Source organism: Condylostylus longicornis, unplaced genomic scaffold (genome assembly GCF_029603195.1).
Source record: "Condylostylus longicornis isolate FDR11 unplaced genomic scaffold, ASM2960319v2 ptg000046l, whole genome shotgun sequence".
Classification (NCBI taxonomy): domain Eukaryota; kingdom Metazoa; phylum Arthropoda; class Insecta; order Diptera; family Dolichopodidae; genus Condylostylus; species Condylostylus longicornis.
In genome coordinates this window covers 815,491-959,669 of record NW_026578015.1, presented here as the reverse complement: position 1 = coordinate 959,669, position 144,179 = coordinate 815,491, and the positions used below count along the sequence as shown (strand labels likewise).

General features: G+C 24.5%; 2 protein-coding genes across 3 annotated transcripts; one reads left to right on the top strand and one right to left on the bottom strand.

The window, feature by feature from the left end:
* Window positions 1-59,649: 59,649 nt before the first annotated feature.
* On the bottom strand, window positions 59,650-61,315 carry LOC129610678 (ras-related protein Rab-9B). The gene is made up of 6 exons (XM_055523324.1): window positions 61,199-61,315; window positions 61,025-61,086; window positions 60,845-60,887; window positions 60,566-60,714; window positions 60,267-60,461; window positions 59,650-60,193 (listed from the first exon to the last, which is right to left on the bottom strand). The coding sequence occupies exons 3-6, from the start codon at window positions 60,885-60,887 to the stop codon at window positions 59,879-59,881; spliced, it is 702 nt and encodes a 233-aa protein (XP_055379299.1). The 5' UTR covers window positions 61,025-61,086; window positions 61,199-61,315; the 3' UTR covers window positions 59,650-59,878.
* A 1,091-nt stretch (window positions 61,316-62,406) lies between these two features.
* LOC129610653 (nuclear hormone receptor FTZ-F1 beta-like) lies at window positions 62,407-118,893 on the top strand. 2 transcript variants are annotated; one of them, XM_055523288.1, is made up of 8 exons: window positions 62,407-62,796; window positions 65,197-65,619; window positions 114,841-116,914; window positions 116,987-117,292; window positions 117,365-117,514; window positions 117,592-117,694; window positions 117,760-117,914; window positions 118,016-118,893. In XM_055523288.1, exons 3-8 carry the CDS (start codon window positions 114,962-114,964, stop codon window positions 118,097-118,099), a joined length of 2,751 nt encoding a protein of 916 aa, XP_055379263.1. In that variant the 5' UTR covers window positions 62,407-62,796; window positions 65,197-65,619; window positions 114,841-114,961; the 3' UTR covers window positions 118,100-118,893. The 2 variants fall into 2 exon arrangements, with proteins under 2 accessions (XP_055379263.1, XP_055379264.1); XM_055523289.1 differs by lacking the exons at window positions 62,407-62,796; window positions 65,197-65,619 and adding an exon at window positions 81,796-81,897.
* The last annotated feature ends 25,286 nt before the right edge of the window (window positions 118,894-144,179 follow it).

Below are 144,179 nucleotides of genomic sequence, written 5' to 3'. Positions count from 1 at the left end.
AAAACTTGTAATATCTAAAATTACTAATATAATATTATGAGCAGAAAAAATACCAATTCTTTTTATATTAAAATGGGAAGTGAGGAATGAAGAATAGAGAATGGGTAATGGGTAATTTAATGAGCGTGACGTACGTAAATAAAATTTGTATTTTTTTTCGCCTCTCCATATATTTTGATTATATACACACAAAATACAAACAACAGCGAGTGAACCCCTTTTGAGATTAATTAATTAATATCACAGCTGGACAATACAATATTTTTTTAATAGTGATCAAAACAAATAGACTCAATGGTTTCAGGTATAATTTTAAAATAAAAAACAAATAGTTTTAATAGTCAATAAAATTATGCAGTAAATTATTGAATAAGATTTGTATTTTTTAAATTATGGAAAAAAAAAATATTACATAAATTAATTGCCTACAAATTTTATTTTTTATTTGTTACATTTAATTAAAAAAAAATATGAGTTTATTATTGATTTGATCCAGAAAGAAATCGTTATACAAAATCTAGCATAAAAATAAGAGAGTGGAAAACATTGATCCAGTTAGTAGTGAAAATAAGATGAACTATTCTCCAATATAATTAAAAATATTAAAAATTTATTGTAAATTATTAGAACTAAAACCGTTAACAAGTGTTCCTTCAACATTAGAAAACAAACAAGAACTGGAGTCATGTAATTTTTTTTATCATGCGACTTCCTGGAAATGTGAGGTATAGATTAATATTAATCTATTTATTAATCTATATCAGCCTCAACTAAATTGTTATAAATATAACAAGAAGAACTAGATGTAATATAACAACAAACAAAAGAACACCTTCAACTTTTGGAAACGTTTACATTATCAGAAACCATAGAAAGTCTATCCTTCCTAAAGATCACATTAGGGTGATCAAATAACTCCAATGAATGGGTACAATTATGTTACTATATCTGAGATATGAGATAACATCAAAGTCAAGCATCAAATAATTTCTGTGGATCTCGTTTGTTTTAATTCGAAAGGCCCCTTGTGTTCTGGTGAAATATATACGGAAAGCTGTTTGAATATCCCACTTGAACTGTTACCAAAATCATAGATAATCTGGCCAAATTATTGTTATTTATAATTCGCTCAGCTAGAGGATGTTGACGAAAGAAAAAGCCTGTAATTTAAAACCCTCCTTCGCTGTATATAATCAACCCACTAATTTTTAAAGTGATTCCGGTATGTTTCTAAGTTTTTATCCACCATTCAAGACTCTAGAAAATATTCTAAAGCCCACACGAATTCAGCATAAGTATTTTTCCGAAAAAAACCGAAACTCCATTATGTCAAATTAAATTTTTCAACAATAAATTAAATGATTTGTATTCCGAATCGTATATGATTCCCGTGTATTATACCCGTGACTTTTATGAAGTGTCTCGATAGACATTTTTCACATAAGAAGAACGAATAATTTTTGCATTAATTTGAAATCAATTCAAAGGCAATATTGATTTGAATTTGGCAAACTTCGTTATTTCTCAAAAAAATTTTCTTAAATAATTTTTAATTCCTGAACAAATAAAAATTTTCAAAATGGCTGTAAAATTACATTTTGGAAAATCAAATAGGTAATTCAGAAACGAAGAAAAACAACTCTCTACAACATGTTTTTGCTTTAATCTATCTATTGATTTCTATTTGGTCCAGTCTCTGTTATATTGTAAAATAAAACTTTCAATTAAAAATTTTTTTTAATTATTTTTAGATTTTATAGATTTTAGATATTTGGTTTTGTTTAATGCACCACATTAAAATAAAAATAACAAACCATGTACTTGCATAATATTTCCAAATTAGAGATTTTTTTATTTCTTACTTTCTCTCTATACATAAATTTTATTTCGATTTTTAATAACAAATAAAATGCAAAACAAATTAAAAAAATCTAATCAATAAAACAATCAATTTCACTTTAATTTAACCAAAACGTTTCATTTACAAGAAAAAAAAAAAAATATTGCAAAATGGAATTTCATTTTACTTGTACAAAATACTTAATAAAAGGTAGAAACAAAAAAACCGTCTAACATCAACCTGTCAACATGTTATTTTGTTGCTAGTGCTGCTGCTGACTGACCGGCCCCATAAAAACGTAATCAAATAACAATAACAACAATAACTAATTACAAAACTATATAAAAAAAAATACTTTCAATTCAATTCATTAATCTTCGCATAGTCACATACAGCACCACAACAATAACATTTACAATAATAACAAAAAATATAACAATAATAATGAGAGTACCGCAGTGACAATTCAATATATTGATTAACTGCTATAGAAGCAAAAAGTACCTTGTAGTGTATGTTTTTTTAGATATTAAGAAATTTACGAAAAAAAAAAAATAAAGAAAATAAATACAAAGAGAAAAAAAAAACGTGATCAAATTCACTTAATTTAATTCATACTTATATCATTTTTATTGATATTTTAATAAGAGGTGCAGACAGAGTGCTTTTTATAAATTTAATCATATGTGCAAAAGTATTTAAGAGATAATGATTCCTCTGAGTACGGTATATGTCCCTACAGCAGCCACTCGAGGTCCACCGTTTTGATGGGCTTAAGCAACTTGTGAGGCCCAGTAGACCACAACTCCGTCGCTGTATGAACAAAGTCACCACGTATTTCGCTTCTCCTGTGACCGAGAACAATACACTCTTCAAGAAGATATACTAATATTTCCTCATTTTTCCTACAGAATTTGCAAGTGTCTTTAGTTTCCAGATACAATAAGATGTTGTAATATGGATGATATAAATCTCAGGCAGGACAAGAATATTTCTTTAAGTTACAACCAGAACCGTAATTGGAAAATAATATAAATGAGTATAAAATAGATGAGAATATTCATTGGTTCCATAACGAAACATTGTTGATTCATACGTCATCTCAGGCAGTCGATGTAAACGCATGCAGCTGCTTATTATTTTGAAGGAAAATGCCAGGGACTTGAAAAGCGCACTCCATTCAGCCAAAATGATATTCTTGTTGTTACTCAAATTTATTGAAAAAATATATCACGAAGAATCGTTTTTGCTATTTCGAGTATTAGTTTTGGAAGTGCAAGAAAGTAAGTGCAAAGTGCAATAAAGAAAACGCAAAGTGCAATAAAATATGTCAAAATATGTATATAAAACTTTATTGGTGAAGTAAATTTGTATAAGACAAATAAGTTAAGAATTAAATTTCTGGCAAATCGATGGTAAATACTCATACGACAGATCGTGGAATATTATACCCGGTACTGACAACATCGCGCAACAAAGAACGTACCCTTTATCATTTCTCATGACAATGAATGCCTTTAAGAAATTTTAATATTAATTTAATGAGTGTTTTGACAAATTTTAACTTAAAGAATGAAAATTAGGAAATTACCCTGTAACAAATAAATACCTTAGTGTTATAATGTATATATATATGGTGTCTTTAGGAGAAAAAATTTCCTTTTTATATACTTATAACTTTTAGTGTACTTTTGAATAGTTGAACGAATCTAATTTTAATTTCAATCGGAAAAATTGTAATAAAAACAAAGTATTCAGTTACAATGTATAACATATATAATTATTACAATATAGTATGTATAACAGTTATGTGACGTCCCAGAGGAATTGTTACAAGAAATACAAGAAAAAAAAATTTTTACAGAAACAGAAAGTCAAGTAATTGTTGTATTTTTAATTTTCAGTGTTATTTTTTTTTTTGCTTTTATATTTTAACTGTTTATTTAATTTAATTTTATTTTAATTTTATTATTTTCTTTCAATATAAATCTGTTTAAATAACAATTGAAATTGGAATATTTAACAAATTGGAGCAAATTGTAAAAGTCTCTCCTAATGAGATATGAGATTTAATTTTCCTTTATTTAATTATTTTTTTAAGTTTCGTCAGAAATTAAATTTTCTTTGGAATGCCATTCCGAAATGTTGAAAAAAAAACAAATCCTTTCAAAAGTGTGATTATAACTAATTACACGAGATTTAAATTATATTTACCTAAATACATGTAAGTATTTACATTCATGATGCAACAATGTTATGTTATTAAAAATTTCAACATTTTGACAGTCTTATATTACGCCGCATGTATTGCAGTTTCGCTAATCGCTACATTGTGTTTCAATTACTTTGTTAGTTGAATTTAGTTTTTATTTTTATAGAGCAAAGATTTCCTTTACTGTTCTCACAAAACCCCAGATAACTGCCCGCTATGCTTGCGTAATAAGAAATTCTTTATTGTAAAGGAGATTGCATTTAAGAGGTCTTTGTCGGAAATCGTGCTTTGTGAAAGCGTAAGTACTACGAAAGTTTTATAGATATGAGAACTATTTTGATACCCTACATTTCATTTCACATTGATAATGAGTTAGTGATCATATTATATAGCTATTATCTCAAATGATTGACTTCTTTTGTTATCCTATCGAATATGTAAGAAAATTATTGTTATTGGAAGGTAGGAATAAAAACGACGCAGCTAAATAATCAATAACCAATCAGAAATTGCTAAAATCGCAATTTAATTTATTTTAAAATTTAATGAGGTCAACACGTCAATAGTTTAATTATAGGAGTATCCAGAGGTAGATTGGATAAATAATAAAATATTTTCAGGAAAATACTGTTAAATTAAATGCTAATCATAATATTGCCAATACAATTATAAAATTAAAATATGGCTGCATGTTTTTTCTCACCAAAATCATATTTTTTTCATAATTATTAAAAATAACTAAAAAGTTTGCTTGAGAAAATATTTCACATAACTGGAAAAAAGATATCCCGCTTAAACTGTCAATGTCAATATACTTATTTTGACATATTTACTCTGTAATATTCATTTCGCAGATAAACTAAATTGAGATATAGGTGGCGTTCAATAAATTTTTTCAACAAATCCTTATCTAAATATAAACGTAAGAAAATATGAAATTTTCAAGAAACCCCACTTAATTATCATATAATCAAACTTGCAAGTCAGCAATATTTACACTTAACAGTCAGGAATCTACACTTGTAATTAATTACATTTCAACTTAAAATTATTATAAAATAACTTTTGAATTAACATACAAGGCAATGTTCAATATGCAAGTTCAAATTTATTTGTAATTATATGAAAAATTCTTGAAATTTTCAACATAAATTTCAATGATTTTTCTTTTTTAAATTCCGTAAAATAGATATTGTGTTAGAAGGAAGAGGTACGTTTCCTTAAATCAATAAAATACAAGTGTTTTGTGCGTATATTCCAAATGAATTTGCTCATCACTATGAAATCTAATTATATTTATTAGTGAAATTCGATAAAAATTTTTTGAAATTTTTTTATTTTTTTTTTCAAATTCTTATAATAAATTTCAAATCAATATTATTTTATTTGTGTACATGCATGGTTTTATTAAAAAATTTAGGTGAATTTATTGATGCAGAATATTGTGTAAAATTGTACTTGTTTCATGTTTAAAATAACGTTTAACATACATATACATAAAATAGTGCAGAGTGGTCCGGTCGAAGTATTAAAGCTCTCATGGAAGTGATTCATTGAAGTTGTATGAACATACAAAAGAAAATCCAAGACTCAATATATCCAAGGGGACGCGCATCGAAAAATTTTATTGCTTTAATTCAAAATTTTGTGTATGAGCAGCTATTACTTGAAAATGGTAAGTCTGACGTCAATCATCGTCATTTTTACGTAAATTTATCAATCGACAAAAAAGTTTACGAACGCAATTTTGCTCTAGATTGGACAGTTTCGACAGTCGAACCGAATTTTTCCGATCCGATTATTTTAATTCTCGCAAACTATACCGGAGCGTCCGAATCTCCCCTCCCCCTCCCAACATACTATTTTTTTTTTTTTAAACTTCAAAGCCCAGAGCTTTAACACTTGGACTGGACCACCCTATGTATGTGTTTACATATATAATTGTTGTTTTAATTTGAAAAAAAAATTATGTACTCAAATTTTTTTAATGCAATCTGTGTGGGCTTTTTCTTTCAAAAATTTATCATTTTCATAGGAACGTTTTTTAAGAAATTTAAACTAATTTTACACACAAAAACACACTCGCACACACATACAAAGTCATAAATAAATAATTTGTAGTTTTTATTTTTTTTTGTGTTGTATAATAAATATAGCGAGTATCATTTGCATTTTCTATCATAAAATATGTAATGTAAGTACACCAACAAAAAATGTATATTAAATTAAAAAATTTTCTAGCTGCCAATTAATATGTACAATCCATAAATGAATGCGTAACGACAGCGCCGGATCTACCATAAGTGCAAATTAAGCATTTACAATGGGCGCCGGGAAACTGGGGCGTCATTACAAATTTTAAATTTAAAAAAAAAAAATTCCAATTATTCCGATTATTTGTTTTCCTTGATAACAAGCACCTATATATAAACAATAAGCTGAAAGTTTAGTTCCAGGCTTTAATTCTATGAGCAATCTTGCATTCGGCATGACATTCAGTTAGAAGAGAGTGATTTATTATGCGCAATGAGCATTGTTTATTGTTCTTTGATTTGAAACCGGGTGAGAGCTCAATTTTTGGAAACCACGTAAGGGATCGAACAATTTAGAACCGGGCCTTTGTGCAGAGTAAATATAAATTTCATATTGTATAAATATATACACATGCATATATACACATTATATACCATCATGTATCTTTTAATCGAGTACAAAATTTTAACACCATTTATCTTATGATCAGTAGTACATTTATTAATATAAGCATATGTAGAAATTAAAGTGATCGAGAGCAAAAAAAAAAATAAAACAAAAATTGCTCTAAAAATGTTGTATATCGACAAATTGTTACCAATCCATATAAATTTTATGTATGTATGTATGTATGTATATGCATAAAATAATATGGTAAAGAAAATCGTGTTCTATATATATAAAATATTTAATTATTGTGTGTATACAAGGTGAAACTGTGCAAGCAATATGCAATTTATTTAAAATATATGCACCTTTAAAGAAGTTATGATGGTGCTATATTCACAACAGGTGCCAATATTACGTACAAGAAAATAAAAAAAAAATTTAAAATTAAAAATAAAATTTTTAAATCCCTTTTTAAAAAAAATGAAATTTTATGAAATTGAAATTTTTTACCTCAAATAATTTGATTTTTAAAATTGGATAATGAATTTAATGGAATTTTGAATGTTAAAACATATCTTAGTGCATTGTATTGAATTATTATTCCATCCTGCAAAATCGAATAATAAGATCGAATGAAGCGATGATTTCACTCGACGTTAGAACTCTTTTTATTCAAGTGTTCCAGTGAATCTAGAATATTGAATTGAAGAGAAAATTTTACGAACAAAGTGATTATACCGCAAATTATCAAAATTCTGCATAAAGGAAAAGCCTTACTTCTAGTTCAAGAATGAAATGTACAAAACCACATCGTTGATATATTAATAGATAACAGGCTTTCGCCTTATAAGGCGAATCAAGGATTCGAACCCTTCCATGAAACATAATATGATGACGTTCAACTCTATAATCCGAAAAATGTTCATGACACTCATGGAAAGAGAAAACCACAAAATAGACGAAAAATTCTTAGTATATACAAAGCTGTTGCACAGCAATCAAAAGAAGAAATTCGAACGAATATATCATTGCTCAAAACATGCTCAAATGGGACGCTTAGATAATGTTATACAAACAGAAGATCTAACCGAATGCACTAAAAATGGAGATCTTAAACTTATCGTCCTCAAATCGATTATCGTCCAGTAATCACATAAGAAAATATAACATCCAGTTATGTGAGACTAGTAGGAAATAGCAATTATTAGGGCGGCCAACAAATCTAGCAAGAATGAATGCAAGATGGAATAGAAATGCGGGATATACAAAATAAAATGCAGCGATTGCGAAAAATTTCACATCAGCCAAACGAAAAAATAAATTGCAAACTAGATTAAAGGAACTTTAAAATGAATTCAAACGACATGCAAGTTAAAGAAAGTATGTAGTGAAAACATATAAGTGAAACTAGAAATTGAAAATTGTGTTTTTGGTTGCAAAACATGCAGTAGATAATTTGAAATATTTATGTGTTTTGGATTTGATACATAAAATGATTTATTCCAAATTTAGGTTAGGAATCTTGAATCGGATTGGTCAAATAAGTTTTGTAAATAATAGGGTGAATACTTATGCAAAGGATTCACCCTGTTATAGTCTCTTATTTAAATACTCGCATAAAAAATAATATATAGGTAGATAATTGAAAAGTCACTCAATCTAAATTAAAACTTTTGACCAACTGGTTTAATTATTTATTTAAAATATTTTGTGTTTTTTACTTTTTGTGGTTTGTCCGTACATTTTTAGCGGTATTTCTTACTTTACTCCCCTTTAGATTCTTCTTTGATTTATTAAATTAATGTTTAACAAATTTTCTCAAAACTACTTCTTTTCAATTTTAAATCAACTTTAAAATACACACATATACAATGAATTTTTTCTATATAATACAACTTTTCCTTCATATAACTCATACATTCATACATAAATTAAAATTTTGTGATCCCTTACAAGTTTTACATGATCGTACATATATGATTTTCTTCTAATATAAACTCTCAACCATAAAATACAAGGAAAACTTTATGGCAACAACAAACCCAAATTGCAACAAATCAAAAATTCTTGCACATACAACAAACAAGAAAAGTATAGAAAAGAAAAAAAAAAACTATGACGAAATTTAAACCACTAAAATTTCCACGCATTTTTCCTCATAAATATTCAAATGTGTACTAAAATGTGTAATAAAAGCAAAGATCTAAATATAAATAAAAAATTATTGAGGACTTGCGCGTATCTAATTGATATCAACTCATATAATATAGAAAAAAAAAAAAGTGACGATGGTTATCTCCATAAATTGTCACCAAGAACAGATTTTCGTAATAACTTGATGCCATCGGCGACATATGCTGCAATAAAAATAATAATATTGAAAAAAAGAAAAACTTTACAAATTTTGAAGAAGGAGAGAAGCAGGGCAACAATAATCAGAGGAAAACTAAGAGGTAAACTAAATGATTTAGTATCCAAAATGGAAATGTGTTCAATAACAGCTATATACAGCAGCAATATTCCCATTTCTATAAAAAATTATTATATAGTAGAAGAAGTTTTTGCAAATATTTTATTTAGCTGTAGTACATGTAGAATTTATTATAGAAACGAGACCGATAGAAAGAAAAGAAGAAAGCATATAGTGAATAATATAGAAAATTTTGTATTTCTTGTCCAACTTATGGTATATTTAGTATACAATACGTTTGTGTATACACACAACATATGTGGCACATTAATGAACATATTATTTTGTATTTGCATCATAGATGTAGAATCAATTCATAATTTGTATACGTATGTGTATAATTTTTTTACGCACTTCCTGGTTCACTTGGCTGTTAAAAGCACTTTTAGAGGCGACAAGAAAATTATAAAATAGAAATTTTTTGTATTTAATAGAAATAAATTATTTTAAATAATATAGTTGTGCGGCACATTAATATGCTTATACTATTATTAAATAAAAAATGAATTGCACTAAACAAATGTGGTTATTAACAGTGGCAGATGGCAATATAGAAATTAATTTCACTGTAATATTATATAAACACCCTGAGCTTTATTAATGCTCGTATTTAAAAAATCTTACTCATAAATGAAAATATCCATGATTTGTTAAGTACGATCACATGACGGTTGAACGATCACGTGACAGATGACAATAAATCATTATCCATTTAATGTTCAAGTTATGTGAGCCTTAACAATTCGGTAATGGAAAAAATTAAGGTAAGTTATGTGAGCTCCCCCCCTCTTCGCTTAAAAGCTACAATTTATCATAATGTCCCAAAAACTCATGCGGCTTTAAATTATATTGAAATATAAAAACGAAGCAGATTACTTCCTGTATCATGAACTGTTATACGGTATATATTGAGACAATGCTAAAATTAAATTAATTGTTAATTGTTGTCTTAGAGCCGTTTGTCGACCAACAATAGAATTTCTTCTTAAAGCGCTTGTATGACATACTGTACAATTCTATATTCATTTTGATCTGTCCCTAAAAGTATGCAATTTTGGATAAATTTTCATGTTCAGAGAACCATATATGTACATAGATAGAGACAGTTTATTTTACAAACCATTTAATTTAATCTAAATGTGTTTCTAATATTTCTTCCGAATTTAAGTTAAGACGGCACTTTTCCTACAAAGTATAACAGTGTTATTTCATTCTTTCACATAAGTAAACATAATACATATGTGTACTTAACGGAGTACATAAATAAAAGAAAGCTATATATATTAGTATTTATGTTCTTAGATAATTTAAAAAAAAAAAAGAAATATAACAAAAATACTAGTATACGCGAGTGAAATGAAAGTATAACAGCTCTAGTATCACACTTTATCAACATTTCTCAAAAAACATCATACCCTATTATACATATATATGCTCATATAATATCAGCTTTTAACTACAAAAATTAACTCATATAGCGGCAACATATGAAAATACATGCACACATACAAAAAATTAAATTTAGTAATGATTAAAACAAATTTGAATAAAAAATATACACAGAAAAGAACATTAGAAGCGCAATGTTATTACTAAATGCAAGAAAATGGTAGTATACAGAAATTATGATATAAATAGGTGGAGAGAAAGGAGTGAAAAAGAGTTATATGAATTTTGTAGAATTGAGGAAAATTATTGTGATCAAAAGCCTTAAGTGAAATTAAATGCGCGTAATAAAATGGAAAACTGATCTACTTGGCGTATAAATATAAATCAATTGCGTACATATTTATGGCGTAAACCATACATAAGTACATAAATGAGATGCGATGAAAAATTCCAACTGGTCTAGATATTTTAATTTCTTTTTCCTTTCCTATATTTTTTTTAATTCTACTATATTTTGTTTTTCTTCCTTCTTGAATAGTTGAAAATTGTTATTTTGCTTCAGTACATATGGTATGGTATACACACTCCAGCTTATACATATGATTGTAAAATGTAAAATCATATGAAAAAAGCGGATTTTATCCAAAAATTTTCAAATGAATATAGCTAGTAACCAGTTAGGCGTCTATTATAACAACTATATATATATATATATAATATAGCGTATATTTATAATAAAAATGATAGCTGCTGATATCGTAAATTTAAAATGAAAATAACAAGATGAAAAAAATATTATAATATGCGTAAAATACTATGTCAGAACTTTTCCTTTATCGAGGAAGAAAGTAAATTTTCATTAACCCAAAAATAAAAAATAGAAAAATAAAAATTTACTTGCATAAATGTTATACAAAGTGGAAAACTAACAATATTTTATACACGCGAACATAAATTATGCACATATGTAGCTATGCATAAGAAACATATCACATATACATACATACATTTATTATTTAAAAAAAAAAAATTTAAATTATGATTAAAAAATTATGAAATATTGCTGTCATATTGAATGTAGACAAGTGAAAATTTTGTAGACTATTTCTAATAGAAAATTATTATATACACATCTGAACATAATTATGAGTATATATATTATACACTGAATTATAATGTGTGTGTGCGCGTATATTATTAATAAAAATTTGTAAATTTTGATTATATTTGTATGGACAGTATATAAATAAAACTGTCAAGAAAATAGGAAATAAACTGTCAAATTATATTCATGAACAGGAAGTTTTTTTCATGTAGAGAAAATGTTTTTGAATATATTTCATTCTTGTTCTCCTTCTCTTGTACTCTCTTTCATAAGACTGTAATAAAACTCTTCTAGTGAATTATAGTATTGTATATAATGTATTATTTCTTCTCCATTCTCTCTCACTTTCGTTTATAGAGACTCTCATATAAAGCTCTTCTAACTGTATTTCATTTCTGTTATCTTTTTATTTAATTTTTTTAAATAGAATTTTATTTCGTGATAATGAATAATAATTACAGCATACAATTATTAGATATTAAATCTCCAGAGTCGAATTTATGGATCTAATTTTTCAACTTCACTTACCCACATTATTCTCTCAACTAGAGACTCTTCAACTTGGAGAACAACTGCGGATACTGGTACTAAAATTTCAGAAGTTTGCATGGTCCGGATATAGAATTTCAAAGTCTTTAGAAAAAATATCGACATAGCAGTAAATGCCATTCCCTTCCAGTTCATCGAAAACATATTTCTCTTCGAAAGATTTTCATGATAGTACAACTATAAAACAAAAAAATTAAACTCATTCAACACCTCTCAACAGCTTCTTAATGATTGTTTTTGTTATCAGAATGATTATAATTGTCATATTTATTACAAACGTATACTCAACTTCAACAGATAACGGAATTGGAGCTGTACTCTCTTTGGCTTATTTAATTTAAAATATTTTATATTATCAATTTGAATAAAACCTTAAATTTCCTTCTGCTTTCGCCTTAGGCTTAGGACGACCGACTAACTCATGATCAACCATTGTTTACACAAAACCCTTCTCCAATTCAGTCATCTAGGGTCTCATTGAATTATTTGTTGCTGCCACTTAAATCTGTGTAATAATTATCTTACACAACAATCAACATCTAACATCCTTACCGAAGATGCCTTGACGCTACCATTATATTCACTTACTTGTCAATGATTCTAAATTTATAAACATGAATAGTGTATTATGAATTATGTGGTATAGATGGTATGGATTTCGTATTTAGTATGGATGGATGGTATTTAAGTTTAGGTATACAACTTAAATATCATCCATTTTAAAGGCTAGTCGTACATACTCAACTGCTGAAGCAACTAGCATAATATAAATGTAACAGTTGACCTTTAAACCATTACTGTGCTTAAACCTTTACTGTGGGATACAAAGGGTTAATATATATCTACCGAATTATAATGATAAAGAAGATGATCACATCAAGTAAACAATTCTCATAATATGATAATTATAAATTTCTAGAAATTCCGATTTTAAACAATGAAAATATTTTGACAAAGGGTCATTTTATTTTTTTTTTGCAAAAATGAACATTAAGTAACAATTTTCAATATTAAAATTTTTGAACTGACAACAAAATTTTTAATTTTTCCAGTTCTTATTACAATATTTTTGATAAGTAGGAATGATAACCTAAATTTTTCTTTTCTTCTCATAATATTCGCATTCGTGAGAAATCCATTAAGAATGCAATAATTTTTACTTTTAATAATAATAAAAAAATAAAATCCACCTTCATCAACATTGACAATTTGAATGATTTTAAACAGTTCCAATAACAACCTGTAATTGTGTGCAATTCTCAATAAAATTCAATTTTTTATATAGAAAAAAAATTTCTATTTTCCTCCCTATTTTTTTCATTATTAATAATTTTTTTTTTAGCATAAAATTATAATCGCCATAAAACTGTTAATGACCTTAATATAATCATATACATATACATATATATAAAATATTAATTTGGGTAAAGTGTTCCACCTATCCAATATTAAAGGTATTATATATGAGATTTATTGAACTAAATTTTGAATAATTATTAAAATTTAAGTAAAATCTGTCAAAAATTTTGATTGAGATTTTAATTTAAAAAATTTTGTATTTTACAAATTGACAACTGGGTTTTTTTTTTTTTTGAAATATGGCAAAGGTACTATAGTACTACATGTGCAATTTGAATAGGCGGTGTACGAGTGTATAGTGTATGAACGGTGTAAGAGTCGGCATTGTATAGTATTTTAAAGTTCACTTTAATATTTTTGAATTTCAGTAGCAAAATTGTTTTGTTTAAAAAAAAATTGGGATTATTTTCATAATAGCTATATGAATAAATAATCGAGCACAGCAGCTGTTGTTCTTTTAAAATTAAATTTACAAAATATTTGGAATTCAATGTGAAAGTATGACAAAGAAAAAATTAATAAAACAAAATTACAAATAACAAAAACAAAATTCAATTGAAATACTTTTATTCGATTTCATATTAATAAAGGTTGGTGCATTGACTGGTTACTGTAGGGTGCGAAAAAATTATTTTAATTAAAAAAATATTAGTTTAGTTAACAGTTTAGTTATGATAAACATATGTACTTGGAATTCATGTTAATATATGTAAAAATGTTGTTCATTTCTGAAATAAGGCAGAGGTTGTCTTGAATCTTGATCCGAAACTTTAAACTTTAACATACTTAAATACATAATTTGAATTGATTGCTCAAATTAATTTATAATATTATTCAAACTAATATAACTTAGATTTCAAATTTTTATTTAGCCCGAAAATTAAGCCCGAAAAAGTTCACATAAGAGTGGTATCAGAAGACTCTGCTAATATTTGCAGGCGGCCGTTATGTAAAACTATGTATGTTATGTAAAGCTACTAGCCTAATTTAGACTAAATTTAAAATTTTTATTTAGCCCGAAAATTAAGCCCGAAAAAGTTCACATAAGAGTGGTATCGGAAGACTGTGCTAATATTTGCAGGCGGCCGTTATGTAAAGCTATGTATGTTATGTAAAGCTACTAACCTAATTTAGACTAAATTTCAAATTTTTGTACAGCCCGAAAATTAAGCCCGAAAAAGTTAACAGTGATAATAACAGTGATAACAAAAGGTTTTGGTAGTTACAGGTGGCCTTTATAGGTCCGAATTTTTTTAAAGAGAGCTCATATGCGTCTATCCCAAACTAATATCAAACTTAATTTAAAATTTCTGTTCGAATCCGAAAATTCAGCCCGAAAATTCAAAATCATAATAATGTTTGAATAGTCACTAAAGAATTTAGTGAATTAATGGCTAATCTCATATTTATGAATGATATATGAGGAGAGAACCGAGAATATTTGAGAAATTGGGCTGTACCTACACACTGATCGTGAAATGGTAAAAAATACCGAAAGTAATGCCATAAAAATGTGTACGCAAAATTATTAAATGATATTTACGTGCAGTGAACAACACGTTAAAAACGAATTCGTGCACTTGGTTAGTATTACCAATTCAATATCATAATAACCTTCTCTTAAAATCATCTAAAATTGATAAAGTCATTATAAATACGATATAGCTACTTATGCTGTCCAGTTCGAATAGCATTTTTTCTTTGTTTTTTTCTCATTTTTATTGATTTTACAATTTATCACTATTTTAAACTTTATTTTTTTGTCTCACTTTGTGTATTTTTTTTTTTTGACTAAAATATTAAGGTGATAATCTGGTTAAAAAGACAAGTGAATAATTGGAAAAGGAAAAAAAAAATAAAAATAAGGCATCAATTAAAATTACACAACTCCCATTTTGATTTCTTAATTTTTTGACTATACTACAAAAGTACTCGTAGTATACGGCCAATGATATCAAACTTGAACCTTGAAAATATTTTGTTCGCATAAAAAATGCATCAACTTTTTAACAAAAATTTTTTAACATTTTAATAAAAATTTTTTTTTTATTACAATTAATTTTAGTGTTAAAGCGATCGCAATTAATTTGTTAATATTTTTAGAATATTACAAAATATTTTCATTATCAATTAATCAAAAAAAAAATAAATTTTAGTAAAATTGTAAAAACAAGTTGTTTTGCGTAATAAAACACATAAAAGCGTTGTTATTCACGTAGATATTTTGGATTTGGACACCATATTCGAAAAAAAAATTATTTCTTATATGGTTTTTAAATAACAGAGAAAAGCAAAAGTGAGAAGCATAAGGTCAGGTTTATTATTTTTAAATGAGCCTTTTGATATCTATTGGATCTGAGGTCCAACTTGCAATTCATCGATTTTTATTTTAAAGTAGCTCCGGAATCAAAATTCGGGAACACTATATTGTCAAAGCAAAATCACGTGCAAACTACTTAACCTTCGACTAATAATTTGTCAAACATTCGTGCCAACGTTTCACATTGAAACAGAATTTACTCGTTCAAACGTTTTCGCCTTATAGCAAAATTTTAAACAAACTGGCAGCAACTATAGTCCTAATTTGTACCTGATGTGATGTTCCAATTCACATAATAGCTCGCTATAAGATCAATTGCTATTAATTTAGAGGTCCTCCGCTGGAATCTAAAATTTCTGTAAATTCTGTAAAAAACTCTAGATCATGGATGTCAAAAGTGCGGCCCGTGGGCCGCATGCGGCCATTTTCTTATTTTGGTGAGGCCCTCTAAAACGAATTGTTAAAATATTACAACTACAAATATGCAACCCAATTGGCTACTACAAATATGCAATCCAATATTTTAAGACTTGTTCAACAGAAGCAGTGTCACTCAGCTCCCAGTACTTCTAATAAAAAATAAATAAACGTTTATACACCTTAAAAATTGAATTAATTGTTTTATTTTGTGGCCCTTTTGTCATACAGAATATTGGAAATTGGCCCATAGTTTCAAAAGTCTTGACATCCATGCTCTAGATAGTTTTTTTTTCGATACATTATGCTTTAAATGAAGAGCAATTATCAATTGTGACCGCAATAGGTAAAAATAACGTAAAAACCAATTTCTGTTATAAATTTGAATCGTTCTGAATAATTGCCAATTTTCTATTGTGAAACAATAAAATTATAAATTAAATTATTATAGGCTCTGGTGATTAGTTATTTAATTAATTTGTTTTTTAGTCCCAAATTTTATGTAATATGTTTTCTGTAACTGGAAATCATCCGCAAACTTAAATAAAGTTTTTGCCTTTGTTATCATTTCAGAATGAAAAATCAATATTGAAATCTGTGTAAAAAAATGGAATAATTCTGTTACAGTCTGGCAACACTGAAATTATTGTGCATTAGTAAGCACACATTGATTTTTTTACTAAATGTTAGAGTTGCCGTAGTAACTAATTATGAATACTGCCAAGACCATTTAAAATTTGAAGATCATCATATGTATTTTGTCTAAATTTAGGACGCTAACTAATATTAAATAATTAATAAATTTTATAAACAATACTGATTAATTAACTTTAATGCTAAGATTTTGTACAAAAATTAGCCCACTTAAACAATGGTCAATAAAATATTTTAATTTCATGTATAGTGCAATCATTTAATAAAAATCCACCATAAAATATTGACAGATTACATAATCAAAATTAAAAATAAAAATTTTACATATTTAATAAGTAAAACAAAAGCTAAAATATTGCTATATTTATAGGTTTTTCAATTGGAATTTTATTAATAAGAAAACAGCAGGACGTACGGTGACTTATGAATTTCAAAAAATTTATAAAAATGTAGGCATGTGTTTGCAATATTTATTAATATTTTATATGTAGCTGCGTCATTATTGTTACTTTCCTTTAACGAATTAACAATGAAAACGTCTTTTATTATTTTAATATTTAAAATATAGATGGTGTTAATCAATCATAAATATTTCGCATACACACAGAAAAAAAAAAGTAAAAAAAACAAATAACCGCACTTGATAATATCCAAATACGCAACATGGGTCAAGTTCATCAATATTCAATTGGAATTTTAAAATTATAAATAGGTTTCTCCAATTTGTATAAATATTATAAATAATTTTGTAATAAAATAAAATCTTAAATGAAGTCAATTATTAAGAAACTTCGGATATTCTCAAGATTTTCAAAATTTTGTTTAAAAATTTCGTATTTTAAGGTAAAGAACCCTTAAAGATTCATGAACTTTTACATTTCATCTTTACGCAAATAAAGAGAGTTTGTAACATAACACAGATTGCATGCAAGGAAATTCAAAGGCTTAAATGGTATGTAAATCACCTTATATTTAGTTTAATAATTGCTGCTAGCAGAATGAATATTGGATAACTTTATTTCATTGAATTGAAAAAAAATTTCTGTAACAAAATTTATATTTCTTTGAAAATCAAGACGTTCCTCATAATTGTATGGTTTATATTTTTCCTACTACTAAAAAGTGTTGTAATGAATCCAAAAAAAAACATAATTAAATCTTCGAATATAAATAGTTTAAGACATTTAAAGGATATACAGCACAACTTTTATAAAACGAACTTCTTACTAGAAGAAAATTTCTATTTGGAGAACAATTTTTCAGATACAAGGACTTGTTTTTGGATTTTAATGTCTCTGGATATTAGGAAATGTTTATATTAAAAACAAAATTTTTACAATCAACACACTAAAATGAGTTCTTTATGTAGACGCTCTACTGTATACTTTAAAAATATATTCGAAAAACAATTTCTCATGATTTTCCTTTAAATTTTTTTACTATAATTCTCTTACCCATATACTCACTATTACTTGGGATCACAATTTTTGCTGGTTAAATGAAACTTTTCAACCCTAACAACAATATTGAACTTCTTATTATCCATATAGATAGAATTCTAAGGCGATAAAATGTCTCGAATCAGCTTTGTCCTTGAATCACAACCAAAAATTTACTACCATTGTAAAATTGAATTATTGTTATACGAGCATAGGAATCATATGCAACAATTATTGCTTTCTATTTTCATACGGGCATAAGTGTTATACAACAACCGATATTTTTGTAAAACTGACACATGATTTTGTATATGATTAAAATACTATACTTCGTTCTCGATTATATTAATGAAACTGAAATAATTTCTACACTAATTAAGTGTCAGATGACAATCACTTCTATAATTCCATAATTTTGTATATAAATATTGGGTATAGTTTGTTCAACTTATTGCATATCGAAATATAAGCCTCGCTTCTGCAATTTACTGATAAATATACGTGCATATAAGCAGTAATATTGCATAGTGTTGTAAAGTTCACAATCATATTATAATTAATTTTAAAAGACCATCATATTTTATTCTATATGTCTACATTCCTTTACTGCTATACCACAGACATTAAACTACTCATTTAACATTTTCTTTTGGTTTTCAATTTTCAATGACAAATTCATTTTCTTGTTGATCTTGACATTGAAATCTTAATATTGAAATTCTATTATATATGGGCCATGTCTTTTTTTTTCCAATTTGTATATAGAATTGATCCAAATTCCTAGGCCAAGAACTTTTATTTTTTTTTTTGTAAATCAGCTTGAATTTTATTTATTATGTAAATTTTGACAGGTAATTTATACCTCTACAACACACACCTTCCCTTTTCATTCATTTTTTTAGAATTTTTTTCTTAATAGCCTCTGAATTTTACCTCCGACAATGATTTAGTTTTTTTTCCTATGGGGAAATACAGGTAGTGTAAACATATTTGAATATTTGTAAATAGTATTACCATATACCTAGGTATTGTAAGTTATAAATAAATTAATTTTTTTTTTTTTTTGATTGGTGTAATGGTTATATAAATTCTAAGAATAGATAATTTTGAGAATATTTTATTTATGCTTATCAGTAAAATAGATTGACAAGGGTTTGGTTAAGTGATTAATTATTTTTCAGTTTTCATTTTATAAAAATTTTACTTAGCTCTACAAGTAGTTGACTTACAGTAATAGTTCTTATATAAGAAAATTTGAATTCTACCCAGTACGTTGTTCAATTTGAAATGCAAAATATTATTAATATTTTGTTAATTGAAAAAAATATTTATTCATTTTTAAATAATTGAAAACTAATTGACAAAATTGTACTGAAAATAATACTATTGTTAATTCATAATAGAAACAAATTAAAGACAGAGAATAATTAATTAGTCTGGACTATTTAAATTTTTGTATTTTTGACATGCAATTAAGATGGGTTTATTGATTATTTGAGCCGAATCTCCTTTGATAAAGCAAAAGTAGCATCATTGAATTTTAGAGTTTTTTGCTCTAATATTAAGCACTTTATTAGTCTATATTTGGAAGCAACTGCAGAATTTAAGTTTTAATATCTACCGTTATTAATTGCATATCATTAGGCGTAACATAAAAATTACGCATATCTAACAAAAAAATACCATGTAGACCAAAGCAAATGAGCTAATTGTTACATTTTTCTGATAACATCCTAAATTTGGTTACATTTATAGTTATATTCAGTTCTGACGCCTACCCTGTCTTCTGATCTCTGTAAATTAAACACAGTAAATAATATTGTACTTTTGAACTCCGTTATACCCATTCCGATCACGAAAAATCATGATCCGACTATGATCTAATGCTTTTAAATCACGAAAATTCTATTCTGATTCGTTGAGTCCGGCTCTGATCCTTCAATCCAAGCTACTTCCGTTGTGAATTGCAATGAATTTTAATTAAAAATTTTAGTGAATTCATACCATTGGAGTTTTAATTGTAAAATTTTATTATTCTTATATATTTCAAATCAGGATATTTTGTACTCATTTGACATTTTACTCTTTTGATCAAATAATCGGGAAAAAATTTTATTTAATTACTCTTTTTCTTCAGGGAAATCAACAGAAGTAATAAGATTTTTATCATACTTTAATGTTTAAAGTGCTGTTCAAAAGTTATACTGCAATTAAAAGTTTTGCATGCATAGAAAAGTTAAATTGAATCAATCATAAAAGTTGTATGTATTTCTAATATTAGGGTATAGGTGAGTTCAATATAATGTAAACTTAATTGAAAATCAGTAATTAAATTTTTTAATCAATTAAATTTATTAACTCTTCATAAGAATATTGCGTTCGTATGGTAAAATTTACGGGGATGAAAAATTTTAGTGAATAGTCGGTTGGAATACTTATGTAGAGAGAGAGGGACCAAGACAATTTGATATGCTATGCTCCTGTACCAAATTTATTCTTCCGATAAATTCTTAAAAAGTATCTCGATATCTGTTTCTTTTCTTCGTAGAGCCTGAATATATCACTTGCTACCAGCTCAACTTTTCCCAATGCTTCCTAAGACAGCAATAACGTAACGAGAGACATTCACTAGTAATATCACTTGTTATTACCACTTCCAAAAATTAAGTTTTTAATTAGCAATAAAAAATAAGAGTAAAATACTATATAAATCATACATGAACGGTTCCTTAATTGAAAAATCCTACTTATCCTAGTCAAATTTCAGTAATTTATGTTTTTTTCCATTAATATTATTAATATAATAAGATTTATGAAAAAATATACTCTATGCAACTATTATTATTTATTAAATTTATAAAAAATGGCATGGTAAGGTAATATTGACATTAAATAATAATTTAGTATTTCAAATTAAGTATAAGAAATGGCAAAAATAACTCTTCCGCACATATACTCTATAATATTAACAAGGATTTATTGTATGTATGTAGGAAAAGTAGTGCAAACCATACTATGTCAACGTATAAATATGCCCTATTTGTATAACATATACATAAATATACCTCTAATGGGTGATTTTTTAAGTATGTATTTGGTTTTTAAATATTTTGAAGACATATCGTCAACTTATTTATTTTTTTTTTTCCTGCTCACCCCTAGTATGGAGACAATACTGTTGCATGACATCATAATGGAGTGATATTTCAGTTTCGTTAGTCAGTGAGTTAACTAAGCTGTAATCACCAATTAAGTACTCCTTCAATATCTTTTTGTCAAAGTAGCAATCAATTCATTTTGAACGTTCCGCTCAAAATATATAGTCTAGAGGCATCCCATCGCTTAATTTTGGTACCCAATTTTTATATAGAAATAAATATAAAAGACATGGAATTAAATTATTCTCCGAATATTTTACCACATATATATAAGGAATATTCTTGTAGAAGGAGTCAGAATACGCTTTGGGATGGCGGGCGAACTTCTACAACGTCAATGGCCCTGTGGCCGAAAAGGGGCAGAACAAGAATGATTTATCCGCTGACATTGAGCAAGACGAATCTCAGTATTGTGGTTGGTATTTTAACGGTACACTGTTTATTGGGAAAAATTTCAATGGGGCTGTCCATTTCTTCATTGGATGTTCGCTAGATATGCGCGACTACTCTTTTTAACTTTGTCAAGGAACTCAAATGGGTTTAGCGGGGAAAAGCCGGAATACTCAGTTGTAGCATTGAGTTTGCCACCTTCCCTCTCTAACTAACGAACTAACTGTTTTAATAATTTGATTCGTAACCTATGAAAAACCAAAAAGCAACAAAAAAAATCACCCTATTTTAATAGCACTATAATATTTTAGTTAAATGTAATTAAAATTCTCAAAGGTCCTTCATAACTTGCATATTATATTTTGATAAGAAAATATTGTAATAAAAATTCAATAAGTTTTTTTATTTTTAGTTATAAAATAGAAGTTAAAGTAATAACATTAAACAAACAAACAATACTGTTATACAAAAATAAATAATAAGTACAAATTTAATTATAAATTAAACCAAAAATTAATTTTATATAAGATAAAATGTTAGAAAAATTAATGAAAATAATTTTTAAAATTTCATTAATTTATTCATATTTATTTGGTTTAAATATAACAAAAATAAATAATAATGGTAAAATGATAAAATCAAAATTATTACAAAATTATTGTTTATTACAAATAATATTAATTATAATATTTTATATAATATTATTTCGATTATATAATAATGATATAATTTTTACATTTGAATTAAATTTTGTTATATTAATTGTATTTTGGTTAGAAGTATATTCACGTTTATTAGCATTTATTATTATATCATATAACAATAATAAATATTATAATAAATTTATAAAAATATATAATGAATTAATAAAATTACAAGAATATATAAAAAAATTTCATCAATTAAATTGTATTGATCGTAAATTTCAATTATTTATAATAATAAAATTTTTAATATATTTTATTAAATTAATTTCATATATATCAATAATAATTGCTATTGATCCAAATTATAATTGGCATTTTATATTAACATGGTTATTTTTATTATTTTTATCGAATGCATTAGAAATTTCAACAAATCAATTTTATTGTTTAATATTATTTATAATGAAATTTTATGAAATTATAACAATTGAATTTATAAAAATATGTAATGAAATTTATTATTTTAATAATAAAAAATATTATAAATTTTATATAAGAAAACAACAGCCGCAACAAAATATTAATAAAATAAACTGTTATACAAGTAATTCAATAATTAATATTGAAAAAATTTATAAATATAATGAAATATATTGGATTGAATCTATAAAAAGAATATCAAAATTATATAATCGTATATATAAATTAGTTAATAATATTAATAATATATATGAAGTACAAAATTTTACATATTTATTATCAAGTTTAATGAATATTATATCAACAATATTATATCAATATAGTATTATATCAAAAACTGAAACATATAATGCATTTATTATGATGTTATATTTAATATTAATGTTCATTGATATTAATATATTTTTAAGAGTTATTGAATTAACATTAATTAATTCAAAAAAATTAGAAAAACTACTGTTATATAAAACAAATATAAGTGGTTTAAGTAAAAATATTACAGATACAGTAAGTATTATATAAGATGATTTTTATATATATGATTTGCACAATTTATTATATCTTAGCAATTAATATTTTAATTAATATTTAAATTATTTTATCAGATATGAATACAAAGTCACTTTTTAATATTAGACTCTTACGTTTTTTTCCTTAATTTCCTTCAATTTCCCTCAATTTCCCTCAATTTCCCTCGATTTCCCTCAATTTCCCTCAATTTCCTCAATTTCCCTCAATTTCATATAAGCTTATTTTATAAATAAAAACCAAGTATTTAATTGATTACTGATACGATTATTAAAAGTTTATTGAATTTTATATTCTCCTTCAATAAAATGACCGGTTCCGAGATATCTGTTAGTGTTGCCAACTCTTTTTTCGCTAATTTCTCATTCCTTGTCAGAAAATTTCCCATTTTTACCCATTTTAAAGTAAATTTTTTCCCATAAAATTTCAGTTTGAGAAAATTGTTATTTATACATATAGTGTTGTGCTCAATTAAAAGAACGGTCGAGATATTGTGGGCCGGGACTAGTACGTGTGGAATAGCCAGAATCCTGTGACCTTATAGGGATGAGAAGAGAGCGAAAGCGTTATTGCGGTATATTAGAAATGATCCGAGCATATACTGATGCGGCTGCTGATGAGGCACTAGTTCTCTCCGTTTCTTTTCAACAATTTTTCGTTTTTAATAGTCAAATTAAATTTTAAAATTTTTAAATTGTTATTAATTGATTTTTTGTTATTTCTTTTTTAGTTTACAACATTTAAAATTCAACTACTAAATAATAGTGTACGATTTGAAGTATTAGGACTATTGGAATTAAATATGGGAACAGCATTTATGTTACAATCAGCAGCTTTATCACAAGTTATAGTTCTATTACAATTTGATTTAGGTTTAAGAAAAAGTTAAAATAATATTTTTTTTTTATCTATAAATTATTAATAAATTTTAAGTATATTTTTTTGTAATAAGTAAAACTTTGAATTTAAATTCGATATTATGTCAAAGAAAGGTTTTTGTACTCCAAATTGATAAACCTTCAAGTATAAATTTCAAGTAATAGAGTTGCAAAGGCAAAGTTTCAATAAATTTTATTTTCTATAGTCAGAGTCGGGTTCAGACTTGAAAATTTTAAAAAATTTATAATTCATATTGATTTCGGATTTAAATTCGAAGTAACAATTGAGGTTTTAATCAGAGTTGGACTTGAAAAAAAAGTAAATGTAAAAATTGGTGTTAGAGCCAGAGTTGCAAGAATTCAAGTCAACATCAGAGTTAGAGCCAGAATCAGAATGAAAGTCAGAATCAGAGCGAGAATCAGCTGTTGTTTCTAAGTCGAATTTAAATATAAAATGGAGTTGAATTCAGAAATATAATCAAAGAACAGTGTGTCCTTCTGCATAGTCTTCACAAATACTTAATTTATTAGTGATGAATGAAACTTTTTGGAATTTTGTCGCCATTTGAATGATAGTAATGTAAAAACAAATTTTTAATTTAAAAATCATGAAAAAATTTTATTAAGAATTTTTGAAAAGCTTCACAATTAACACAACAATTACAAATTAATTGGAGGCAAACCCAAGCAACGAAAAAACTCTTTTACATTAAAAAAAACTGCTAATTCTATTGTTATAGTATTTAAAAATCTTCTGTTATTAAATTAATCACAAGTTTTATAAGTTCACAAAAAATTCATACCTAAAAATCTCTCAAATCTTCTTTCCAATTGATGCTCCAATTTTTAATTTTTTTTCCATTCCATTTCATTTTAATTTAGTTCAAAATGTAGTTTTTTTCCTCATATTGTATTCAGAAAATTTACAAAAAAAAATGATAAATTCATTTATAAAATTTGTTGATAAAATCAGTGAACTTTCCATCGCATAGTGCCCTAAGAGCTTTTATCATAAATTTTCGTTTTAAAATGAAATGAACTTTAAATACCCTCTAAATTATTATTATTATCATTAGGCCAATTTGAAGAGAACAAAAGGAAAAATAATATTATAAAAAAAAAGAATAAAACAAAAAATCCTTTAGGGCGAAATTTTATACCTATAAGATATTATCAAACCATTAAAAGAGCAAAAAAAAAAAATTTACCTATATGGTACTTTTAACATATTGTTACCTAGGTATATAATTTAGTAGAAAAATAAAAAAAAAATGAACTCATAAAGTCTAATTAGTCATACACGAGCAAAAAGATCAGTCAAATGATTCAAACATTTGATTCACTTCTTAAAAACTATAATAATAAATTGTAACTGTTTGAGCAGAAAATGGTAACTATATCTCTCTCTAGTTACAAATGAACAATTTGTCGGATTTTTTTTTAGTAGAAGACCAGAAAAAATTATAAAAAAATTTTTTAAGCTTGTTTTTGGTTTTTTTTTTTTTTTTAAATCATAATTACTTACTTTCCGTCTCATTTTTAAAATTTATGAGATTCAAATGTGTAATTTTTTTTTTCTAAGTAAAGAGTACTTGGTTCCTTTTTAAATATTTTTGACTGGTATTATGTAAGTTGAATAGAGAATAAGTGAGAATAATTATGATGTACTTGCCATTCTAAAAAATAATTAATTAGTAAATTAAATCTAAGCACATAGATCTTATTATGATTTTTCAGCACATATCTGCACTGTATTGAGTGTATTGACAATAATAAACAAGAAAATAAGTGCAAGTACAATTGAGTTGTAATATTGACGCCGTCCCTGGCATTCGAATTGTAATATACATTAATTAATACAAAATAAGCAACAAACAATTAAAAATAGACATTTTTTCATTATTGTGTTTATGCATTGAGCATAAATTCAGCATTTTCTCTTTTTTCTTCTCACACCCTCTCTCTTCATACGTGATGAAGTATTACTGCATTTTATGTAGGACAAGACCAATATCATCAGACCAATTTAAACTTGTATGCGCATTGAACATAAACACAGTATTTACTTCGTGCCTCTCACACATTCTCACTCTCTCTCCGTCAAATAAATTTTACTTTTATATAAGAAAGGGTGTGAAACGCATGCACAGGCTATGCATACGCTCTTCTTACAATAAACACGTCCCAAACGTCAATTCCGTAATTTCTATCCCAATGCGATGATATTGGATAATATATGTACCAGCATATGGATATATAAGAACAAATACACCTCAAATATAAACTCCCACATATTTTCCGTTCCTTTAATAGAGCACAAGATTGATCCTTCCATTCGACAAATAGGTACTACAATTTATGACAAGATCCGTTTCTCTTTCGTTTTGCAAAATATTTTTCTCGCATACAACACATATTCATGACTAAAACGTGAATGCCTTCTCTTATAATTAGATTTTAATAGTCTCTTATACTTAGATTTTAGTAGTCATAATGACTAAATGTCTTTGCCAATAGGGCATTTTAGTGCTCTTCATAAAAAACGCCCATTCTCGCTCACTTTTATTAATTTTCACCACTATAAAGTAGCAACTGTGTCAATAACTCTCACTATTTGCAGTAGAAAGCACTTGGCAGTAACTTAAAGTATTCAAGGATTAAAATTTTTAAAAATGTAAAAATTTTTTCCGAATTTTAATTTTTTTAGTTGTTTTCTTTGCTCTTTCATTGCCTTAGATCAGGCATGGGGAACCTGCGGCCTTAAGGCCTTTTTAACTGTTTTTTAGTGGCCTTTGTCCTTAAAAAAATTTATTTCTTATATTTCTTAAAAATTAAAATTTTGCTGCCAAATTTTCGAAAACAAATCAAACATTTAGAAAAATAAACCGTGCACATAAACTTTCAAATTTGAAAACTAAAAATTGGAAAATTCAAAGCCATGAAATTTCTAACAACGTTTGAATTCAAAATTTACATACATATTTGTTTGAAAACAAACCCATATTAATATTTGAATCCTATGTCCGGGCTTATTTCAGAATAATTGTATGCCATGCTAGTAAACTTTTTCAATAATTTTAAAAAAAATGCTTTCACACATTTGTTTGAGTTCAAAATTTATTTATTGTTTGAAAACAAACACATATTGATATTTGAATCCTATCAAAATCAAAAATTTAAAAGAAGCTCAAACTTAAAATTATTATAAAAAACAAAAAACAAAAAAAAAAATTATTCTCATTTTTTAAATTGTTTTATGTTATTTTTTATATTCTGACATAATTTTGTTTTCATCAACCTACACAAAGCAAAAATTTATAACCTTTGGACTTTTTTTAAACTTTGCGGCCTGATTGACTTTGCATTGACTAAAATTTGGCCTTATATAGAGAAAAGGTTCCCCATCCCTGCCTTAGATATTTTATTAAGAGTATATGAGCGAAAGATGAACTTAAATATGCGAAACTAAATCGATTTGTGTATGGTTCAGTTAAAAAATGATCCATGGCAAATTTTTTGTTTTCTTATTTAATTTAATTTGTTATTTTTCTTTTTAAAAATCTTTAATAATAATTTTGGCTCATCAAATATAGGTTAAAAAGCGGTTTAATTTTTTTTTTTGTTTTTTTTTCGCTTTAACTTATAGTTTTAGGGCTGTTAAAAAGAGAAAAGTCTCACTTTTTATTATTTTGAAAGAAAGAAAAAAAAAAAAAGATCATCTGTCAAATTATATGTTGTGTTGTTATTAATTGTGATTATTGCTCTGCGTTGTCTCTCTGCTATACTATATGTTATACTACTCTTGCTTTATATATGAAATGTGTGTTTGATTCTTTGTTGCTGTGTTCTTGTTGTTGTTGTGTGCGACGTTAGTCCAAAACTTCAAACTTAATTTTTTTAGTGTTTTATTTTTCTGTTTTTAATGTTTAATTTTTTTACACTGCTTGTTTTTTTTTTTTTGTTTCGTTTTTCTTCGTGAAAATTGAATCGCAATGTCAGATTAAATTATACCCATATGTCAAGATGTCATGATATTGTATTATTATTACAGTTACTGTTGTCGTTGTTGTTGTTATATTAAATTATTTTTTTTTTATTGTTATTATTATTGTTATTATGTGAAAAATGAAGTTTACATTGTTTTTTTTTTTTTGGTTATGAATTTTTTTTCTGTATAAGATCTCTGGAAAGCGACCTAATTAAAATAAACAGGGAATATTATGATTTAAATTAATTCTGGTTTATTCTTTATAAAAATCTTGATTTGTTTATGAAAGAAAAATAAATATGGGTAAAAACAGGAGTTTGGTTTATTTTAAATAAAAAAAATTAAAGAATTTTAACAGAAAAACAGAATTTTTAATCATAAAACATGAATATTTAAAATTTGAACAACTTTTTTAAATTAAATTAAATGATTGCTAATATTATGTCAAATTTATGTTAAATATTTGTTTTTCTAAGAAAACATAAAACTAAATTACTTGCTCTAATTGGTTAAAGCTTGAATAATACGAAAATATACTCAGAGAGAGAGCATGAACTTATACAAGTCATTTGTGTCTTACATAGTTTCGTAATGTTTATTAGTTCTTTGAAAATTAAAAATAATATGCAAGTGAATGTTTCCAAAATTAACGCCACTTTGCAATAATATATTTTTTGTGAGATTATGTCCTTAAGCTTCATTATAATATGGAACACTCGTTTACTTCAAATGATATGGAAAACAATTTAAGCAAATATTAAAGATCATGGGAAAATATTTAAAAGATCATACATTTCTTAAGATCGTAATTAAGAATGTAAAATGATAGAATTAGTATTCTTCTAAAATTTCCGATTTTTCTTGAAAATCCTATCAAAACTCTAATATTCTGAAAATGAAAACCAAATAATTACAGTTTTTTTTTTTCAAAAATTAAATTATTGAGCCTTTAATTCTAAATGTCAATTCTAGTTGGCGCGAAGTAGAGCAACAAATGCCGTTAATAATTGATTTTGATATATCGAATGACGATCGCAGCGACACTTGCCGGCAAATATCGAGAAACATATGTATTTCATCCATATTCCAGCTATCGTTCCAGATGTATCGTATAGCGTAGTGAAACGACGTACTTTTGTCGATTTAGCAAGTGGCAAACAAGAAATGTAAATACATCAAAAATGTAAGTATAATGCAGTACGTAAATTAATCCATATTGTTGATTAAACTTTTAGCATAGAAGTGACGAACCATTAAGAAAACCATTTGAAAAGAACGAAAAGTTTTTTATAGAGAAAGCTAGCAGAAAATAGTTGCATGGGTAATTGCCAATTTGAAGACAATTGGAAGCAGCTGACAGGAGAGTTATTACTAATGTGCTAAATCTTTTGAACCTTAATTTTTGGGTTTTTTGGTTACTTAAGAACTGATGTCAAAACAATATAGTTTCTATACACAATGTATATTTTTAAAACTATTCTATGAGATATTCCCGGAATTAAGGTATTTTAGGCGGTAAATTTAGAAATTAATACGCACAATTTTTATGTCTTTCAAAACTTAAGACGATGAAAAACCACGCTATATTTTTGAAAACGCAAAACAATTCATTTGATAAATAAAACTTTATTTAACAATACTAATTAAAAACGCTTACTATCATCTGATCCTAATCACCTGAACCTAATAATAGTGATGACAAACGTTTACTGGAGCGCGTCTGTACCTTATTGTATTAATAACAAATTTGAATATCAACTATATTTTGATATTCTCTAAATAAACGGCAAGTCATACAACCATAATATTACTAATCAATTATTTATCATTATTTAATATTCATACATACATAGTATATAATTTAATAAAATGACATTTTACGCACTTGGAAAATTGAAAATAAAAATGCAAATCACTTTTTAATATGGTGCATTTGTTCAAATTCCTTCATTCATTTTTTTTTCTCTGTATTATGTTGTATTTTATTTTGAATACCATAATTTTCACGCCAGACATTTTATTATGCGTTATTATTTAAAAAAAAAAATAAGCATCTATTTATTAAAACTAGTTTGTATTCAAATCTATTCAACATAAAAATCTCTATATAAATATAGATAGATTCAAGAACCCCAGAAGAAAAACAGAATCAAATCAACAAAATAAGAATGAAAAAAAAATTATTATGCATTTAAAGATCAACTTGTATTCCTAATATCACTAATTGGTTTGACATTTTCAATATTTTTATTTTTATACGTTAATATTCTTTGCGCAATGACATTTCATTGTGTTTCCCTTTCGTTTCATTTATTTTGTTACCAATTTTGTAACTATTGTTTACTTGATGTTTATCTTTTATTATAAATCATAATATTTTATACATTTATATTTTATATACCTATTGTCCTATACACACTTATACACGGCATCTCTATAAATGCATAATGGTTAATTTTATTTAATTTTTAACACTCCTGCAATGCTACACGTTATTGTGATGATGATGACGCGATGGTGGTCATCCTTCACATTTTTCTTTCAATACTTTTTTAATTTATATAGAAACACTATCACGATAGCAAAATGAGCATTTACATTGAAAAAAACAAGTTAACCACAAAAAAATAAGGCAAAAAATTTAAAAGTGCAACAATATTATTGCCTTGCATATTTAATCATAATTCTGTCATGGTGTTTTTTTTTTCTCTAAGTTGGTCTTTTGATGACCATTTAATGAAATGAAAGAAGAGACCACCAATTTATGATAATTTTATATTAAGAATATTATTATTGTACTCGAACCATATTATATTCTAGTGCGAGTACAATAAGAACTGATTTTCAGATTGGCAAAAGTGAGGAGAGAAAGGGAGAATTTCTTATATTCAAAAATTAAATGTCATCACAGAAGGTTGCTCTTAATGAAATGTTATGCTTAAAATTTACCAAAAAAATTTTTAAAAAATTATTTACAGAATCATATGATAAGGTGTAGGATATAAACAAGAAACTATATAAGGATTCCAGGCACAGCATTAGTATTTTAAGATATAGTACATAAGAGCTGCTTCTAGTTAAAACGATAAGAATAAGACTAAATTGAAAGAGAATATTATGAAATTCATTTGGATTAACGATTAGGGGGCAAATAAGATGGTATAAAAGAATTTCGGCCTGTAAAAATATGTGCAATTTTAATAGACGCAAGTGATTTATAGGGGCTGTTTGTAAATGAATAAGGAGAACTGAAGGCCATTATGGGAAACTTGTGAATAAGCGACTTGAATAAAAATATTCCAATCAGTACATTTGGCAATTTCATTTATATGATTTGGCGAGGCACGACTAGTGTTTAAAGGTCGTTTATACATGGAAATGGAAAACTATCATGGGATTCATGTAATCAGCTATTTCAAGGTAAGTAAGAGGAAATTTAAGGATTCCAATACGAGTTTACTACAAGTATTTTGTCTGGCACGGGTATTGTATAAAGGCCGTTTATAAATAAAATGAGAATAGGAAAAAATGCGCCATCTTTCGTGTTTAATCTATTGTCACTCTCTCACTTACAAACTAAACCTCTGTTTTTGTTTTTTTAACAAACTTTTAACTAAAAATATCTTCATTAACCCCCAATTTGATGCCCGCTTCCGTAAATACAGTGCCGAGAATTAAAATTTTATCATTATAAACGTTTGAGTATTGAGATGAAATAAAATTTCCTCAAGCAATAATAATTGTTTTGTAAAATTTTCACTAAATTAATTTAGAACGTTTAAGCAGTACACTATAAAATTCTCGTTTTTTTTTGGATACCCCCTAATTTAATTCAGAAATATTAAGGAAAAGATGAAAAATAAAAAATTCTTGAAAAAATCTCAAGGTTTTCTCGGGTAGTTTTGCTTTTCAAAAAATCATGTAAAATAATAATAAAATGGAAGGCATTAATATGCAAGAATACCGGCATCACATTAAAATAAAAAATTTACAAAGAATTGCAATTCTAGTTGATTTTGATTTTCATGCGTAATGAAATTTTTCTCTGATTTTTCGTTTTTTTTTTGTAAATGAATTTTAATGAGCCGCGATTCATGAGGTGTTTTTATATTTTTTTTTGCTTCCTTGCATTCTTTACAATTATCAGAATTTAGTAATGAATAAATAATGTTGATTTAATAATACAATAGTGCAAAAAAAAGAGAATAGTTTGTAAGTTTTCAAGGATCTTTTTGGAGGAAAAAATGGAAATTTTCAATGTTGTTTTTGATATTAAAAAATGTTTTGGTGTTCTCTTTTCTTTTTGAAAATCTTCATAATCATAGGTTAGTATGGTGAATAAAGTTTAAGAGATTTTAAATAATTGAAAATTACATGGAAAATGCGATAGTTTGAGTAAGACTTAATATGTTCTGATGGACTACTGTTCTTAAAAAATTAATGACTCTATAATATTTTGATTGACAACATATGCAAAATACAGTTGCTATGGCCGGCGAGTCCCAGACCAAATAACGTTTCAAATAGCCCAAGTGGGCCGTTTCGTTTCCAAACCCAGAGAAACCCGGTAATCACTGAATTTTTAACTGCAGGTTGCCTATTAAAGCCATCTTATGCTTTTAAAGAACCTACATAAGTCCCTGATCCGCCAAGTCCAATCATACTTGTTCCATCCAACGTAAGATTCCTTACAGAGGCGTTTACAGCGGTAATAAAAAACCGTCTCTTTCCAACCTTAGAAAAACTTCGACATGTTAAATTAAAAGGAATTCCCAATCTAGCCACCTGCTCACCCACTAGCCAATGTCCCGCATAAAAAGCTATCATATTGGCCATGTCACCCAAGACATCCGTTTAAAGATCGCTTCCGTTTTTATTTTAGTGGTATTTAAATCATCATTTTCTTGCCGCTCCCGGCTAAACCTTTTCATGGTCGTTGGAGAAGTGATAGATGGCAGTTAAATATATCCGTTTTGATGGTGTTAGTGGTAACGAAAATATAGTGTACATGTGACCCAGAACACAGAAAAAAAACAGAATTTCTGTTAATAGGCAATATATTTTTAATGGCATTATTATTATTAGGTCGTTGCATATGAATAGGAGTAAAATTACTCTTTTTCCACGCCTGCAAGTATGCAATATTTGATAATTATGATTACTCATACAGGGTTTGAGTCCATAATTGGTAGATTAATAATACTATTATTCAATTCTCATTTCGTTTAGGAAAATACAAAAGATTATGTGTTTGTATTGTTTTCTCTTTCGGTCTTATAACATTTTATTGTGAACCTTTGAAATTATAGAATTACAATTTAAGAATCAACTCAAACAGGCTCCTCGACCTAAGTTTTTAATATAAAAAAAACTACAGTTAAAATTACTCGTAAAATACCTTTAATCATTTTAAAATTTTAATTTTTGAGTGTTAGAAACAGGAATGAATGGAATTTATGAAATTAATACAAGAAATATTTAAATATTAAATTAAAATTTTGTGAGGTAAAAGTTTCCAAGGATTTTTTTTTGAAATTGTGTATGCCATTAATTTTTCCGCAAAACACCTAAACCAAATAAATAACATCAATCATATAACAAGAATTCAATACAAATTTTCAACACTAAAATAATTTTTCATTTATAAAACAGAAAATCAAGAAAAAAAATGTTTTTAACATAATCGCCATGTTAACTGAGCATAACTATTCAAAGAATCCAAAAATTTCATTTATATATACCTTAAATTCCCATATAGGCACACATGATAAAAAAAATTGAAAAAAAAAAAATAGTCTAGTCATTTTTATAAGTAACCAATAAGTTTTGGTCGAACCTGTTATTATTGGTAGTTTTTACTAGTTTTTAAGTTAGTTTTGGTCTTTATGGATCCGTATAAGGAACTGGTCCAGTTTTTATTTTTTTTTTATTTTGGTTCTTATTAAAAAAATAATTTTCGTATGTAATTTTTGTTGAATTACCAATTTTAATGTTTATTTATAGGATTTTTTTAAATTTTATATTATAAAATTTTTTAATTAAAGAAAAAAAAATAAATTATATGGACTTGGTATTTACATGTACAAATACCTAACTGTTATATAGTGTCTGTAATGTGGAATTTTTCTGATCTATCACATAAGTAAGTAAGTAAGGTGGCAACGATAATAATTTTTACCTCCATAACAAGTTGTCATTATTTTTTTTTTTTGACTCAATAAAATTTTTTGTACAATATTTTATAGTTGACATAATTCAAAATTATATATTATGTTTGGTTAGAATATATTTAATTTTAAAAATTATACAATATGGGCTCCAATTTTGTTAGGTATTAGAAATTAAGTCCACAACAAATACTATACACAATTATGCAGCTCATATTTTCCAATATCAATAGTGGTGTAACAAATATATTTTTTTTTCCTTCTTCACTCCTACGAGGAGCATAGGGCTAGTGCATCATATCATGCCCTTGTTTCTATAGTCATAGAGAGTTAGCTAGGTAGGTGACTAGCCTACCGTGGTGTAACGAATATAATGCTGGAAAATTAGAAAGAATTTGAACAGGCAGTAATTGAGGAATTCAAGTTGACTTTGACAATTTAATTCTGACAATCAAAGAAAAATAAAAGACTGTAATAAAAATTCAGGAACGTGCTTAAATGGACTTTTATAGTCCCATTTAATGTAATCACTAAATTTCTTAAATTAGAGAAATTTAAATTTTGCTAAAATGCCAAATTTACAAAACTTTCAGATGAGCCAAATTACTTGTAATAATAAAAACAAAATTATAATTAGAAACATTTTTCAAAAAAAAAACAAAAAAACATTGAAATTTCATTGCCTTAATCAGCAACGCTATGAAGAAGAGCACTGATTGGTGACGCCTCTACCTGACACTTGAAATTACTTAAATAATCATGCTCAACTGGCAGTCGCATACAACCCTTGACTATCTATTCTCGTACATTACTTTAATGATGTTTATAAATTTTTCTGTCCCCTTCCCCCCTTATAGTGTTAAGTATTCTAGATTGTTTCATGTTCAACTTATTGAATGTTCGCTCGAAATCAGCGAAGGTTCAGTAGAGCGAACTATTCCACATTTCCATTCATTAGTTTATTCTATGACGATTCGGAATGTGTTATAGTGGTCTATATAGCTTCCATTATTAGGAAATCCAGTCTGTTCTTCTCCAAGTATTTTTATACCCGTACGAACGTATGTTCGAAGGGTATACTAAATTTGCCATACCGTTTGTAACGCTAAGAAATAACGGTCTTAGATATAGATTCAAGTGCATGTTTTTGATTAGCGTCGAATTCTGAGTTGATATAGCTTTGTACGTCCGTCCGTCCCAACGATAATTCAAAAACTAATTGAACTAAGTTCACCAAATTTTCAAAAATTATTTATTGCAGTAAGTTCCAGAACCCTATTTAAATTGGATATGATCGGGGTACCGGTTCGGGTGGCTGGGATATCTTAATGTATCATATTTGAAATAGAGTACACTAAAAATTTACTTCCTAGATATATATATAAAATTTACAATTCGTCACATTATTTCGAATACAATTCAAAATCTCTATTATAAACATTTTATTGTATACATTACCAAGCATCCTTGAATAACATCCTGTAATAATTATGTACAAAAAGTCTTTCAACACCTTATATATATCACCATAATAACTTTCACCTTTACAATTAGGTATATATACTGAATATTTTAAAATACTGTTGAAATTATAATGCAATTACCAATATTTTTATTTAATTTTAAATTCAAATTTTACTATTTCAATATTGCTTCCATACATAGCCTAGCATAGTAAAATAAAATTTAATAAATTTTCAAATCAAATTTCTCCATTTAAGCACTTAAATTTTACAAAACTAAATAAAATCTCTTATAAGATCAAGCCTTATGTATGAATATCATTTTATAAAAATCTAAAATTTGTTATAAATAAAAAATTATTATTATTATTTTTATAACCCTTTAAAAAATATAGATTAAAAAATTCATATTCGAATCATAAAATGAAAACTACTCAATAAACACAAGACAAACAAAAACAAAAAACATCACTACTTTTCCTTCACTTCACTTTTCTTGTTATCCTTTTAAAATATCTAAATTAGCCTTTCTTTTATACATAAGTGCTCATATATTTGATGTTAATATTATTGTTGAACTATATATATTGCTTTGAACCTTTAAAAACCTTATTATTTCACTATTAAACTACCAATAATTTTATACAATATAAAAGAAACAAAAAATTACATATTTTTAGTAGTGAGTATAGTGAATAACCAAAAATAACTACTGTTTCTTCTCCCCCCCTCATTCTTATTTTATCGCCTGTAATATACCGCATTTGCCTACTGTAAATATTAAAAATATTATTATTTTTATAGTCATATACTTGTATTTCTCATAAAATGGTAACATTATTACATCAAAATCATATCAAAACTTATGTTACTATTAAAATATACCATAAGCCACCGTTTTACATTTATTTTTTCTTCTGCCATTCCTTTGCCTCTCTTCTATCCTCCCCCTGTACAGAGTGATTCAGTAATCAGTACAATAAGATATACCATCATTTAGGGCAACAAAAATTAGTAAAATTTTTGTTCGAAACTAGATGTCAAATCTCAACAGTTTCCAAGATATAAGGATTTTAACGAAATTTTTACGAAATTTCTACTCGCCCAAGTTGTTTGCTTGTAACTTCCCTCCTGAAGAAGATGCCAAGCATTCAAACTTCAAAAAAAAAATAAAAATTTCCCGTTTTTGTATTTTTTTTAGTTTTCTTTAACCTGATAATTTTGTACGAAGTGTTTTGAAACTTTGAATTTTTTTTTTAACAGAATTTTGACCAACTATATTTAAGCTTTACCTCAAACCTCAAGTCATTAAACCTCAAAGAGTTGGTTCTGGTATGGAAAATATAACACAAAAACCATTTCTAAGTTAAGGTTTAAATGGTCCTAATAAAATGTAGAAATGAACAAAAATTATCGCTATGACTATGACTATTTACAAAATCACCCTGTATAAAACCCTTTTTATATAATTTTCTTAATGCATTCAATTTAAAAATCAAAAAATACAAAAAGGATTTTAATCACAAAATTTCTATATATACAATATTGGAATCAAAAGTTGTAGTCTTTGCTTCAAAAATGCCACTCGCTTCTATTTCCAATATACAGAGTGAATACAGAGAAAAAATTAAAAGATAAAAAAAAATCATAAGAAATTTTTTATTTTCTTAACACGAATTCGCAATTTACCGCTTGTTACCGTTTTTATTTTTTATATTTTTTTTCTTATTTCAAAATTTTAAGTACTCATTTTATACATATTTAGGTACCGACTTGTAGGGCGCTATGCCATACCTATTCTTAATCACTAAACTAACTAAGTGGCTATATACTTTGATATTAAAACTATGTAATAAAATTGAGAAGCAAACCGAAAAAAAAAACAACGAAATCATTACTGACAATTTGACTTGTAATTCCGACGATGTGAAAGTGAAATTATACATATAAATTCACCTGGACAGGTATAAAATATTTTATTTTCTTGTCTCATACTCTTATATTACTCTTTTACTTTATTAGTTGTTGTTCTTATTACTGTTATTGTTGTTTACTTGTTGTTTTTGATTATTTTTCAGCTCATGTGTTGCTTTTAATCGTTTTTACTGTTGTTTTATACAATACTGTCTTTTGTTTTCGGTGCTCTTACTCGTATAATCGTACTTAGGTAATTCAGAATTATAAAAATAGAAATGAAAAAAAAAAATTGCAACTTAAATGAGATTTCTGACATGATAATTGAAATTAATTGAATTAAATTGCAATGAATGAAAAGTAGAAAAAAAAATAAAGAAAATAAAAGTATTTTTTTTTGTACAATACCGTTTTTCTTATTACCACCATTTTAATGAAATATTTTCTTAAAAAAAATCGATTTTCTTAGAAACAATTTAAAATTTAGTTTTAGTGTAAAAAATTTTGGCACAAAATTTCTTTTATTAAAGTGTAATAATTAGAGTTAATTGTTGTTGTTCCAGTAAGATTGGGCCTGGTTGTAAATCAAACTTTGTTACTATTATTTTTATTGATCATATTTTCAATTAGACAACGGGAGAGTATATGACACTACCGGAGAGTAAGAAAGTAGTATAGAGAATGAAGTTGTTTTCGAATATTCTTGGGTGATTTTCCGTAAACACACTAAAGTGTTTAGCTTGATTAATAATTAAAACGGTATAATGGAATAAGTCAAATTGACATTGAATTTACATATTGGTGCCCGCTAAAAAGTTAATGAAAAAATGCTTATACGCTACCTTTTACAGTTAATTTTTTTAAAATTCCTTGACCACGTAGTCATTTTGAATGGTATTAACAGCTATCCTGAAATTTCGGCGATGTGTGTAGCTAAAACTTATTTAAAAATTTTCATAAAACAACTTCATTACTTGATTTGAAATCAACTTGCACATCAATCTGCGTTTTTCTCAATGTCTACTTGAAAGTTCGAAAGTGACGTTTAGTAATTACGTTTTAAGTCACTCCGGGTTGGTGATGTGATAATGAAAAATTAGTGATAACGACACACCGCATATTGCATGCATTTTAACGTTAGCCCTTATATTTGTTGACAGGATGAATTTTTATACATGAAAGATTTATACACAAAGTTTTCTACAAAAATTATCATAAATTTAGTATATAATTTAAGAATACGTATTAGATATTTAAGCTCAGAGAGTAATTCATATATCTTAATTCAATATCACAAATTGTGTTTGACAACTGACATTTCAGATATATTGTCAAATACAAGTAAAAATTGTAATTTTCTTTGTAATTATCAACAAAATTTTCTTTCTTTTATATTTACTTGCAATAATTTACTCAAGTACCGCTAGGAGGAGGAATTTATATTGCATATAGCATTTATACTCTCACCACTTGAATTTAATTTTTAATATTCTTATTTGCATGTTTCAATAACATTTTTTTTAATATTAAAGAAAATTATTATTATCGTCTTACCTACAATATTCTTACACAATTAATTTTCAATTTTCAATATACGAGTTATGAGTACATAGCCAAACAAAATATTAACAATTATTAACCTGAAATTATTGTATAGTATAGGTAAGTACCTACATGTAAGTAAAAAGATTTTAATCTATAAAATTGAAGAGCACTTATGAAATGACCACCCACTTTTATGGTTTTAAAGATGAAAAAGTATAACAAACAAAAAGAGATATGAAAATATGAAATCGCAAGAAGATCAAAGTGAATTTTTATTAATTTCATTTTCTACATAAAATTTTAAAAAATATAGGTGTCAAGTGAATTGGAATAAAAATGTCAAGTGTATTTTAAATTTATCTATACATACATAGATATTTTAAAAACATTATGCCTTATGAATTTGATTTATAGAAAATTTTAATAAAAACCTGCATTGATTTCAATTGAAAAGAGATTCAATGGGCAATAATAATTATTGTATACTTTAAATTGATTAACAAACAAAAATCATTTTTTAAATATTCGTATCGCACCAATGCTGCCACATATTCAGAAAATATTTGCGATCACAAATTTTGGGTTTGAAACCCTACTAATATTTTTGAAAAGTTTTGTGTCAAGGCTGCTCAACATCATAAAACCAAATATATAATCGCTTTCCTTGCGTTTTACTACCCAGAGGTCTTCGTTGCTTATATATATGTTGGCCAAATTATGTGGCTCATTATTCTGAGGCAACTATTGATCAGCTTGCAACTTATGGCTAACGTATTTTAATTTTAGCCAAGTTTCGCTGTTGTGAAACAGAACTGATTTTACGCAAGACCGCAATATTCTAAGCTTAGTCGTCCTGGATATCTAGCTGCTTCTCCATATCGTTCTATAGAATTTATGTTGTTTTTTTTCCCGCCTGAGGCTCTTCAGCCCTTCTCACGTCGACCCATAGGATCTTTTATAATTCTCGTTCCAATCTAAATTAGCCCTATCTACGTCCCTGGCGAGATTTCCCCCGGAGTCACCAAGCCCTCTACGAAGCATATCAGCCAAGGCCAGCCACCGCCTCACATTCACACAATAAGTGCTTCATCGTTTCGTCCTTCTGCACGCATAGACGGCAGTCTCCGTCGTCCGTTCTGTTCATTATATTCAGATGGATCATCGAGAGGCAATTTCTAGTGAGGACACCCACCAATAGCCTCAAAGGTGGACTACCAAGTACCGCCATACTTTTGTCTATGTTTATTTCTAGATCCACATGCTTGGTAAGTGCTTAGAGGTATTTTAATTTTTTGTCATTCGCGTAGTGGATACCTTTTAGGTGGAATGATTCCGTATAATATTGTATATGTAGTTGTCTAGCACGATTGTAAAGAGCAGCGGCGAAAGTGGGCAAACCTGTTTAACTCCTGGATTGTAGTCAATGAAAAGCGTGTATAGCGGTGTTCTGTATTCTATTAACTATTTGTTTGTTATTCAAAATGTATTTGCTTGATCAACACAACTCCATAATACGAACAGATCCCAGCCCGTTCTTCACGTATTGTATCTTCTAATTTTTCTTAGGCGATTCTGGATAATCATTACCAAGTACTCAACACTACTGATATTAATATTTCAAATCTGATCTATCGATTAATCCTAAAGCCAAGAATACACTCCACCTGTTTATGAATAAAAAGAAATTGAGAGTGATTGGAGCACATACAATAACAAGTAAGTAAAAATTTTAATAATGAATAATATTAAATTCTCACTGTAAATAACTTAATTAAAATTCTTTTTTTATTATAATGATCATCCTAACCGGCATTACGTTTGATTTGAAGGCTACTATCATAAGTTGTACATTTATATAGCTCTTATTTTTTAATGACTGCTGTAATAAAATGTGATGATTTCAATAAGAATTCATATAGAAGAAGTTGCTGTAATTTACTGATTTTATGATTATAAAGAGCACAATTAATGGGGAAATTCTCATGTAAATTCTTATAATTACCTTATGGTTATAAATTTTGTAATTAAAAATTGAAAGTGGTGTTTTTCTACGGCAGCTCAATAACATTAAAACCTCAAATGATTTTCATTCAAAATTTTTTCAAGTTTATTTCTTAATTCAATAATATATTGAAGGGATTAAAATTTTTTTAAAACTGAAAAGATGTCTGATTAAAATCGGCAAAAATAGAACAATCATAAAATTATTTAATAATTTTTTTAATGAAATGAAAATGAAGAATAATTGGAACATATATACGTATATTGAAGAGCCCGCCAAAAAAATATTGAAAGTAAAAATTTTAAAAAATTACCTTTTATTTTCATTTCAAAGATATAGTTATGTGCGCGCACACTTACTGCTTCACCTGCAACATTATTTGAGCCGCACTCAACATACATATTATACTTAAGTTGGATATAATAGTGGGCATTATATAGGCAGAATAACATGTACATATAAGCTTGTATATGAATTGAACTGGTAAATGTAATATGCGTACATTTATAAGCATTTATCAAAATGGATAATGACTGAAAGTTGACATAAAACGCCTTTATACAAAATTTTTATTGAATTTTTCTTTTTTCTCTTTCTTGCTAGCTACATTCATACAAGTATATTGGTTATCGACTCTTTCAAAATCTATATATAAGAAGAAAAAACATAAATAAATTACACAATCATCTCAGACAACACTTTTTAACTGGCCGCACTTTTTTATAATGGAAGAATTACAAATGGAAAATTAAAACATTTTGTATCAAAAATATTTTTTTATTTCAACTCATTTGTACCAAAGTCTCCCATTAAAGATTATTTAATTGAAATTATTTATCTTAAATGATAATGAACAACATTTTAAAGTTGCATTACTTATTTCAGTATTTCATATATAAGCATTAGTACTATACATATAGGTAATGTATGTGTATGTAAAAATAGTTTGTGGTATTGAGCAAGTACACCTGTCTTGTAAGCTGTAATGTTTACGTTGTAATTTAAGAAAATATTTGCAAACATCCATTCATATTTGGTAGAGATCTGTGAGAGCAATATTTTGGGAGATATTTGAAAAAATTTTTTGAAAAACCTTAAATGCATTCTCTGGCTTAACTAAATGAGAAAGAACAATTCCGAGAGTTCTTCGTAATCTCTAGTCGCAATACTAGCAGAAGCGGAAAACATTAATTTTAAATTTTGACTATATGTAGCTATTACCACTAATAAAATTTTTTAATATTTTCTCATGTTTTCTTATTTATATAAATGTGTTCAATCAATAAACTAAAAATTCCACACATTTTTTCCAGGACATCAATACAAAAATGTCTCTAATAAAATACACCGCTGTTATCGCCGTTACTCTATATATGTAACGTGTAATCAATAATATCAAACGGTGGCTGCATTCCAATAAATCACGTTAATTTCATTTTGCTCTATACTATATACATATAATATTTATAGCTGCCCTCCAAATACCCTTCAACAGTTAAATTGAGTAGATTTAAATTATTATTAAATTGCATTAATAAATTAAAAACCTGTTACATTAATTTGTATTCTATACGTTTATATATGTATATTTTTTTTTTGAACTATTTCTATACCAATAAATAAAAAATTATATTTCTAGAATTATTTCTATTTTATCATCCATCTGTCTTTTCTCTATTTTTACTCAAATAGATATCCTTCCCATCTGTAAGTTCCACTTTTTCAAATTCGTGATAGTGCAGACTTTTGACAAATTATTTTGTCCAAACCAAAAGCAATTTGTGAATAAACCAAGAAGTTTCAAGTGTCATAGCAGGTATAAAAAGCAGTGAATAAATGACAGATTTGAATTGACTTTCAAACTAACTGTTTTTCCGAACAGTTATCGCTTACTTTTAAAGCATATTTTTTTTTGTATACACCGCACCGTAATTTGAATTAATCTTGAATTTTGACTGTAAGTAACTCGTCTAGTTTCAAAATAAAATCTACATGCATCAAAATTCTATAAGGGCAAAAAGATACTTAAAAATATATTCTTATACTTTATATATAAATTAATTATTTTAAAAGTATAAATTAATCTTTACAATGCTATAAAATGTTCGAAAATAATTTTTGTTTTCTCAAATTTCCCCTAAAATTATGCAAAATCATAATATGGTACTTAAATAACTGTGCTTTAGAATTAAATTTTATTAGAGAGAAATGTGCTGGTTTACGAAACTCCCATGGTTTGACGACTACATTTTTAATTGAATTTTGAACTAATGTGAACTTTTTTAAATTCGCCTACACTCACATATTAAATTCACCGTCGGATTCAATTCAAGTGGAAAAATTAATGAATAAAAAATTTTTAAAAAAAATAAAAGAAAATTCAAAAAAATATGCATAATATTTACATTTTGCCCTAAAAATTACAACGCAACACCACCATATTTTTTTTGTTTTTTTTTTTTTCAAATTATTTTAAATAAAATATTTTGTTTTCTGAATTATTTCATATTTTATGCATCATAAAAATTATGTTTCCATATTTTACAATATTTATGACGTTTCTGCTCTCTTGGCTACCACCCAACATTTTTTTTTTTAATAAAAAAAATTATACTTGTGATATTAGAGTAGGCACCATACACAATACTTTCAAACTGACTTTACAATGAATATTAAGTGTTCATACATGTACGCCGCACACAAAAATTCATTTTATGTGCAATTTAAATTAGATATGGTCATATCTTAAATTTTAATTTTAACATATTATTAGTTAAGTTAAAACTAATATGTTTGTCGATACCTTTGTGTACTTAATTGGTATAAACACTTAAAATGCTTAATTATATTAAAGTGCACTTTATTGTTTAATTTATAATAGTTGTATATAGTGTTACCAATTGATTTACAAATTTTTGCCATTTGTTATAGATTAATAGAATGGATTTCTTTCATAAAATATTGAAATAAATCTTTGATAGCCGAAATTGACCGAAATTTGCCGATATGCAAATAAGCCATTCGAAATTGTTTTACAATGACTGGCCGAGTTGCACTAGCTTTATGTATAAAATTTGATTGTTGTTTCTACTCCCTATGCCGAATATTTTCAAAATTTTTTTAGTCGGCTTTTTCACCTTCAGATCGCGCATTTGTTGTTTAAGTCATATTTCTTTTTATCATCGGCTCCTTTTGTCGCATAAAATTGTATGACATTGACGTGTCAAACTTAACTGCGGAAATGAGATTGGGTAATCCGATCAGAGATTGGGTTTCAGCTTCTTAAAACTGTTCTGAATTTTTTATTAACGGTTATACCCACACCACTTTCATCACCCGGATCTTTTTCAAAATACATCAAGGTAATCTCATTTTATACAGCCAGCTCGCCATGATTATTCCACGTAATTTCACTTATTCCCCGGATGTCAAATTGAGATTGATTCATTTATTTTTTTTATTGAGCAAACTTGGCTGCCTCTATATACGGTTGGGTATGGACGTTCCATTGTGATATTCTTGACCTTATTCGTGCTCTAATGTTTGTTACCGTTAGATCATTCGTATTTCTGAGCATCTGTTATTTTACGAATTTTAATTGAATTCCAAAATAGTACAAAATTTTAAAATAGATGGCAACCTTAATTCAAATTTCACATATATTTTTGACCTAATATATTTTTCGGTTATAATTTATTTAGTACCTACATACAAACATCATCAAGCATAATTGCATGCATGTGATAATTTTGAAAACAAAAGCAACACAATTTAAAAATTTACTTCCAAAATATTACAAGAATGTGATGTCGAAATTTTTTCTATAAAAGCTGCTACTCTATTTAATGCTCAAATATGTATTATGTTTGTTTTTTTTTGGCATGTCGTGTCGGTCGCCAATATTATTATTATTTTTTATATACAAACCTACATATTGTAGATTTATATACTTTTTCTCCCAGCGTCTATAATCTAGACAATATAGATAAAAAAAATTTTTTAAGTTAATGTGCTATCGACAGATGTAGAAGCAATGAAATCGTGTGTATCTCATCGTGTACACTTTATAAAAATTTTAAGAATTTTTTTAATTTTTTTTTTGTATTAATTAAGTTTTTTTAAGATTATAGATAATAATTGTGAAAATAAACTAATTAAAATCATTTATCAAAATTTGGGAAAGTTCTAATTGAGTTCTTCAATAAATCATAAAAGACAACAAAAATTTGAAAGAAGAAAAAGTGTTATTCAGCCGAAAGAATGGCAATGGTGACACTTATTTGACAAGCTCATACAAATCCGAAGAAGTCTGCTTAAACGGCAATGCAACACTCTTTTAACAACATCTAAGTAGCCACACTCTTTCCTTTGTTTTTAAGGTTGAAAAATATTTTTTTTCCCAAAGATGACCTCAAATATCACTAAAAACTAGAAGCACTTAAGTGCTTTTCCAATATGTTTTTGTAGTTATTATGTTTTTTCTTTGAAATTCCTACATACATCTAACTGATGCAACTATATGATTTATGCCCAAACAAATATTGTGATATACATTGTTGCATAAACGATAAAAATCAATTCGTGCGGAATATTATGAAACTACAAAATAGAACATTTTCCCGTCATGCGGGACATTTTGTTGTAATCAATAAAAGATGAACAAATTTTTAAAGAGACAATGTGCTCTCATCAGTGAAAATTTCTCAGATTTAATATAATTATATTTTGTTTCGAAAGCTATTCGTTGTAGATTATAGATTGTAGATTAGAGCGATGAGGCACCCCGACGGGAAAGATCCATTCTTCTGCTATTCATTCTGAGTAAGTGTCTTATGATTATTTAAAAGTTTTCTTTCAAAACGACCAATACCAAAACTTTAAGGTTCTTTAAATATAAAATCTAAACTAATATCTTCTGCTAGAAGAAATTGTAGCAATTCACTTTTCCTAATAATTTTTTTCATCTGATTTCTCCCCATCCAACTGCGATACAATGTAAAAATCAATGAGATCATTAACTTATAAGTATATAGTGTATTCGTTTACTATATACAAAAATTATTATGAAAAATATTCAATATTATCTAATCTTGTTAGTCTAGAGGCTATAATATGAAATAAATATAATATTTTATAATATTTAATAATAATTTCCTCATTTTGAAAATATTACAGTAGTAAAATGCATTAAATTATAATACAAAAATTTCAAAATTTTAATATTAAAGACTATAGCAATTTTATTTTTTTGTTTTGTGTTATAATTTTGACCCATTTATATAATTTTCAACAATAATTATTAATTAAAAGATATTGATTGTAAGGAAAATTTAAAAAATTAAATGTGAGAAAATTTGACAAGTAAACCACGCTTATATAACAACTACTAAATCATGATCTAAAAAAAAAGAGAAAGAAAATTGTTGTTTACTATTACGTTTTGTTGTAGAGTACCTGATGAATAGATTGGAACAGGGATTTTTGATTTCACATTCAGACATAATGAGGATAGATTTGTTTTGTGTTTCACAAGTCTTAGATTTTTGAACTATTAAAATAATAAAAAGTTCAAAAATTAAACTACTTTTGTAACGTTGCCTCGAAGCTAAGGAAACAGCGAATTTGTCGCAGTGCAAAAATTTTAAACTACTATGTTTTTACAGAATTTCAAAATTGTATAAGAATTTTGGGAAGTAGTAATTTTCTGAATATCATTTGAATATATGAAGGTACTTGTAAAGTAATTATCCTCTCTATTGAACCAAATATCTAAGAATGAGAACTGAAATAACAACAAATAACCTAACTGAAATTGCAACATATTGTACAGTTTAGAAGCTTGCAGCTTGTATAAGATACTTATACTGTCTTGAGCTTTCTTTAAGCGCTCTTGAGTTTTTCACTTGCACAAAATTTTGCATTTTCTTTATACGGTTTTAAGCTTACTTTGAGCTCTCTTGAGCTTTCTTTGACCGCCCTTGAGCTTTCTTTGAGCGCTCTTGAGTTACCACTTGTACAAAATTTTGGAATTTTCTTTATACGCTTTTGAGCTTTTTTTGAGCTCTCTTGAACTTTCTTTCAGCGCCATTGAGCTTTCCACTTGCACAATATCTGGAATTTTCTTTATACGCTCTTGAGCTTTCTTTGAGCTCTCTTGAGCTTTCTTTGAGCGCATTCAAACTTACCACTAATACAAAATTTTGAATTTTCTGTAAGCGTCCTTGCGCTTTCCTTGCGCTCTCTGGAGCTTTCTTTGAGCGCCCTTCAGTTTATCTCTTGTACAAAATTTGGACTTTTCTTTATACGTTCTTGCGCTTTCCTTGGGCTCTTTTGAGAGCTCTTCAGCTTTCTTTGAGCGCCCTTGAGCATTCTTTGAGCGCACTTGACTTTTCTTTATGCATTATATATACAACTTTTGTTTTACAATAAGTTTTACTAGCATTTATATTAAATTATGCGATGAAGGTTCTTATAGAAATTGTGTTAGTCAATTTCAATATAGTGGGCCCTAAAATTTTAGTCTAGGAAATTTCATTCTCAAAATAATTCCGAACCATTTTTTAATTAAATTCACTTAATTTCTATAATTCTCTTTTAAAAATCAATTAAAATTATACCGTATATTAATTCTCAAGAATCATACCAACAACTATCCTCAATTCCACTAAATAAATTTCAAACGAAATTTATTTTTTGTGTCCATTCACAGACACCCTTTTTTTTCGTTTTGTTACTTTTTTAAACTCAAAAAAAAAACTTCAACTACTTCAGAATTAATTAATCATTTTCTTATTTTTCATTTTCTCTAAATTATTACGATATAATTATTTTTTAACAACATAATTTAAAAAAAAAAATAAAAAAAAAAAAAATTATATCAAAAATAATTTTTCAAACCAATTATTATAAGAAAAATCCTCACCTTAGTTGTACAAAGCAAAAAAAAAAAAAAAACGCAATAAAAATTAAAATTTCATATCGATTGCATGCACTTATAGTGCAGGTGAGTAAGCAATCCATCAACACTAACAACTAAATCATGACAAAGTTCAAATCGTGAACCACCACCATAAACAAAAAACAAAAAAATATTATTAAATAATATTTTACAACCATTTAACCAAACACTATTTACCAATTACCTCTACCACCTCCACTACCGACGACAATGGATAACGATAACGGAGCAACGATGACGACGAGAGTTGTCAATGACGACGACAGCAATAACGATCATAATAAAAAAAAAAAAACATTTTTTCAACACCATTTAAAATTAAGCGTTTTTTAGGAGTAAACTGAGACCAAACCAAAAAAAACAACAATGAAAATTTGCAAAAAAATGAAAATTAAAAATGAAGAAAATTTGCGCGCGAAAAAAAATAAATCAGAATTTCAGAGAAAAAGAAAAAATCAGGCTATTTTGCCCATTTAAAATGGTTTTTAAATTTTTCATATTGAATTTTTGCTATGCTAAGAAACTTTTTTACAAGGTCATCTTACATTTAACGCATTCATTGTAAATAACACTCTTAATTTCTGAGCACGCCAAAAGAACACATTCACTTATACCTATTATAAATTAACATTACTGTTTGTAATTCAAAACTTAGCTGAGATATCTGAAAAACTAATTGCCCCAAGCTCACCAAATATTCATAAACGATTTATAATAGTAAATGGCGAAATCATATTTGAACTGGATGTGATCGAATCAGAAGTTTCGGGTAGCTGTTCTACAACTTCAAAATCAGAACTTGTAAAATTAATGAATCTGTAGTACTGAAATTTCGCTCAAGAAAATTGTATATCATGGCTCTTATATTGTATATCATGGCTCTTATAAACCTGGTAGTATCTGCCATATAACTTGGAAAGTTATTTCGTCGTATATTAATGAAACTGGTGAAATTTTACAACAAACGAATATGATAATATTGCCATTAATTTGTCATGTATAAAAGCACTATACATACAAAAATCCGGAGTAGGTGTGAAATAATGAGGCAATTAATATCATTCGTATAGGTATCGCAGAGTTGACAAGGTCAACTCTACCTATTCACGTATTCACATTGCTTTTATTTTCTTAATTTTTCCATTTTATTTTGTTTATTTTTCTGTATATTTGACAGATCACTTATCCGTCAAAATATTTATCGGATTATTAATAATCACTTATTCTTTTAAATTTATTAAATTGCACGTAGAAGTATTTTCATAATCTATATATAGAAATTAATTTGACAAATAATATACGAGTATTGCGTCAATGTAGTGTTAACAAAATAACAAATGTATTTCAAACCATTTTGAATAAAGTACGTAAACTGACGTATTTTCGAACGGCAGAATTAAATTGTGGAAATTAATTAAATTAAAATGGGTATGTTAGGGTATTTGTATGCATAAAGTTTTGAAAGTTTGAAATTGTATTAAGGTAATGTAAATATTAAGTAAATTCTGAAAATTGCATATTTATAGGCAAAATTAGAAAATTCTTTAAAATAGAGGCGTATAACACCCTAGTGACATAAATACAAACATAACAACCCAAGAGCTACGAATATATTTTTTAGAATGAAAATTAATTTATTTATGAAAGATCTTGGGAGCTTTGGAATCTCTTAGAAAGGTGAATTTATTTCTTATATTAATATCGATTAATTTTGGAAATGGGTCGTAGGCCGTTATTTTCGCATAATAGGTCCTTCCTATTATGCGAAAATAAGTGGCCTGCTAGTGGTAATTTAGCTTAGTTGCATGATGATTTTTTATTGGAGTGATGATTTTTTTCTGGAATGACGTTGGGACTAAGGATTCGCGAGTCATACGAGTTATATGCGTTGGACTGCTTGAAAGAAGTAGCAACGCATATTTATTATGCGTTGATAAATGTTTTGGGATTTAGAGGATGTAGTAACTCATATTAATTCTGATAGACGGCACAATATTTTATATGGAAAATAAGCGTCACTTTTTCAGCTGATTTTTAATAAAACCCAGCAGTTGGATTAAAATTGTTGATATTTTGTAATAAATTCAATTAAATAAAATGATCATTTAATGAGTAAGATTAACAAAATTTACTTTTACAGGAATAATAATACACCACAAAATTCAGGCGGGACTTTGTATATCAAACTATTGTATATAAACTGTTATATTGTATATAACAAAAAATTAAAATACTATTACCAAAGCTATCGAAATTTTCCATATTACTAAGAAAAAAAATATTTAAATTTTTCAAAATTTTTTTTTTTAATTTGATATAGGGTTGGGTTTTAAAAGCATATTATTTATCTTTTACTAAAAATTTTCATTAGATGTTAATTTTTATTGTTATCTCAAGAAAATATTAATGGGTGTAAACACTTAATATATGTGCGAATATATACGAGTAGGTATCTATCTTTTGTTAGGCATAGGTACGCATAAAATTAAGTGGCATATAAATATATTAGGATTTGCTTCTTATAACTCTTAGAATGTCTATAATATATTTTAATAATGTTTAAGAATGATTTTAGCAAATAAAATTTATTTTTATTTTTTTTTTAATTTAATTTTTCTATCAAAGTTGACATGTGGCACAAGTATATTGATTTATGATATTATTATGCGTTTATTGGAATGTTTAGGTGTTCTATATACACTCATATTAATTGTCTGAAAATTAGGTTATAAATGATTATTGTAATTAATGATATATAAGAAAAAAGTGCGTATATATTATGTAATTAGATTTTGAGTCAGAATAGTGATGTAATTACTAGCTTCGTTTAATAAAAGTTTTCGTATATAAAAACTCACATAATTGATAAGACACAGATTTATTATTCAGGATATTTTAGTATGGGATTACGTAAAATGTTCTAGAACCAACAAATTTATGAACAATAGTCACTATAGTAAATTTAATCAGCTTTGAATTCTAAGCTTTAATTTAGTTATGCTTGCCCGCCAACTCACTAGACTCTAGTTCACTAGAATTAGTTTTCTATTATTATTATAATTAATAAATTCTTATAACAGCTGTTGTTATATACAACTCCATAAATATGTAATTTGGTTACATAACTAAAACTACATAAAGCCTATAAAGAAATTTGACGAAAAGGCCAATAATTCGATTTTTATATACGCAATAAGAAATAATTTCATAATTAATATTGTCAAACCGGTTTTAAATTTATTAGTTCTAGTATATAACAAAAATTCAAATAATTAACTGTTATACTTTATATTATTATTCATAGTCATAGATAACAGACTGTTTCTGCGTCACGCTTCTTTCACATAAACTGTGATATTCTGGATTACTTACGTAATTTTAATCAAGATTGTTGCAACCACTATATATATAGCAACTATTTAATTTTTATAACAATAAAATTGTCATAATATCCATGTTTATTCGACATTTTTATGTATGGGTTAGGTAAGGGTACTCAGTAGGAAATTTTATCATTACATATTGGTAGTTATATGCAACTATTTCGACTTACTTAACATTATTTGTTCAAATATTGTTCATAATTCAACAAACGGTATTATCTGTATAAAATACTGCCATATACGGAATGGAACATGTTTATACTGTGAAAAATATTTGCTATAATAATTATAACATTAACATAATTAACAATGTAGCCATATTGAATTTAGTATTACATTAAAAAAATTTGAAAATTTTTCATAAAATTTCCTATCGTAAAATTTCCTTACATCAAAAGTACAAAGTTAAATACGTCATCCTTTTCTCTTATATAACAATAAAAAATTAATTGACACAATTCAGGAAATTTTATAAAAAGAAACCAAAACACATAAAATTTTTACCTCCGCAATATTTAAAAGAGAATTATAACTGTACTTATTGTACATGCAAGGGAATTTTAAAAAAAAAAACAAAAACCCCACATTTATGGACAATGGACAAAAATGAAAGAAAAACAAAACACTTTTTCCATATTTTGAAAGTTCTTTTCAGCTGTCAAAATCCTAAAATTATAATACCCGCGTTATCGAAAAGGAAGTTTTTTTTTTTGGTTTTGTAAATTTTTCATTTTCAATTTTCATTTTTCTATTTATAATCGATTTAAATATTATAATAATTTTATTGCATAATTTTATTATACATACTATCATTTTCAATATGAAAAAAAAAAAACTAGGAATATGCATGCATGCAAGAGATTTCCGCCATCAATACCTTTAAACCGTTATAAAAATAAGAATGAAAATGAAAACATTTTAATAGTGAAATAAAAAGCAGAAAGTAAAGAAAATCTAAAAAATTTTCATTTTAAATCGAAAATATCATTAAAAAATATCCAGTAGCCATAAATCTTTCTTGGAAAGGTCACAAATCAAAAATTGGTTTTTCCGCGATGAAAAAGTCTAATTTTTTTTTTTCCTTGTCTTTTTATTTTTCATCTTTGAATAATCAAATCGAATTTTTTGTACTTATAGCATGCAATTTTTAAAAATAAAATTTTATAGTTTTTATTTTAGATATTTTCCTATGTGATATTAAAAGTGATAACTGTAATTTTCTAAAATTTTAAAACAAAAATAGAAAAAAAAAAATCTGATGTGGCCAGGACATAACCGAACACAAGGTGTATTTTTTATGTTAAGTGAAAGTGTTACAGAATATTATAAAAATGCCTGTTAAACACTCTTTTCTAGTTTTTACGGCATTTGTAAGCTAATACCTGAAAAAATATAAATTCGGCTCATAGTACCGATTCACTTTATATAAATGTTATTCGAATCCTTTGAAAAATTTGTCAATCAGTTCCCTGATAACAAACAGAATTCAAATATTAATTTGAAATATTTCAAGTAATTCATTTATATTTTCTTAGATATGGTTAGAATATAAAATCGGCTCATAAATAACTCCAATCCCCGCCCCGGCTTGATATATTCCAAAAGTTGAACAATCCATAGTCAAAATAAACTCTAATATGTAAATTTTTTATTAAAAATGGTTTAGTAGAGCTTGGAATACACTCGTTTATACTAACAGATCGACATCTGTAAATAATTTATTTATTCTCTATAATTCTCGCTATCACTCTGAGGAGTGGCGTTTTCACTGACAATTCGACATGCGAAATTTGATGTTATCACAATACTTTCCTTATTGTCCGCAATGATGTCGGTAGAAATATACAAAATTTTTGATTATATATAAAGAAGTGTTAATGCTGCTGCTGTTACATATCCTATTATAACTGTTGCTGCTGGACATTATATAAAAATGATTCTTTCCATATATATAATCAAGTTGTAAAAATTTTATAAAAATTTGCAACAAAATGATTATTATAAGTTATAAAAAAAATATTACATTACCTTAGATTAAAATTGTCGTAAGTGACATTTTGATAGTTTTTCAAGAGAGCGATTCAAAAATTTTCTTTTTCAGTTTTGAAATTTGTGTTTTATCCAGTTTTATAATAAAGTCAAAGTGTTTGTAAAAATTTTTTCATTTTAATTAAAAACTATTCATTATGCCTTAAGAAATTATATCTTCAAATCAATTGTTATTAAAGAAGAAAATTAACTTAAGACTACAAAACCTCTAAGACTTAGAATTGTACATTATTATGCAACAAATATTCTTAAATATTCCACTATGGTTAAAATCATAAAATTCTCTAAGTCGAATGAAATCTTATTCAAAATTCAAAAAAAAAACGTATGGTTTGAGCTACATTTTAGTCAAAATTTGATGATTATACACTAAACAGTCTCCAAATTATGTATAAGGAAAAATTTAAAAATCTACAATACTTCAGGGTCGAATTTTTGTAATACTATCAAAAATTAATTAAAATTTAAATCATTGTTGAAAAATTTAACAATTTAATTCGTCTATACTTTCGAAATTATTATAAATATAAAAATTTTAAAAGCTGCATACACAATTTTTATCGAATTCATCCGAAATAAATTTACTTAGACTTAGCATGTTTTTGCTTTAAAATCACAAACTACATTTTTAAATATTAAAATTATTAATAATTCTACAATTTCCAGCACAAGATCACATAGATGCATGAGTACTATTGAATAAGTAAAAAATGTTAAAAAACTCTCAATCAAATTTTAGCCACTCTCGCAATCTATTCTGTAATAATACAATAAAATTATATAAAAGAAAGGTACATATTCAATTAAATTGCAATTATATGAAATACCTAGTATATGGGGTCTAGTGTTAAAAATATATTTTTAGGAAAATTCGAATACATAAGTATAGAAGAGTGCATACAATAAAATAAAGTTAGGGACCCTAACATTCATATGTTGAATGACCATTTAATTTATTTCTTTCTTATTTTTTGAAAAAAAAAAGGCATCGATGAAAGAGAAAGTGCCAATTTCCTTTTTCAAAAAACTAAAAATTATAATAATAGTAATAAAAAAGGTTAAAACAAAAAAAAAAAATATTAAAAAAAAATCTTTGATATCAAATCACAAGAAAATCTTTCATCGTTCGGTCGCTCGTTCGTTCATTCGCTTGTTCACTTTTTTTTTTTACTGTACACTTTCTAATATACACAAGTTAAGATTTACGATGATAAAAAATTACGCTAACATTTATTTTTCCTTTTCCTTTATTTTTTCTTATTATTATTATTATTATTATTTTGAATTATAAGCAGATTTTTAAGATGAATTTGAAAATTTAATCATTGTTCAATTATGTTGTTCGTCTGTTATGGCGCTAAGTTATATGAAATAAGCGTAACAGACGTACAGTAGACGAACAGATCAGTCTAATAGCGTGTTATGCTTTTTTCATAAATCTACGATAAAGCCCTAATGACAGTGCAATTTAAGCGGTAATAATCAGAACACTTTCTACATCAGTCAAATGATAGTATTTTTATTTTATGCCCACTTACATTTAGCGATTGGTGGGGGAGAGCTCTTTTAACAAAGAAGATTTTTGAATAATGGGATGAACTTTAATAAAATTTTCACTCAAATTTGATATTCTGAATACACTGTTCTTTTTCGAACAGAAGGCGTTTTGAAACTCAAAACTACAAAAATTAACAACAATAGATTTTCGACCCTCTATACGATTTAATTTACAATATTAATTGTAATTAAACTGATTAATGTATATTAACCCAAGCCCTAATCAATAAAATTTAATAAGATACTAAGAAATTAGATCAAAAATTTGAGTCAACAGATAAAGATTTTAATTTCATTCTAAATTACTATGAATTTCTTACAAAACAATTGTTTAATTTAATCCTCCACCAGCTTACTATAATGTTTCACAAAAATTTTATCTTTTCATAACTTCTAATTACAATAAAAAGGTAGTTTGTGCATGCCATGCCACATACAATAAAATAAAAATTTTTAAAAATTACACTTGTATAGCCTTACACAATTACACAAATTGCACATGTTATTTAATAGAGCCTTAACGAAATGTTAAGACAAAGTTTAAACAATTTTATTAATTTTGTTTGTCTTGTTTTAGTTTTTTTTTGTGTGTTTTAATTTTTTTTCTTTATTATTCACATGTAGCCTTAGGTTTTCCTCCAATTCAACATAATTGTGCCATTTTTTTTTTTCAGTTTTTTTTTTTTTTTTATGCAACAGGTTAACAATTTCCTTATAAGTAGACAGGTAGAAATCAATATAAGAATTTGAAAATTTTTATTTTTTTTCAATTTTTCCAGAAATCAAAAATTAAATAAGTTTATTTTTGTTTTTCTAAAAATAAATAAAAAAATAACAATTTTGTTTAAAAAGTAATGCAATGCTTCCTAACGAACAAGTAATAAAATGTAGTAATGGAAACCGGAAAGTACCTTGACTTATACAAGTAAACTAAAGATTTTTAATGTAAACCAAACTTTTCTAGTACGTACTAATAAAATAATTTTCAAATAACAATTGAATTACATGACTGGACCTTATTCAAGCTTAATATTATTTAAGGCAATTACTTTGACCTACACAAATCTATTGGCTACAACTTCGTAATAGAAAACTAAAAAACTAGTACTGCCTTACGCTGGCCAAACTTATTAAATATTTATAATTGTGACAAAATTATACAATTAAAATTCATAGATTATAAAAGGATGCTAGATCTTATTTGTTCTGAACAAGTAAATTACTAAATTTATTCAATAATCTTTAAAGTTGCAGAAATTTTTGAGTTAAAATACAAACAATAGCTATGAAATCATTTAATCTTACCCATTATACACACTTTTATGAAACGAATCAAACTGTTATATAAAATTTATTAAATATTGAAATATTATTTTGAATTTTAATAATTATTATTATTATTTATTTAATTATTAATACACTTGTTTTTGTTTTCTTTTGTATTACAACACTATAGTTACACTAATTAATTTCTTTTATATTTTATTTTTTAATACATCGATCGATTTTATCGTATCAAATGCAAATATATTATAAATTTTAATTGAATTATTTTTGCTAGAAAATAAAAGCGTTTTTTTTTTCTCTTTATTTTTTTCTTTATTTTTTTAATATTTTATATTATTTACTTAATTAGAAAATTTAAATGTTTAAAATAATTTCATACAATATCATTAATGAAATCATCCAAAGAGATTGATATAAATTGGGTTAGTAGTTAAAAAATGATTGTAACAAACGAAAAACAAAAAAAAAAAAAAAATAGAAGAGGGAAAAGAATTCTTTGATTATTTTCAGGATTTATTTTTATATTTCAAGAGTTTCGTCTTTATATTCTCTTTATTTTTGTACTATTTTATTTTTATTTTTTCTTTGATTAACAATTAATTCTATAATAATTGTGTTTTTAATTTTATAGTGAGGGTGCTGCTAGTGCTATTTTCCGTGTGTTCTATACAGTGTTTCATTTCTATTTTAAATTTTGTTTTTTTTAATTATCTGTACAATTTATTTTAAACTAATAGAAGTGATATTACATTAGAAATATAAGTGAATAAGATTGAAATAACAAATTGAAAATCTAAAAATCCATACTATTTTATCAAAGGTATTGAAAAAGAAAATAAATGGTTGCTTTTTAAATAGAAATTAATAGGAAAAATTTATGAATATTTAAACTAGAAAGCAATATAATTGTTAACTTAATATATAAAAATACAAGAATTATATTTATGTTTAATATTTTACGTTGAAACTAACTAGACAAAAATATAACTTATTAATTTCAAAATTCAAACAAAATTACAATTTATTAATTTATATAATAAAAGCAAAAAAAATTTTAGAGGATTTCTGATTTTTTTAAATGTTATGATATCGTCTTACTTAGAAGCTGCAATATAAAATTTTTTTAATAATTATTTCCTTCTAAATATCACTAATACAATATCATAAATCTAAATTATGTTAGTTGAATACAAATTATATATTTTAAATACATATTTAATTTTGCTAATTTTAAAATGATAAAATTGTTGAAAATTCAAATTAAATTCATAATTTTTATGCAGAACCAAAATATTTTAATAAGTGTTTAGTTTTTTTTGAAAAATTTTGTGCATAAAATCTTTTCGAATGCCTAGATTTGCAACAATACAATGAAATTTACAATTTAGAGTTGCATATATTTTTCATTTTATATTTTTCTTTTTATATTTTTCTTTTTTATTTATCTTCAATATAATTTTTCAAATTATTAACATGAATTATCTAATGTTAAACCTTGCCAAATTGGCTATCTCGTGGTTTTTTTTTTCATTGTTAATGTCATTAGTCGCTATTAAAGAAATTAAATTGAATCGTTTTAAATAAATCAAATATTACATCTGATATTATAAACTTATTAATTAATAATAATATATAGAACTAATATTTTCATCTTATACGCTTAACAAAACTATTAATAAATAATTTATTAAAAATGGTAAACTTTACAAAAGAAGAAAAAATAATAAAAATATTAAATTTACAACAGAATTTGATTGTTTTGTTTTTCATTTTTTTTTTATACATAATTAATTTGTTATTTAATAATGTTCGCGTTATTTTTATTTTTTACTTAACAAATAATATTAAAAAACAATTCGTTATTTATTTAACATTCCAATTAAAATTAAATTAGATTAGATATTAAATATTAGATTTTAAATTAATTTTTAAATAATTATATTTATACAAAATATTTGTTAGAAACGTACATAATAAGTATATATGAAATTGAAAAAAAAAATATTATAAAAGCTTAAACATTAATAATTATAAAAATATTTAACTAATTTAAAAAATATTATAAATGGAATGTTTTAATAATTTAGAAACAATTAATTTTAATAAATCTTTTCTATTTAATTAATTTGAATAATGCATTTATTATTATTCTAAAAATCTATTAAAATTTAAGTTACTTTTGAGTTTATTTTTTATTTTTTTAAGAATTTATTCACACATAATACTATTTCAAGTATATTCAGCTTATATTTTAATTTTATTCTTAAAATAATTAAATATGTTCATATTTAATTATATAAAAAATTGTTTTATATTAAACTTTAAGAATTATATGATCATTTTCCAACTTAAATATAGTCATAATAGGATTATGTGATAAAATAAATTTTAAATATGTATTGCCTTTTTTTTTACTTTAAGAAGATTATAGTTAAATAAAATAAATGTTTTGTTTTATCAAAGTAAATTTTTGTTTAGATTTAAAATTAAATTATTTCTTAAAAATTATTGTAAACATTAATAAGTATTGTATAAAAATATTAATATTAATAAAAGAAAAAAAATGTACAACTTAATATCAAAACTAATTCGAGTGTTATTATGACACTATATCAGGTTAATTGATTGCCAATTTATTGCATTAATATTATTTTGTAGCCCTTTTTATTCTAATATCAAAACAGAAAACTTTTATTTAACTATAATCTTACTTAATTATATTATTATTTTAATTTATATTTCGTTATAAGTTATACAAAAAAGAAATTTATTAATTTGAGAATTAAAGTTAATACATGTATACCATGTACATATTATATATTATAAATTTATAATATATTTTCATATATATATATATATATATATATTGTGTGATTTAATTTTTAAGTTTTAAAACTTAATTTAATATCAAGTTCTAGCTACTATTTTTCTTTTTCTTGAATCTTTATAAATATAATATGAGTTGAATTTAATTTCTATAATATTTTCCTTTAAATATTATTTATTAAATTAACTTACTATAATAATAGTCCTTGATCTTGAATTATACATTTTTTATTTCTTTAATTTTTTGTAACCGTTTCAGAATTAAAAATCATCTCGACTTATTGCTGGTGAATTAGAACGGCTACCAATACCACCACCACCACCACAACAAAATTTACTATTTGAATGTTGTAAACGTACACCAGTAGTTAAATCTATTGTATCACCTTGTGCTCTTAATTCTCGTTCTGTACTTTTTTCTAAACGTTGCCATTGTTTCACAGCCAACATAAAAGCTTCAGTAACATTAATAGCATTTTTTGATGAAGTTTCTATAAAGCTAGATATATGATATTCTTGACACCAAGATGATACCTCTTCTAATGTTATCTGACGAAATTGTGGACCAATATCATTCTAAAATTATATTAAATTAAATTATATTTTTATAAGTGAATTTGATTTTAAAATAATTTCAACAAAACTTTACTTTATTTCCAACTACAATAAATGGAAAATTATCTGGTTTAACATCAGCATATTTCAAAAATTCTTCACGCCATTGTTTTAATCCCCTAAAGCTATCACGATCATCTATTGCATAGGCCAAAAGACATATATCGGAACCTCTGTAAAATGGAGTTCTAAGAGCACGAAAACGTTCCTGTCCCGCAGTATCCCATATCTAAAATAAAATTAAATTTAATAATTTTAATTTTTTTAATTATCTAACTTATAATTTACTATTTTTATACTAAGACTATGATAAATATAATTACTATAATTTACCTGTAAAGTATATTTAACACCATCTACTTCAATGTCTTTGTTCATAAATTCTACACCAATTGTATGAAAACTATTCTCATCGAAACGATTTGAAACAAATCGATTCATAAGGCAACTTTTACCAACACCTCCATCACCTAGGATTACAACTATACGAGAATGCAAGGAAAATTAATTTTTTTTAGTAATTAAGCTTTAATGAATTTTTTTTTTTCAAATTATAAATACATAAGTACATACATACATATGTATAAGTATATGAACAAAGGTTATTTTTACCTTTTAATAATATTGTTTTATTTGGAGGTCTCATATTCGTCATCTTGAAATATAATATTGTTTTTTTTTTTACTTTGATTTAAAAAATAATTATTACAATTTTAGAAAAGTTTTGTAATTTGTTTTTATTTTTCCACCAAAATTAATTATATTGTAAAGCTGTTTCTTAGAAGTACCTACTTAAAAATCATATCGCATTAGCTACGGGAAGTGTAAATGGAAAATTTTCTTAATTCTTAAAACTAAAAAAAAAAAAATAAAATGATATTTTCATGATAGAACAGTAGAAAATCTTTTAATTGCCATTAAAATTAATAATAATAAATTATAAATAATTAAATTATAGAAACTTACCACTACGTCTTAGACCGATTTTTTACTTTTTTTTTTAATATTTAATTAAATATAAAAAAAATGAACATGAATATATTTATTTACTAATTAATATGCGCAACAATAGAGACGTTTGACATCATACTGATGGTTTAACGTCATTATATTTATGTCAATAAAACGTTAACGATAAGTTTAATACATAAAAAAATTTCATTAATAAAATATTTACCAATAGATGGCAGTATGGAAGACCTGCGACATTTTCGTTTCGTTTTTATTAATGTACAGGGATATTAATGACGTTTCTTAATAATTGTAGCATATATGCTATAATAAAATTTTATTATTGATGCTATCGTTCATTATAAATAATAAAATGCAGTAATTGCAGGGACAAATACGCAGTGTTGTGTTATAAACGTGTATAATTCGAATGAAAATTATATTTCTATAATGAATTCCATTCGTAGCCCTAAACATTATGAATGTCATATTATTAATTCTGAACTACTAATCTTCTGCTTCAAATATTCGTAATAGAGTAATCATAAATTACGTTCGAATTAAAAATAAATATCAAAAGTTAAAGAAATAAGTACACATAACAAGCAATTTTAAAAGGACGATTTTTTAAAATTTTTAAATTTTAAAAAATACATATTTTTTTTAGTTGAAATTCCTCTGACACAGCCATCTTGAAGTGAAATAAATTCATACTCTTAAAAAATATCTGTTTAGGTTCGAAAATTTTTTACTCAATTAGCTACAAAAAATATATATGAACAAATTTTTTATAGTTGAAATAAAATCTCTACTAGTAAAATTTTTTGTGATCATTCAAAATTCTATGTCGTATATCTAAGTTCGGAAATTGCACAATTCTACGAATAGAATTTATGATAGAGCTGTTATTTTCTACCAATTCTACTGCATATAATTTGCAAAAATATTCAACACTAACATAAAATGACATTAATTTGAGTACTTTAATTTAGTATACTACTACTAGTTGCTCTGTAGTTAATAAAATTTTGACACATAAACTGGAATATTGAGATTCCATTCCAATAAATTCTGCTTTGAATTTTATTATTCTCATTTCTCTTATACAATTTTTGTTTTTTAAAAAGTAATAAACTTAATTCAGTTTCAGTTCTGCACATTTAACAGATTCGAGCAGTTGTTCTTTAGTGTAGGAATTTCAGTTTATTTTAAAAAAAAATAAAATATAATAATTTTTGCTTTGTTATTATTTTTATTTTTGTTTTTTTTTTTTCTTTCTTTCTTACAATAAAATCAATTCTAAAGATATTTTTTTTACCAATAATATCCAAAAAAAGTTAATTTTATTATTAAAACTTTAAATGAATGGAATGGGAAAAAAATTGTTTGCATGCACAAAATTATAAAATAGAATTTAAAAAAAAAAATAATAAAAAAAAATAATTAAATTTTAATATTTACTTAAAATTTTTATATAAATTAAAAAAAAATTGTAATATTAAAGAAAAAACCAATTAACAAATTAATTCAAATAAAATTATAAAAAAATGGTTTAAAATTAATTAACACAAAAAAAAAATAGGATCAAGTGGAATTGCTTAAGAAATAAAAAGGTAGTATTAAATGTTGAAAAAAAAAAAGAAAAACAATAACAAGAAAACAAAAAATAATATTAATATGACACCTTCATGCCGTGTATAGCGTAAGACCGTTGTATAAGTTGACGTTTTCCTATATTATATTTTCATGTCATCTCAAATCACAATACAATATTATCTGTGTGCGTGTATGAGTAAAGGTGTTTGAAACCACACACTATACATATCGTATATTTAATGAATTTACCTGTATCGTAATGTGAGAATTTTTAATAACTACAAAGTGGATTAACTACTTTTATAATTTTTTTTTTATGTTTCATTTACACACACATACACCAAAATTAATTTTATAATTACATTTGTTTAATGTAGTAAGTAAATAAAGTATATACATACATTCTGTAATTTTATATTAAAAGAATTTATGTTTTAAATAAGAAATATTTTAACCTGATCATGAAATAGTCAATCAAATATGTTCTCTCAAAATTATTAAAATTAATTAAATTATTAGAATAAAACTGGTTAAGTAAATTTAATATTAAATATTATAAAAAGAGAGAGACAGAGTGTTGTATAGTAATTATTCTGTTAGGCACAATAAATTTTTTAATCAATCTAATATTGCTCTTTAGTGTTATACTACCACGCGACAATAAGAAATGTAGACATTTCATACAATTTGATAGAAATTTTCAGATTACAATAAAAATAATAAAAAAAAAAAATGAACTGTCACTGTCATTCATTTATTTTTTCAATTTTGCAATTTCTTGTTTTTGTTTTCTCTCCCTTCAAATTTATTTGTACGTGGTTGAATTTTAATGAAACAAACATTTTTAGCATAGATTTGCAACACTTTTTTTATATAAATGTGTGTTTGTGTATGTGTGCATGAATTTTGTTTTCTTTATTAAAAATTATTCTTATTATTTTTCATTTTCATTGTTTTATTAACTTCTTAGTATTTCTAATTTAATCGTATATTTTTCCGTCAATATTAAAAAAAGAGAGCAAAATAAAAATAAAACCAAAGAAAAAAAAGAAATCTATGCTCACCTTATTTTAAATGGGTTGAAAGAAAACAAAAATAATAAAACCAGAAAACACAATAAAAATTTAAATTATAAATGCTTTTTATAAAATCTCCAATTGGATTTTAAATATTCTCTCTTTTTCTCTTCTCTTGTCATTTGAAATATTATGTTTGTTTGTTAAATTGTTAAACAGACAGAACAACATTATTTTTTAATACTTATACATAGATACGTTGGAGTGAGAGAGATAGATTTTTATTCATATACATTTGTATTATTAAAAAGAAAAGAAATTTTTTTGCACAATCATACATTTTACTATGAAAAAATATTCTTGTTTTTGACATAATAAAAATAATAATAACAAAATAAAAACAAAAAAAAATTGTTTTTTTTTTTTTTAAATTTACGGTCATTTAGAAAATTTTATGCTTTTTTTTACTTTCAAATATGTTTGTATTGTTTATTTGTGGGGTAGTGATTAACTAATTCTTTGAGGCTATTTAAACAATATTCATACGCAACAGTAACACACACTTATAAGCACAAATATTAATTATATTTAATAAGAAAGTTTGAATGCATATGTATTACGAGCTCATATAATGCTCAAGTGTGTGTGTACAAGCATAAATGCCAAATAATAATAACAAAAAAAAATTGAGAAAATAAGAGAAATTGAGAAGAGAATTTTTTTTTTTTAATAAAGAAAATAATTTTCAAAAACGTGTTTTTCGTTACAATAGGATTAGTAAATTTTGTAATATATACACACACACATTTAAGCACATTTGTGAAAAACAATTTACAAAGAACAACATAAACACATAACAAAAATCACACACACACACATAGGAAATTTTTATGTTTTTTCCGTTTCGTTTATCTTCTCTTTTTTTTTTTCTAGTATTATTTTTTATGCTCATTGTTTTTTGCTTTTCCTTTTTTTTTTGTTGTTTGCATTCTTCTTTTATAACATTTCAGTTAGTTTATTTTTGCTTCTTGTTCTTGTCACAAACAATCAAGTGTCATTAAACTTTTGTTGAAAATATTTTCTCTCTTTCTTTCATATTGCAATAAAAATGAGAAAAAAATTTATTTTTTTTTTTCAAGAATAAATGGTTCTTGTTTTCTTGCTTTAATTGTTTTTTTTTTTTGTTTGTTGAAAAAGGTGAAAATCTATACTGAAATGAGAAATAACATAAGAATGAAAACAGAAAAACAATAAGAAAAATGAAATTTTTCAGGTGTTAAAACTTCTTTTTCAGCATAAGAAATTATTAAAAATGTTAAGCAAAAATAAAATCCAAAATTACAAGATAATAAAATTTAAATATAAAATTAAAATTAAATTAAATAATTAAATTATTTTCAGAAAATATTTGTATGGTGAATTTTGAAGCAAAAGAAAAAAAGAAACGCCGAAAATTAACCATGAATAAATTAAGAATTTAAAAAAAAACTAGGAAGAAATTTAATATTTAAGAAAAAAAAAAACAAGAATTAATTTGAAAATAATAACTAAATAAAACTAATAATTTTAAATATTAAATTTAATATTGAAAAATTAAAACTTAGTGAAATTTTATAAAAATATTTTATTAAAAAAGAAAAAAAGCATAAAATGAATGAATGTCTGAATTTTTTATACCTTAAAAAATATTTGAAAACATTAAAAAAATTTGTACAAAATACAATAAAAAAAAATTAATATTTTTACAATATTAAAATTATAATATTAATAAGGATTTGACTGTACTCGTTTTTTACATCCATACATACATATAAATAATTTAAGGTAAGTGGGAAATTTCAAAATTTTCTAATATCTTAAGTGATTTAAGCAATGAAAAATTAATTTAAATTTTAAATATTAATTAAAATTATTAAATAATGAGAATAATATTTTCAAAATTAGCTATAATTAAGTATGTACCTATATATATCCTAGAGATCGGAAATGTAATAGCATTCTATTAATGCCGAATTCAGTTTATAAATGCCGAATTGCTAATTTTTGCATCGATACGGTAATATTACAATTTAGATGTTAGGGTACTCAATATGAGTATTTTAACCAATTGTTGTATATTTATATTGTATTACTTTAACCCATTAGCTGCAATTAATGTCCAAATATAAAAGTTTCATGAATTATAAAACTGTTATAATAATTTAAAATTTATTATTTAAGTAATTGCTTTCCTAAAATAAATTTAATTATTGAGAATTAACAAAATTTTTAATTATTTTTTAATAATTTTCAATTGCTCATTTCATATAAGTAAGTAGTTTTCTCATATAAGTAAGTAGTTAATAAGTAAAATTTGGACAAGCAAAAAATTAATGGTTCTAGCTACAATTTATTAGTACTTGTATTCTATTTCTATTTTCTTTTCCTTTAATTTACAAAATATTCCAATATAATTAAAATCCTTTTTAAATGCACATTTATGTATTTTGTTTTTAATTTTTTCGGTTTTTTTTTTTTTGTTCTATTCTATATTAAAGGCCATTTCAAGGCCGATTTGATCTTTGATATGTCCTTGAAATCTATTGTACGCATGACAGTACTTAATAATACAATAAATTTTTTTTTTGTTTTTGATTTTTGAAAAATTCTTATTATACTTACACATATACTTGCAATAATATTATAATATTATTATAATATACTTATACAAATACAATAATAGAGGAATTTACCATTTTAATATTATGTGTTTATATATTATGTATAACAGTTACTTATATATAGGGTATAAAAAGTATAAGAATTTTTTATATTTGTTTTTTGTGTTTTTAATAACGACGTGTATAACAGCTTCCTTATTTCTTTTATATCCTTGTAAAATATATTATACATTTACAAAATATGTGTTATACAGATATGTACATATATGAGAAAAAATAAGGAGGAAAAATGAGAGTAGCTATAATTTTAAAAAAAAAAAAAAGAAATCACACTTTTTAAAACTCCCTAAAATTATACACAAATATCCTTTATTCCATCAGAAAACTGAGACACAATAAAAAGAGAGAGAACGAATTTCATTTTAAAGAAAAGGATAACGAACAAGTAAATACAATTTTTTTATTCAACACTCTTAAAATTTAAACACAAATACACGTGTGTACCGTACCAGCTTCGTTATAGATTTTATTTTAAAAAAAATTAAAAAAGAGGAAAAATCCAAGTGGAAAAGGATATTAAAATAAAAAAAAAGGAAAATCATGTACATCTTCTTAGATTTTTGCAAAAATATTCTTATATCTTTTGTATCCTTGATACTATTTTCTATACATAAGTAGTACTTGTACAGCTACTTTTTTTTTTCTCTCTATACCTTCAACATTTTAAGTATTTGGTTTTCTTTTTTTTTTTGTAATGAGTACAAGGACATTGTACCGAAGGTTGATTTATTGTTTCCTTGTAAGAATATATATATATATATATAGAATAAAGAAAGAATAAAAAGGTCTAGGTCATTTACAAGGCCGATTTCGATAAAAGATTTTATATAAAGGATATTTTTTTCTTATAGGGATTACATAGGGTATAGGTGCATTGTATGATATTTTTGTTTTGTAAGGTGCATTTTGTAAATTTCTAATTAGAAATTTTTATGTATTTTGTATACAAATGCAAATATTTTTGTAAAAATATTTTAAAAATTATTTGTAATAATTAAAATATTGGATTAACTTTATGGAAAATTATTCAGATTTTCATTTCTTTAATTAATATTGTCGCGGACTTTTAAAATGGAAAAACTTATACATAAGTACTACAAATTTTCAAATGAAAATTAATTCTAATACGAAAATATTGTAGCAAAATGATAAGTTAATTTATTTATTATTGAAAACAAAAAAAAATACAAAGCTGAAGTTGACTGAACTACTTACTCCTAAATTTGCCTTTCACGCTTTCATAAGTTCATTGTATTTTTAATGCTACAGAAAAAGCGTCATATTTCTGCAATAACTTAATTTATAAGCGAATTGTACTCAAAATACAAAATTTATTTTAGAATCAAAAATTTTTTTAGTGGCATCGTATTCCACAGCTCAATAGCCATAATATTGATTGTATAGCCACACAGAACAATTGGTGTAACTGTTATATTTTTAGTGACAGTGGCCACGCAGTTACGCAAATTAATAGTGACATAAAGAAGGGATATGAATATTTAGAAAGTTATAATTTTTTTCCACTAAAAAAGTACCTATAGTATTTGCATAAAAAATCTATTGTGAACGCTACGAAAATTTGACGAATTTAGAAATTACGAGTATGTTCGAAAAACTGTCTCGATACTTCGATTGTCTTTCAAAATAAGTAGAAAAGTATACCCAGCCTTAAATTCTAAGTGTTACTTAAACAATTTTAAATATTTTTTTTTTCATATTTACTTTTTTGAAGCAGCACTGACTCATAGATATCACCTTATATTCATAAATTTAGACTATGAAAGGGCCTCTTGCACCAACCACTTTAACTTAGTGAACTTTATGAATTTTAATTAGTTTATAATTTTTTTTATTTAAAAAGCACTTTTTTTTTTATTAATTTATTAGTTCATTTAATGGCCCATTAGCGCTTTGACTCTTGAGGTGCAACAAAAATTTTATGATTAATTGATTAAGGAAAAGAATAGAAATTGATTGATGCAATAGGGCTTACAATAGGTTCAAAATTCTAAACTACACAATTAAAAATGATTTTAGTCAAATTCAAAAAATTTTTAATTAATAAAAAAAAAATTCTTGTCTTCCCTTTCTTATACTAAATTTTCTCTATTTCGAATTTCATTTTCGAAATTTAGAATACTAAATTCGAATTATATGGAATTTAGATTTTAATGGGTTTGTGTCAAGGATTTAAATTTTGTTTTAAAATATTTTTATCAAAAAAATGTTTAAAATATTTTTTTTTATACTTTAAACAGTAAATATAACATTAATTAATTTACAAAATATTTTAACATTAATATATTGATCGTACTTCCATAATAATTCCATAATAAAATTTCAGCTATACTTCTAGGGGATTCAAGTATATACGTACATATATAATAACTTGCCCTAAAAATAAATTATCTAAAGAAAAACAAAATTTATAACTAATTGCGTTCATTGTAGTTATTTATCCTTTTCTTTAATCCATATACTTAAATAAAATTTTGCAATTAAATTACAATCAGTAAGACATTTAAGACAAGTAAGTTTAGTATTGGTACGTGACTAAAGTCAACTTTTAAATAAAAACATAACCTAATTTAATAATTTTAGTTGTTTTAGTTACAACACAAAAAAAAAATATTTTGCTAAATATAATAATATTTTTTTACTTTTATAAAAAAAAAAGAAAATATAGAACACTGTTTTATTGATTTGTAATGAAATTATTTGATCAATAACTCATAAAATCATAAATTGTTATACAATAAACTTACATACTATACTTATCCATTGTCACGTAAACAGTCACATATACGCAATGTTTAATGCTTGTGTATACGTTGACTTACATTGTATATTGCGTTTCAAATATTACAAAAGTTATGGCCGGTATTTCTAGAATATTATTAATACATAATATACATATATATAAATGTAGTTAGTTAAATTTTATGTATAACACATTTATAATGTATTTATTCAATACCTTTCTTCTTATATACTTAAAATCATTTAAGTAAAATTTAGGTCATTTTATTTTTAGAAATTTTTGTTCTTAATATCATTTTGCTTTTTATATTATATATATAGATACATGAGTGCCTACATAATTTACAAAATAAAGAACGCTAATATAATAATAGTATGATGAATACTACCTATACATTCGAATATACTTAAAAGTTGTATACGTAGAATAATAATTATTATGGAAGACGTCAATTAATTATACAATATAAAATTCATTTGATACTCGCTTATAATTAGTAATGTAATAAAATCTAGAAAAATTTTTAGAAAAATGCTAAGATGTCTATATATACATATATATAGATTAGAGTATGATTATCACAAGTGACCACAATTTAATTTTAATTAGAAATTCTTATAAATTAACCAGCTCAGATGAAATTTATGATTTTATTAAAAGAAAACTTGAATTTTGACGAATACACGAAAATTTTCTCTTATATGGTTATGAGAAAAAATTCAAATAATGTTGACATTGTACCTTTCGATTTTTAGAATCAAATTGTTGAATTAAATTTATTAGTTCAGTCTATAATATAGTGATAATGTTCTAATGACAAAGCCGAATAATTGTAAGTTGAAATACCGAAATACATATAAGAACCAAGCTACACTTGTAAAATATTTGACAAATTAATTCTTTGAATTGAATTTGAATTTTAATTGGAATTCTTTCCTATTTGATTCGCTTTTTTATCGAATTTCGTTAAGTATTAGTCCTGACTTTTTGTTTAGAACTCATTATTACCGTAAATTAATTGTATTATTCTGTTTTAATTTAGATCAGAGGCTCCCAAACTTTCCCTCGTAGACGCCTTAGCCTGTTTTTGAATTTTTGATAGACCCCCTTAATACTTAATTAATTAAATTCATATTTTCTATATAGACCACTTTCGGAATCACTGATTTAGACTTTGCTCGAATCTGCTATTAATAAAGCTTAATTTCATTCAACAAATAAATTCAAAATATCATGCAACCATGTAATAATTAGCATAAAATCTCAAAAATTTTAGAACGTTTGGCAATCTTTTCTTAATTCATTTTTTTTATATAACCATACCAAAAGTACAAAAATACGAATTTTGAATAACGTAAACTATTCTTGTAAAAAACTCATTTAATTTACCATCTTTCTTTTTACCTTATTCAAACGTTTGTTTGTTTATTCTTCTATTTTGAATAAAAGAAAAAAAAAATATTTTTTTTTTATTTTTAGTTTTTCTTAATTTCCATGTACAAGTTCTATTTCTTTCTCTTTTCTTCAAATATGATTTTTGCATTAAAAAAAAAAATTTGTTTTTGTACTTAAGTTTTTTTTCTTTTATTTCGCCCATCTTTAACATCAAAATTTAATATATACATAAAATTTACCGTTATTTACAATGACTGGTATAGAATTTTCAAAAGAAGAAGAGGAAGAGAAAAAGAGAGAACAAAATTAAGAAAAAAAAAGAAAAGAAAAAAGGAAAAGATGCTTTCATCTTTAAAAGATCGTGTTACTGTGAAAAATATGGTGAAAAAAAGTATTGTGTTACTTTTGTGAGTTGTGCTTGGCTCTTGTAAATAAATAACGTAAATAAATGCATATCTATACACACACATATATAAGTACTCACTATGTACTATAAAATAGCACAAAATTGTAGAAAATCTTAAAACCTAAAAAATTTACGCAAAAATTTTCAAGATTTTGTTATAAAAATTATTTAATTAAACTATATAGAAAATTAAAAAATTTTATGCAAATATGTTCAGGGCAACTATAGGTATTTAACTAGTATGTATATTTGTAGCCCAAGCTAATATTTATTCTAGCGCTCTATACATTTATTCATCTCCAGTACTCTTCGGTATTTATCGTGGAGGAAATTTTTTCACTTTTTAATGCAGTGTGTATGCAGTATGTTTGTATAATTGTTACTAAATATTCAATAACCAGTTCAATTCAATTATTTCTGTAATGTCAGGTAGAAATTGTTAAAGCTCCATTTTATGCACACATGCAGGTTTACATCCCTTCTTCACCAATTATTTTTTTCATTAATATAAAATATAATATTTTCTTCTTTTCAGCAACGATTTTGTTGATGATTGATTCTTATTAGTTTAAGGCAAAAATAATTCTGTAAAATTTTCATGTTCGCAGACATTATCCATAGAAATGCAATTCTAAACCAGAAAATATTTTTAATATGTTGAGAATATTTTATTATGTTTCTCTTATGATTTCAAAAATTTGTAGTTTTAGAATATTTCGATATTAAATTTTCCATTAACAAAGCATAGGCAAATAACAAACACTAATTTCCCGCATAGACTTCTCTGAATGTCTAAATCTGAATATTTATTGCATATTAATATACAAAAGTGCAAAATTCACAGTATTTCGAAAATTTAAGAATTATATTGCAAATATAAAATACTTGTACACTGTAATAATAATATTCCAACTTGAAACTAAGAAAAATAAGCCAACATATTAGATTAACAGAACCGACAATTTTGAACCATTTTATATTTATTTTTCATCACACATTCACACAACACATAATATATGTATATAACAAAGAAAGAACACATAAGACTGACGAGAAGAGCAAAGTACATATTTTGAAAATAAAAAAAACAAAATGTACAAAATAAACAAAAAATAAGAGAAAGAAGAGAAAGAGAAAAACAGGTAAGAAAATGAAAATAAAAACAAAAAAAAAATAAACTTGAAAGAAAAGGTGGACAAGAAATTGAGGATGGCGCTTTTTATTTTTATTTTTTTTTCTCTCTTTATACGAGTTTGTCTTGTCTTATTCTTCTTCATATGTTTTTCTTCTTTTTCTCTCTTCCTCGCATTTTAGAAATTTAATATAGAATGAATTGTACGATCATATTCGGTTTACGGTGGTGTAGTTTTTCACATTGAAATTAAGAAAAAAAATGATTTTCTTGTAAATTTGATACAATGGGCATGTAAGGGACTCTTACATTTATTACATTGTTGTTGGTATTTTATTAATTTTTGCTCTTTTTTTTTTGGTCAAAAAGATTCAATGCAAGGTCGTTAGGGTAATTGAACTTTTTTGTACTCTAATGTACTCAAAATATTTGAGAAAAATGTTCGGTTGTTTGAACTTGTTTTTAATTTCTTTTTTTTTGTCTTAAAATTTCTTATTTCAGGTTTTATTGATTTAGTTATTGAATTTCAAATTTAGTTATGAAGATTTTAATTTTTAATTGTTTTTATAATTTTTTATTTTAAAAATTATTTAATTAAGAATGAAAATATTGTGATACTTGTAGAATATTTGGTAAAAATTGAATAAATTTAATATGTTCCTATAAAAATTTCTTTTTTTTTAAATTCCAAGAACTTCTCTAATTAAATTTGATCATTGATAAGTTGAAAATGAATTACTTACAGGGCACCTTAGTTTTCTATTATACACTTGTTCCAAAAATTTAACCCTTTACTGTCAACGAAACTAATTTTTCAAAATAAAATCGTAGTAAACAATAAGCTAATTTGCTTTATAACTTCATTGTACGTCAAGTATACAAAAAATTAATAATAACAACATGTAATTATAGAAATAAATGATAAAAATTCCTTCATACATCTGCAGAACAGATTGATGACGTAAACAAAGGAACGAGTCAAAGCAGAAATGTATTACTTTCTAAGTGGGTACTCTATTAACTGAACAAACGGAGATATGAACGAACTTTTAATTAATTGTTCACCGAATTGCAGTTTTCCAAAATTATAGCAAGAGTCATAATTATCATTTATTGTTTACATGCAATCGATTCGATCATCTTTAAATCACATAATCACAAAAATATTATACATATTAAATTTTATATTTAACCGTTTAACTAACGGAATAAAAAACGCAAATTAAAATCATGTACGTATATCGTTTGTGGAGAGAACCTCATAATTCGAAGTAAAAATGTTGCCACAAAACTTTGACAAGTTCGAACTTTTATGATAAAAAAAATACAAAAATTAAGGTTTCTTTAAAATACCGTCAGTTTACTGAGGGTTAAAAAAAAAACTTTTCCAATTACTTAACTTTGTGATGCAATAGGTCTTTTCTGTATTGTGAATTTACCATTTTATTACCTGCCTTTTATTCATTTTTACACATTACACGATTTAAAACGGAAAGCTACGAATCGTTGCTTTTGTTTAAATGTTACAATACAATATAAAACCAATAATAAGTGTCATATTTTTACTCTTTTATAGAGCTCCTTTATATTTTTCCTATTGTTCTTCTTATTTTCGATGACTTCTCTGTTATTTATTTTACCTTCAAATTTTGATGAATAATTTTATATTTTGTTTGTTTTATGTGTTTTGTTGAATTTTGCCTTTTTCTTATCATCGAACACACTTCTTACTAGTAGTGGAGATTTGTAGACACAAAAAAAAAAGAAGATCAAATCTCAAAAGTTCGTGTATTCCTCTCTCCTTCCTCTGTGTGTATTAAGTATTTTTTTTTTTGAATAAAAAAAAAATGTAAATGAGTCATTTACAAAATTATTGTGGTGGCCTTGGTCTTTTTTTTTTTTATTTTTTGTTCTTTTTGTACTTCATTTTGTAAAAATGATTTTATTTCTGTTTTGATTTCCTAATTGAATATATATACGTACAAAATTAAATAAGAAAAACAATAAAACGGTAGGGTAAAAAAAAAAAAAAATTTACGTGACTTATGTTTGACCGCCTTTTAAATATTGTCTGTTTCTCAGAATTCATATATATAATATACAACATCATTTTTATTATCTCGATATTGTATAATAGTATTTTAGTATTATTATAGTGTTACCGTTTATGTCGGAAAAATTAGAAATATGTAATATTGGCGAATAGATGAAGAAAAAAATTTTAGTGCTCAATTATAAATTGACACATAAATAAAATATGATTTTAACACTTGTAACCAAACAACACTTATTCGAAACTCTTGCAGTGAATCTTTGGAGCGAATTTTTTCGAACAGTTTTGTTTATTTTAAACAATTTATAAAATTTCTATAATTCGAACTTCAATTAAAAGCGAAATTCTTGAAATATGAACGTACATAATTTGATTTTAAGAAAATCTACTGCATGACATATGTTAATTGCATAATTTAAGGCTGTTTTTAAGAAAATTCTTAAATTACGAAAATTTAATGGTGCGATATAAGCTTACATAAACTTGAATTGAGTATTTCGAACATACTCCGAATTTTTTGATAAAAAAATTCATTATTTTTTCTTACACCTTCCAAGTTGTAGGTAATATTACTGAATTAAAATAGTTTAGTTCTGGTACGAATTTTACATAAAAGATGTTCATCCCCTAAATTCATATGAGAAAATTTTTAACAAATGAAAATGTAGTAAATTTACTTCAATTTTTGTGACAAACGACACATCACTAACATAAATTTTTATGAATGCCTGTCCTATATATATTTATGAATATAAAAAATAAATTTTATTATGCTATCTTAATTTTCAAATTTTTATGAATCGTCATTAAATTAAAAGAAAATTTGAAAAATATTAAATTTCTTTATTGTAATACACAAGGAGACTGACTATACGTACGGTACGTACGTGTATACGTAGATGATATGATGATGAGTTACAAAAATTTTAAATTTACTCTAATTATATTAGAAAATAAATAAACTTTTTAAATTGATCATTAATTCAAATGAATTTTGAAAAAAAAAAATCATTAATTTTGTTCCAAAATAGAATTTTGTGTACACACAAATACAAACTTATTGTTATATTTCGGACACAATATTTTAGATTTTCCAGAAAACTAATTGAGAATAAAATTAGAAAAAAATATACACTCATAATTTTAAATTTATTAAGTAGATATGTAAAAAAAAATTTATAAACACACAAAAATTTTGTTTTCAATGGCAATTTCACTGAAGATTTTCTGTATAAATTCATGAAAATAGAGTCATGCCATGACTAAAGTTACATATTGTACGTGCTATATTTAAATAAGGATGAAATAGATGTCTCAAATAAATGTCATTTCCGGATACGCTTTCTTTTTTCTATTTTTTTTTTGTTTTTTTTTTGCTTGCTTGCTGTGTGATTATAAAAATATGAAGAATGGCACTGTATTGAAATGAAAATAAATTTGTACGATGAGACAAAAGCGAGAAAATAGTTTGCAATAATAATTAATAATAATAATTTTTTGACTATTTGGATTTTGAAACAAAAATGTTTATGTGTGACTCAAAATATCATAGAGGATGAAGATGGTATTCAATTTTTGAACACAAAATTGGATTGGCATTTGATTTTTTGCAATTTTTCGTAATTAAAATTTAATTTACTTTTAAATATTTATGCAAAAAGTTAAAAAATTTCTTGAATATTAAAATGTAATCAAGTATAACTAAAACAAATTTCCAATAAAATAATGGCTATTAACCTTGATATGTGATAATAGTATGGTTGTGAACCATGATAATGAAAATGTATATTACATGTACTTAAAAAGCATGTATACCTATCTAGTTCTCCAATTCCTAGTACTTTCTCCTCTCTTTACTTTTCCTACACTTGCATGAAACTGAATCTCGGTATAGCATGGTTATTCAACTTGATAGTTGATAATAATATTGGTTGTGATCCTTGATAATGTAAATAATTATTAATAATAAATTAAATTTGCTGGTACAACTACTGAAATCTACTTAATTTTTCATTTCCAAAGTATTTTCTGCTTTCTGTGCTTGCTTACTCTTTTTACTCTTGTACGAGTCTAAATATCTGTATTGCACGTAATTATTAGGAATGGGTATGTCAATTATTTATGGTATTGAATAGATTGTAGTTTGCAAGAAAAACCTAAAACACTGGCAAGAGGATATATACTGTAACGGATTCGATGGGAACAAAATATTTTATTAAATTTGAAACATGAGTGTTATTTATGATAATTAGACAAGTTGAATCACATTCAGTATAAATATTCAGTATTGTATTTTGTATAGTTTATGAATAAATTAAATTAACACCTCGGTAGGGTTTAAATTTTTAGATGAAATTCATTGATTTCAATAAAAAAATTATCTTATCTAAATTAATTAAATATTAGGCTCAAAATATTAATTGATATTTGCGCTGAGTATAACAATGTCTATTAATAAACCACAGTTAATTACCCCTATATATATTATCACCTTTATTCAACCATTTTTTTTTTATAATTAAATTAAGTGTTAATTCTAATGTGTTTGTTTTTCATTTCTATTGCTGAACAATAATAATTTTTTGTATAACAATTTTTTATTTTATTTAATTTAAGGAAATAAATTTGTATTTAAAAATCAATCAAGATTAAAATGATTTTTGGTTTCTTTTAAAATTAATCAAGGAACAAAACAGTTAAATATACCCACATATATATATCACTAACTCTTCAAAGGTATACACCATTGTTTTGTTATATTATGAAAGTATAAGAGAAGTTATACTATTAAAATAACAAGAGAAAATTTATAACTCGTTTTCTTGAGCACTTTTTTTTTTAAATGTACATATTATGTACACTTGTATATATAAGTATATTATATTATATAATTTATGTATATTAAAAATATTAAGAAAAAAAGGAACCCAATACATATATCATTTATGTACATATATATCCATATGTATATGGTTGACTGATTTGTTGATGACTCATATTCATTTTAAGAAAAAAGAAAACCGCAAATTTTTATACCTTTTTGATCATTAAGAAAAAGTATAAAGAAAAAACCAACAAATTTTATATTGGATCTGATCTCCTTTGTTGTAGACTATATACGTATTTAATTTTATTCCTTATTGTTATACTTTTAACAAGATACATGCTAAATGTTTTATACTATTTGCCAATACCTCTATAACTTATTTATCATCTTTAATAATTAATTATTTATCTAGAATTTTAATTATATTTTAATTTTCATATGTATTTGAAATAAAATCGAATTTATTACCAGATAAATTGTATACTTTAATTTTTATAGTATACTTTAAGATAAATGTTATATACAATAATATAATAATAATGAATATTACTCATTTGATTTAATTAATTTTTAACCAAAATATACAGTCTAGATATTAGTTAGCTTACAGAACCGAGTAATTAAACCGAGCTTAATATTGTACTTAAGTATATGGTCTAAATTAAATCGGACTTAAAAATCAAATTATTGAAACATGGCGCTCAAAAATGCTCAAGAATTGAACAAGAATTGTACGCAACGTAATACCGCAAAAACAAATTAATATTTGTGGTTATAATTATACCAGTTTTTAGTTCTAGTATAAAAATTTATTTTTATTATATTTCTTAATGCATATTTGTACACATAATTACAATTTAATTTACACATATTGTTAATTGAAGAATGGAGTTGTTCTAACTTGATAATTAAAAAAATTTGTTTTCATTTTGCATATAAATTCTTTGGCAAATAAAAATTCAGATTAAAAATAAATAAAAAAAAATTGCATATTTTTTGGGGCCATACACGCGCGGTACTATTTTTATGGTTGTATGTAATTTAATTTTATATAAAGTTATTTTATTGTATGTATATTACTTAAAAGTTTTTATTTATATTTTCAGTTGCACACTTTAAATTCTTATGTTCCTAAATTTTTAGAAATCTTAGAATCAAAATTAAAATTTGCAAATGGCAGATATTTAACAGTTATTAGAATTTTGGGTTTTTTAAAATTTTCACAAATTTTCGTCGCAATTGCGAGCCGATGAAGGTTAATACTTTTTCAAAAAACCTTTTCCTTTTAGATATATTTGCAAAATCAAGTTTTATTTTACATATGTACATACGTACATACTTACTTCATTATTAATTCTTTTAACCACTGAACTGTTAATTTTTGTTGATTTTCTTACAAAATAGGTGAGAATTATGGTTCAGTAATTCTTAAAATGGCTTGTATGTGAATAACACTCAAAACTCCAACACTCTAAATGTTTATTTGTATTTCACCTTTTGCGTTATTTTCTTCTAATTTCCAGGTAAGTTGAAAATGCAAGCAACAACTGTTAGAGTATAAAATAATCAAATCAAGGCTCTTCTATCTACTAAGTCTTAAGAAGGAACAAAATACAAAACAAAAGCAACAGGAGAATACAAAAACAAATATTGTCAAATATTATTTTTCTATTATTTTGTTATTCTCCATATTTATTTCTCTCCTAATGTAAAGTTGAGTTGAGTACAAGAAACTTCAAAATCAACAGCAACATTCAAGAAAATTGTTATTATTCTTTTGAAAATTTTTCACTTCTTTTGTTAATTTTTTAAAAGTTTTCTTAATGTTTTTTTTTTTGCTTCTTTTTTTCTCTTGGAAAATAAAGTTTTAGTTTTCGATCGTCTCTTGATTAGTTCACTTTATTCGAAAAGGTTGAAAAATTTTTAAAGCGGACGGTGTATAAATTTTGTTTTTTTTTTTGATTTTATGTTTTTGTTTTTATTGTGTTGATTTGCCTTTTACCTTTAAGTTTAAGCTAGAATAAATGCAAAATGTGAATAATTTTTAAAGAGAACAGAGAAAAATAAAAATATGTGTATAATAAAATGAAAATATTTCTACACAAAATGACACAACCACAAGTCTACAGTGATCCACAAATAATATAAACATTTTATAAAATGTTGCGAAAAATTTAATTTTTCTTATATTTAACGAAGAAGTTGGCGCGTGTCAGTAGTTAATATTATTGAGAATAAATATTTATAACAATAACAATTGTATGTAACCCACTCATTTTTGAGTAAATATTACAAAATATTTACTCTTATTTTAAAATTATGTACATTTATTACTTATTATAATTATTTTTGTTTTACTCTACTAAGTATGTATACCAGTTTTAAAATTTAATTGCGCTTATGTGTTCTATGCATTTTATGTGTCGTGTATAACATTACGTGTATAACATTAAAAAAGCTTTGTTGCCAAATTTTCTGATTTAGTTTTATTGTTTCATTTGTTTTTTTGTTTCTCTTCTTTACTACACATAATCAATTCTATTTTAACATAATATTTTTTATGTTATAAGAACGCGCAAAAAAAAAAAAACCGCAAAACATAAAATAAGAATAAATGTTTTAAACCACAACCACAATAATTTTTCAAACAATTTTTAATAATTAATATTGAATGAGTGTGAATATAATTTCAAAGGTGTATTTTAAAAATGAATTTTTATTGTAATAAAATATTGCTAAATAATCATGATTTCGAAGTGCAAACACAAATTACGTATGTATAAATGTAAGTCCATTGAGTTATAAAGGTTATAACATATTAGTTGTGTTTGTGTAATCTTAATACAATCGTTGTTAATATTAATTTTAAAACGGTAAATTAATTGATATTTTTTTCGACGTTCTTTATAACAAAGCAACAAATGGTATATTATTAATTAATATTCTTATACTGTCATGCACACCACACAACACAAAACACACATAGCATAAAAATTTAAGTCGTAGAAAAAGTCTCATGAAAGCAGTATTTTAAAATCAGAGAGAGAGAGAGAGAGAAAAATTACACTGAATTTCTTTATACATTTGATCAAACACTGATCGCTTCACCAAATATAATATTATGTATATGTGTGTGTTTGTTTATTATATTCAGTCATATGTATATAAAGTATATTGTAAAATATTAAGCTACATTGAAATTCAAAATAATACATATATTGGGAAAAAGAGTTTTGAAATACTCAATTAAATTGTACGACCTTCGGTTCTCTCCCTCTATTTGTCTTCAATTGTTGTTTTCTCATTTTTTTTTTGTTTTGTTTTTTTTATATTTAAAGTTAAGAAAGGTTGCGTTTTTATATTTTATGTTTTTTTTTTTTTTGTTTTTATATGTACATTGAACACCTGGGTCCTGAATTATGTGTATGCATTATATTATTTATACATAATGAGCTTATATTTTTATGTTTGTACATACGTATATCAATTAATCGATTATAATATTATATTGTATAATAATATTACGAATGTTGTATAAGTGTTAATTTTAAATAATATACCTGTATCGCATATAAAAATTCTGATTTGTGTTATAAAAGAATATCATATCTGTATAATATAATTGAATCTGTATAATATAATAAACGTATGCGAATATACATACATATACGTACATAGTATAATATAACGTAGTATAAATTTTATTTTATAATAATTGAGTATAAATCAGTGGTGTATTTTAAATTTGAAAGTCAATAAAAATTAAATTTATATCAGAAATAATAATTAATACAAATTAATAGTTTTATTGTAAAATTGAGGGTTTTTAGGCGTTTATTATAAAATATTATTTAAAACGTACGAAATAGTTACGTGTGTGTGTGCGTTAAAGTTTCTTAATTTAATGTGATTAAATTTATTTTTCAATTAATTAATTAATTTAAGTAATTATAATAGTTTTGAAGAATTGTTGAGGTAAAAATTCTAGAAATAAGCTAAAATCCCTAAAATACTCCTAACAGTATGCAATTTTTTTATTTTAATTTTATTTTTTATTGAATTAGGTTTTAAGAATTTTTATTTTAATTCATTAATCTTATTATGTTTCTAAGTAATAGATAGATGTTATATTGAAAAATAATTGAATCAATAGCTGTAAATATAGATTTCTATAGGCATATACGAGTATATTTAGCTAATGAACTTTAAAAATTACAATTAATCGTCCGGCTATTCTTCATTTTCTTTTTACCATCTACAATAATTTACTAAATTTTTATTATATATGATAAGATTTTAATTATTTTTGAAGTAAATTATATTTTAATTAATTTTACAATAAGACTATTAAAAATTTACTACTTATACGAGTAGTTAATAATAATAAATCAAATTACTAAATTAATGTAATTTTCATATATATATGTATATATATATATATATAATTTTCATATATATAAGTATATATGTATATATATATACATATATATATATATATATATATATATATATATATATATATATATACATTTAACAGTACAATTGTACATGAACAGTAGTTAATAATAAAAATTTTATTGATTATTAAAAAAATAATTTCTTAAAAAATAAGAAAAATTATAAAATTATAATCGTTAAATTGTGATTAATAATAGTTATAACAATAATTTTGAATTTTTATAAATCTTCATTATAATAAATAAGTATAAAATATTAAAAGAGCTGATCTCATTGGATTTAAATTTATGATCAGTTTTTGTGCTACTTAATACCAACATTTAAATACTTAATAATAAAAAAGAAATAAGGTAAAAAATTTATTCTATTCCTTTTTTTTTTTAATTTTTTTATTTATTACCGTCTTTCATATTTATTTATAGTATATATACTTGTATATATATATATATATATATATATATATACATTATTATTAATAAGCAAAAATTTTGACATCACAAGGACAAACAATTTAAAATTAATTGATATATTTAGTTCGCGCTAAAACTAGTACTTACTTATATTAAGAAGAATTCATTGTTGTTGTCTACTTTAAATTTAAAATAATTTTTATATTTATATTGTATATACAGTAGAGCACCGATGAGTGAACACTCTCGGGAGTTTTTTAATTTATGCTCTTAAGTACGGGTCATTTGCACTTATGGGTACAAATTTAGAATTTGGTATTGAATCAGCAGAACGGATCTTGTAATTTGACAGCTCAAAAATATTCTCAAGTAAAAAATTGCGAAAAGTAGAAAATTTCAACATAACTACAAAAACTTAGATTACTAATTTAGTTTTATGATATTTTGCTGAATAAAATGCTTACATTTAATAAGAAAAAGCATAATTGTAATTTTGTGAAAAAAAAAATGTCAAAAATATATTTGTCAAAATAAAAAGTTTCACACTTAAACGAGTAAAAATTTATATTTAAAATAAAATTTTTGATGTTGAAATTTTTGTTCACTTGTGATACTTATGCATATTGCATTTACCCGAGCTAATTTATAAGAATTACATATTTAAATGTACGAATAGTACATGAGAATTAAAAATTTTAGGCGAGTTTTGCATTCATCCGAGTATAACACTTAAGCGTGCTGCACTGTATATAACTACCTATATATACCATTACCTACCTTAATATTCTGAATTTATTTTATTATAAAATTTATAATTAAATAATAATTAATATATTTTTTTTTTTTTTCAAATTTCAACATTTAGGTTAAATAAACTTGTTTTTTTTTACAATCATGTTTATTTAAATAATTTAAATAACTTGTTAAAAAATTATAATTTTAAATCAAGTCTTTATTAATTAAATACTTATATATTTAAGAGGACATTGAAAACGAAAAGAATAGATTAAGTTAAAGCAGTAATTAATTATGTAAAGTATAATAAGTTTTGGAATTAGACGCCCGTCTTTAAAATTATGTAAAATTTGATTTATCACAAATTTTAAATTAGAATTTTTTAATTTTCAATAAATTTTGAGTCACTTAAGAATTTTATTCTCTTAAATCTCAAAATTTGCCTTTCTTGGATTAAAATCTGCAAAAACGAGATCAAATTTCCTGAATTTTCAGTAGTTTTGAAGGTGAATTCAACGTAAAAAGATAAATTTTTATTCCACTCAATTCTCAATAATATTTTTGAGTTATTAGAAAAATATAAAGAACAACTGAACTTATCTGATTAATTGGGTAGCTTATTATTCGAATATAAGTAGTGTTGAAGATTTTTCACCGCGACTCTTTATTTAATGCATGCTTTTCGAAATTAAATCATGTTCATTTGAAATTTCTATTACCTATATAATCCTATACAAGCATAATTAAAATTTATTAATCCAAATTTTTCTAAAAACATTCAGAGTATTCGTGACTTAAATCAAACAATTAAGAAATATTTAAATCTTAAATATCATAAATACATAGAATCAAAACAAAAGATCACAAATATTTTAATATTGTCTTTCTTAATCTCTATATAAGCATTTTAAGATCGAATGCATTCCTTAAACACAATTCAGTTTCAAAAAATATTTTTTCTTCTAACAGGTTACAGAGTATTTAAAAATTTTATTATGCAAGTTCTCAATTAAAGAGTTGAAAAAAATCTAAAAAAAAAAAATCAAAAATTAAAAAATTTTAAAAATTCTTTAAATAATTTAACTTTAAAGTCTGTAATTAAAAAAAAAAAAAAAAAATTACATAAAAAAAAAATCAATTCTTTTTTATTTCTTACTTATTATGTAGTCTTAAAATATTCGACATTCCATTTGAGGTAAACGCCCCAATCAAAACAAGTCAGTTATTAAAGAGTTATTAAAATATTCACCTGAAATACACTTATTAATATTTAATTTCTTTACCTTTTCATTGTTAGCTTATACTAAGTTAATTTTTAGCTTACATTTTCAAGAAAATTAGAAAAAAAAATTTTTTGGTTATTAATATTACTCTGTCCGTCCGTTCTAATTGAAATCGTCTGTCTAATTCAAATTTAATATATTGTTACAAATATATCTTACTTAGAAACTTATTTCTCCAAAAGAAAATTTTAAATTTACCGCCCTCTGCGGTCCATCAATTAAAAGTTATAGCTTCTCAAAGTCTGTTTGAAAAAATTTTTGCTGTTCGAAATCTCGTCCTCAATTTTCGAGTCTAATCTTTTGCTATCAGAAAGTATACAGTAACTCATACATAATTACATTAGTTGTCGAATTCGGCCATTATGTTTTAATTGTTGTTTTCATCCTGAAAATATGCAATAATTATTAATTGTTTAATATTATTTTATTACTATATTCAGACACATATCTTAACTCATACATAATTACATTAGTTGTCGAATTCGGCCATTAAGTTTTAATTGTTGTTTTTATCCTAAAAATATGCAATAATTATTAATTGCTTAATATTATTTTATTACTATATTTAGTGACATGTGTATGAAACAAATTTTGTATTTGATTTATTCACAAAAGGAAATGAGCTACTATTTATGTTTTCTCTTTTCATTTTAATGTTGTGTTATTGTTATGTTACTACTGCTGTTGCTGCTGCTGTTATTGCTATTATTTCAGTTATTTGTAATGCAGTTAATGTATTTTTATTTTATTTTTTTTAATTTTATGTTTTTCAGAATTTTTACTTCATTATTTTTTCAATGTTATATGTGCGCGCATTTTACAAAATACTTTCTGAATTGAATTTTTAAGAAAAAAAAAAAAGAACACGCCTTTTAAAAAATTAACGTTTATTATTATTAATCTATATAGTTTTATCTTTTTCAATAATTTTTTTTTTTTTTTTTTCAAATTTTTTAAATACATAATAATATTGTAGTGTATGTCAGAGCTATCAAACATTGATTGAGTAAATCATTGTGACAGAAATCAAAAAAATGTTTTGGTACTTGTTGCACGTGTCAAACACGTATATGATATGAATGGCACTTGCTCTTTTTGGGTGACTATTTACGTCAGAAGCCTATAAACATCACGAAAGAAAGCGGACATGGCTAGGACACACATTACGTATAGGTTGAATAATACTATATCCAGTCATTAGATTGAAACCTACAGGGAAAAAGGTGGTGGGATGGTGAAACCCTTAACACGTGGCGACAAATCACACTTAAGGAGACCGGCACAATTGGAAAATGCAGTGCCTACCCAGAAGTAAATTATAGTGCTATTCAAAGGTTTTGTTGAAGATCTATCGTCGGTTAAAAAGCAGAAAGCACTAAGTGCATTTTTTGAGAATTCGGATTTCATAGATGAATTAAATCGGAATAATATAATCTTTGTTGTTGCAAAAAATCATGCAAGTCCAGAATGTAGTTTATAAATCCAGAAATTAAAGAGACCAATCCCATTGAACTAATTGATTAGTTTTACAATTTTACGATTTTTTCAAATCGACTTTACTCAAAATACAGTTTCCGGACTTAATGCTTTCTGCTTTTTAACCGACGCTATATTCCCGCCGAATATGAGCAAATGACAAAAAAATGGCGTGTTTTTTAATATATAATCAACTATTGTTAAATTGATAATTATTATTTATTTTTGTATGTTGTATATCCCGGTCTTCCAAGGGGAAAAAGAATTATAATAGGCTGGAGTCAATGAAATCATCGTACAATTCATATTGAAAGTAGACAAATGAGCAAAACGATCATTAAATTATGACTATTTTTGCGTGACACATAAGTTTAAAATTAACTACCCCTGTCCTATGATATACAATATTTAATAGCACACACACAAATATACATTCGTTTTGGTTTTTATTTTAATTTTTCATTTTCTTTTAACTTTTAAGCATTTGCGTTTCATTATTTATTTAATAAGTACTAACTTTTATGTTGTATTTTTATAAAAAGCAGTTCTTTGCAACAATATGCTTTTTAAATGTTTTTAAGTAAGTTAACTTGTAATGAAACATACTACAGTGTATGTAACTCTATTTTGTATTTTGTATGAAATTCATAAAATTGGCAAGGATTTTTGCCATAAAAAATGTTGAGGAACTCAAACAAAGTAGACGTGTTACTTAAATTTTATTTTCTATATACCATTGCTCTCCATTGCAATATTTTTAAATAATTATATAAAATTTTCATGTAAATGTAACAATCTATGTGCGACAGATGATTGTGTTCTAAGAGAGTAAACAGTATTTTGAAAAGCAGTTTTATGAAAGAAAGTAGAGGAACCATTTTAATATTTTACTGACAAGGGAAGTTAATTTCGATTTTAAATTTGAAATATTATGAGCCTGAAAGAATATATAAGCTTTAAACTAACAATTGTTCGCAAAAGTATATCGCCCAACACTACTTGTACAACGTCTTATTAAAAGTGAGTCGTGCAAATATTGTATATTTTTTCAAAACCAAATATTAGCGGCCGGCCAGATTTTTGTTTAGCACTTGACATACAGTTCAACTCAGTGCATACTAACCAAATATTCTATTATGACTCAACGTCATTAATGCTACAGATTTCTGCCTCCAATATGCTGCAGATTTCTGCATAAATTAGAAAGCTGAATTTCAAATTTCGATAGCTAAACATTTCCTCTGTTAAGTTTTGGCATGTTCCGGGGAATTTGTCGAGAGCATGTAGGATTTTTATTCAAAAACTCTATTTGTCAATAATTTGTTCGTATTTAACCCCTGGGATCGAATATAATATCGAATCCTTAAAATTATAACAACATTTTACTAACATAAAAATTGTATTTAGAAATTTTTTATATAATAGCATTTTTGTTATTTCTTTTCCTCCATTTTCTACATGTAAATATGCGACTATTTAGCGTATTTACTGTACATTTTGTTCGAAATCTTTTAAATGCAATTATTTTTCTATTCTTGTGCAAAAATCTTTACTTTTTTTATTCAACACAAGGCAGGTTAACATTTTGTTGTTTAACTTTTATAACATTGTATCTTTTGAATACCAAATAGAATTTTTTTGTTATTAAACAAAAGAAATAAAAGTTTTTTAAATGCTATTTTTTTAAATAGAAATTTTTAGAACCTTATTGACCATAATAATAACTCAGCAAGCTATCCATTGAACTGTTGTTTGTAGTATGTAATAGCGTTTTGCGCATATACCCTTATGCAGATATAAGGCTAAAAGTTTGTTAAATGAGCAAAGAAATTATTTATAATAATGGTTATGCGGTAAATCTTAAAGACAAATTTGCTTGTAAACAACCAGATTTCAACTGTAATTAAAAATAATTTAAGATAAGGTAGTTGACTAACGTTAATCGATTTGGTCGGGTTTCAACTAAACGCTAATGTGCCATTTTACTAATGCTATCCCTACCACGTGACCAGTAGATCATTATTGAATGTCTGATAGCAGAATACCTATTTAAGCCTTGGATTCACCCTACTGGTAAAAGCCTTTAATTTGTATAACTTCTGAAAGCTACGATAGATTTTGAAAAAAATTTTGTGTAGTCGTATGCTTAACCAACGCTCAATGTCCTGTGTAAACTGCCATCAAATCAGCTACTCTCCCTTGAAATATCACAAGGAGTTTCTTCTATTTAAGTCCCTTAAAGTTCTTAAAATCGACCCATATCTTCTTAGGTGTCCCACACATGCATTTGCTGTAAAATTTTTGGAAGAGATTAGCTTGCATACGAATGTACTTGCATTTAACAGCAACTTAAATTAATCAAAAGTAACTTTATAATTGATTCTTATAAAAAAACTGTAAGAATTGAAAATAGAGAGTTTGGCGGGCGTTCGAGATTTAGTCGTTTGGTGAGCGTTCGTGAATACCTAATGAGTGGAATACGGTAATTAATGAGGTAAAATGGTTCACAATTAATGTAAGAATGTAATAGCTCTCAGGTTGACACTGGGGGACTAATTAAAAATTAATTATATTTATTTTCTCTTTTGACGAATTACTGTTTTCATGGTGTCAAGCTATGACTATATCCCATTGAACATGACCCATTGAGTATATGGTAAATTAATTTTCAGTACGAAACATACAATACCAACCTGGTTCTCTTAAAGTTTTCATAACAAGAAGGCAATTTTTATTTCTTTTTTAAGTAATTGTTATTACAGCGCCCGATTTAAATGCGCTGGTGACTTCACCCAACTAATCATAATGTGCGACTGCGAATGCTACTTATCAGGTGTTAATAGAATTTTACATTCTGTTTCTTCCTTAACATTTTCTTATAAAATTGAATTTATTCTACAATTTATTAATATTATAATATTTTATGTGTACATAGAAATTTTTTTTTTTCGAATATTTTAAAATGAAAAATTCAGGAATTTTTATTTTTTTTTTTCCAATATTCTCGATAACATTTTTATTTATTAACCATGATTTAAATTTGTCCTTGCATTTCACGACACTGCAACAACACCCAACAAATTGTAGATAAATAAAATTACAATAATAAAAAAAAGTAAAAATTATTCAAGATTTTCGCATTTTGATTACAAATTTGTAAAATAGAAATGAACGGGTTAAAATAATCATCACGGTTCAACACATAGGAAAAACCATTCAGTTTCATAAAACACAAATAAATTTATTTGTGAATATTTTAAGCTAAAATATTGGCTGAATTGTGCATAAATTTGTGTAAGGCGCATAGGTGTATACGTGTACTACTTAACATTCTATAGATAGGTGTTACTTGATTATATTTTACGAGTTTATTGCGTTTTTAAGACATAAATTTTCAAATAGATATGTGGGGGATAAGTTCTGTAAACATAATTTTTTTTTTTCTAAAATATTGAAAATTGAAAGAACCAAAATCATTTTCTAATAAAATCAGCTACTGTACATATATTGTTCTTATCTTAGCTACTGATGGCCATTTTCAAATAGAATTTAACATTTTTCTATAAAATCGTGATTTAATATAAAAACTAAGGTGAAAAATTCAAGTAGTTTATAGTTTTTTTTTATTAAATATGTTTAATTTATTATTTATTGCATTTTATTGTAGAATATTAATATTATTAAGTTGAATGAAGCCAGCCACTTTTAAAATTAAATTAAGATATTAAAAATCGGGTACATATTACGCAGGCGAATAGAGTCTGTTTCAGGTTTATGCATTGTGATTATGCATTTCGACCCAAAAAAGAACAATTGTGCTCCTTCCCTGTTAGGGTAAGTATTGAATGCCATGTCTTAAACACGCTTTCTCCAAAGTTTTGAATTTTGATATTTAATGGAAATCTTTGTTCCCTGATTATCAAACTTTTGGCTGGTTGGCTTGTTGACGTGATCTGTGCAGTAGATTAGCCACAACCCAGTTAGCAAACCCAACGTGCCGTTTTGTCAACATCACCTTGACAATACCATACCTCGTCCAACTCCCTCACGGTTGCCTGACCCTGCGATATCAGATCTGGCCCCGCCTACAGCTCGTTCATTTTCAATACTAGTAAATTTTCAAATTTTTTTGTAGTCGTTGGTTTTTGAATTTTTTGACGTTTTAAAATGTTTTCGCGGCTAAATTTAATGTGTCAACTAATATTAATTTTATTTTTTAATGTTGAAAAATGTCAGTTTTAAAAATTTTTCATTTATTTTATTACGATAAAAGAAAATCTATAAAACTATACTTAAGCACTTAATAAAAATTAAATTTTTGATAAATTGTCATTGGTGTTGAAAAATTTTATCATTTTTTATACTAACCCACACATACATGCACATTACTTAAAAATTTAATTTTACGTGAGAAAGAATTAATTTAAGTGAGTAGATAATTAAAGGTCAATTAACAGGGTCATATACGATTAAAATTTTTGAAAGAATCAATTTGTTTTTTTTTTATTTGGTTTTTTTGTAATATTTGTTTTTAAAGAAATAAAAAAATTACCATAATCTAGATTCTAAGGTGACAATTCATGCAAAGCAATTTTATATAAGTAAAATTGATTAATTTATATTGAATTAATACTGAATATGACATAAGTCGGTTTATTCAACGAATATTTTGTATCAAAACCCCTAAAACTCTTTAAAACTCTTTTAGGAGGTAAAATGTTGTCCAGTAAATAAGTTACTAGTAGTATCCTAAGTTATTAGAAGTATTTCAGCAAATAAGTAGATAGCTAACTTTTGGAATTTCTATAGCCAATCTGAATTCGTCAAAAAATTAATTTACTATGGTAACGCTATTTTATAAAATTTCAATTTCTGCGTAGTGAATTCTAGAGGGCAAATAAGTTTTTAACTATTTCCTAATAGTTTTAACGCCCTGTTTAAATAAATTACTCTGAATTACAATTGAACAGTATACCAGAACTGTAATAGTTCCAGTTTTAGGACAAATATAGACATTTAATTGTGTACGTTTTTTAGTTTTTTCTTACTTACTATTCATTTAAAATCTAAATAATATTTAGGATAACCTGACCCTATAATTACGTATAATATCAATTTTCTATTGCATATACGAAAATCCTAATATTTTATTTTCAAAATAATAAAGGTCGATACGATCAATCGCGCTAGAATTTTTCGGAACACCTTTATTATAGTAGTTCGGCAACACCAGATTTACACCAGAGTCTCTCTAGCTTGTTTTATGCTTTTCTTATGTATTAAACGGTAAATAAGAGTTTTTCGGCCGAATTTGACATTATTTCGTTCTTATATAATATCAAATAAAAAATTTTCAATACTTACGTACTTTAAACTAATTTATAATCTTAATTTTCTCATTAAAATTTTTTTACTGAAAATTTATTAACAAAAAATTAGAAAATTAAATTTAAAAGAAGAAACAAAAGCTACACAATCCCAAAAAAAATTCATTCAAATATAATCGAAATTAATTACAATTTTGACCTTAAATTAATGGCAAACACATAAATATTGAAATAGAAGTATAAATTTGTAGAAAATATGTTTATAATATTGTATTTGTTAATATTTATATATAGAAATATGAAAGTGCTACACGTATAAATTAATTAACTTAAATAGACTAGAATAAAATGAACTTTAATACTAGCTATTTTTGGAAAGATCAAAAAAACATCAGTTTGAATTTGAAAGTATAAATACGAGTATGTATGTAAATATATGAGTATACGAAATTATTTTGGAATTATTTGAATTGTCAGTGGCGTATTTGAACAATAAAATTCTAATAATTTTATTTTAGCAAGAGCTTTATCCCCGATAATTATCAAATTATCTCCGAATTTTAGTTTAGCAACTGTTATATATAATTCAAAAATTTGGATGGCATTACGAAAGTCTAGTCAGTGCTAGTCTCTCAATACTTTTATGAATTTGGTCAACTTTTTGGAAGCGAACCGAATATTTTCACCTATATCATTAACAACTCTGAAAGAAATGCAGTTTTTACGTTTGCAACTGTTTGACTGCTTATTTGTATTCTTTTGGTTTATAATTTAAGTGTGCACATATGCAACCGTATGATGGCATGTAATTAAGCAATCAAACAGTTTGTAAAATTTTGCAAACTGATTGAAATTTTTAGTTAACGCAATCGATTTGAATTGACGCAAAAGTTTAGTTGCATAGATGTGCACGCAACGATTTTACAATTAAGCAGTAATTGCAAAACAATAAATTGAATATCTGCCTGAGCCCTAACTCTAACATATTACTATGAATTCTTGCCCAAAGATCAATAGCACGTCTCTTAACCATTTTTTGCGTTAAAATAGAAGAAAATATAAAAATAACACAATAAAGAGTAAAGGAAAACAAAAAATAAATAGGAAGAAAATAAAAAAAAAAAAATCGCAAAAAAAAAATTTTCTAATGCCATTAAACTTCATCTTCAATATTTATTTTTCCATTTTTTTTTTCTCTTTCTGTGTATAGTTTTTAAAATGTTGATGGCATCGTACAAACATAAATAATTTATGTACAAAATAACTGTATTCTTTAAATACAATGTATGAGCGTATACAATGGGTACACGGTGATTTCCGCATGTAGATATTCTAGATAGCTGCGAATTTTAACAGGAAGATTTTAATTTAAATATTGTGAAAAATTGTGTTATAAAATGGCTTTGAACATATTAATTTCAAAGCGTTAAACTAGGAATGAATAACTAAGTATTCAGGATCAATTTGTGGCTGTTAAATTTGTTACGAGTTAATGAAGAATCGGTAAATTACGATAAATAATGTAGGTTTCTTTAAGCAAATATTCTCAAATTTTTCGAAAGCGACAATTGCGTTTTTGGAAATTTTTCAAATCAAAATCAAGATTGGTTTTAGAGTTTTAATTTAGACAAATTTCCGTAGGAGTGGGCAGGAGTATTTGTCATGGTTTCAGTCCATTATTTCTCATTGTTTTTTTTTACTGGAAACGTTTTGAGGCAAAACTAAGAAATGGAAAGGAGAAAACTGAGAAGGTAACGTTAGGCAGCTCTTGATTTTTACATTAGTGTTTGAATTTTCATATAATTACAGCTGGACCTCCATAACAACAATGAAAAATTTCATTAAATCAATTAAAAATAAACAATATTCATTTGAGTCACTTATTCGGTACTCAATTGTCACCTTTTAAATAGCAAAAACACCTTATACAACATATTTTTATTTTTATTATATGTAGATAAAATTCTTAATTTTTTATAAATTGTTGCTAACTTTATCACGATAGATGAAAAATTTCATTTCTTGTATAAATAACAATAAAATATCATAGAAATCAGAAAGAAAAAATGAAAACAACAACATAAATTGTGACTTTGAACAGATTTGGTTAACGTTTCTTCTTCTTCTATATGTGGAAGAGCGGCGTGGCGCGGCGCGTACACTATAGCATAACGAAGATAACAAAGCGAAATGTAAACGTATCTAAAAAAATTTTTTTTTTTAATTCTTTCTTTTCTCTCATCGCTTTTTATTATTGTTGTTGTTTTTTTATTTTGTATTTTATATTTGTTTTTTTTTCTCTTTGTTTTCTATGCGTGATTTTCGGGACAAGGTCATTTACGAGACGATGTCAACGACCATTAATAACCTTTCCGTATAATTTTTATTAGATTACAAAAAAAAAAAAAAAGTTATGCTTTAATATAAAATTATGATTTATTTGGAGTGTTTCAAATTACATACAATATACACACATACTTACTGAAATTTAAAGCGGATTTTCACCCAATGCGTTACAAATGCTTACACACTCACAGTATTCAATAAATAATACAAACATGAATGCTTACTTCTAAACAACATTTTTAAATTTAATACCCAACTTTAATCATTTTTGAATTATTAGTGTACGCAAGTAGGTATATTTACTTACATACGTGTATAATATCTTAGATTTATTGACATATTAAAAAAAAAAAAAACTTGTCAATGTCATTTGGTAATGAAGTGTCATTAACTTTAACATACATAAATTATTTTGTATTATGTAAATTTTTTTTTATATCATACCACATAAATAACATACATAATTATAGTTAGCAATTTTAAAAATCATGTGTATTTGATTTAAATATTGAAAGTTGAGTTCACAGCAGTTGAAATTTAATGAGATTTTTAATAATTTATTTACTTAGTTAATTATGACTACATAAACATTTATGTTCATAATATGGAACCGTAAAACATAATGTAGAAAATGAAAAAAATGTACGTAAAACTACTTAAAATGTACAAATCAAACATTATTCATGCAATTTGTTTGATTTGATAAAAGTTTGATGAAAATTTAATTCATTGTAATTTTCCATTTCTGGGACAAGCTGTTCGAGAGAAAATTATTGAAATTTAAAGTGCTTACATGCGGCGTATCATACATGCGTGAGGTTACAAGCATAAATATTGTAAACCGTATGATTGGAATACGAATACCGTATGATTGAAATACGAACGCCGTATGATTGAAATATGAACGTCGTATGATCGAAAATACGAACGTACGACTTGCAAACGATGAAGTTTGCTTTGCGTGTTTTGTAAAAAAAATATGATTCGAGTATACTAATTAAATGGGCCATCTTATTTGGTATTATCAGTATGAAGTAGAGGTGGATCGACTGCCTATATTTATTGTTAACGAATCACTGCATAAAAAGCAATCCAGTTCTCAATCAAGAAATTCTCCATCTTTGCCGTTAATACTCTCTTTTGGTATTATTATTTTGAGTACTCATGTAATTAAATTTTTTTAATAGAAATTCTAATATTTCAAGAGATGAAACAAGTTCAAATTCTTAAAAAAAAAAACATTATTAAGTTAATGTAAGAGTTTCAATAAAAATTTCATGAACAAGCGCACATATAACTATCTGCAAATATAAACTAAACGTAAATTAAAAAGCAAAAACGTCGTTAACCAACATCAGATCTAACGACTTAGAATGTGTGTACATAAGCAATTCAGCATTTTAGAATATAAGTAACCTTGGTCTATTAAAAACTTTCCATGATTTATTCAACTTTTTTTGTTTTGTCTGTTGCTTACCTTTTTCTTATGTACGGTCGTAGATTTTTATTTGAATTTTACAAAAAAAAAATAAAAATCAACTTTTACAATATTTTTAAGCATAATTTAGCTTAGAGTTAAACTTAGATTTTAAATTGATTTTACGTGTAGAATACGAGAATAGATAAAGTTGATCATGTCAACTTTGAATAACCGATTGAATGTGTTGGAAGTATTGTATGACCGTTTCATTTTATATTTGAGTCATACAATTGCTATCAACAACACTCTTTTCTGGACCCTGTGAATATCTCCGAATAGACATTTTTGACATTTAAAAAATTTATTTTTTAGCGTTTAATGGCAGTTTCGTATTCTATAGCAAGAACTTTAACAATTCCCGGCAAATTTCATTAGAAATTGCAATGAAAAATAATGTTACATCCCTGTATCAGTTTATACAAATTTTGCCGGTTTATATACAATGTACGCTTTTTACTGTTCGAGACAATTACCAAATTTTTGTTAAAATTTTATGGTAGCTAAGTATTCGAGATTTGTAATGACATTCAAAACTTAGTTCGTATTGGTAAATAATTACTGCAGGGTAGTGCATGTTTAGACATACATTCATACTAATATGAAGTTGACTTGGCTTATAAGTATAAAATGTTAATAATTCAGAGAGATTATGTACACACAACCATATGATTATTCAATGTTCAATATTAAAACTGCGTTCTAAAGTGATTTTGTGCCACTTATTTTATGCAATTCTAAAATGTAAATTTATAATTAAAAATTCCATGATTGAATTTTTTTTTTTTAATTTAAAAAGTATTTGATTATAAAATTCTTACTACTAGTAGAACAAGAAAGCTTTTCTGAAAAAAATGTATGTAAAATAAGAAGAAGAAGAACAAGAACAAGAAAAATAGTAGTTATTTTATCTTAGACGTGTTTTTATTTATAAAAATATAAATTTTCTTTAATTAATTGAAATTCAATTCTGATAGAGCTTGTCGATTTGATTTTTCAAGAATTTAAAATTTTGCAATATTATTGCTTTAAAGTAAATAAGCGACGTATACTTATAATTACGAGTATAATCAAAGGAAATGTATGAGAACCTAAGGAAAAAATTCTTATAGTTTTGGAACAACTCTTTAAACCATAGATTGATTTAAGAATTTGATCTAAACTCGCTTTGAGCCTGATATGAGCTAAACGGTGCACAATGAAAAAATTGAACTGTTGACCTCAATTTCTTATGAGCGTAAACTTTTCTATACATGTTGTTAGAAAAAAAAATAATACATGAAAATTTTTGCGATCTCGAGCTATCACCATACAAATATCTTAGAGTAATTATTAATTACTTGTTCAAAAGGTATTTGACCACTCTTTATTCTTATTTCTGTAAATTAATAGATCTAACCTTCAGTTTTTAGGAGAAAAATTCGTCAAAGAAAGAATGGTAATTTTGTTGCTCACCGAATTGCATACAATAAGGGAGGCTATCCGATAGCAATAAATTTCGTATGTTGAGTTATCAGCAGAAATGCAATTCTCCAGCAGGCTAGGGAAATCTAAATGAGCTATTTAGAGATATACATATGAGTGACTCTTCCTGCCTGTACAATCGTGCATTTAAATATCGATTGGATCGATTCGAATGGAAATCGGGATAACAAAAAGTGGACTTCTAACAACCAAATTTTTCAATTCATATTAACCAAAAGGTTCCTATTGTCGGCTATGTGCGCTGGTTATGTTAAACTTTTTTTTTTTAGAATAGTTATAATATTTTTTAATATTTTCTAGTTATCGTTGGATATTGAATAAAATAATCTCCCTGAGGGCTGAGATATTAATTCAGACGAAAATAGTCAATATTTGTTAACAGTTATACGACAAACTTCCCAACTAATAGGTTTTGAGATTTTATTAATAAACTGCATTTAAATATTCAATTTTAAGTTCATTGTATTGGAATTTACGCCGTTATAAATGGCATGAAACTAGAAAAAAAGAAATAAAGACACAAAAAAATATTTAGACACCATATTATTGAATGGCTCGCTGCATTTCGCGAAATTTTTTTTTAGTTTTTCTCCTAGTAAACTTAATATAGAATGTTATTTATGTAATGTAAAAATATATGAACTGTATGTATGAGTGTGTGAAACATACATATTTTATTTTTACAATAATTGAATGAAGCATAGGAGAAAAAAAAGTAGCAATAAAAGCAAAAAAAAAAAATTAAAAAAAAAATCACTTAAAATGAATAACGGTATATTAGCGAAGTTGTGCATTTAACTGTGAAAATTAAACACGAATTTATACACAAAAAAAAAATAAAAATAAGGAGAAAAAACAGCATTTTTTCTCTCTCTCCCTCTCTTGTTTTTTTTCTCTTTTTCTGCCATTATTTTGTGGTTGCGTTCTCTTTTCTTTTTTTTTACTCGTTTTTGCTTTTTCTTTCCATTCATGGTGAATTCAAAGTTGAAAAACTTTTTTATAGAAAAAAATTTAAAAATTAAAATTACTTTTTTTTTTTACGTAACATTTTTTTTTTTTGCTGTTTACGCGAATTTTAGTGTTATAATCGTTGTTTTAACGTGTAAAAAAATTAATACTTTTTTTTTTGGTTCCATTCTTTTAAAATAAGTAAGTAAGTAGGTATAATGGCGAAAAATTGAATCATAAAAAAAAAAAATTAAAAAATTAATATAACTACGACTTTGGTATAGTACGGGCGATTTGTGGCTCATTTTCGTTAAAAATAGGTGAATAATTATTTCTATCACTTTTAAATAGTCATTGTATTAAACAATTGTGTTGAGTTGTTTTAGTATTAACCAAGAGATCAGTAAAATTTATGTAATAAAATCCAGTATTTAGTTTTGGTTAAATGTAATTTATAAAGGCCAAACCGTTTACCAATGAGTGCCGAATAGATTTTTTTGGGGTAATTTTGATCACAGTTAAAATGAGGGAGGAACCGAAGTGAAGGGTGGTCGAATACTTGGTGGCATTCCCCTTAGCGGAATAATCAAATGTAATGCAGACCGTACGCAAGTTCAATGCAAACCGTACGCAAATATCGCAAATTCGATTCCGTCTGTATTCATTTCATTAAATATATAATGAATAATTCGCCTAATTGTGGAAATATCAGATAAATACACTTAATTGGGAGAATATCAATTTATTTATTAGCCAAATGAGTATTTAATTCCCGCTATTTCGGAATTTCACTCCTATTATTTCGGAATTTCGATAAACTTTCTTCATGTTTTTCTTCGTATGAAGAGTATGAAATCTAAAAATAATCTTATATAAGAAAAATGTCACGTGAATTTCGCACGAAATTCAGGCACAATTTGAATGTTTTTTAGGAGAGTTACCTACAATATTTCTTTGAGTCACTTTACAGCAAAATTATTTAGTTTGGAACGTGTGCGAAGGAAGATGTTACAGCTATGAAGGTTCCTAATTTCAAAGTTTAATTGCGTATTCCTCTATCTTGGATAATGCATTTGGTAAAATTCAAAATTTTCCATTTATCCTATAGCTAAATTACTCTAACCTCTGCTTTTCATAACAACTACGTATGTATGTGTTTAATTTGCATTCAATTGAAATGCAAATGAATAAGTAAACAATTTTTAATCAATTCTGATTGAAACCTTATAAAATGACAATATACAAAACAATTCTATTCTTTTAATATTTTAAAATTTTTTTTGTAGTTTCTCTTTAGAAACTTTTTCAAATTGTGTAACGCAACAAAAAGCAAAAAATAACATGAAAAAGAACTAAGCAATTAATGTTTTAAGTGTTGATTACCTTCTGCAAGTACTTCTATTCCATTCTTTTATGATATTTGCACAAGAAAAAAAAAGAAAAAGTAAAGGCAGAATTTCAAGTTTTGTCGCGGTCTCATGGTTTTTCTGCTTGCAGTATTCAAAGAACATAAATTATAATACAAGCACATAAGTATATGAATAGTCAGGAATTGGTTACTCTATTCATATTGAAAGACCAATAGGAATTGGTTACTGGCCGTTCTTTCATTTAAAAACAACATTTTGATTTTGTTTTTCATTTAAATTAGTTGTAATAATGCTTTGCAGTGAATGTCGTTAACTATCTATAAGTATAAGAAAAAAAAAAACAACAATATTAACGAAAATAAGATTAAGGCTAGATTAAATACAATTTCAATTACTTAAGTTATTCAAAGAATTTCTACTCTAAAGCCCAAGTTATATTTGATAAAATTTTCAAATATTTTGTTTTTAATATTCTTTTGGTATTATATATACCAGATATATTTTGATGCAGCAAGGTATTCGCGACTAGATAGTACTATAGGAGTAGGAATGAATCCAGACCAATATAAAAATGTTAGAGAACATTTTGCTTTTTCGGATCTTCTTATCTAGTCTTCAATTAGGCCGCAAAGTTGGCCTTTTCTAAAAATGATGTTTTTTTTTAAAAAAATTGGACCATATTAAATTCTCGTTCTAAATACGTATCTTCCATATCTAGCCCTACTTTAGTTTGTAAAAAGCATACATTCATTATGTCCAAGAACTTTTCCTTTACTCCGTCATTTACCGCTTATTCGATCACCATGAAATTATAGGAAATTGTTTTGAATAGTGAAATTTTTTTGAAAAACTAGTCGACTCGAATGTTACGAGTATAACAAATTTTTTGAACTGTTTTAAGTATGTCCTTTTAAATTAAAATTAAAGTTTAAAAATATGGTCATACAGAGTACTGTTGGAAAGGTCTCGACGAGAAATTTTTATTTTCCGGGAGATTCCTGTGAGGCAGCCGGTCCAGGTAAATGGATTCAGGAAAATAAATACTCATTCAATATAGTTCTATGCATAGTACCCTCTATGCTTCTATTCAATATGTTTCTAATGTTTTCTATGCATAGTTTTATATTGTGAATTAGAGATTAAGGTCACCGGAATGTCGAATATCAATTAAAAGAGCTTTGTAAATTTGAGCATATAACATTAAAATAAATAAAAAAAAATTGCTTTGTTCGGAAATTCCTTTGTTCGGAAATTGTACAAGCGGGCGACATGTTGGCTAGTGTTAAATAAAATACAAGTATCGATTATAAAATTTTATTCACTTTGCACCACTCTATTACCCTACTTCGGAACGGGAGTATTATTCAGTCTCGGTCACCCTGTGTATGAAAATTAAGCAAAAAAAAAAAAATAAAACAAAATCAATTCGATGTTGTAATTAATAATTGTACAACCTTCAAAAATATCAACAATAATAATGGAAAAAAAAAATTTCAAGAATAAAAGTAAATGGCAAATGGTAGATGGCTTGAATTGAAAAAAAAAGAACTTACATTTTTTTGAACTTAATGTTAAATTTAATGATAAATAATAATGCTAGTCTATGATATGTAAGTATGTGCATGTGAATTGAGCTCAAATTGCTTGATTATAATCTTTATATATATATACCAAATAAAAATTAACAACAGGTTTATTTCTATACTAAGAACTTAATAAAAATTCGCCCTCTCAAATATTTGTATACTACACGGTATATTAAAGGTTTTGTTAAATGCTTATGCTTGAATATTGTTGTTCTCACATTAAAAGTTGCAAGTGGTTTAAATTATTTGTCAATATATATATAGTATAACAGTTATTGTCGCTATGTTATAAAATCATATATACGAATACGACCTCTTACATGAAATATTTCAATTAATTTCATAAATTTTAATAATTAAAGTTGTAAGTGCCTTGCATAAGAACATTTTATTCTTAATAAAATATTTTTATTAAAAAAAATCAAAACTCCTCTACGAGTATGTAATAAATTTTGATTTTTTAATCAAAAAATTTAATCTTAATTTGATAGCATTTCTATTATATTTCGTATATTTAATAAATATTTTGATTTTATAATCAACAATAGTTGTGCATAGCTATTAAGAAATATTTTTACATACATTATAATTTATTATTGAATTTGACTAAGGTAAAGTAAGGTAATTTCGTCATGTTAAGGGACTTTTTCGGTTTTTTAACGATGTATTTCGAAGAGTTAATGTGTGTGCAATAAAAGTATCATTTTTTGTTAGTTTGGAATGTTGACAAAATTATTTTTAACTTTTTTAGACAGTTACTTTGTGAATTATTATATTTTTTTAAATTTTAAAATATCTCCAAAAGTCATGTAATTTCGTCAGCAAAAACTTTGAGTTTTTAATTTCGTCATGTGGAGTTGCTAATTTCGTCATGGCAAAAAAAAAACTAGATTTTAATACAGTTCATTGGACTAAAATAAAAAATAATGCAAATTTAAACTGTGTATAACATAATTAATAACTATCCGGTAACAATTTTGAAAAAAAAGCATGACAAAATTTGAACAATTCAAAAACTATGCAAAATTTTAATTTCGTCAGCACCCTATTTAAGTATTACATTCCGCCACCTCACAAAATATGATTGTAAATAAAATTTTACTAAAAATTAGTTTTAAATTTAATAGTTTTTTTAGATATTGTACAGAACTGTTATATTTGTCAAATTTAACATTTCAATTTCTGTTTTTCTCGTGTTTTTATCATTATTTGTAGAAAAACTTTGGCAATCTACATTTTTCGTTACTATTAAAATAAATTGTACCGGTGATACCTGAATAAAATATAACTGACGAAATTTTATATTTTGGCTAGAAACACTGTAAATAAAAGTTCTGCATTAAATTTTTTTAATATTTTAAGTTTCAAAAGTAAATATTCATATTTTAAAATGTTTTAATAAACCACTCAATTTCGTCATTCTGACGAAATAATCTCCAACTCCAAAAAATTTGGTTGGTAATTTCTTCACTTAACTTTTATTTTTTAATATTTCACTTTTTCAATTTTTTTCTTATTAATAATGTTTTTTTAAGTTTAATTTGTCAAAATATAAGCAAATATGTAAGAAATTACACATATTTCAACAGATATACCCTTAAGAAACTTTCTACTTTTCTTAACGAAAACACTAAGAAAAAGCAAAAATTTGCCCCGGTATTTTTTTCAGTAATTAAGAATGTCTTTCAAAATTAATTTATTCTAATTTTTTAAAATTTAAAAACGGATCTTCTCACTTCAAGTATATTTAAAAACAAAAATGTTTAAAGTTTATTGAAAATAGATGGGGTTTCCTAATATTTGACAAATATGTGAAGGAAGTGCGACCTATGACGAAATTAAATGCACTGACGAAATTACCTTACTTTACCTTATTAAAATAATGCCCGCCGCTTAATAATTACCCTTTTAAAAAAATATTGAACAAATTACAATTTACAATAATGCACGTACATAAAATTATATAAAAGTTCAAAGGTAATTTAATTGAGCCGAATCATATAGAACATACAAAATAATTTGAATTTGAAAGAATTGAGGGTGAGAAGAATTTGCTTTCAAAGATTTGTGCAAAACGTGTTACAGCAAAAAATCACGTTATATAAATAAATTGCTATATTTATTAAAAGTAATGCACCTCACCTCTAAAATTTTTTTTCTTTTTCTGCACTTTGGAGTATGTTTGTGCTCCAAACTACGTTTATTGCAAATTAATTTCTTCTCCTTAATAGCCGGTGGGATTTTATATTGTTCAATCAGAATTTATAAGTTGGTGATGTTTATACGTTGAGGTCCGATATTTTTTGCAGACGCCCAGTTAGTTTGCTTTGTCTTTCTGTGCTAGCTGTATTTCTAAGTCTTATAGGAGTACCAATTGTACACAAGTGTTGAATGCTATGTCAGTTACGATTTTTTTTTTGCTACACATAAAAATTTCCTATTCGGAGATACTTTATAAAATGTCATCTTAAGTTGTTTCAACTTATTTTTAATGTGTTTCTTGGCGCCTGACGATAAACGTATGACGTTTCTATGGTACATTTTTTACTGGCATTTGATTGACGTATAGCAAGACTAAATTTGTTGTATTTATACGCATCAATTTTGCTTTTGTGATATTTTCTTCGGAGCTATTGTTTATTGTCCTCTTTCCACGACCTATTGTCTGTTGCGACTCATTCAATTTTAATTACATATGCATTTAGTGTAGTTCAAAATAAGGTAACATCACCCCCCAGACCTCTCATATGTTTTCAAGATGGTCTTTTAGAATTCAATTGCGGGACATTTTGATGCTGACTGAATATCTATTATTTTAGTAAAACAACAATTCACCGCAACTAAATTTCATTATAGAAAACTAAAATTTCATAATAAAATGTTTTTAATCTCCTCCAGAATTTATAAACAAAAACATTTTCATAAAAAATAAAATTCCAATTTTTCACAATTTAATTTTGTTTTTTTGTAGTTTTAATTTTCTAAATTTAACAATTTTTTTTTTTATTTACAACATGTGTGTCACTATAAAACTTTTTTGACACATAATTGACATTACAATTTTGACAATCAACAACAAAACGACTAGAGAGAGAAAAATAAAAACAAATTAAGGAAATTTTTTTAATGTGATTTTTTTTTTTAATATCGTGAAGGTAACAAAAGAAAAATTAATATGATAAAAAAAAACAAAAACTTTGGACTTATTGGAGCCCATAGTAATATTTGTCTGGCCTATAGTGACTCACTAAAAATAAAAAATTTCCTTTATTTATAAATTTTTCAATAAAAAATATGAGCTTTTCCTCACATTGTATTTTGAAATGACTCAAAATTTTTTACGGTAAATTTTTGGTGTTTTTAATTTTTTTACGTGCTCTTTATTTTATTATCATAGATTTTTTACATTTTCATTGTAAATAACCCATATATAGGACCGCATATTCCGAAAATTTTTAATAAAAATTTACTTATTAATTTTACACTTAAGTATATAGAATAAGCTAACTAGTATTATAGTAATTATTTTAATGTTAAGTGACTGTTCTTATTTCCGCGTTCATTTTATATACACCGGTTAATTTAAATAAAAAACTATTAATCGGGTACTAAACTTTTTAGTAACTGCATAATGAAACAGGTTTTAAAACCCACACGGTCAATTTGAATAAATATTTAAGTACAACTTAGTGATTTCATTGTTATTAAAACATGATTTAATAAAAAAAAACTTCGCAGAAATTTAAAATGTCGAGTGTGATTGTGAATAATTATAATAATTAAATAAATCATATTTAAAATTAGTGCTAAAATTACTTCATTGGGAAAGATAAAATTCTTGTAAAAATATTCTAGACAATGGAATGAATGTTATAATAAAAATTTTGATAAGTTGCGTGACATGATCATAACTGTTATAAGTACTAATCGTCTACTAAAATATTATACCAAATTATAGCCGCCCTTAAAGGATTAACAATATATGTAGTTGAATTACTTTGAATTACTGAATAATAAAACTAGACTATACCCGATGAGTTTAGGATATTCTGGACATATGTAAGTATTTACCACACTTGTGGATTGATGTATACAGTCTGGAAATAAACGTGTCCAAGTAAGAATAAGAATAAAATTTTTAAGATTATTTTAAAATAATTCAAAAATACTGAAAGTTTCCCAATACTTGTAAGGGAAACTGAGTTAAGAAATGTTTTTATGTTCGACAGACAGTTTTTCAGTTAAATGACATATTTTGGTTGATATTTTCATAGCAATAACTAAAATTTTTAAAAATTTACAGAGAAAAATGAAAATTGTTCTCCAAGATTTTGCCTAAATTCTTGTCTTCTTTATAAAAACATGGAACAGTAAGTGTTATATCAATAAAGGAACCCATTCAATGATGACATGAGCTTGTATACACCTGTTCCTTCAGGAAATTTTTCAATGAAAATTTTTTTATAGCATCATTCATCATTTTATGGTATCATTTCATCTGTACAAATAGATTCAAGTGAGAAGATTATTATTCTAACTAGAATAAAATTTTTGTGTGTCACTTCCCCATCTTAACATGCTAAAGCTCTCAAAATACTTTAAAATTCTAGTATTTGATAAGCTACTTTACTCAAACCAACTGCAATTTCTTAGTTCTTAGAAAGCATGAGATCAAAAATCACATTTCCACTGATATGAAAAGTACAGACTTACATTTTCAAACAAAAATGTATTATTTTGCTAACTATAAGGTTTGTATAACACTATACATTTTTTAAATTTATGACCATTTTGCAACAGTTAACGAACATTTTTTAGTTTTAACTGTAATTATTTATTGAGCATTAAACAAATGAATTTTTTTTTGACATTTAATTAAAAAATTTTTCAGAAAGTGGAATTTGTAAGAGTCTATACGTGTGTATGAGTGAATGTGCAAAATTGAAATTTAATGTGAATGCTTAAATAGACCTACATATTACATACAATATTGTGTTGTATAACATATAGCAACTTATTGAATGCAAGGTATGTAAGTACATATAAACTGGTAAATTTATAGTACAAGTGGAATGTGCTATACGCCTTAAAAATTTTATTTTTTTTTTTTTTTTTGTAACTAAATCAACTTGACCTGGAATCCTTTTTGACTGTTGCATTCCTTTTTTTAACGGAATTCGTTTCTTTTTCTTTTTTTTTTTGTAATTTAATTCATTATTCGCAGTTAATTTTGTATTATGATCGCTTATGGTTTTATTGGGCAATACTGAGAAAGATTTTCAAGAATAATTCAATGGAATTAAAATTTTTAATTCATAATTTTTAGGTTTTGATTAATGAGTTTAATCATGGACTTGTAATGAGTCCCTTTATTTCGTAAGAAAAATTTTGTAAAAAAAAATCAAGTTTTTTTGGCGTTGACGTGGAGCCGATAACTTGGAAGAGAGAAAGAGAGGAAAATGTTTTCTTTCGTAATTTAACATAAATTTCTCCGCTTGCTTGTGATATTTTGTACGGTTGAGGTGCAATTTTTCAACATTTGCAGAATTGAAAAATTGTTTCCCATTTCTTTCAAAATTAGTAATCTATTAACACATATTTCAAAATTTGTAGAAGCATTACCTTTCAAAAATTGTGAGATATGTAAGATTTCGTGTGTTACCGTTTTCAGTGTTGCAGTAAGAATGACTAAAAACTATATACATAAATTTATTATTTTACTTTTTTTCACAGTGTTCAGTTTATCTACATTTTGCAAACCTGAAAAGATATGAATTTATAATAATCCTACTCCATATCATATATTTGATTTAATTGCAAATATAGCTTACGTTTTTACTCGTTATTACTACATTTTAAGACTGTGAGAAACTAAAATTTAAAACAAAAAAAAAATTGATTGACCACTTATCAACATTTTAACGTACGATTTAACCTGAAACATCAGTGCGTAATTTAGCGAGAAAAAATGCAAAACAAAATTAAGAGAAGAAGAAAAAAGCTAGTAAAAGAAACTCAATATAAACCCAGTTGAACTCGTTGTTTGAGAAAAATTCAAAAAATAAACGAAAGCTAAACTGTATAACAGATTTCGGCTACGTTTATAACATTTTAATTTTTATATTATACACATACATAGTTCCATAAGCCAAATCCATTGATCGTTATCTATTCAAATGGGCAATTCTGCAAAGGGATAATCATGTTTGGTTGCTCTGAATGTAACGAAACTCGAACGAAAAGCATTTCGAAAAAAAAAGCGGCGGAAACTTGAGATTTTTAAAACGGCCGCTAAATTTATTTTAAATATAAAATTCAAAACATAATTTTCATTATTGTTAATTTTACATTATAAAATATTTTGCGCGGGAAAGTATGCAATATTTATTTAAATTTTTAATAAATATTTTTATGAATTGTTGAATGAAAAATGTTGAATGTGTGTTCGTTATACATTATTTAAAATACCTAACAACTCCGGCTACGCATTTTTTATGCCTGTTAAGTGAAACATTATTCAAAAAATTATTTAGTCCTGCTTTTTCGGCAATAATTTTTGTATCTTAGAATTGAAAAAGAATCGGACTGTACATAGTTGTGGCAAAAATAACTTCATTTTACATTAAATATGAGAAAAATCTTAAATAAACTATTATACTTATATGTATGTACGATAAAAATACAATTGTTAATTTTACTTATGCAATAGTTTAGTTAGTACAAATCCTATCTTGAATAAAACAACGTACGAGTACATATGTATGTATGTATGAACGAATTATATACAAATGTAGCACGTTAACATAAAACTGGATTTTCCTTGAATCGTCATCATACAGGCATATGCAGTAATGCAACAAAAAAATTGCGACAACGACGACGATGGCAACTAAAATGTTATCGCAATGGAACACACTTGCTAGCAAGCAAAAAGAAAAGAGAAAAAAAAAACTGTGCAAATCAGACCACCAACAATTTTTGATTTTCTTTTTGTTTATTTTTATTCTCATCTTTTCTCTTTTTTGTTGTTGTTGTTATACTCGTACTATTTAAAAAGTTGCTGCACAAAATTATTTATTGCATGTTTTTCTTGTTTTCTGTTAACTTTTCTTTATTTAGTTGTTTGTTTGTTTGTTGTTACGCTCTCATATTAAGCCATAAATACAACATCTTGATCTTTTTTTTTCTTTATTCTTTAATATTATTAAATGTTTTTCATTAAAAATTCCTTTTTACTGGTTTAACAGGCTTTTACACAGGTATTAATAAAGGCTTTAAATACGAGTAAATAAATAAGAACAACAACAACAGTAATAACATTTAAGCCCTCTCTCTGCTCAATTATACACTTACTTATTTGTACGATATGTATATTACATATGAGTGTATATTATAAAAGTTGAATATCTAGCTCATTAGATGATGTAAAATATACGCACTTATTACATATATACATTCGACAGAATTTTTCAATAACATTTATTATAAATTTGCCACTCGGTTTATAACGCTATGAAATAGATATTTGAGATATAGATGCGAGTATAATACGTTTTTAATGAGCATGGAGTTCTTAGTCGATTTAGCTATTTCTAGCCATTCGTCTGTTCGCCCAAGTGATAACTTGAAAGCTGATTGAGTTACAGAATAATCAAATGTACACAAAATGCTTATAAAGAGTAGTTACAGCAAGATCCCTGTTTAATTTGATCTGATCGAAGTAACGTTTCGAATAGCTACGATACAAATCCCAAAATAATTTGCTAATATCTTGTTAAATATAAAACATAAATTTACTCAATTTTTCATAAATTAATTTGGTAATAGGACCAATAATTATATGTATATATATAAAATTTTGTTGTAATTGCACAAGTTCTTACAATAGTTGCCATTGAACATAAAAAACAGTTCGGCCATATCTTAAAAATTATAAAGACTAAATTATTTAAATGTTACATGACGGAGTTCTGTAATTCGGTCATGATCGTAACAAAATCTGTTTGTTACAGTTGATATCACATTTCTTGAAAACGATAAAGCCTTGTGTACTCAAATTATGCCATTTAGAGTTTAGTAACTAGGTTTAGTAACTCGGTAACTAATTCCGATAAAATTTGGCTGACATTTGAAATTTTAAAAAATTTATAAGTCTTACAGAAAAAGTTTATTAACATGTTCAACATTCTATTTTAATGTTAACAGGGACTGCATGAGGACTTTTATAACAAATCTTTTCAAGAGCATTTGTACGGGTATATCACAGAGTTGACCGGTCAACTCTATTTATTCTCATTTTTCTCAAATTATTTTATAAAATTTTTCAAACTTGTATTTTTTGTAATATTAGATTTTTAGTCTGATATTTTAATTTTTTTTGCAATAAGTAAATTTAGATTTTTTTTAAATTATTATTTTTAATATTGAATTTAATCCGACTGTGTGTGAACTTTCTAAATTTAAATTTTAATAATATTGACTTATAAATATATTGATTTAATAAAATTATTTTAAAAGTTGTTATTTTAGCATTTTCCATAGAATTATATTTCTACAATATGTGCCAACATATGTATTTGAACAACTTCAATTTAGTGCAATGAGTTATTGAATGTGCTATGAAATGCGGGAGTTGGAGATCACTTCAATTACATTAACTGTGTCAAATTTAAAAAGACTAAGAATCTTAATATAATATGATTCAAAATCATTTTGAACTCCGAACACATTCGAACATTTTCGAATCTCCAATCGCTAGTATGCTAATTAATACCACTGCAATATTACTTAGGCACAACCAACACAACACAAAAACAAATTCTATTCAGATTATGCACGAGCAATTGCATGGATTTCAAAAAATAGTTTTTTCAAATTGCGGAATATTTTTCCGAAAAATCATATTCCGCCCGGATGTTTTTCTGAAAATTGTGTTCCGTGCGGTTTTTTTTTCCGAAAAATCACATTCCGAACGGATTTTTTTCCGAAAATTGTATTCCGCACGGATATTTTTCCGAAAAATTGTGCTGAGAATGGATTAATTTGTAAAGACAACTTTTATTTCAAATTTTTAATAATATTTATATGTGTATGCATGTAAAGTATATACATACATATAATTTATAAGTAGATATTCAGTTAAATGCTTAAATTTGTTGAATGACATTCGAGAATATTTTTTTAATTTTTTTTTTTTAATAAAAGAATACGTACATAAATAAATTATTAAGGAATTTAACCTCAGAAAATTTTTAATAAATTGATTGTTATCATATTTTGTAAAATAAAATTATGAAATTGTTATAAATACATATACACACGTATAAATTATGTAAATATGTACATATATGACGTACATGTATACAATAATATATTATGTGTATATGTGAATATTTTTCTATTTTCAAAAAAATTCTTTACTTTATATTCCATTGAAGCTTTTTCTACATTATTTTCGTACAAATGTACTTACGCCCCTATATACATTTGTACATACATAAGTACATATATATAATGAAATTTATTTTACAATATTTATATAAAATATTTAAAAACTGATATACTTGTGTACATATGTATGTATGTAATTTTATATAAACAAAATCAAAATTAGTGGAACAATTTTTATTACGCAATTTTTGTTTTATAAATGAAAGCGACATAGAATACGCTATACAAAAATTCATAAGAATATAATAAATTATTGATATTTAACAACAAATATGTATGTATATATACAAATAAAGACATAACGTTACACACATATGATATTTGGTTGTATTTTTCCGTTATGATTACATTATGTGAACACAGAGTCGAGTACATAATGTTATACATACTACACTTAATATGCTTAATGTACATACATTATACTTGAAAAAATCCTAAAATTATATAAGAGTATAATATTTTTCTAAAAACGTAATAATATATTATGAGGTATTTAACTATGAATATTACGTTATTACGTATTATCTTGAATAGTATATACGTAATAACGTAATAGTACATATCTTGAATACGTTCAAATTCATTGAACAAATTAAATGCACATGGATTACAACATATGTATGTACATACATATACGTATATAAAAATATTGTATAATATTGTATCGTATGGAAAAGTGCATAATTTCAAATTTCTAAAATTTTCAGGAGACGTTAATTTTCTTAATTATGTCATATGTACATACATACATATATACAATATACGGTTGCAGATTTTCGACATTTACTCATAGGTTTACGGTGAAAGAGAGAAGGAGAGAAATTATATAGTAATGTTTTGATGCAAGAATATCTCTACTGTCCTCCAGACTTCGTTACAATCAAATAGTAGATTTGAAATGAAAAATATACTAATTATACGGTATAGCATGCGATAGGGCGATAAGAATAAGATTTTTCCTTGTGTCTGACAAATTCAATATACCAATAAAATAGTACCTTCTCATTGTTAGGAACATACATTCACACTTCATAAGTCTTGCGAATAAACAATATTGAAATTTCCATTTTGTAATAACACAAAAAAAGCTTGGAAAATAAAAATTTTCTTCCTTTAAAAATAACTTTTTCCATTGACATTTTTTTTTTTGGTTAAAATGTAATCCGTGTCCTGATTTAATTTCATATTATTTTTCACTTTTATTTTTTGTTTTATTTTGCAACAATACACTCTATACATATACATACATATACATTCCTATAATTAACTGTGCATTGTATGTAAATATACTCTGTGTCCCGTCTTGTATACAATAATTGTAAACAACAACAAAAAATTAACAAAAAAAATCTCTTATAAAATTAAACAAAAGAGTTTTAAACCCGAATAATAGAGCCAAAACACAAAGAGCCAACATACAAAAAAAATTTTATATAATAGTTCCCAATGAACTAATATTTACAGTACTTTGTTCCAATCTGTCATAGTAAAAATAAAATATTCGGTATATAGGGGGAGCCCTACTTACATAAATATGCATGACACAAACATTTTTTTATTTATTAAAAAAGTAATGAGAACAATAATATTTAATTTAAAAAAATTGTATCATTTTTGTTACTGTAACTTGTGTACAGTATTATGTAAATGTGGTATATACCTATGTATATAAAAATGTGTATATATTTCTGTTGTATGTTATATATAATGTTATAACAGCATAAAAATTGAGTTTCCAATCGATATATCTTTTATCAGATGTAGGAAACCTTAATTACAATTATTGATAATCAGCCGAATATTTTTTGACAATTGAAAGTCTTCTAAAAGAGTTTTTATTTCGGAGCCGAAATTGTCTCGCAATGCATAAAATTAATGGGTTGTTATGATTAGGGTAAAAGTTGACAATGTTACGTGGTCCCTATTGTATTTTAAAAAAATTTTACAATGTGACGCGCGTTCCAAATTCTATAAAATTTTTCGAAAGGCGAAAACACCAAATTGTTTATTTAGAAATTTCTAAATGCTTTGTGTAAACTTTTGGCTATAAGCACTAATTGACCCAGAACTAATTGAATTTTTTATTTACGCGTTGACACTGATGTAGAAAATTGATGTAGCCTATTACGGCTGGAAATTTTAAGGAGGATGGTCAACGTCAAAAAATCAAAATTTGTAACCTAAAATGTAAAAAAGAAGACTTTGTTTTTTACTTTATTAGTTTAAGGTGACATAGTAATAGTACCGCATCAGCAACCAAATCGGTTCGAAAATTAAATTCTTTTTATTCTTACATTACACACGTACATATATAATATGTATGTATGTACGAATAAAATTATGTTGCGAAAAAAATTTAGATTACATACGAAATGAATGAATTATATACATAATTGATATATATACGTATGTATGTGTCGATATGAAATCGAATGAACTCATAAGTCGAACAAGTATTAACTTAACGTATTTTACTCATGTCGTTTTATTACTCATAAAAAAATTATACTATGTACGAGTATTAATAAATTTTATGAAATTATAACATGAATCATGACACTACAATAATATTCAAGCCTAGACATTTTGTGCCAATTCTATATTATTGGAGACCATTTGACGGTATATTCTCTTCGACTTGTGTAAACTGAACCGATTAAAATCATTTTTACTTTAAACAAACCCATTAAAATTAATCTCGTAACCAGTCATTTTTGTAATGTCATCATGATGACAATAATACTCCAAAGAAAATTTGTAATACACATTCATTGTGTTGTACTACAGCATGAATATAACAGTTTGACAAATTTGTGTATGTGTTTTTTTATGACAATAGTATTGTAAAATAGTAAAATTTATTTAAATGTGTATGAGCTTTGTGCATATACATAATTTAATTACATATTTTAATACAATCACAGATAATGCTTTTGAATTGATTGTCAAAAAAAAAAAAAACTATATTTTACTCTTTTTCGCAAATTTTATAACATAAATTAAGGTGATAAAAGAAAATTAAAATTTATGAACGTAAATTCTAGTGTACCCATATTCAATATTATTTTATTCACCAACAAATACTTGTCAAACAATACAACAAATACAAATATAACAGATAAGAATAAAATTTATTTACATGAGATTTCGCTATTTGAGAGAGCATACGAGTAATAATTAAATTTTTCTCGAACTGAAGTTTTTTTTAACGCTTCAAATAAAATCCCGATACGGTCTCAAACCTGTTACACGCTCTATCATGAATTTGTATTCTTGTATTTTATCCAGCATGTCTTCAACTTAAAAATTAATTGCCATTCGTTAATTACACATAAACTTTTTAGGAAAAATATGGCAACACTAAAAATGTAAATGCTCTACCATCAGTATAAATTTTTGCCTTTTTGTTTTTTTATACTTATAATTTACCTGAACAATTCACATAATAAAGAAAAAATTAAAATTAGATAGAGTGTATTAAACTTAAAATTATCCATACATAAACGAGTTTTACATTAAGATTTTAACATAAATACCTATACAAATATAAAAATTTACAATTTGTTCGTAATATCTTAAAATCGTAATATCGTAAAATTCAAAACAAAAGAATAAAATTTGAGATTTTACTACATTCACACATTTCTATTCTATAAATACCCATTAAAAAATTTATGTGACGTTGATATCGGATCATAATCATAACAAAACAACTACAATCACAAAATATAGTAAAAATTAAAGTGACACAAAGAGAGTGATTCGCCACATTTCCCCACATCTCATGCATTGGCATTTTATACGATAAAAGAAATATTTGAATAACATAAAATGTTAATGTGTATGTGTATGAAATCTCATGGAAAATCTCTTGTGTCATCATTCATTTACTCATGATTTACTTCGAATTTTTTGTGTGTGTTGAAAAGTAAACACTTATGCATACACTCAAAAAAATTGTATGTAGATTGGAGTGTTTTGTTTGAACTCAACACACTTACATAATACAGTAAACACTTTGAAGAATTTTATATAAAAAAGAAGTAGACGCACAAGCAAGGTCGTTCGCGTATAAACTCAATCATAATTTGAAGGTCGTTTCATATAAAAATGTTTTTGTGTGCTGCTTTTGCTCTGTTTGTTGTTTTTTTTTTATTTTTATTTATGTCTTCTTTTTTTTCCCTTACGTTTTTCTTTCTTGTTTTGTTTGCTTCTTTATTTTTTCTTATTCAATTTATTGTTTTTATATTTTGTGTGTTGGTTTGTTATTTTGTGCCTTTTGTTTAATTCCTTAATAATAAGTCACGTGATATGATTTTCCAAAGAAGTTTTTTTTGGTGGTTTTTTTTTTTAAATAAATGCTATGCAGGTTTCAATCACACCATTTTTTTTTTTTTTTGCTTCTTATTATCTCATGTTTGTAATCATTGTAGTTATGCATTGATTGCATTTCCTGGTAATGAGAAAAATATTGCTGAATTTTATTCTGCATATGTATGTATGTTTGTATGTGTACGTGTGCAAAATATCATGGTGGTGTTGGAAAAATGTTATTTTTTTAAGGGTTGAATTTCTTTGTTTTTAATGTTAATTTTTTTGTTTTGTTTATTAGGCTTTGAGTGCAAGTTCACAGGTTGTTGACATTTTAGTGAATAAAATTAAAGTGATTTGCCATTTACATATGTACTTCTTATGTAGAATTAGTAATAAAGGATATGTGGAGAGTATGTTGAATATCGTTTGTTATTGAAAAATATGGCATGTTATTGGCTCATAAAATTTATTTTATTTAGAATATAGTTGAGGAGTAAGTAGGTACTTGAAATGTATTTTATGCTTTCAATTGGAAACCATAAATTTTAAAATGGGTTGGCATAAAATTTTCTACAAAAATTTCTGCATATGAAAATTCAATTTTACGCTTACTTTAATTAATATTATGCTTTTTAAAATTTAAATTTAAAATTTTAGAAATAAATCTTGTTACCTATATAATTTAGACTGGGCCCTAAAATAGCACAAATTAATTGAAACATAAGCATTAAGAAACTGAAATTTAAAAATATTTAATTGTATTCCAATTGAATTGTCTGGTAAGCCTATAGTAAGACTTCATATGTAACTGTTTACAATATGATTAAAAAAACCTGTTATACAAGTAATAATCAAAATGAAGGCTCTATCACCCCATCTATATTTTGTTTTTATTTCATTTTGTAAATTTTTGACACGACATTTTATTCTCATAATTAACATTAATTAAATTTGTTTTAGCACAAGCTAGTTCAAAATTTTATGGAAATTTTGGAAAATTATTACAATTTATATTAATTAATTCAATTAATTTATTAATTAAAATGTTTATTAATAAAAAATATTTTATTCTTTTGTTTTTTTTAGAAATGCATCATCATTATAATTCATAAAGTTAAAACAAAATTGGAACGCACAAAGTTTTTACAGTCAAAAACTAATTTAGAAAAAGAAAAGAAAATCATAAAAATTTTATAAATTTTGTAAAATGTTAACAAATGATGGGGATTTATCCCCACAACAGACAACAACATCATCATCATCATTATCATCATTAGGTAGTATTAATGCAACAGCGGTAATTAATGGACCAAATTCAACTAATATTAATAATTTATCACATCAACAACAACATCAGCAACAACAAATCACTAGCGTTCCACATTCAGCAATCATTCGAAATAATATTTCGGTAACAAATATTAAATGTGAAGATAATCTCATTCCAAATGGATTATTAAATAATTCAATACAACAACAACAACAACAATCATCGTCAACAATAACACCAATTCAGACAACAGTTAATAACTATTATAATGGAATACCTCAATCAACAACGACTGCACCGAGTGGAATTAGTGGTAGTGGTAGTATTAGAATAGCAGTGCCTAAAGTTGAAGAATCTGATGATGAATCAGAATCTGAACTTTCAAATATTGAAAATTTAAAAGTTAGTCGACGTTCAAATAATAATAAAAATAATGGGCCAAGACCAATGTCATGGGAAGGTGAATTATCAGAAAATGAAAATGAATTAATGGAAACTGATCAAAATCAACATCATCACAATCATCATAAAAATAATAATAGCAGTAATAATAATAATAATAATAATAATAATAATGATAATCTCCATCATCATCATAATCATCACCATAGCCATCATCATCCACCAACATGTATAGTTAAAGAGGAACCAAAAGCATTAAATGAATATGATTCAATTAATTTGACACATTCAACAGCGAATACAAATAGTGGACAATTAATATCACCGATTAATGCATCGAATAAAAAATTTCTTCATCAAAATGAAATTTTGAATTTGAAATATGAACCAGGTACAACAAATTTTCTTGATAATTCATCATCTGGAATTGGTTCTAGTACTGGTGGCGGTGGCAATGGTGGTGGTGGTAATAGTGGTGTTAATTCGCCATTATTAGCTAGATCAAAACTACAAACAACTTTATTACCTGCAAATCCAAGTCCTGATTCTGCTATTCATTCCGTATATACGCATAGTTCACCTAGCCAATCACCATTAACTTCACGTCATGCACCTTATACACCATCATTGAGTCGTAATAATAGTGATGCATCGCATAGTAGTTGTTATTCATACAGTTCTGAATTTAGTCCAACACATTCACCTATCCAAGGTCGTCATAATATTTATGGTGGCAATGGTACAACATCATCTGTTGCAGCTGCAGCAGCTGCAGCTGTTAATTCAAATAATGGTCAACAATTTATTCATTCCATTTTATATAGGCCAATTCATGAAAATTTAGACAATAATGGTCAACATCAGCAACAACAACAGCAGCCAATTTTATTAAAAAAAGAGCAATTGGGTATTGTTACATCACAAATGAATTCAGTGAATTCGAATAATTTAAATGTAACACCTACAAATAATGTAGATTCAAAAGATTTTTTAATTGATAATGAATCAGGTATTCCATCACCTGGTATCTCAAGACAACAACTTATTAATAGTCCATGTCCAATATGTGGTGATAAAATATCTGGTTTTCATTATGGTATATTTTCTTGTGAATCATGCAAAGGATTCTTTAAGAGAACTGTACAAAATCGTAAGAATTATGTTTGTGTTCGTGGCGGACCGTGTCCAGTTACAATTTCAACACGCAAAAAATGTCCTGCTTGTCGTTTTGATAAATGTCTCAATAAGGGTATGAAATTAGAAGCGATACGTGAAGATCGTACAAGAGGTGGTAGATCAACTTATCAATGTTCATATACATTACCAAATCCATTAATTTTATCAGAAAATACAGCAGCAAATTTATTACAAGCAAATGCTAGAATCAATGGTTGTATTATAAATTCAGAAGCAAGTTCTGATTCAAATAGTATTGGTGGATCATCGCAAAGTTCACAAAGAAGTAATACAGTTCCACAATTGTTACAAGTGAGTCTTTACAATATATTTATTTCAACTAAAGCAATTTATTAAAAATTATTTTTGTTTTATGTTCCATAGGAAATAATGGATGTTGAACATCTATGGCAATATAGTGAAACTGAATTAGCACGTTTAAATCAACCGATTAATTCTGCAACTGGATCATCTTCAATGGATAGAAATACACCATCAACTTCAGATGAAACAAATAATTCTACAGCAAATAATATAACATCAAATCCTTTATTAGCTAGTACTGGTTTATCATCGAATGGTGAAAATACAAATCCTGATTTAATAGCTACTTTGTGCAATGTTGCTGATCTTCGTCTTCTAAAAATTGTTAAATGGTGTAAAAGTTTACCACTTTTCAAAAATATATCGGTAAATTTTGTTTCTTTTCTTTTTTCTAATTTCGAAAAAAATGAAATAACTAATTTATTATTATAATTTTAGATCGATGATCAAATATGTCTTCTGATAAACTCATGGTGTGAATTGTTATTATTTTCATGTTGTTTTAGATCTTTATCATCACCTGGTGAAATAAAGATTTCCCTAGGTAAAACTATTACATTGACACAAGCTAAAACCAGTGGTTTACAGGTAATTATTTTCAATATAATTTTTAAAAAAATTTAGTTTTAATACCAAAAAAAATAATAATGTTTTACAAATTTTAGGCTTGTATTGAAAGAATGTTAAATTTAACCGAACATTTAAGACGATTACGAGTTGATCGTTATGAATATGTTGCCATGAAAGTTATTGTACTTTTACAATCAGGTAATAATTGATTTAATATTTATTAAAAAAAAAAAAAGAATAACTAAATTAATTCTAAATTTTAGACACAACTGAATTACAAGAACCAGTTAAAGTTAGAGAAAATCAAGAGAAAGCCTTACAAGCCTTACAAGCGTATACATTATCACATTATCCTGATAATCGATCAAAATTTGGTGAATTATTATTGCGAATTCCAGAATTACAAAGGACATGTCAGGTATCTATTTATACCCTAAATATAACTAGAATAAAAATTTTCAATTTTTTTTTTTTTTTTGATTTTTATCTAATTTTGATTATTTAAATTACTCTTTTTAGCTCGTTAAAGAAATGCTTCTTATTAAATCAAAAGATGGTGAAGATTTTAATTTACTTATGGAATTGCTACGTGGAGAACATTAAATTGCAACAATAATTCAGCAATATTTAATTATTACCTAATTTATATGTCTTTAGATTCATTAAATTCATCAGCGCGTAATTATTACATTCATCGTTATAAAAATTATCATTAAATCATCATTATTGCATCATTATTAATTATTTAATTATAATTAATTACAATACAAATGAAATGAAAACAAACACAATATAAAACGTCTCCATATAATCATTAAATTTTTATAAAATTAATTTATAAAATATTAAAACTTTAGTTTTTAAAAACTTATAGTTAAAAAAAAAGAATAAACCACCTAATAAAAAAGATTTTTTTTTTTAAATTATACAAGAAAAAAAAAGTCTTAGAATTTAAGATGTAAGAGAAATAAGTAATAATTAACTTAATTAATGTAATAATTACCTTAATTAAAGAAAAAAAAAAAAGATTTATAAATATTTAAAAAAAAAAAACAAAACAGAACCAACTCAAGACGTGCCTGAACTGCTAACTGCAAAAAATTAAAAAAAAAAAATTAATCTTTAATTATTATCATTAAGTAATTGAAATTAAAGAAAATACAATGAATAGAAAAATGAAAAATTAAAAAAATTATAAAATATTTTAAATAGAAAAATAAAACACAAATTCTATTAATATATTGGAATTGCATATAGGCTTCTTATACTATTTAAAATTTGAATTAAAATTTAATAACATTTAAAATTATATAAATAAATATTTTTAAAATTTTAATCGGCTTTCAATTGATATTTAAATTTTCATTAAAAAATTAACTATTATTAAAGAATAATCATTCGAGCTGAATCTAATGTGAAAAATTTTCCTGAATAAATATCAAGTTACAATATTTTATGGATGAACTTTTAACAGCTTGAATGTTAATTAAATATTTAAAGATTTAGTTTTTGATAATTGTTTTATAATAGAGAAAAAATTGTCTTGCACAATTTGATTATATAAGAAAAATTAATTTTAAGTTTAATATCATTGTAATTTAATTGAAATTTTGTAAAATATACCAGTTTAATCCATTCATTATCTAGTTCTATACAATAAATACCGGATTAAAATGGATTTTTATCTCGCTCTGTCCAATCATATTCTTTAAAATAAACCAGCTTAATCGGTTTTTATATAATTCTGTGTAAAAAATAATTCTATCTTATTTAATTTATAGGATTACAATTAAAATTATTATTACAATTTTAATAATTGTGCGTCATGGCCCTGGAATATAATATTATGATATAAAATATAATTTCATAATATTTTATTCATTAAATATTAATTATATTTATTTCAAAGTCGATTAAAATCTTAAAAATATTTTAAAAACTTAATGTTCCTTTTCAATTTGCTTTTTTTGTTTCTATCTTTATAAACAAAAATCTTGTAATTATCTAAAACTTTATTTTTTATCGAATTATACTATTAAATTTTTTATATTATAATGCAATATAAAATTTCATAATTTATTGAATATTAAAGTAAAATCATTTGAATTTTATTGAATTTTCTTTAAAATATTGAAATTTAAAATTATCTCTCAGTCTATAATCAGAATTGCTATAGAAAGAAAAATGAAAACACAAATTTTTGACATTATAAAAATTAAAAACTTACACAAAATATAAATTTGGATTTATAAATTAATCCAAAATTTTAAATTGTAAATATACATATAATTTTGATTATTATATTAAAATAAATTAATTATAAATTAAAACATAAAAAATTAATTAGTGAATAAAAGTTAAAACAAAAAAAAAAAAAAAAATAAAAAAAATTATTGACTATTTCCAGATTTTATTTTTTTTTTCAAAATCAAATTTAAATTTAATTGTAGATTTTATATACATATGATTTTTTAAATTATTATATAATATTATTTTAGTTATTAAAATATAATGTTAAAAAATTAATTACTATCATTATACTTAGAATATATAATTATTATATTTTGTAATTTGTCTTCAGGATTTTAAAATAAGATTATTGAAATTTAGATAAAAAAAAAATTAATAATAATATTAAGTTGTTTAAGGATATTTTTTTTTATTTAAAATTTTTGGAAATGTTTTAGTTTACAATATTATAACAATGTAATTATTATTGTTTTTAATGGAGGTAGATATTAAAAACTAATCGGTGTAAATTGTTATTAATTAAAATTCTACATAAAAATAATTTTAATAAAATTATTTAAAAATCTATAAGTATATAAAATGTGAAAGTAAAAATCCATTAAATAATTTTAAATATATTGGTTATTGAAAAACAATTTTCACTATTCAAAAATTATTCTATTAAATTAACATGCATTATATAAAATATGCTAATGTAAATTAATGATAAAATAAAACCCTCTCTGTATGTAATTTCACATTTTAGTATTTTAGTATTCATTCTTATAGATCAGATTATTTTATAAATATTGCTCAATCTTCTAATTTTTACATATTTTCTTAATTTCAATTTATAATCTACTAATGTAAAATAAACATTAACATGAAGTTAACTACTGCCTCCATTAAAATTATTTTCTTATTCTTTAGACTTTTTTTTTTATTGTAAAAAATTAAAAATTTTTTACAATTATAATTTCTTTTTTTTTAAATTAATTAATTATTCAAATTATTTTTTTATTATTATATTTTATAATATTATAAATATTATTATTTTATTAAATATAGTGATTAGATTCCAGTACATTTTATTCAAATATAATTTTTTTTTATAATTTTATAATAAAAAAAAAATTTTAATATATTTCTATTAATTGTCGAAAACAAAGAAAATTTAGAATTTCTTTATGTAAAAAAAAAAACCATATTGTATTTATATAGATTGGTATATTATGTATGAATATGTCCTTAAAGGATAACTTTTTTTTTTTTTTCAAATTAAATTATATTACATAAGAAATAGAATAATATTATTAGATAAAAAAAATTTTTTTTAATATTATTTTTTTCTTTTTTTTTTGTTTTTTAAACATTATTTTCTAAAAAATTTATTTAGTATCTTAAATTTTGTGATTAAATTTTGCTTTAAAAAAAAATACATAAATAAATATGTAAAGGAAAACTTTATCAAGTTGTTGTTATGGTAAAGAAAACTTTTATAAAAGAATATATATATATATATTTTTTTAATTTTAATTTTCAAAAGAAATTATGTTCTTCCTGTATTTTACAAAATAATTATATTTAAATTATTATAATGAAAATATTTTTAAATAATTATAATTGAAACTAAAAATTAAAATATAATAGAAGAATATAAATAAAATTATAAATTCAATTATAATAATTAAAGATAAAAACAAATAATTTTTGTAACAAAAGAATTCAATTATGAAAATTTATTCAAAATCATTAATGAAACGTTTTATGTATGATCCTCTTATAGAATTAAAATTAGAAATGTAAATTCATTTTGAAAAATGAATATTATGCCATTATAAATTTTAGGAATTCTTATTTATTTATTCGTTAATATTCCATAAATTTAACCATAACTTTTTTATTTGCTAAAATATTATTATATTTATTTTTCGAACAAGAAATCGTATTTAAAAACTACATACTATTCTTAGAAGTTTTTTTTTAAAATATTGTTGTTAATATTTCAATTAATTATTAAATTATTGACATTAATTAATTTAATATAACAATATATAACTATTTTGTTTAAATAATTAAAAAAATTTTAAAATATCATACATTAATTGTTTCTTTAAAACAAATTATTTGATAATGTTTTTTATTTTTTATTATTTATTTAATTGATTTGTTAAATAAATATATAGAAAATATTCAAAAATAAAAAAATTTTATTATTTTTTGAATTAAAACATTTGATTAAAAAGAAAAGTAAATAAAAAAATTTTTGTTTTTATCAATTTTATAATATGATGGAAAAATATACACAAATATAATACAAAAGTATAAATTTAATAGTAATTATTTTATTGATTGGTTTTATGTACATATTATATAAATAATTATTAAATGCATTTTATTATTTTAATTACAACTTTAATGTGATTTCTTTTCAATTGTTTTAGAAAGAGAACAAAATTAAAGATTTTGTTAATTGAATTTTTACAAATTAAATTCAAATACAATTTAAATATAATTTTACTTATAATATTTGCAATTAAAACATTTTTATTTTGTGAAATTATGACTTTTTCTATATTTGTTTTAAGATTTTGGATTTATATATAATTCTTATACGAGTACAAAATACCATGAATCAGTCGAAAATTTTAAAATAAATTTATATATAGTCTTCCGTTAGATAATTTTTTTTATGGTTTGTATCATCTAATAAAAAAATCGTACAATTTGATTTTAGAGTGATCTTGATGCAAAACACTTTTAAGTATCTTCTAATAATATAAAATAATTCTTATTTTCATTATGATTTGTATTCCATTTTTGGTGTTATTTTGATGAAATGCGAAATTATTCATTGAGTTAAAATTATTAAATAAAATATTCATTGAGTTAAAATTATTTTAATAATTGTCTGATATTCCAATATAGAAAAATTGTATATCATTTTTATAACGAATCCCTTATAAATATTAAAAGTCATAATACACAAAAATATACAATATATATATATTTTTTTTGTTAATTTCATTACAATGCTATTTCTTCCGAATTATATGTAATTTATTTTATAATCTTTTTTTTAATATCAAAGATTATAAATAAAATATATCTTATTAATTTAATAAATACTTATACATAATTATATTTGAATAAATAATTCACATTATTAATTATATAGTTTATTTTTTTTTTTAAATAATTTCAATGCAATATTAATTATATAAAATGAATTATATAAAATATTTGAATTAAATTATTTATAATTTAATTTATATTATAATTTCAGATTAAAGAATCTTAATTTAACATTGCTTATATTTGTATTTTTAAAAATTTATTATTATTTTTTATTTTTAAATATTATTTAAATTCTTTTATTTAATATTTTAGAAGAGAAGAAAAATATAAAAAATGCAATAATATTGTATGCATAAATATTTTATTATAATGAAATTATTATTAACAATAATATTATGAAAACATTCTAGTTTTGGAAATAGTAAATAATAAAATTTTTAATTTAAAATTACAAAGTTAAAATTAAAAAAAAAAAAAAAACAAAGAAAATTTTATTATAGATTTATGTACATTGAGATAATTATAATTAAAAAAGAAAATAATCATTATTAGCACAATCAATAAACAATAAAATAAATAAAATAAAATAAAAATTAAAATTTGAATTAGAGTTCTTAAATAAATTTACTAATATACTTTCATATTTTTTATTCTATCAATTAGTTCTTTAATATATTTTTATATTTTTTTTTTTTTGAATTTTTTGTATTTTAAAGTGATTCCTTAATAAAATTCTAATCTAAAAATCTAAGACAATGAATTAAAGACTTAAAAGTTATACATATTATGTTCAGTAAATGAATTTATAAATTAAATTATTCATTTTTTTCTAATTCACTCTTATACATTATTCTAATATTTTTATAATGGTCGCAAATTTAATTTAAAATTTAAGTACAAATTTTTCAAAATAATAAAATAAAATTTTCAGAAACTCAAAAATATTTATAATATTCTTTTTTATGAATAAATAATCATTAATACACAATGTGTAAAATAATTAATTGAAATTTATTTGAAAATCAAATCAATTTTTTCAAAATTTTTATATTTCCTTAATTGAATAACTTAAAAATATTTAACAAGAAATTCAATTTGCTATTAATTATTCCGTCATTTAAAAAATATTTTCAATAAAAGCTAATAAATAAATTTCGTTATCCATATTAGATTAGAATAAATTCATGATTTAATTCCTAATTTTTTCTTAATTTTAAAGTTTATCGAATCACCATTATAAATTTTATAAATTTTTGAATTACAAAATTATGTAACGCCATTTAGGGTACTTCCAAATCAACTTTTAAAATTTATTTTTAAAATTTTTTATGAAAAAAAAAACAACTATGGCAACACTACACATTATGTTTAATTTTAAATATACATAATTATATACATTTAATTAAATAATAAATTGTAAAATTTTTTTAGTAAAATTAAAAAAAAAATATATCACAAAATAAATTATTTTATAATAAAAAATATCTTAATAAAAATGAAGTAAAAATAAAAAGAACTAATCATAAATTTGACTGATTTATATTGGTAAATATCTAGTTAATTTTAGCAGCCATTTTTTTTTTTTTTATATAGAATTATATAATAGATAAAAAATAAAGAAAAAGTGAGAAATTGTTTAGTTGAAATAAAATAAAACAAATTAATTTTTTTAAAGTATTAAAAATTAATAATTAAAATGATTGAAAACTTAAAAAATAAAACAAGTAAAATATTTGATAAACAAAAGAGAAATTAAAACTGAGAAGAGAAAACATAAATAATAAATTTTGAAATTTATTAAATAAAAAATTTAACGTTAAATAAAGAAGAAAAAAAAATTGGAAACTGTAATTGAAAAAATATTTTAAATAATTATTATAAAATTTTGATGATAAAGTAAATTAGAATTGGATTCGATGCGAAATGCTACTTTTTTTCAGTTTTTTAACATCTGTTTCTTTCCGTCTGATTACTTTTCGCTTACCCTGCGAATTCCATTCTGGTGACTTCCTTTGAATCTTATTCGCTGACTCTTAGATTATGACCGATTCATTTCCATTTTTCCTTCTTCTATTTGGATCTCTATCAAGCCTGTCCCGGTCAACTTCCAGAGCTTTACCAATCGGTTGAAGAATTAATTCCTAAAATTACAAATTATTGATTGAAGAAGAAATTGAAAAATTTTGTTTAATTTTTTATGATAAACTAATAGATTAGTCAAACAATTTACGAGTTCACAAATTATTATATTAATAGTAAAACGGTTACAAGACATTTTAGCAAAATTTTACCCAAAATTCAATAGGTACTTTTATTCTTTGAGAGATTTTTATTTACAAATTGTGAGTTAATTTTGAATTTTAGAAAACATGCTTTTCTACAACTGTTTTCCACTACAGTTCTACTTTCAATTTTATTTAATAAATCCAAATAATTTTTGATTTATTTATTTTATTACTCATTAACCGAACCCGAAATATTTCTTTAAAGAAACTTGTAAAATTTCTAAATAAATTTTTAAAAATCCATTAAAATTATACTTTATCATTCACAACATCATTATATACAATTTAATATTTGAACACAAGTTAATTTTGTGCCTTTTGATAAAAAATTATATATAATTATACAACTAAAATGAAAATTTCAAATCATAAAATCAGAAAAAATTAATTAATATAATTTCAAAATTGTACAAAGAAATAATGTTGTACGGGAGAATGCAAATGGAGAAAAAATAAAATTATTTTCAAAAAAATTCAAAATGTGCATGAATTAAAATTAAAAAAAATTAAATAAATTTTGTAATTTCTAGCAAAAAACCTTAAAAATTTTAAATAAAAAACTGAAACAATTAAATTGACTGAAAAAAAATATTAACAATACAAATTATATAAATTGTAAATATTTAAATTTATTAAAAAAAAAAATTTTTAAGAAAGTGTTACCAACTAGCAAAAACAAATTAAAATATGTAAAATCAATTTTTTTTTTTGTATAAAAAACAAATTTTGTTTTTGGAATTTTTTTGATAAAAATTTACAAAAAAAAAAAATTTTGAATAAATGTTTCAAAAATAATATGAAAAATCAACAGAAACAAAAAGATTTTAAAATTCATACAAAATTAAATTTAATATTCAAAAATAACAAAAAAAAACAAAAGAACAAATTAATTAAAAAAAAAATATTTTCTTTTGTTTTTAAATTATTTAAAAACAAATAAAAGGGAAATCAAATTTTGTACTTAATTAAATAAAAAAGAAATTTGTAAAATAAAATAAAATTAAAAAAAAAATATGAAAAAATCATGTATATAAACATTACCTATATATGTATAATTACATACACACCAACATACATATAATATAAATTTTATTTATATAATTATAAAAGTATATAAAAAAAAAACAAAACAAACAATTTACATTTCTTAAAATGTAAAAGAAAAAATTAAAAAATAAAAATGAACAAAAAAAAAAAAATTATTAAAATTTTTATTTACGAATAAATTCAATTTATTTCAAAAAAAAAAAAAAAAAAAAAACAAATAGTGAACTTTAATTGAATTTCTTGTTTTATTTCTTTAATACGGCAACACTTTTTAAATTAAAATGTTTGATGGCATAATACCACCGGTATAAACAAGTTCAATTGTATCAGAAATTCAATTTGGAAGAAGTTTGAATAGAGGAAGTTCGATTGTAGTAATTAAAAAAGACTGGAATTGAAAGAAGAGCTATAATTAAGAAATGATCTTGAATTGAATGGGGAATTCAAATTAAAACAGGTTCTAAATAGATGAAGCTCGATTGTACAATAATTATACTTAAACGATTCTCTACAATTGATTGTATTTTGTATTGAATATAGTATCGTAATCAAATTGTTAAATAATTTAATAGTGTGTTTAATTAAAGTACTACACATTAAATGCGTTCGTGTTACAGAATATATGTATTTGTATTGTTCAATGAGGTTTCGTAGGTGGCACGACCCACAATATTCTGGTGAACATAATTTTCAAATGAGGTCAGATTTTGTGATACCAGATGGGGAATCATTATAATTGAATTCTAAAAAATAATATAAATATTCCGAAAATAACTGTTTATAGCAAATATTGATTTAATTATTTGAAATTTAATAAAAAATTCAATTTTGATAATGTTATTTTTGATAATTTTTATAATAGCTAATAGTAAAAAGAAGATTTCGCCTAGAAAACGTATAGATCTTTCGCAAAAAAAAATTTAGGATCTGAAAGTCTCCTGAAATTGATGATAATAGAGGTTAGTATAAAGCGTTCGTCAAAATTCACATTCCATTTTTTTTTTTCCAAGAAAATCTTGTTCCGTTTTTTTTTAATCATTATACTCTTTTCTTAATCATAACGGTAACAATTATAAAAAAAAAATATTAACGGTAAAAAAATTTTTCACTAAAATTGATAAAATTTTTTTTCCCGTTAAATTTCTAAGACAACAACCATTATTTATGTATGGTGAATTTTAAAATAAAATCCATTACGCCTTCTAACAAATACATAAACCATTTAAAATACAGAAATGACGTATTGATAAAATTTTAAGCAACAACATACAAAAAAAAAATAGTAGAGTACGTAAGCAATATAACAATTCTGACACTAATGAAACGTCATTAATGAAATACGAAACTTCAAAAATTTTAATAGTTTTTGTTGTTGGTTTTTTTTTTTTATGTTTATTTTCTCTCACGTTTTTAATTTTGATTTTTTTGTTCTCTTATAAAATTTCATTTTAAAATATCTATCTCTTTTTTACTTATACAAATATCTATTTGAAATCATTAAAATTGACATTTCAAAATTTTACTTTACTATTTTTTTTTTGTTTTTATTTTCAAAAGTAAATATTATTTTGTCTCTTTTTAACTAATTGAAATCAATTGAAAATATTTGATAGATATTTTTCTTTTCTATTTGTTTTTTTTTCTTAGTTTTTTTTTTTTTTTTGTTGCAGCAGAATCTCTCAAAAAATCATCAGTCAAAATTTTAATATCGTATCGTATAGTTGTCGTGCCGTGGTAACACAAAAAAAATTAGAAGAATTTCCTTTTTTTTTTTGTTTTTCAATCGTGTACGGGGAAAAAATCATAAACACATGAAAAATAAATATTTACAAATTTTTTTTTTTTATTAAATGTTTATATTTTTATTTTGTTCTCTTATAATTTTTAATTTATTTATTGGTATTATAAATGAAATTAATGAAAATAATGAATTTGTTTTGTAAATTTTAATGAGAAATCAAAATTTAATTAAAATATTGATTTTAATTTTTAAAGAAAACAAAACAAATATAAGAGAACATTGAGAGAGAGAAAAAAAAATTTTATTAAAAAAAAGGTTTTTATTGAATGAAATTAAAGTTTTTTACTAAAAAATAAGAAAGAAATTAAATTAAAAAGTAAAAAAAAATTGAATGAAAATATAAAAAATTTTTCATTTTTTTTGTTTTCTAAATTAAATTATATTGAAGATTTTTTTTCTTATTAATTGAATAAGTTCATATATATCATAAGTATGTACCTATACCTACATATACTTAAAGTGGAGAATTTATTAAAAAATTCTTAAATAACGTAAACAATTTAAATAAAAAAAATAAATAGAATTTTAAAAACATTAAAATGTAAGAAATTATAAAAATTTTTTATTAATTAAAATGTGTATTAGTCAGTAAGGGTTAATTAAATTTTATTAAATTCTTTAAGAATTTAAGAATTTCTTCTAATTAGGTCCCTTTGCTTTAATAATATTGAAGTGATTTTAAAAAAGTCAAATATACATAAAATCAGATGAGAGAAGGAGTATATATACATACATATAATTAAATAATAATAAGATATTTATATTTATATACATAAAAATTTTATGTAGGTAGGTATACTCATATTCTCTCATACATATAATAATATTTTGGGTATATTTACTCCAGTGTCTATATAGAAATAATTTTTATTTAAAACATATGCATCATATGATTTCTTTATTTTCTTCATTTATTTCAGAATAATTTGTTAATAATTTTCATTTCTAATATTATTGAATCTTGTTCCTTTATGCCCTTACGTATAATTTACATAAATTTTAATTGTTAAATTAAAGTTGTGAACTTGAATATTGCCTTTTTAATTTTCTTTTTACTCCTTAAGTGAGTAGGTACTTACCTACCTCAACATTGTACATTAATAGAATAGAGTACCGATCAGAGTACCAACATATTACTCAAACTTATTATTATCATTCTAATACGGTAGTTTTTATATGGGTAGGTATATACCCATAATACTGCAATATTAGATTTTATAATTTACTTAGGAGGTAAAATACTTAAATATGTGGGTGCTTATACATTGTAATATAAATAAATATGTAATGAAAATTTTATTGTAATTCAATTTAATCAAATGAATAAAATATAATGTAGATAAACACATACGTATATGTAGATGAATTCTAACCAAAATATAAAAAAAAAAAATATTGTAACGTTTAGTAAAATTCATTTCCTAATACCTATTGGTTAAAGAATGAATTAATTTTAAATAATTTATGATAAAAAATTTAAAATTGGAATGAAGAAAAAAATTAAATTTAATTGTAAAATAATTGTAAAATAATAAAACCATCTTAAATATCTCAATTAGCAATAATTTTCAAAATTTTCTAAAGATTTTGTTCAATTAACTCAATTATTAATATAACAGTAATATTAAATAATTTCAAATTTCGTACTTAATAAGTTATTTATGGCATCCACCTAATTTTATTTTACTTTAATAAGTAGAGCCCATTTTGAGTCTAAATTAGAACAAATTACATTGTCAATTTGTATTCCAATATCAACAATCCTAAATATTTTTAATTCAATAAAAAATTCAATTAAATTTTAAGATTAATTAATATTTTGACAAAATTATTTTCAATTTAAATCAACAAATTCAATAATATTCAAAAATTTAAGGGCCTATCTTAAAACTAACATAAATAATTATTTATTTGAAAAATTAAGAGAATAATTTTTTACATTTTTGTATAATTAATTATTTATTACTTAAAATAGATAATTTTTATTTGTTACTTTATTCACCATACTGTTATACTCCGTGCATAGATCATTTATATTGGTATTTACATACTTTATTATTATTATTATTACCCCATTAAATATAATTATTACATTTTAAGTATTATTATACTTAATATTATTTATTTATATTCATATTTTTATTATAATTTCATATTTTATTTTAATTTCATGCTTTTTCCTATGTATATACTTACATATTTGAATTTATATGTGTGCATGAATAAAATCATATTATTATTGAAATATTTTTTTTACAAAATTTTTATTCTTTTACTTTCCATATACTTGCATACTAGCATTAAATACTTCTTCTGTTCTTATAATTTTCATAATATACTTACATAGATGTAAGTATATTATATTATTAATAAAATCTAGTATAAAAATTATTTCAAAAAAAAAAAAAAAAAACTCGTGCTGATAACTGACCTAAATGCAGTATCGTCGTCTTCGTTGCGCCTTTCCATCGTTGTTACGTTATTATTACTCTTGTTATTCATTGTCGTTATTGTTGTCGTCGTCGTTGCCGTCGTTGTCGTCTTCTCTATTAATATTATTTAATTCTGCAGTACTTTTACTATTAACTATTTTATATTATTATTTTATAATAAGTATACGTACATAGGGAATGTGTGTTTTGTAATCATCTGTTTAAATTTTATTTTATACAAGTATATATTATATTATTTTTCTTTTGTTTTCTCATATATATACTTATAATAATATGTACTTAATACGAGTATATAAGTAAAATTTTGTTTCATTTTATAAAATATAACATTTTTTTGTAGGTACTTGTTATTATAAATGTATAACAAATATAACAAATATATTGTGAATATATAATAGAAAAATATGTAAAACATAAAACAAATATAAAAAGTTATAAAATTAAAAGTAACAGAAAATTATAATACTTAATAAGTAATAATATAATATAGTCAAAATAGTAATAATAATAAAAATAATAACAATAATAATAATAGAACAATAGAAGCGAAGAAAAGAGTAAAAACATAAAAAAAATTATTAAAAATAAGAAATAGAAATAAGAAATTTATTCTCCATAATAATGACTATTTAAATTGTGAATACTTACTGACGAATGCAATAATGTAAGTCTCAATAAAAATACAAATTAAAATTCAAATAAATTTAAATAATTGAATAACAATTACAATAAACAAGTAAATAATAAAATATATTTTTCAAGAATATTTTAAAAAAAAACAAGATAACAATTTTTAAAAAAAAAGAAAAACAAAATTTATTTTAAAAAAAATTTCGACTTCCGATCCGATTTTAAATTCTAATTTCTTTTATAAATTTTTATCAAAATCGAAAATATAATAATAGTAATTAAAATTACTATAGTTACAATGTAATTTTGAATTTTGTGTAAAGAAATAAAAGAATAAAGTAAATTTAAAGAATATAAATTTAATATTTAATAATAATTTTAAAATTTTAAAATAATAATCAAAAAATTGTTTTGAATTGTAATTACAATAGCAAAGATACTTATTCACAATAATCATAAAAAATTTAAAATAATTGATGTGTGTGTGTATGTTAATATAAAAAATAAATAAATATATTTAATGTATAACAATATTTTAAATATAAAAATCATTAGAAATTAACCACAAACACAATAGCAACAATAAGTAACAATAATAAGAGCAACAATAAAATTATTATACTTATATGCAAATATAACTTGAAAATATTGGAGAGTAAAAAAGAAAATTTCTATACTTATGAGTAATATTGACAAAACAATTTTTGTTATTTTTATTCGGAATAAAAGGTAAGTGTAATAAATTTTATAACTATATTAAATATACTACATATAGGTATTTAAATATAACAATAGATATGCGTATGATCCATAATAAATGAATATATATATATATATATAAGTATAATATCAACGATTTACATATGTTAGTGTTATATTGTAACAGTATTATAAGTATACTATGGGGTATATTCAATAATTAATATTAACCAAAAATCCTATTATAATTTATGTGCATATGTTGAAAATTTTTATTTAAGTCCATATAGAATAGTAGGTACAGTGTATATATATATATACTTAAGTAGTTTGAGTATAAACCGAATAATTTATTGTTATATTTATCACAATATATAACTAAGTATAACAATATTATATAACTATATACTTAAATAGAAAATTGAAATTATTTGGTAAATATTCAATTAAAAATATTTACCGACAAATTCTACGTAACTACTTATGTAGTTATGGTAACTATTATTATGTTATATGTATAATAGTTACTTTTATATATAAGTAATCTTAAGCAAGTATCTCTATAACTACGCATAATAAGTATATTTATTAAATATTTATTGCATTAAATAAAATATTTTCTGCATTAACCGACCAATATGTGTCTAGAGTTATATTTTATATGAATAAATTTTATTCATCACAAGTATAAATATTTAATTTAATAATAATACTTATAGTATACTTTAATTTGGAAATTTACTTAAGAGAATAGCTATTTACTTAATTAAATATATAGGGTCTTTCGCTAAGTTGCGCCAATATTATGTTATTAGATTAAAAATACATTATATTTAAATGTCCATTATGAGCACATCTAAAAGGCTATCATACAAAAATTAAAATTTTCAAGGATATACTCACAATATTGTCACATTGAGTGCAGGCGTATTTCATTCCGAATGTTATATTTCAGGGCATTTTTGTTACTCCATTAGATTACTTTTAATAGAGAGTTTTTGAAATGTATGGGCTATGCAATTCCTACAGTTCCAATTATTTTATTATTAAAATATTTAATAACATAACTAAGTATATCACTTCTATTTTGAAAATTCCAAAAAATTCAATGAACTATGTATCTAATATAATATTATGTATATAATTACTTACTTTTATAACAATGAAAATGATGTGTATTTATGTGATCTTTATGTTTCATGCCGCAAAATATGAATATATAACAGTGAGGTACATTTTAGGTTTTGGGAATTTGGGTAATACCAATTGTTTTCCTATTCCTAACCTATAAACTTCTATAATAATATTTTTAGTAATCGTTTTTTTTAATGTACTCAATTGAATCGAATACAATTTTAATATCATTAAGTAGTTAAAATAAATTATTGATTATTTGTTTGCTTTGATTAGTAAAATTTCAAATTGCAAGTTATTTATAATTCAGAATAGCTTTCAGAAGTGCTAATAATACTTATGCAAATTATATCATCCTTGTATTTATTGCACTCAGCTATAAGAAATTAAGTAACAATAATTATGAGACTACATAAAGTAATTAAATTCACAATACACTTGGATACTAATTTCAGCATACGTAAGTACTTATGTATTACTTACTACATTAAGTATTACAAAAAAATTCACCTAAACCTTTACCTAATTTTAATATACAAAATACTTTAAATGATTTATTCTGCATTTTTATTCTCTATTCATCGTTTGATTTTATCTGCATTGTAGAAAAAACAAAAAAAAAAAAAATGTAAAAAAAAATATACCTTATTTTTTTTCTAGAAGTTGTACCTATGCTAGCATACCACGTACATACATGTGTATACGAGCGTATATTGTATAATTCCATTTATGTATATAAGCTGGTTTGTGTGTGAATTTGTACTCGAATGAAATATAATGTAAAAATATTAAGATTTTGGTGAAATAGAAAGTGAAAATAACAGTATAAAAAGATCACCTTTATTTTTGAATACGACAACGTACATACATAAATAGTTTTATACCTGTAACTACTGTCGTATACTTTCTTTTGTACCTTGTAACGTTTTGCGTTTGTGCTGCATTCACTCTTTTTTTTCACTTTTTCCTCTTAAATATTTTGGCATTGATGCGGTAAAAATAATTTTATTTTCTTATTTTTTTTTGTTTTTGTATTTCATATAAGCTCTCATAAAAATATTTATGTAAGAGTATGTATGTAGGTATATTATACTTATAACATAAATATTAAATTAATAGGTGAAAAGAAGAAATTGGTGGTGTGTACATATAATTTTTTTTTTGTTCTGAAGGTCAAAAATGTTATTATAAAATTGTGGTAAAATTTTTTTAAAAGGAGAACAAAAATTATTTTCTATAAATGTGCATGTATATACAATTTAGTAAATACCTTATAGTTGACACGACACAACATTTTATTGTTGTTTAACAAAACTCAAAATGGGAATAATAGAGAGAGGAGAGTTCATTGAGAGTAAATCACAATTTTTGGAGGTGAAAAAAGTTTAGTTATTTGAGATTATTAAACTTGAAGAAATTTTAATTTTATGTTTTTAAATTCAATGCAAAACACTTCTGGCTATTATTGATGTTATATGCTAAGATCAGAAGTATATATCAGAGTATTTGATGTTGAGTCAGAATATTGCTATAATTATAATTAATTTGCTATAATTATTGCCTGGTATATTTGGAGCTATAATTATTTTCGCTGTGGAAATATGTATAATTACAAGTTCTAGAATCCCTGAACGAAATTGTTGTTAAAAGAACACTGTATAAGAATCAAAGAGAATCTCTTTACTACTTAGTACAAAGCTATTTACTACTTAGTACTTGTAGTCCATGCAATAGGATCTCTTGTCTTTTCTATTAGATTTTATCGTTTTTCATTAAAAATTTTTGTTGTTTTCAGCTTAGATGAAAAGTTAGACCGGTGGGCTAATTATCATCATATCGTAAATTATTATTATCTTTATCGTAATTTTGCAAAATAATTTACTTAACCTAACAATGAATATTTTAAAAAAATATGATTTAAGTAATTTCTTTTTTTTTTCAAACAGATGTCTTGGTTCATAATTTTCAAATTAAATTTATTATGACTTCATTATCTTTAAAAGAGTTTAGTACTATTCAATATTATATTGTTAAAATAATAATTAAATAATTAAGCACACTATCTTAATGTTATTTAATTTTAAGCCGGACAACAAAAATTTAGAATTCATTTTAAAATAAATTGTAATTTTGGAACTTAATTTAAATTTAAAAAAAAATTATGAAAGGAAGATGATTACTTCGTATACAAGTTCAATTTTAGTTTCTAAATCTACGGTAATAATTTTTTAATAATGAATTAATTAAGTAATTTTTTTTTACAATTTAATTTTGATAGCATATTTAATGTTCATTTAATGCATAAAATTAATGCAATATTTTTCTGAAACCACTTAAAATATTCTTAATAAAATTAATAATTATTACGAGTGAATTATGTAAGTGATTTCATTTATAATCTCATTTTGAATTTTCCTATGTTAAGTATACTTAAATAGTAAATTCATTTTTTAATATAAGAAGGTAATCATGCGGTATAATTATCTCTTATTCCATCTTTAATTACAGTAATTTAATAATAAGAAGCTAAAAAAAAAAATAAAAATTTAAAAATCAATTTAAAATTTAATTTGTATAAAAATTTTTGTACCAGTATAAGCTATTTAGAGAGGAAACTTAACAAAATTATAATTATTTAATTATTATTTATTATTAAGTACTAAATTTAATTTAATTTTTAATCATGAATTCTTGTATATAGGAAGATAATTTTTTGTTAATAAGGTTTGTGTTTTTAAGGAAAATCTTAATAAAGTTTCATTTTATGAAAATTAAATTCACAATTTAGATTTACTTAATTTAAAAGAACAAACATCTTGACTTGTTTCATTTTTAATGCTTAACTTCATAGTTATGTGAGTAAACACTTTACACTCTTCAAATTTAGGCAAATAATGCGATAAAAATTATAAAAAATTCAAATTTAAATTATTTAATTTATAAATTTTTCATTTTGTAGCTTTAAATCTATTCCATTGAAGAAAAATTAATACTTTAACGTTTTATACTTTTGCTCATAACTTCGGAAATTATTGAACTACATCACTCAAATTTTAATTGGAAGTAGTTTAAGTTGTACGCAATTTGAATTTACAAAAAACTCAAAAAGTAAAAAATTTGACTTAGCCGATTTTTTTTATATGAAATCACAGAATTTTGTTGTTAATATTAAAAAACAGCAATTTTCCAGAAAAATCATTACAATACTAATGTGAAACTCAAAACACAACAATTTTCTTACATCTCAATGGACAAATTATGCCGTATTTCATTCAAGGATCCTAAAAAACCAAAAAAAGTATAATAAAAAATGTAAAACCAACCAAATTATAAGCAATTACCTAAAAAAAAAAATTTCATTATTATTTTTTATTTTTATGTAAGTAATTGAGTACCAAGTATGTCTATATTTTGTTAATAAGCGCAAAAGAAGAAGAAAAAGGAAAAAAAAGAACTCATGTACAATAATTTACATGCGATATTAACGTTCTTTCATATTTACTTGCTGATGATGAAGCCATTAAAATTTTATCTCCTGCAGAGACAGATGGTAGACCACAACAATTTTTTTCTTCTTCTTCTTATTCTTTATATTATTCTTATTCATCTTGTTGTTGTTGTTCTTCTGTTAATTATTTTTTATTGTTGTAATTTAGTTCTCGTTTATTCTTAAAATTGTTTATAAGTACTAGAATATAAGCATAAGGAATAAAAAGTAGGATGAAAATAAGGCAATAATTACACAAACCAAAAAAAAAATGCAAAAAAAAAATAAGAAGAAACTGGTGAGACCAGACAATTTTTTTTTTATTACCAAAATATGAAAAAATAAGGATTTGTATTTTAATCGGTTGTACAGAGGTCGGTAACCTTTTCTCTCCGGGTCTCTTAAACAAATTAAAGTATGAGTATTAAAGAGACATTAAAGTTAGAGTATTTGCAAGAATAATTTGTAAGCATAAAAGGTTTGGTCGAATCTAGTTACATACGATTGCAATTCAAGTACAAATCGATTTGTGAAAAAGGTCTCGATGGTGATCGACCTAAAATGTTGTTTTTATAGTTTTCCACCCATTTGCAAGAAAAATTGAATTCGAATACTGAAATATGTTCCCGATCTACGCTGTAGTACATTGACTACGCTGTGTAGATTTTGTGGGGTTGGTGATGAGACCGTCGTGCACATTCTCTGCGACTGTCCGGCACTGGCTGTTCGGCGCCGCAATTGTCTTGGACATGGGTCCCTAAGTGTTCGGGAACTGTTGTTCAACTCCCTTAGGGATATCTCCGGCTTTATGGTTGGGACGGGGATATTATAGATGGAGGCTTGGAGAAGCTACAATGAGTCAAGAATGGCTGCGGTGGCCTGGGGTGGTTACTCCTGTCCCACTCGATTCCCTTGAAATCTACAACCTACGCTGTAGTACGTAATTATCAATGCAAGCAATTTATTTACTGAGAAAAGCTTGAGAGATGTACACGCGTGTATGGTTAAATACCAACATAGGTGCACAATTGTCTGAGTGAAATGGTGATCTTACCTGAAGTGTCCAACTAAGGTAAAGTAAGGTAATTTCGTCAGTGCATTTAATTTCGTCATAGGTCGCACTTCCTTCACATATTTGTCAAATATTAGGAAACCCTATCTATTTTCAATAAACTTTAAACATTTTTGTTTTTAAATATACTTGAAGTGAGAAGATTCGTTCTTAAATTTTAAAAAATTAGAATAAATTAATTTTAAAAGACATTCTTAATTACTGAAAAAAAAATACCGGGGCAAATTTTTGCTTTTTCTTAGCGTTTTCATTAAGAAAAGTAGAAAGTTTCTTAAGGGTATATCTGTTGAAATATGTGTAATTTCTTACATATTTGCTTATATTTTGACAAATTAAACTTAAAAAAACATTATTAATAAGAAAAAAATTGAAAAAGTGAAATATTAAAAAATAAAAGTGAAGTGACGAAATTACCAACCAAATTTTTTGGAGTTGGAGATTATTTCGTCAGAATGACGAAATTGAGTGGTTTATTAAAACATTTTAAAATATGAATATTTACTTTTGAAACTTAAAATATTAAAAAAAATTGAATGCAGAACTTTTATTTACAGTGTTTCTAGCCAAAATATAAAATTTCGTCAGTTATATTTTATTCAGGTATCACCGGTACAATCTATTTTAATAGTAACGAAAAATGTAGATTGCCAAAGTTTTTCTACAAATAATGATAAAAACACGAGAAAAACAAAAATTGAAATGTTAAATTTGACAAATATAACAGTTCTGTACAATATCTAAAAAAACTATTAAATTTAAAACTAATTTTTACTAAAATTTTATTTACAATCATATTTTGTGAGGCGGCGGAATGTAATACTTAAATAGGGTGCTGACGAAATTAAAATTTTACATAGTTTTTGAATTGTTCAAATTTTGTCATGCTTTTTTTTCAAAATTGTTACCGGATAGTTATTAATTATGTTATACACAGTTTAAATTTGCATTATTTTTTATTTTAGTCCAATGAACTGTATTAAAACCTAGTTTTTTTTTGCCATGACGAAATTAGCAACTCCACATGACGAAATTAAAAACTCAAAGTTTTTGCTGACGAAATTACATGACTTTTGGAGATATTTTAAAATTTAAAAAAATATAATAATTCACAAAGTAACTGTCTAAAAAAGTTAAAAATAATTTTGTCAACATTCCAAACTATTAAAAAATGATACTTTTATTGCACACACATTAACTCTTCGAAAGACATCGTTAAAAAACTGAAAAAGTCCCTTAACATGACGAAATTACCTTACTTTACCTTATTATTGTAATTTTTGTGTAATTTACTGTCTTATCTGATGATATCAAAAGATGTTTTAACTTATTACTAGACTTGTATTTTAAACAACACACTTACCTAATACTTAATATGTGTTTCGCTTTGAATATATCGTTTTTCATTTCCTCAAGCAACTCAAAAGATAAGATTAATTTCAATGTTAAATGCAATACATTTAGTATAAATGTTGCTGTTTCATTTCAATATTCCTTAATTAATTGAGTATTTTTAACTAATTTTCTTATCAGGCTTTGTAATATTTTCAAAAAATTTAAGTACTTAAGAATTCAGCCATTCCCTTGAAATTTTTTCAAATCCTCATAGATAAGTATTGTGCCTAATTGAATAAGACACTAGTAACTTGTCGAATACACGATAAAATGAGTGAGTAATTCATTTTAACTGACAATGATAACAAAAAAATATTTTTGAGCCAACAAACTATTCTCGATCCATCTAGTTCTATTTAATATATATATATATATATATACGTATGCATATTATATATATAACTAAATATCTATATATACAGTGTAGTTTAGTGTGGTCATTCGTTCCTTTAGGGTCATTCTTTATCTGAATTTTTATGAATCTTAAAAAAATTTTTGTTGCTTAGCTTTTAAATTCTTAAGTACTTAATTGTTTTTTTTTGCTTAATTTTTTGTAAATTCTTTGTGTTTTATAAATAAGTAAGTAAGTAGGTATATATATACAGTAATTCTTTAGAGATAACATTCTTAAACTAAAAATTGTAGGAAATGAGTAATTTAATATGGAATTTCAATTATTTTCTCAAATTGAAGGTAAAAAATATTCATTATCTATGCCTTTTTTGCAATAGATTTTTTTAATATTTTAAGAACAATCATCTTGGATGAATTTCCCGAGACACAATTAAATATTATAAATTATTATATGATCGACGGCGTGATAGTGTTTGCTATACCTACAACTGTTTCTGGACTGGATACTCCATAACTGTATCTAGATCTTAATCTCCTTTAGAGTTTATCTTCATTTTCCAATTTCAGTAATTTCTCTACCTTCGTCGATCATAGGCAATTAATACATCTTAATTTTGTCTGATTAAGTATATATATTAAAAAATATTTACATATAACTGAAGCCAATTAAGGGGTACCTACCTGGATAAGTAAGAAATTCCTTATACTTACTTAACGGTTAAGCAGATATTTGAATTCCGGCTCAAAACCCTATAATAGTGAAATAGTTTTCATCCATATTTAAGTGATTTAATTATACAGCCATTTTCAAATAGATTAGATGATATATGATCTAAGTTATAAGTATAGATGCTCATTGCTAATAACTTGATTAAATCAAAAAACGATACGGAATTGCAAATAATATGAAATTGAAATTACTCATTAAATATTAATAGATTGCTTTCCGAAATATAGTATACATAGATCCCCTACAAAGTACAATATTTTTTGTTTCGTCATTACGAATGTAAAATAAATTCAAATATTATATATATGTATATACGTATACAACAACATCATACAGGGTGATGTATAGAAAATTATTGCGAAAATTTTTTTTTTCAAAGTTTCAAGAAAATTTTATACGAAATTGTTTGGAGAAAGAAAACGAAAAACAAAAGAAAGAGAGAAAAATTTCAATTATTTTGAAATTAGAATGCATGGTATTCCGGAAGTACGAAAATAAAATATTAATTTGATTTCAAGCCCCTTTGTTATCTCTTTCAGAAAATGTTCGTTTCGTACTTCTACCTCTTTCGAAATCGAAGTTATAAGTAACCGAAAAAATCTTGGGCAAGTTCGGTGAAATTTCATTAAATGCCTTGTATTTCGGTAAACGTTGAGATTTGACACTTATTATTCCTGATAAAAATTTTACCTATTTTTAGATACCCTAAACAGTGGCCCGCTTACATCTTAAAGTACTTATTCAGCATTACGGAATCATCCTGTGTATATACGAACCTACAATATTGCCAACCTCAATTTTTTATTAATTTAATTACTTTAAACATTGGATACAATATATTGACTCATTAGACATCAAAGTGGTCGAATTCTTGGCATTCACACACCAAATACAAAATGATGTCACACACATATTTAACAAGTTTTTTTTTTTGTTTTTCAAATTAAAAAATGCAATAAAATAGTTGATAAAATACCAATAATTCTTAAATAATAATAATAAAGAATAACTACACTTATAGCTTCTATGCTTTGAATTGCTCTTCAAAAAAGTAATTTAAAAATCTAATAAAATATTATTAAAATATTCAAGAGTTTTGCCTATATTTGCTATAAAATTGGCAAAATATCAATAATTTTGTATCTTATAACATTTTAAAAAAAAAAAACAAAAGTAATTCAAGGCCGAAAATTTTTTAAGTAAACGAGCGCGTAAGCAAAGAGATGAGAGTGGTTTTATAGTGCAATGTCAATGTTTTCGAAAAAAATATAAAGAGTACAGAGAAAGAGAGAGAGAGAGTATTGCTCAAGAATGACGTTTAAGTGCTTATATGAAAATTTTTTAATATACCTAAGCTCTACTACTACTTTTGTTTTTAAATTAAATATTGCAAATTTAAAGAAGTATAATTTTGTTTTCTCTCTTATTTCATATGTGGTTGTGGTAAGTGCTTTTTCTTTGCCGTTCTCTTATTGCTTGCGCGCAAATTTTGAATAATAATTAAAATATTTTTAACAAAAATTAATAGCAAGTAAAAGAATACCAACTTAAGTTTTATAAGTTTTTCGAAAAAATTTTTTTAAAATTATTAAGTATGCAAAAAAATTTAATTTCATAGTTTCTGTGATTCGTTCAAGATTAAGATGACTCTATGAAGAAGTAATTGTATAGTTAAGAGATATCATTTGATTTGACAACTGAAATTTTGTTTAAATTAATTTTATTGTTTAAATTATTTTAATGTAGGTAATTGGTCGAAATTAGAATTATGAATGAAGACTCTCTTAGTTGAAAATGCAAGTGGCTATTCATAATAAAAATATTTTCAACCCTTTCTCTGAACGAACTTGAATGAGAACGTTACAAGTATCAGAAAGGCTTGATGCAACTTAAAAAATATTAGTTCAATCTGATTTAGTTCTCTAGAATAAGTAATTTGGATTTTCTCCTGTTAGGAATTTTTTCGAAACTTTGCCTAAAATATTCATATATTGCTAAAATTGAATTAAATTCTGTAATACTTAAGTGCAAGTCCACGTATATATAAAGCACCATTCTTAAATATTTGTTCTACAAAAAGCTTTACTTACTTATTTATAATTATGTAATACCTCTAGGAACATTTCCAATTTTATATTGAAGAACACTAAGTTTAATAACGATAGGTAACACGAAACAAACACTAAAACAAGAAAATATGAGGCTATACAATAAGTCGCGAATTATTGTGAGCCCAAGATGAGAGGAAGAATACATTCCTTAAAAGTCTATACAATCTAAAATTTATGGTTTAAATATGCAAGTATTTACTTATGAATAATATTTAAATATTGTTCCTGTACGTACCTAGAATGAACTTTTCTAACAATTTTTATTAAGTAATCGAATTTTCCAGGATAATATAAGATATTTGAGTATATAACCAGTTAAGCAACAATAACTTGTACAATTTTACAATCGTTAACAAACTATAAAATCCCTTTTAATAAAAAAAAAAGTAAAAATTTAATAAAAACATAATGTAAACATAATTGTATATGAACATCCTTATAAATGCACTTATATATTAATATACAAAAATAATAACATAAACAAACTCTGTTAATTTAATAATAAAAAAAAAAATAGAATACTTACGAAGAGAAAAAATATTGCTTTCAAAGGTTATAAAATAAAATTTTTAACAGGATTTCCACCTTTTATGGGAAAAGTTAAAAGCACAAAGTTATAAAATAAGAACTTCCGGTGTACATAAAAGTAAAAATGTACAATTGCATTTTTATATAACAACTATATGTAAGTTAGCATGTACTCATAAATAGTGTATGTGTATATGTATGTGTTGATGGAATTTATTGAATTTAAAGGGAAAACCTTATATTAATAATATTTTATTCATAGTAAGTAAGGATGACGTGTGTGATACATATACATATTATTTTCGAATGTTACAGGTTTGCTCTTTTAATTTTTTATGTTCTAAGTTTAAAAATCACTGATTTTTGGGCTCAATGCTCAATACTCAATAACTGACCTTAAATAATAATTCAGTGCTCAATAATTGCTCAATTGCTTAAATATTCAACAATTGAAATAATATTATTAAATGTAAGTAGTAGAATAACAGAAAATGAATCCTAAAACTATTTTACAACTAAGTTAAATTCTTGAGTGATTTTTCTTTTTTTAAAGTGAATCACTGAAATTACGTTCAGTTAATTGAATTATACAATCAATAACACAAACCATAAGAAAATTTCGATGTTTTCAATTATCTAATTACCTCTCTCATTACATTACTGAAAAGGGTAAGTGATAATGTAAAATTAATATTGATTTTCTTTATATTCTCTTAAACAACATGTATTTCAACTCTTTAGGCCTGGATTGCCTAGCGCACTTAACTAGCATATTGCCTCAATCTGCACCACCCCGATTTCAAATTTCCAAATGATTAATTTCATATAGCAAGTGATTAATTCCTAAAAATAAACTGGGAAATTGCATTGTATTAGAATTTAAATGCTGTCAACAAAAATGTTGCTCAACATTTTAACTATATACTAAACTCATTTACTCTATAAGTAATATGAAATCTAATCAATTAATCTATGTTATCAATTTCTTATCGCAAATTACTATTCTAAATAATTTTATTCGTTATTATAAATTCCAAAATATAATTAAATTTTTCTTTAAAAAATAAAAAAAAAATATTGAAAATTTTTCTCTAAATAGCACAAGTAATCGACCCGTTTTTCTCTCAATGATTAATTGAAATTTAAGATTCACCTTTATAAACAATTGATGGTATTCCAGTTTTATTATTATTTTAGCTTTATATTATTAAGTATACAATTTTATACTCTTGGTCTGACAAGATTTTCATTTAAATTATTCAATTTTTATTTTTATTTACTTAAATATTATTTTTCTTTGTGCTTTTTTAGTTTTTATTTTCATTTTCTTCTATTATTAAAAGTTTAATTTCCGCCATCATTATAGATTAATGTTAAACCTGGGAATAATAAAAATAATGTGCTATTGAATCTTTTTTCAAAAAAAATAAAATAAAATAAAAAGTAGCAGAAAACAAAAAAAAAAAACTTTTTAACCTTAAAATTTTCATATACTTTTTTTTTCATTCAGTGAAGATTTGAACCATATAGAAATTTTTAGTTAAGAAAAAAGGAAAGAAAAGATTTTTCCCATTGGGAACTTTGAGAAAATGAAAGAAGAACAAAAAAGAAATGAAAAATTCAAATATACGAGAGAAAAACTTAAGTAATACA

Coding starts and splice junctions, on each gene's coding strand:
- LOC129610653 (XM_055523288.1), top strand. CDS start 114,962: ATGTTAACAAATGATGGGGATTTATCCCCACAACAGACAACAACATCA. Junction 117,293..117,364: donor CACTTTTCAAAAATATATCG/GTAAATTTTGTT, acceptor TTATAATTTTAG/ATCGATGATCAAATATGTCT. Junction 117,695..117,759: donor TATTGTACTTTTACAATCAG/GTAATAATTGAT, acceptor TCTAAATTTTAG/ACACAACTGAATTACAAGAA.
- LOC129610678 (XM_055523324.1), bottom strand. CDS start 60,887: ATGACGAATATGAGACCTCCAAATAAAACAATATTATTAAAAG. Junction 60,715..60,844: donor TAAAACAATATTATTAAAAG/GTAAAAATAACC, acceptor ATTCTCGTATAG/TTGTAATCCTAGGTGATGGA. Junction 60,194..60,266: donor TTATTGTAGTTGGAAATAAA/GTAAAGTTTTGT, acceptor ATATAATTTTAG/AATGATATTGGTCCACAATT.